General features: G+C 38.8%; 1 protein-coding gene across 1 annotated transcript; it reads left to right on the forward strand.

Annotated features, from left to right (window-relative positions):
• Window positions 1-40,648: 40,648 nt before the first annotated feature.
• SLC7A11 (solute carrier family 7 member 11) lies at window positions 40,649-114,915 on the forward strand. The gene is made up of 12 exons (XM_049770076.1): window positions 40,649-41,175; window positions 44,755-44,881; window positions 49,328-49,443; window positions 59,110-59,235; window positions 66,998-67,097; window positions 73,522-73,566; window positions 101,824-101,947; window positions 104,900-105,003; window positions 106,020-106,116; window positions 106,542-106,691; window positions 108,412-108,589; window positions 114,306-114,915. Exons 1-12 carry the CDS (start codon window positions 40,896-40,898, stop codon window positions 114,371-114,373), a joined length of 1,515 nt encoding a protein of 504 aa, XP_049626033.1. The 5' UTR covers window positions 40,649-40,895; the 3' UTR covers window positions 114,374-114,915.
• Window positions 114,916-144,179: the final 29,264 nt, after the last annotated feature.

Raw genomic sequence — 144,179 nt, forward strand, 5'->3', positions numbered from 1 at the left:
TCATGGTCAAGCCCTCCCCATGAGCTCTGTGGTCTGTGTGTATATATGATTGCCTGGCTGGGGGTGGTTCATGTGACAGTTGGGCAATATTCAGAACCCCCATCACATCACATGGAGATGTGTGGTTGGCACTCGTGTATGTGATACACCACATGTAGGTGAGAGCTGTTTTTTTTTTTTTCTCAGCTCTGGGATGTTAGCTGCAGTTGTCAGACTAATGGAAGAGTCAATTCAGCATCCCGAGTCAGGTATAAATAAAGAAAATGTTTTAAATATAGCACTGCAGGAAAAATAGTGGTTTTGTGGACCTGGAGCTTATAGCTTTGTAGAAATTTTTTAAGGAAAGGATGGAAAATTATAAATACAAATTTATGTTTGAAAGAGGTTATTACTATATAATTAAAAAGCCACAATAATTTTGAAAGCAAACTAATACCTTTGGGCATGACAAAATCACACCACCACCACCACTATGAAAATGTTTCTCTCTCCATTCTTGAACTTAATTCTCTCTGAACACCTCTCCACATAAGAAATATCTTATGATTTCTCCCTAAAGTACACGGAGATAACCCAGCCATTCTTTAACATGCTTGGCTGAGCCCCAAATGAAACACATTTGGTTTTTATTGATAGCTTTCTTGCTTACTATTGATAGCAACATGTCAATAAGAAAAAAATATATATTGTATTTGCGATGTTCAATGCTTATAAATCAAGTCTAGTCTTGACAAAAATCAGCTATTTATGATTAGATGTCACTGTGAATCAAATTCTCTGCTCAACATGTTTTTGTTGCTGTCATTTATTTAGAACACCATGGTTGGTATTTGGGGGTCCCTCCTGGTAGTTCTCTGGGGACCATGCAGTGCTGAGGATTGAAATTGGGGCTCCCACATACAAAGCCCGGGCTTGTGAACAAACTTCCTATTCTGCTGAGAAGTTCAACTTTCTAGTGACAGGAAACAATATCCTCAGTCTAGTAGCTGATTCTGGACCATTTGTGTCTGGTATTTTTGGAAACAGCTGCTTTCAAATAGTATACCATCTGCTCAAGTTGACATATGTTCTCTGGACCCCTCTCTGCCATGAAGCTAGGGGTGTTTACATACTGTTTACATACTGTGTGTGCTTACATACAAAACAGCAACCTAACTACCCACAGAAATAACTGAAATCATAGAAATAAATCTTACTAAATCCAAGATAAATTCCTTTTCCCACATTGAGTTCCCTAAGCAGAACTAGGGGATAATCCCTGGACACTGCAAGGTGTGACCTTTATGTTTATTACATTTCTAAAAATACATGACTTTGAGAATTTCTTTTTGGATGTAGCTCAGTGATGATCCTTAGAATTTAAACTTTGTGGGTTTCATGGGGACCTGGTTCTGCTCTGAAACCATCACCTTCTAGTATGCAAAGTTCTCCAGTGACTGGAGGTTATGGTCGCTCCTTGGCTGTTCAGGTCCTGTCAGAAAATTGAGCATTCTATGCTGTCTCTTGCAGACATCAGAAGCTATGTGCTCTCTGGTGATTAGCATCCAAGGGTATTTGGTTATTTTATTCTCCTTCTCAACCCAGAGTATTTATGAAGATAAAGTTGTGAGTTTCATGTTTCCTCCAAGAGGCATCTCAGCTATCAGATAAACCAACAGCAATAACATGATACTTGGGTGAGCACCAATAGGCCACAGATATCTTAGTCATATATTTCTGTTGCCCAGGAAACCCAAATGCATGATTAACCTGAGGAAACCCGAGGGTGAGAAGGATCAGGCTGGCTGGAACCATCTCCTGGCTCACAAGGACACTTATCAGTAATGCCCCACTGAACACTATTGTCCAATGTGGGCCATCTCTGTTACATCTTTGTCTTTTATTTTAGTCATCCAGAGGAAGGGCTGAGACTTGAACTCAACTTTGGAACCCTGACAACTTTGTTGTCCAAGGACTCAAGTTAGCTGACAATGCTTGTAAATTTAAATGAGGTCACCAGCTGAGGAAAGTCAGATTAGATTATAATTCTGATTTCTCTCTGCCAAATTGGAGTAGAATACCAACGTTAGAAAGACATCTCTCCACATCTGGGAATAAAGTATTTCTCATCACATTAAATTATGCTGTTGCTCTCTGGCACATCTGAAGTTTTAATGGGTAAACATAGTGATCACATATATACATACATGCTAATGTGGGTATATGGATACACATAGTGTTCTTCTTTAAATTTTAGCAAAAATAATACATTCTTTAAGCAATGATTACCCTTCCAATTTAAACTCAAGTTCTTTTGTCCTGAATAAAGAAATAAACCACGATGATGGATAAGAACAGAGAAGGAAACCTAAAGATGCTTAGAGTAGCATTATTTTTTCGTTTTTGGGTCACACCGAGCTTTTTGGGATCACTTCTGGCTCTACACTCAGAAATCGCTCCTGGGCAGGCTGAGGGGACTATATGGAATGCCAGCAATTGAACCAGGGTCTGTCCTGTGTTGGCCACATCTGTAAGGCAGATGCTCTACCACTGTGCTATCTCTCCGGCCTCTAGAGTAGTATTCTTCAACCTCTTTGTAAATATGCATTAGCATCTATCCCACATACCTGTTCACAGACAAGCAAGTTATAACAAGGTGGCTAACAGTGGTTTTCAAGATTTCTACACCTGTGTACCAGCACTGGTTCATGGATCAGTGACTAAAGACTACTGGCTTCTAGCATAGAAGGAACATTTTCTTATCCATGATACAGAATTCTTGTGGCGATTTTATATGGTGGAATATCTTGGGATATTTAATAACAATGTAAAATTAGTACATAGCCAATCATAATTATGTTTATATTTTAAAATTTTTTATCTCTCCTTAAATGAATATTGACTTAATAATCTATGCCTACTTAGAATTCTTATTTGAAATAACATTTAAATAGATTTTCTAGAAATTCCATGGTAGCCTTTTTGTTCTAATTATTCCATTAAGTTGAATGTAGTCTTCTAAAAATGCTTTACTTTGGATCAATGCAAATTTTCACAAATAGTAGATTTAAATATAATTTTTATTGAAAAAAGTGATGAAGGCTGCTCTAGATATATGCATGGGAAATTATGAATAACTCTAGTGGAATAAAATTGGGATAAAAATTTATTTATGTTTACCTTCCCCCTTATTTTAACCTACCTTTTAAAAATTATATTGATAATGACATTTGTTCATAAATTTCTATTAGACTTTCCCCCCATATATTGTAGATAATGTCTTATAGATGGTGGTAATTTCCTTTTTCTCTCAAATATTTATTTTTATTTTCTACATGAATTATACAGGATTAATATTGAAAAGAAAGAGAAAAATATCTCCAGTGATGTTCATTTATTGCCAACTTCTACTTTGAATATCTATGAGTAGTTAGATATCCAAAGTTTAGTTAATAAACTTTGAATAAACAAAAATCACATGTATGAAAACTGTGACTTATCATTAATAAACATTCAAATATGGGTAGTTTTATAAACAAAATAGAAACGTTTCCATTTATATTTTGAAAATTGGACCTTAATAAACAAGATTTCCACTAGACTATGTTATGATGTGATACCCTAGCATTTCTAATAAAGATGAAGCTTTAGAAACAGATCAATTACTCTGAACTGTGAGACTATTATAATCCTGCCTCTGAAACAATCCAGGGTCTTGTACCTGTAAATACTTCTTAAGCCATGGAAATCACAAAGTCCAAAGTTTCTTTGACAACTGAAGATCAAGGATACAAACCAAAATGAAAAGCAGACCTAACATCTGATTTTTCATTCTAGGAAGGCTTAGCCTCTATTTCATTTTATGTATATTTTAATTGACTTAGCAGGCCTGGCATGAGCTTACCTCTTACCTATTTGATAAAGGGGGTCTAAAGTCAAAGGGAAATCATAAAAAAGTCAAGCACTAGTGCCTAACTCTGGGGCTTTTAAGCTGGAAATATATTCAGGTTTATTGCAAATATATTCAAGAGTAACTTCCACTTTCAAGGTATTACTTCAGAGCAAAGAGTGTTCTTTGGTATAAACATCAATTTTTAAAGGCATAATCAGGGAACCTCTTTGTAGTAAGAAATACTGAATTATTGAAATGCAATCATGAGTTTTGCAAATTTCATTGATGTAGTGAAAATTCCTTTCCTTTTAAATGGGGGAGGTCGAGAGTAGTGATCCCTTTTCTTGATCACTAACCCTAAAAATCTATCACTCAATTAAACAAGATTAAGACCCCAGAAAAAGAAGTAGAATCAGACAGGTTTTCTTCTTATACTTTGTAATTCTGGACCATCATTATTTTCTTTCAAATCATAATTCTCTAATATAATTTCTGGTCACTGGCCAGTCTAATTATTCTAAAAAAGACACCACCAAACATAACAAGCAACTACTTAGCACTGAGATGAACCAGGATAAATCCAGAAAAGCATCTGATGTGTTCATTCCATCCTCATTCATTTCACTTTGAAAATGGATTTAGTTGTATATTGTTAGCATATTCCTTAGAAAAGCCCCCATCTGAATTTTCTTTATAGTGGTTAAAAGGTAAAGGGGGGAGGGGGAATACCTTATTTCTGTTCCCCTGATAGCTTTTTTTCCATTTCAAAATTCCACTAAAAATGTTAAAAAGCTCTTGTTTTTGACAGGCAATGTGGAGGCAGATACTGAATGTGCATTTTTCAGACAACAGAACCCAAGAGGCTTGTGTTGAATAAATCTCCAGGATTGTCTGAAATGAATTATTTGGAATAAGCCATTATTCCTCCCCATTCCCCAACACCCTGGTCTTGAGTATGCAATGTCTCTCCTTTCCGAAGGATGGAGAATATTTTCTGAAACCATTGATAAAGCAGAGCTGATGTGGACAGAGATCATTAGAAAGAAACATGCCCTTCATAAAAGCTGCACCAACATTCATCCTTGGAAAATGAGTGTGATTTGCTGTGATATATTTGTGTTTGCTTTCTGATGTGTCTCTGAGTGCTGGCTGCATTGCTCAATGGAGAGTCAAAAGTAATTGTCCAGGAGGAAGGGATGGAGGGAAGGAGGGAGGGAGGGAGGGAGAGTCAGAGAGAGAGAGAGAGAGAGAGAGAGAGAGAGAGAGACAGACAGACAGACAGACAGACAGAGAAAGACAGAGGCAGAGAGACAGAGGCAGAGAGAGACAAAGAGAAAGAGAGACACACAGAGACAGAGAGAGGCAGAGAGAGACAGAGACATACAGATACAGTGACAGAAAGAGAGAGACAGAGAGAACTGCTGGTAATATTGATCTCATAATAATAGGACAAAAACTTTGTTGCCTATCTGAAATAAAATTCATTCTAAAATTACTTTAAAATATAGTTAATATTATAAAAGCACCGAATTGAAAAATTTTGCTCATCAATTGTATATTATCAGTTTTTCTCCCTAAAGGTTTTCTCATATAGAGATTATTTATCTATAAAGTTTAAGAAAAAAATTTATTACAGGAACATTCTAAGGAGGCTAACTTACAAACCTGTTTAAAAGCATTGCACAGAGTGCAATTTTAGTGGGAGCACAGCAATTAATTTTAGGTATAAAATATGAGCACTGTAGATATTAAGCATACAATAAGATTACAGAGTGAACTGATTCTCTTTTGAAAATATAACTCAAATCTTTTGAAAATAATGCAGAATATTTATAAACTTAAAAGCAAGTCAGGACTCTGTTAACCTGCAGAGACAAAAATTTCATGAATGGTTAGACAAGTCATTAGCTGATTGTTTTTTCCATGAATTGTTTTCCCACCATGTGTAGTGGACCTTAAAGCTGTTTAGCTTTCCCCAAACACTTTTGGGGTATATGAACTGATCTCCAAAATATATTTTTTAACTTTTATTTATTTTTCTCCCTTTCTTTCTTGTTGCTTCCATGATTGACGGTCACACATTTTGAATTGCAGTGCTCACAGACATGGTGGCCTTTAGGGATAACTGCTAGCTCTGAGCTCAAAAATTACTCCTGGCAGGCTCAGGGGACCTGTGATGCCAAGGATTGAACCAGGGTCAGCCATGTGCAAGGCAAACACCCTACTTCTGTACTATCACTTTAGCCCAAGCTAAGAGTATTTTATGTTTAACACATTTTATTTCATAGTCAGTTAGCCTTCTAGGCTGTTAGACTGTTATATCAAAGTCTCAAATATGAGTCTAGAGCCAGGAAGATTTTTGTATAACTTTATATTGAACATGTGTGTAATATTTCATATTAACAGTGATGTAACATAAGCAAAACATCTATAAACCAAATCAAGCCTTTGATTTATGACACAATCTATTTTCAATACTAAGGGGATTAATTACTGGAATACCATGTCCTCCTCATATAATTAGAATATATAGAGTTCAGTTATGGTTTATACCTTACTAATAAGTAGACGTTCTGCTTTTGGTTTTGAACTTCAGTCCTATTAAATGGCGGTAAAATAATGGGGATCTAGAGACTATGTTTTACAATTGTGTGATATTGTATTTAGAAATAGGAATATTATCACATTTTTAAATGTAATGTTGTCAAATAAGATCATTACTTTTTACAACTGTCTGGTTAAAAATAGTCTTCTAGATGAGGAAATCTTTGCAGGCTAACAATTTAGAATCAACAAGTTGGTTTTTGGTTCTGCACAATAACTGAGACTTTAGATAAAGTTGCTATATCTTAAGTATCTAATAGATAGAATAACATATTTGTGTGATCTTTAATACAAAGAATAAACTGTAGAATACTACAAGGTCAGGGATGATATTGATAGATTAATAATGGCAAAGTAATGGGGGTGAGCCCTACACTACTTCAGAAAATTGGTAAACCTTGAAACAAACAATTAGACATAAGATACTATATGTTTTCCTGCAAGTTTTTTTCTGGAAGAAAGAAATAGCTTGAAGAAGGAATCAAAGACCATAGAAAAGCTGGGAACATACAGCAGAAAAGGGGTGAACTGGAGATTGTTAATAGATGAGGTCATGGTAGCAAAATTGATTGGAGAAGAATCCGACAGTAGAACTCTTTCTCTTGGGACATGCTTTCTGATTTTCTATAATTTATTCTAAACACAGAGTAATTGACAAATGCATTCTGGAAGCAAAAGAATATAAAAGTTTTACCTAACACCAATGTATAAATAATAAATCTATTTACTGAAAGCTTGGCACTTCTTAAATTTTTAGCATGAACCTGAAACAAGACACTTTTCAAATATCAATTCATTAGACTTCAGGATAATCCTTGAAGTCAGTTCTGATGCTCTGGTGATGAGGATTAAATGGACAGATGCTAAGCATTAAAATGAACTTAACAACTTCTCCCAAAAGTTTGTAATTAGAATTATCTTAATGAAATGATCTCTGAGCTAAATGAATGTAATTTTTAATCAAGAGCTCTGTAAGTCATTGTTGGTAGTGAGAGCACCATGGCAGGAGCTTGAAAGCACTTAGAGCTGAAGTTATTTGTGAATTCAGATTTCATCATTGTATCTGAAGATATAATCAATCATCTTGTGGTGATTGTGATATTTTCCACTTGTAAAGAAGCTTTTTTGTGTGTGTGCTTTTTGGGCCACACCTAGTGACACTCATGGGTTAATCCTGGCTATGGGCTCAGAAATCAGTCCTGGCTTGGGGGACCATATGGGACGCAGGGGGATCTAACCGCGGTCCATCCTAGATTAGCATGTGCAAGGCAAACACCCTACTGCTTGCGCTACCGCTCAGGCCCCAAGAAACTATTTTTGTTGATTTTTTATCTGTCTTTCAGAATATGCCTAATTGATGTCAGACAGCAACACTTGGGGAAGAGATTTCTCGTGAGCACTTTTTTTTTTAACCACCCAAGTATTAAAAATTATTATAATGTGATAAAATCCATTGAGTGTTCATATTCTGATTGACTTTAGCTAATCATTTAAGAATATCTACCCATTTTTTACAATAGTTATTTTCTCACTGTGCCAAAGTCTTGCTGCAAATCTTATCCTTCATAAATAGGATTTTTCAGAAATAGTTGGAAAAGATTCTCTTACAGTCACTAAAAGACACTGATGCTAAAGGAGAGGAAGATGATGACCAGCTAAAGCTCAAAACTGACTTCCATAATTTATGTTATGTAACTTAGGGCAGTTGGAATGAAGGAAAAGTGGTACACTGGCTTTGCTTTATTACACATCAGCTGATGGCTACATCAGCTGCAAAAGAGAAAAAGGCCAAAGATTAATATCTCCTGAATATTAACACAGATAATGAAGAAATAAAATTGTCTCTCATATTAGATTTTATATTTTTGATAATTGCCACATTAACAGTTTTGACTTTTCCTAATTTTGAAAAAACAATTGTTATAATTTAGCCAATTAAAAGAATTATCAGTCAGAAAGTGTTCTATAAAGTAATGATAGTAATTAAAATTTATTTTTATTTTTTAAATTGTATTTTATTGAAATGATTGTGATCTACAGAGTTCCTTATAGTTGAATTTCAGATATACAATTAATCAGGGTCCTTCCCATTACCAGTGTCAACCTCCCTCCACCAATGCATACTATACCATCACACTTTGTCCCCTGGCCTGCCAGTATACAGGCATCTTTAAGTTTAGATTGTTAAAGTTTAGGTCCTTTGATTTTTATTATCATTGACTTTGAGTTGGATATTTAGTTCTGTCCTTATTTATTTCCCCACCAATGCATCCAAGACCACTTGTCCCTTAGCTCCCACCCTTTCTTTATTTTTTTTCTTCTTAGTTTTATATAAAAATGCAGGAATATGTGGTCAAATGAAGCAATTCATGCATGACTACTATTTTTTACAAATCTATAATTAGGCAAATATTAGAAGTATATTTTAGATATATATTTTTAAAGAGGAGAATAATATGAATGTCCAGCTTTTAAAATATCCTTGACAATTATTGCAATTTGGGTATACAATATATTAAACTCAGTATTTGGGGGAATTTAGCTGTGATTTAGTGCACTTTGTAGACATAAATAATTGAAGGTAAGATGCTAAACTGTAGGGTGGATTGTGAAAGAGGAGCTATTGCACTTGATACTTTTCAAAACTAAAAATAAAAGGTCAAAATAGATAAAAAAATATGTTTGAGGCTCAAGAGATGGCCACAATAAAAATGCAGAAATAACATATAGACTCTGCTTCTAGACACTGGGCTCCAGGTCAGGTTCATTCTGATGGAAGAACCTTTCTCTACGAAGATGCATTAGGCACAGTGATTTGTCAGGAAAACGAGCCCCACTAGAATCCACTGATGGTGACTCGACTCTAACTCTGAGCCTGCTATAAGATCTGCTATTACTCATCCCATAGTTTTCAGACATGGGATATTTTCTCCACTTTAATTTGATTTCATCCTTCACGCAGAGCCTCTGTGTTGACTCAGATCTGTCCCCTGTTTCCTTGTTTTGTTTTCAGTGTTGTGAAGAAGCTTTGCACAGTGGCATTCTGCCAGCATTCAAATTCATTAGTCCACATTACAAATCAGTTTCTACTAGGATCTGACTGAAATCTTAAAATGATTATCCTGATGAGTTGGAAGCCACCCCTTGATCAGGAGAATTGATGAATGTCGGCTCTGCTCACAGAGACCAGACTTGGCCACAAAGCTCTATTTGGAAGTTTGCACATATTATAAGACACATAAAAAGGAAGCATTTGTCTTTATTGGAAATTGTACAGAGTTAGAGATTCTTTTCACATATACTTCAAATACTAATTTGTCTCCAAGGATTCAAGGAAAGAATGTGATTTTTGACTTCACAAGAGTCTTTGAAAATGAAGGAAGATTTGCCTGCGCAGTTGAAGAGGCAATAGGGATGAGTGCTGAGAACAGAGAATTTGGAGAAGGACCTGACTGAGTTCAAATCAGGGGGCTTTTGAACCAACTGTCAAGTTTCTTAAGCTCTTGGAAATTCTGGTTCTGCATCTATAAAGTAGGGATGGTAATGAATGCTCCATAGAGCAGTGAAAGCCTTAAATGGGGCCATACATTATTAGCAAGATAAAATCAATACTGAACAAACAAAAACACAAACAAAATCAAACACTATTATGGGGGGGAGAAATTTACATGCAATTCTAAGAAATGTATATGTAGCTTTTCTTCTCTTTATGTAAGCTATTCTGGTCATATTTGGTATTGTTCAGGGAGATTTGAGAGCTAAAGCCAATAAAGCAATAATCTAGGTGTAAAAATTACAGGAAGGAAAGCCCGAGACCTGCTGTTCTTGAGAAGTGGAGATAAGGATAGGGGAGATGGGTGTGAGGTCAGTCATGGACCATGTGGGATGATTTTTCCCCTTACAGAAGCAAAACCAGCCACTTAAATGAGGAGATCAACACCCAGCTCTATGATCTCTGTGACCTTGTCGAACCAAGAGAGATGGGATAAGGTGATGAAACAAAGAGATAATTTTTTTTAATGCCTTAGAGTTTATATACAGATTGTACAAAGAGAGACAGTACAAATATGTAGTAGAAAGGGAGTAAGTGAAGTGGAGGACAAAAATCAGGTAAAAGGTAATTGGTAAATATAGGGGTCAAGGAATTCTTGAGTGGTCATTGACTGAGAGGAGAAAGGGAGGGAGTCCTTAGAATATGAAGCTTCTGGTCCCAGAGAAAGAAAAGAGCCCTGGAGGTATATCAGACAGGATGCAAAGTGCCTGTGAAAGGAAGCAACTACCTTTTACCCCTACTGGTGAGGCTGACCTTCAAAATGATCCCGGAAGTAAAAACTAATAGATTTGCATAACTTGATGTTGCCACTAAGTGTGTGGATATTTGTCACAACAGCCTATGAAAAGGAAGACATAAATGAGTCACTCAAGCTGAGCTCCACAGTTCTCTCCCAATGGAGCCATAGTCAGTCACTCTCTCAAATGTCACCTTTCTCATCCTGACCTTTTTCCTTCCTTTAATGCTCTGTCTCTAAGTGTGTCTCTTCGGTGCAGAAGGTAATTTATTTAGGTTAGTGTTGGAGGTCACCTTACTTCAGTCACATCTTCCCCAGCCCCTTGCTCACCTCCATAACAAGAAACATACAGAAACCACTGGTTGTGCCCAGTACACTCCCACATCCCATGAATTCTCCAGCCACCTGGTGGGCCTGGCTTTTCTAGTGCTCAGGACCCCAACTCCTTATTGCTCATTCTTACTGGCATTCTTTCAAGTTTGGAGGACATGTCATTACTGGCTCGTTGTTGGGAATTTTTCAGGATTATTTGTCACTTTATTCTACTCTAGTGTTTTCTGTGGGTTTAGGGTCTTGACAAATCCTGGAGATTCCCATCATTGTCTCCTCCCAGAATCTTTTAATACCATAGTATTAAAATACATTAAACAATTGGAGATGGAGTAATAGCAGACCAGATAAGGGGTTTGCCTTGCATGTGACCTACTTGGATTTGTTTCCCAGTATTTCATATGGCCTCCAAGTTACCAGAGTAAGTTTTGAGTGCAGAACCAGGAGTAACCCCTCAGTGTGGTTCCCCCCAAATAAGTCTTCTTTAAAATACAAATCTGTGAATGGAACCTTCTTTTTCCTTAAAAATATAAACAGGTTTCTGATAAACACAGAAAAGATTAAAAAAATCAAAACAACAAGAACAACAATCTTTAGGCATTTATTATAATATCTTTATTTAAACACCATGTAAATAAATTACAAACAGATTTATAGTTGGGTTCCACTTATATAAAAGAACACCCCCCTTAAGAAGTGTAACCTTCCCCTCACTAATGCCCCATATTTTGCTCCTCTCCCACTGCTGCCTGTATTTGAAACAGGCAATCTATTTTTCTTATTGACTACTATTTTCATAATAGTTGTTCATGTAGTTATTTCTCTAATTGCACTCACCACTCTTTGTAGTAAGCTTCATATCATATCATGGGCCAGTCCTTCCAGCCCTCATCTCTATTGTCTCTGGATATTATTACAATACTGTCTTTTATTTTTCTTAAATCCCACAAATGAATGAGGCTATTCTGTGTCTCTATAACACTTATTTCACTTAGCATAGTAGTTTACATGTCCATATATGTAAAGGAAAATTTCATGACTTCATTTTTCCTGATGGCCGCAAAGTATTCTATGGTGCATATGTATGACAATTTCTTTAGCTATTCATCTTTTGTCAGTCATCTGGGTTCTTTCCACTTTCTGGCTATTGTAAATAGTACAGGAATGAATATAGGTGTGTATAAGGCATTTTTTGTATTGTGTTTTTGTACTCATAGGGAATATCCATAAAAGTGCTATAGATGGATCATATGGAAGTTCAATTTCTAGTTTTTGAGGAATCTCTATATTGTTTTCCATAAAGGCTGGACTAGACAGTATTCTCACTAGCAGTGAATAAGAGTTCCTTTCTCTCCACATCCCCACCAGCACTGATTGTTCTTGTTCTTTGTGTTGTGTGTGAGTCTCTGGAGAGTGAGTTGGTACCTCATTGTTGTTTAGATTTCATGTCCCTTAATGATTAGTGATGTGGAGCATTTTTCCATGTGCCTTTTGGCCATTTGTATTTCTTCTTTGAGAAAATGTATGTTCATTTCTTCTCCCCATTTTTTGATGAAGTCAGATTTTTTTATTGTTAAGTTCTGTAAATACCTTGTACATTTTTGATATTAGCCCCTTATCTGATGGGTATTGGGGTGAATAGTTTCTCCATTCTGTGGATGGACTTTTTATCCTTGTCACTATTTTCTTTGAGGTCAGAAGCTTCTTAGCTTAATATAGTCCCATTTGTTTATCTCTACTTTTGCTTATTTGGAGAGTGCTGTTTTCTCCTTGAAGATGCCTTTAGTATCTATCTTATGGAGTGTTTTACCTACATGTTGTTCTATATACCTTATGGTTTTGATCTGATATCAAGGTCGTTAATTCATTTGGAATTGACCTTTGTGTATGGTATTAGTTTGAGGACTGTGTTCACTTTTTTTTTTGCATGTGGCTGACCAGTTGTCCCAACACCACTTGTTGAAGAGGCTTTCCTTGCTCTATTTTGCATTTCTTGTCCCTTTATCAAAGATTAATTGATTGTATGTCTGGGGACATACATACATTCTTTGAAATACTCCAGTTCATTCTACTGTTCTGAAGGTGTGTCTTTATTCCAATACCAAGCTGTTTTAATGATTTTTGTTTTGTAGTACAATTTAAAGTTGAGGAAAGTGATGCCCCCTATCTTCTTTATCCTAAGGATTGCTTTAGCTATAAGTAAGTGTTTATTTATTGTTCCAAATGAATTTCAGGTGTGTTTGATCCACTTCTTTGAAGAATGTCATGGGTATCCTTAGAGGAATTGCATTAAATCTGCACAATGCATTGGGGAGTATTGCCGTTTTAATGATGTTAATCCTTTCAATTCATGAGCAGGGTATTCATTTCCTTTTCTTGTGTCCTCTTTTATTTCTTGAAGCAGGGTTTTTGTTATTTTCTTTGTATTGGTCCTTCACCTCTTTAGTTAAGTTGACTTGAAGGTATTTAAGTTTCTGTTTACTAATGTGTTTACTAATCATTATTGGTGTAAAAGAAGGATGGTGATTTTTGCTTGTTGATTTTGTAGCCTGCCACTTTGCTATATGAATCTATTATTTCTAGATGCTCTTTTAGAGTCTTTAGACTTGTAGAGTCTTTTTTTGGGTGTTTTAGATATATAATCTGCAAACAGTGAGAGTGTGAATTCTTCCTTTCCTATCTGGATGCCCTTGATATCTTTTTCTTGCCTTGCTATAGCAATTACTTCTGGTACTATGTTACAAAGGAGTGGTGAGGGGAGGGGGCTCCATAAGAGGAAAAGCTTTTAGTTTATCTCCATTGAGAATAATATTTGCCTTGTTTTTGGGGTAAATGGCCTTGACAATATTGATAAAACTTTCTTTCATTCCCATTTTGTTGAGCATTTTTATCATGAATGGGTATTAAACATATAGAATGCTTTCTGTATATTTGTTGATATGATCATATGGTTTTTATTTTCTCTGTTGTTAATATGGTGTATTATTATTATGGTTTTATTATGCTTTTTTGGGGGGGGGACACACCTGTTGACACTCAGGAGTTACTTCTAGCTATGCACTCAGAAATTGCTCCTAGCTTAGAGGACCAAATGGGACGCTGGGGAATCAAAACGTGCTCTGTACTAGGCTTGAGCTGGCAAGGCAGACACCTTACCTCTCCGTGCCACTGCTCTGGCCCCTGATTAAGTATGTTAAACAATCCTTGCATTCCTCAAATGAAACCTACTCAATGATGGTGTATGATCTTCTTAATGAGGTATTGGATCCTATTTGTCAGGATTTTGTTGAGGATCCTTGCATTTGTATTCATTAGGGATATTGGTTTGTAGTATTTTTTGTTGTTGTTGTTTGTTTTTATCAGCATCTCTGTCTGGTTTTGGTATCAAGGTGATGTTAACTTCATAAAAACTATTTGGGAGTGTTACTGTTTCTTCAATTTCTTGAAAGAGCTTGAAAAGGATTGGTAGTAGTTCCTCTTGAAAGGTTTGAAAGAGGGGCTGGAGCACAGAAATAAGGCTTTGCCTTCCATGTACCTAACACTGGATGGACTTCAGTTCAATTCCTGTCATCCCATATGTCCCCTGAGCCTGCCAGGAGTGACTTCTGAGTGCAGAGCCAGGGTAACCCCTAAGTACCACCTTGAGTGATCAAAAACAAGCAAACAAACAAACAAACAAGCAAAGGTTTGAAAGAATTTATTTGGGAATCTATCTGGGGTCTGGGCTTTTGTTTTGGGGAAGATTTTTGATTTACAATTTTAATTTCCTCAATAGTGATGAGTCTGTTTAGACATACTATATCATTCTGATTTAACCATGGGAGATTATAAGAGTCCAAGAATGTATCTATCTATTTATTCAAGCTTCTCATGTTTTATGGCAGAGAGTTTCTCAAAGTAGTCTCTGATTACCCTTTGAAACGCTATAACAGTGGTCCTCAAACTATTAAATAGGGCCAGTTCACTGTCCTTCAGACTGTTGGAAGACCAGACTACAGTAAAAACAAAAATTATGAACAAATTCCTATGCACACTGCATATATCTTATTTTTTTTAATATAAATTTTTATTTTGATCATAGTGGCTTACATATTGTTGACAATAATATTTTAGGTACATATTTACATAAAATCAGGGGGATTCCCATCGCCAAATTGTCCTCCCTACACCCCCGTTTCTGTCCTACCTCCCTTTTCCTTTTCCCTCACCCCAGGGCAGGTAGAATATGTGGTCTCCTCTGTATCTAACCCACTACTTAGTAGACTTGCACCTGTTTGGTCTTAATGCCTCCCTTATTTCCCCCTCTAACTGGAGTCAGGACTAGCTAGTTCAAGTTGCATGGTTTTGTTTGAAGGAGAGAAAAGTAATAAACTGGGATAAGAGTTTATTACCCCAAAATTGGGCGGAGTCCCTCTAAAGGCTCTCATCATCAATTTGGGAGATGGAGAAAAAGAAGGTGAAACACTCCACTAGTACCAAAAGAAGTGTCAAATATCCAGTGAGGGCTCCAGCTATATCGATAAGCACCACACAGAGCCAACAAAACAAACAAACAAACAAACAAATAGGAAAAAAAACAAAAACAAAAACAAAAACAGACAAACAAAAATCACGCCATGGTCTTGAATTGAGAAACATGGCATAGCACATAACGAAAGAGAAGAGAGGAAGAGAAAAAAAAAAAAGAAAAAAAAAAGTATAATTGGGGACTACACTTTCAATAATTACACCCAGAGAATTCGACCAAAATAGATTGGTAAATCAAAAATAGTAATAACAATAATAAATGAAGGTAATATATATATTTATATAAAAAGTAACCAAGGTTTTGCGCTTTTTGTATTTTTCTTTTTTCCCTTCTGCCCTGGCACAGTAAATATTGGGGTCATTCGAAAAAGAATTCACTTGGCCTAAGAGATATGGGGTTTCTCCGTCCTTGGAGCATACTGTCATGGGATCAACTCTAGACTTTGCTCAGGATCCTTTACTTTCTCGTTGGTTTTTTTTTTTTTTTTTTTTTTTTGGTGTGTGGAGGACTTCTGCTCTGTGTTTAGAGGTCTCAGTATCTGCACAGATCCTGGGGTGGGACTTATGATGAAGTCAGTCTTTGTGGTTCTAGAGGTTCTGTTACCTCAGTGTCATTTTAGTCCATCTTCTGTGGTTGGTGATCTTGGTCTTTGCACTGAACCTAGGGTGGCGCCTAGGATAGCGTCTTACTTTGTGCTTCCAAAAAGCCCCATTCCGTTACTATTGTCTCTGCCGCACCTTTGGGACTGGGGATCATGATTATTGTGCAGGTCATAGTTCAAACCCTAAACTAGGGCTTTTTTATTGGGCCCGAGATGTATACAGTCTGGTCGTGGATCTAGCAGCCAGTCATCTGTAAATCCCAATCTTGGTTTTTGGACCTACCAAAGGGTGGCGAGACTTCTGTTTTTGTCTTGTCGTTAGTTGATAAGGTAGGCTAATCTGCTCTAAGGTCAAGCTGTTCCGCATTTTCCTCGTTGTCAGGATATCATGTTAGAGCTGGGCCTTGTTGTTGGTCTCATCGTATTAAGGCCGTCCCGGATGGAGTTTGTTTCCTGGAGTTGTTGTGAAGAGCTGTGCCCTTTCTATGTCGGGGATCAAGGGTTCAAGGCTGGATGAATGGTATCTAATCACCTGAGGTCTAATTTGATTCCACATGACATATTTTCAAGGCAGGAGATATCCCTATATTTTAAACAACTATGAGTTCCTATCTCTAGTAGATAAGAGCTCTTTTTTTTTATATGTAATATTTCCCCTTTACTTAGTGTGCCTTTGCAGAGGGAAGTGGTGTTACATTATAATGTCTGTGTATTCGTGGGTGGACTGATGGGGTAACAGACACAGGTCACGTATCAAAAAACGAAGAGAGAAAAAAGAAAAAAAAAGAAAAAAAGGGGGGGGAATTAAAAATGTATGTGCTCACAAATATATATGTAGGATGAACATTCAAAAAAGATAAATAAATAAATTAAAAAAAAAAAGAAATAAAGTGAGTTAGCAAAATTTTTAAGGGGCCAAAGTGGTGCAAAAGATTACCTTACATTTGGGGGAGGGCAGGTTAAGAGGTGGTGTATTACAGGTCTTATGCCTATGTTGGAAGTACAGTTTTCCCCATTGTCTTTTGAGTTTTTCTTGTGGTGTGTGGGTTCCCAGGCATCTTCCTAACCCACCCCCTGCCCTTCTTCAGATTGGTAAAAGTTTGTGGCAGGGAGGTCTTGGAAGAGTTCTTGCATTGGGGAAACTTTTGGATCTAGGCCCGGTTTCAAGGAGTAGTCCGCGTTAGGGGGAGATGGCAGGGAGGGCCTCGCAGTGTGAGTCCACAGGGGGGTTGGCTGTCTTTTCTTTCAGGAGATGAGGTGTGGGTTTATCTGGGTGTCCTCTCGCCTGGGAGCTGGGTACTGGTTCGTTGGGTAGGGGGTCGATCTTGATGCCTAATAGAATAAGGACTGGGGGTGAAGAGTTTTAATATGGTGGGAGATCTGGATGGGATTGAGGGGTGAAGGGATAGTTGGATTTCCGGAGGGGGGAAAGGGGAAGGTATATGGGAAGGGTTTGAAGGGAGAGAAAAGAGAAAATAACTTCGAGAGAAAAGGGGGAGAGAAAGGGAAAAAAGTAATGCGCAGAATAGAAAAAAAAAGTAGTGAGAAGAGAGGAGAAAATGGCAAGGGAATGCTGGTTTGATTGAATGTGTTCGAAGAATAGAGCCTGTAGTTTAAGTCTGTACGTCTCAGGTACTGCTTCAGTGGTCTGACTGGTCTCGTGCTTCAATTCCTAAATGAAGGTATTACCTAGAGATAAAGTGTATGTTAAAGAGTTTTCTTGTGGTCATCTCGTAGTGCAAGCAAGGTATGGTATCCCGTGTGGTATCACGAGTTGCCACCTTAGTTTGTTCGCCCTTTGTATCCAAGGGCACCTGTGGACAGAAAAGCTGAGAGGTTATTTAAAGTATAGTAAGATAAAGGCATTAAAAGGTAATGTTATGGTATGTTGCCATTGCAGTCCGTGATTTCCCTTGGTGTTCTATACTTGTGTTCCTGTATGCGTACTCTAAGGGGTTATTGTGGACCTTTGTTGTAGAAGTCTGATTACATACCTGTTCTCTCTATGCTGCCGTTTCTGTTGTTGCTGTTTTCTTTGTGGTATAATGTGTAGTCAAGAGTTTGCTTTGTTCCTTTTTCATGTATTTTGGACACTGTTCCCATATCTATGTTGACTATTACGGTGTTCGGAGTTTCTACCCTGTTGAACCCTGTTATTTGATTGTTAGGTATTAGTTGTGTATAAAATATGTGTTCTAGGTTTTTCAGAATAGTGCTACCATTCTGTGTTTATCTTTTGTCTTCTGACTTACTTCGTTTAACATAACATGATCTAGGTCCATCCACGTTGCTGCAAAGTCTGTGATTGTATCATTTCTGACTGCCATGTAATATTCCATTGTGTATATGTACCACATCTTAATGATCCATTCATCTGTTGTTGGACATCGAGGTTGGTTCCAAGATTTGGTTATTATACTGAGTGCTGCAATAAATAGTGGGGTGCATACATATTTTGGAATGAATGTCCTTCCATCTTGGGGGTATATGCCTAGAAGAGCAATTGCTGGGTCAAATGGCAGCTCAATTCTGAGTTCTTTGAGCACTCTCCAAACTGTTCTCCATAGATGTTGGACTAGGGGGCATTCCCACCAGCAGTGGATGAGAGTTCCTTTCATACCGCATCCTCGCCAACAAAGGTTGTTTCCATTATTTTTGATGTGAGCCAACCTCACTGGTGTAAGGTGGTATCTCATTGTTGTCTTGATTTGGATCTCCCTGATGATGAGTGAAGGTGAGCATGTTTTCATGTGTTTGTTGGCCATCCTTCTGTCTTCCTCAGAGAAGTGTCTATTCATTTCATCTCCCCATTTTTTTATGGCTTTATTTGGCTTTGAGGGGCTCAGCTTTCTGAGTGCTTTGTATGTTCTAGATATCAGCCCTTTATCTGATATGTCAAGTGAAAAGATTTTTTCCCATTCTGTTAGCTGTCTTCTTGCATTAAGTAGGGTTTCTTTTGCCATGCAGAAGCTTTTTAGTTTAATATAGTCCCAGTTGTTTATATTTGATGCTAACGTTCTTGCCATTGGTGCTCCGTTCTCAAAGACCTTTTTGATATATAGGTCTTCGAGTGTTCTGCCTATTTTATTCTCGATAAACTTTATAGATTCAGGTCTGATTTCAAGGTCTTTGATCCATTTTGAGTTTACTTTTGTATAAGGAGTGAGATATGGGTCAATTTTCACTTTCGTACATGTGGTTTTCCAGTTGTACCAACACCATTTGTTGAATAGGCTATCTTTGTACCATTTCAGGTTCTTGCCTCTTTTATCAAATATTAGTTGGCTGTATATCTGGGGGTTTATGTCTGGGAATTCTGTTCTGATCCACTGGTCTGAGGTCCTGTCTCTGTTCCAGTACCATGCTGTTTTAATTACTATGGCTTTATAGTATAGTTTCACGTTAGGTAAGGAGATGCCTCCCAGCTTCTTGTTTTTCAGTATGTGTTTGGCTATCCTGGGTCTTTTGTGGTTCCAGATGAATTTTGTGATTGATTGTTCTATTTCTTTAAAGAATTGTGTCTGGATTTGGATAGGGATTGCATTAAATCTATATAGAAGTTTGGGTAAGATAGTCATTTTGACTATGTTAATTCTACCTATCCATGAGGCTGGGATGTTCTTCCATTTCTTTAGATCGTCGTTAATTTCTTTCTGAAGAGTTTTGAAGTTTCCCTGGTATAGGTCTTTCACTTCTCTTGTAAGGTTGATTCCTAGATACTTGATAATTTTTGATACTATCTTAAATGGGATTGTATTTTTAATCTCTCTCTCCTCAACTTCATTGTTTGTATATAGAAACGCTACTGTCTTTTGTGTATTGACTTTGTATCCAGCCACTTTGCTGTATTGGTTGATTGTTTCTAGGAGTTTTACTGTAGACTCTTTAGGGTTTTTGATGTATATCATCATATCGTCAGCAAATAGAGCTAGCTTGTGTTCATCTTTCCCTACTTGAATTCCTTTGATTCCCTTCTCTTGTCGGATTGCTATTGCTAGGACTTCTAAGGTTATATTGAATAAGAGTGGAGAGAGTGGACAGCCTTGCCTAGTTCCTGACCTTAGTGGGAATGCTTCTAGTTTCTCACCATTAAGTATAATGTTGGCTGTAGGCTTTTCATAAATAGCCGTAACTATCTTGAGGAAGGTTCCTTCTAACCCTATTTTGCTGAGTGTCTTTAACATGAAAGTTGTTGATGTGATGTATCATGTTGATTGATTTGCGTATGTTGAAACAACCTTGCATTCCTGGTATGAATCCCACTTGGTCGTGATGTATGATCTTTTTGATGAAGTGTTGGATTCGGTTTGCTAAGATTTTGTTGAGTATCTTTGCATCTATGTTCATTAGTGAAATTGGTCTGTAGTTTTCTTTTTTGGTGGTGTCTTTGCCTTCTTTGGGAATGAGTGTGATATTAGCCTCATAAAAGGAGTTGGGGAGGATTCCTGTTTTTTCTATGGTTTGGAAAAGCCTATGGAGCAGTGGTAATAGGTCTTCTTGAAATGCTTGATAGAATTCACCTGTAAATCCATCTGGGCCTGGGCTTTTGTTCTTAGGGAGCTTTTTAATTACCTCTTCAATTTCCTCTGAAGTGATTGGTTTGTTTAGACTTTCTAGATCTTCCTTGTCCAGTCTTGGAATAGGGTGCTTGTCCAAGAATCTGTCGATTTCTACTGGGTTCTCTAGCCTAGTTGAGTATAGTTGTTCATAATATGATCTCATGATATGTTGTATTTCTTGGGGTTCTGTTGTAATCTCTCCCCTTTCATTTGTGATCCTATTGATTTGGGTGTTTTCCCTCTTTTTTTTGGTGAGTCTTGCCAATGGTTTGTCTATCTTGTTTATTTTTTCGAAAAACCAACTCCTGGTCTCATTGATTTTTTGTATTGTTTTCTTAGTTTCGATGTTGTTTATTTCTGCTCTGGTTTTTATTATTTCTTGCTTTCTGGTTGTGGTTGGATTTCTCCGTTGCTGTTGTTCCAATTCTTTGAGGTGATCTTTTAAACTGTTGGTTTTGTTGTTTTCCTGTTTCTTGACATATGCCTGTATTGCTATGAGTTTCCCTCTAATTACTGCTTTTGCTGTGTCCCATAAATTTTGACATGTTGTCTCTTCATTGTCATTTGTCTCAAGGAATCTTTTTATTTCTTCCTTGAGTTGTTCTTTGATCCAGCTGTTGTTAAGCAGCATGTTGTTTAGTCTCCAGGTATTAGTTTTCCTCCATTGCTTCTTCTTGACATCAATTTTAAGCTCTGTTGCATAGTGATCTGAAATGGTACTTCTAATTATCCTTACCTTTGTGGTCTTACATAGGTTGGCTTTATATCCTAAGACATGGTCTATTCTGGAGAAGGTTCCATGTGGGTTTGAGAAGAATGTGTATTCTGCTTTCTGGGGATGAAGGGCTCTATATAAGTCTATTAGCCCTAAATCTTCTAATTTTTCATTTAGAGCTCTTATTTCTTTGCTATTTTTCTGTTTGGAGGATCTGTCCAGTGGTGATAGTGGAGTATTGAGGTCCCCTACTATTATCACAATTCCCTTCATGTGTTTCTCCAGGTTTACCAGTAGTTGCCTCACATATTTTGGTGACTCTACATTAGGTGCATAGATATTGACCAAGGTTAGTGTTTCTTGATCTAATGTTCCCCTGATCAGTAAGTAGTGACCCTCTTTGTCTCTGATCACTTTCTTGAGGTTGAATACAATTTGGTCTGATATAAGAATGGCTGTCCCTGCTCTTTTTTGTTTTCCATTGGCCTCAATAATTACTTTCCATCCTTTTATTCTAAGCCTGTGCTTATCCTGTAACTGTAGGTGTGTTTCTTGCAGACAGCAGAAGTCCGGTTTATTTTTCCTAACCCAGTTCTCTACTATGTGTCTTTTAATTGGAGAGTTTAGTTCGTTGACATTTAGGGAAATTATTGATAGAGAGGACTGTTGTGCAGTTGTATTGTGTGGAGTGGTTGTTGTTACAATCGGGGGTTTGGATTGTGTAATTCGTCTCTGAGTAAGTCGCTTAGGGTCGGTTTAGTTTGCACAAATAGTTCAAGTTCGTTCATGTTTGAGAATGATTTTAGTCTGCCTTCCCATATGAATGATAGTTTTGCTGGGTATTGGACCCTGGGTTGGAAATTTCTTTCATTCAGTCATTTAAATATGTCATTCCACTGTCTTCTTGCTTGAATTATTTCAAATGGGAGATCTGGTTTGATTCTTATGTCCTTTCCTTTGTACTTGAGGTTTTTTTTCTCCCTTATTGCTTTCAGGAGTTCCTCTTTCTCTTTGTTTTTTGCCATTTGGATTATTATGTGTCTTGGTGTGGGTTTATTAGGGTCTATTTTATTAGGGACTCTCTTGACTTCTTGGATTTGTCCTGAATTGTCTTTCCAGAGGGTGGGAAAGTTCTCTGTTATTATCTCCCTGACTACCTGTTCTTCCCCCTTCCCTATTTCCTCCCCTTCTGGTATACCCACAATCCTTAGATTGTTTCTTTTGTCCTTGTTCATTAGATATTGGATTTTTCCTTCCAGTGCTTTGCCTTTTATTTCTTTGTTGGTTTCTTGATCATTTTTTGATTGCAGTTTTCCTTCGAGTTCTTCGATCTCCTTCTCCAACTCTGTGTTTCTGCTCGTAAGGCTTGTTACCTTATCTTTTAATTCCTTCACTTCTTTTTGTATGGAATCTCTCATGTTCTTTGACATTTCTTCTTTAATTTGGCTGATTCGTTCGTCCAGGAATTTCTTATACTCGGTTGCTAGGGTTTCTTTCAATTCTTTTATTAATTCTTGCATTTCCTTCCTCATGACAGCTTTTAGGTCTTCTTCCCGTGGATCTGTGCGTTTTGGTGGACTTGGAAATTTGATAGAGTTTGTCATGGAGTCTCCAGTTATTAGAGATCTTTTTGCTTTACGCATTGTTCTTTGTATTTAATGGTGTATTTTGGAGTGCTGTGGCTTCTAATTTTGGCCTGCTTTGGTCCCCTTCCTGACGGTGTTTCTAGAGGGGCCTGTTGGGTGAGTTTGTTGAGCCTAGCCCTTTCTCCTACCCTTTGCTACCTAGCGTTCAGCCTTCCTGCTGTGGGTCTTTTCCCTTATCTGCTCCTTATTTCTGTCAGCGGTGCAGTTCCACTCCTGGCCACAATGGTTACTGGCGCTGTTGAGCCTAGCTCTCAGTCCCCCCTCCTTTCTCTGGGAGTCAATGGAGCTCCGCCCCCTCCACGCCTCCCTTGAAGGGTTCCCTCAGTCCAACCCTTCAGGCTCTGTCCTCACCCTTGGGGAGTCCCTGGTCCACTCCAGGGTCCAGGGGGGTGGACTGCTCTAGTTCACCTGCGAGTCCAGATGGCTGGCCCTATCTCTCCCGTCTGTTCGGGTCGCTCAACTTGCCTTTCTAGTCACCCACCTGGGGGAAGGGAGTCACTCAACCCTCTCCGGCTGGCACGCAGGGGTCCCTGGGGGAAGGGTCCGTCCCAAATGCCGCGCGCAAAGAGACAGAAATTCCCTCACTCACTCCTCCAGCCGGCACGCCAGGGTCCCTGGGGAAAGGGTCCGACCCAGACATCGGCGCAAAGAGCTATATCTTATTTTTAAGTGAAGAAACAAAATGGGAACAAATACAATATGTGGCCCGCAGGCCATCGTTTGAGGACCACTGCTCTATAGTATCTATATTAATCTCCCCCTTTTCATTTCTAATTCTGTTTATTAAATTTCTCTCTTCTTTTTTTTGTGAGTTTTGCTAGTGGATTATCAATCTTGTTTATTTTTTTCAAAAAATCCATTTTTGCTTTCATTGATCTTTCAATTATTTTTTGATTTCCACTTCATTGATTTCTGCTTTAAGTTTTGTTATTTCATTCTGTCTACCTATTTTCGGTTCATTTTATTTATCACTTTCTAATTTTATAAGCTGTGTCATTAAGTTATTTATGTAGGCCCCTTCTTCCTTCCTGATTTGTGCTTGCAAAGCTATAAATTTTCCTCTTACTACCACTTTTGCTGTGTCCCCCAAATTCTGATAATTTGTGTTTTTATTTACATTTGTTTCCAGGAATCTTTTGATTTCCTCTCTGATTTTCTCTCTGACCCACTGGTTATTCAGTACTGAGCCTTTTAATTCCCAGGTGCCAAAGTGTTTTTTCTGTGTCCCTTTGTAGTTCACTTTTAATTTCAGTGCATTGTGATCTGTGAAGTTATCTGGTTCAATTTCTATTCTCTTGATCTTATGGAGGTATGCTTTATGGGCCAGTATGTGGTCTATCATGGAGAATGGCTCATGTGCATTTGAGAAGAATGTCTATCTAGTTTTCTGGGAGGTGGAGTGCTGTGTGTGTGTGTGTGTGTGTGTGTGTGCGTGTGTACACTAGGCTATTTTTTTACACTTCTTCCATTTAAGAGCTAGTATTTTCTTGTTGGGTTTCAGCCTGGTTGATCCACCTATCAAGGGGTGACAGGGCAGTGTTGAGATCTTCCACTATTATTGTGTTTCTATTGATGTCTTTTTCAGATTTGTTAACAATTGTATTAAAAAATTTGCTGGTGCCTTATTGGGTACATATATGTTTAGGAGTGTGATTTCTTCCTGTTTTATGTATGCCTTGATTATTATGAAATTTTCACCTTTGTTCTTTATAGTTTTTCTAAGTCTAAATTTTATTTTGGTTTTCAGTTTTTGGGTCACACTCGGCAGAGTTCAGGGGTTACTTCTGGATCTGCACTCAGAAATCAGTCCTGGCAGGCATGGGGTACCATATGGGATGCCATATAGGGGACCATATGGGATTTGAACCACCATCTGTCTTGATTCAGCTGCATGCAAGGCAAATGCCCTACCACTGTATTATCTCTCTAGCCCCTATACGTCTAAATTTTGTGTCATCTGATATTAATATGACCACTCCAGCTTTTTTAAGGGAGTTGTTTGCTTGGATGATTGTCCTTCAACTTTTGATTTTGAGTATGTTTTTTTTATGACTATTCAGATGTGTTTTATGTAGGCATCAGAATATTGTATTCAATGTTGGATTATTGTTTTAATAAAGATATTAATAAAAAGAATGTTGGATTCAGCTTTTGACCCATTTTGCCACTCTGTGTCTCTCAATTGGTACATTTAGTTAATTAACTTTGAAAGAGATAATTGTCATGGGAGTTAGTGTCATCTTTATGTAGTACTTTGGTGTGTCTTTTGGTCTGTCTTTTCTTTAAGTAGAACCTTTCAGTTTGTCTTTTAAGGCTGATTTTGAGTCTGTAAAATTTATGAATTGTTTATCTGTGAAGCTATGCATGCTTCTCAAATTGAAAGTGAGTCTGATGGGGTGCAGTATTCTAGTTGCAGACTAGAATTTCATTGAGCTTTGTCATTGTATCCACCTCTGCCTTTGGACCTTGAGGGTTTCTTGTGACAGGTCTATTGTAAACCTTTTTTTAAAATTATCTTTATTTAAACACCGTGATTACAAATATGATTGTAGTTGTATGATTACAATCATGTAAAGAACAGCCCCCTTCACCAGTGCAAGATTCCCACCACCAATTTCCCTCCTCCCCACCCCACCCACACCTGTACTTGAGCCAGGCTTTCTATTTTCCTCATTCATTCACATTGTTATGATAGTTTTCAGTGTAGTTATTTCTCTAACTGCACTCATCACTCTATGTGGTGAGCTTCATGTCATGAGCTGCACCTACATGGGTAAATGGGGGGAAATAAGGGTTGTAACTGAGGCAGTAAAATATTAGAAATGAGCTTTGTAGGGAAGTATCAAGGTCACAATACAAGATAGATATTATGCATATATAAACTACATGCATACAATACTATCAATATATATTGTATGCATGGGGGCAATAGCCCCACATGGTTTTTTGAATGGAGATTAAGGAGAATAAATTTCCAGTGACTGTCCCAACATAAACCAGTGATAGAACGGCCCACCCTCCTCCAAAAGCGCATTCCTATTAGTGTAGGAAGAGGTAGGGGGAAAGCCCTATAGGGTCCACCTGGACCGGAGCCCAGGGAAGGCCTGGAATCCAAGGGAGAAAGAGGGGGATGGCTGGGGGTCTGCCAAGCCTCCAGCACTCCCCAGGCTAGGGGCCTCCCCAAACCTGGCAAGAGCTGGTCTCCAGAATCAAAGGGGAAACTGGAAGCCAGATATTTGCCCACCCTCCTCTCCATGCACCTTCCCCCTGGAGTACAGAGGGAGGGGGGAAGCCTGAGGACCCCTAAGAGTCTACCTGAACCCACTTCTGGCCATCTGAGCTGTCACCCAGGGAAGGCCTGGAGTCCAGGGGAGAAAGAGGGGGACGGCTGGGGGCCATCTATTGTAAATCTTAAGGACTCTCTTTTGAATGCAATTTCCCTTTTTGATCTTGCTGCTTTCAGTATTCTATACCTGTCTGTGGGATTCATCATTGTGACTAGGATGTGTTTTGGGATGCTTTTATTCAGGTCTCTTTTAGCTGGTACTCTTTGGGCATGCAGTGTTTGGTTGCATGCAGTCTTTATCTCCTGGTGTTTCTCTACTAAGATGTCCTTGACTGTTAATTCTTCCTGGGCATTATTTCCTGGGTCTCTGGCACTCCAATGATTCTTTTTTTTTTTTTTTTTTTTTTGAGATTCAAATAGTATATTCAAGGTTTTTGCTTTTCTTTCCAAAGACCTGACACATTTTAGAGCCTTAGATGCATTTTTTCATTGGAAAAATATAATCAGCTTTAAAATTTATAGCTTGTTAATGTTTGTCCAAAACAAAAACTTATAAATGTAAGTCATTCAGATTACTTTTGCTTTTTTGTGATACAACTGTTGATATTATATTTGAGTTTTTAGCTTTGGTTCATCTATAAACTACTTATATGTAAAACAACATATATGAAATCAACATGTTGGATCTAATGATTAGCAAAAGCAGAAGTTAGCTCCAATCCTCTAATGTGTTCATGATGTTAATTCTTGCTAAATGCAAGAGGAAGGCTTTTTAATGGTTTTCTCATTCAATTTTAACTGTGACCCTAAGAGATATATATTGTCATTATTTCCTTTTACACTTGATAGAGAAGTTAAGAAATTTGTCCAGGGACCAGAGCAATAGCATAGCAGGTAGGGCGTTTGCTTTGTATGCAGAAGGTTCCCCCCAAGTCTGCCAGGAGTTTTTCTGAACACAGAAACAAGAGTAATTCTGGAGCTCCACTGAGTGTAGCTCCAAAATTTGAAAAAAATTAATAATGATTCTTATGTTGTTTCTGTTGAGTTTATCAAGGGCTTCTATTTTCATCTGTTTTCATTCTTTGAGGATTTTTTTTTTTACATTGTATGGCCATTTGCTTTAAGGTTCTTTTTCATCCTCTTCTGTTGTATGGAGTTGTTATACATCTCGTCTTCCAGTTCACTGATTCTGTCCTCACCTGTTATTGCTCTATTGGAGAGGTTTTCCAAGTGAGGTTTTCATTATGTTTACCATGTTTTCAGTCCTGTTATTTAGTTTGTAGTTTTCTCATTTCTATTTTCATATTCTCTCGATTCTATTTGTGTTTTATGCAGCCCAATTCATGCTTTCTTTGAGTTCTATGAACATCTTCAGTATTTCTTGTCTATACTTCTTTCTTTTTGTTTGTTTGTTTTTGGGCTACACTCGTTTGACACTCAGGGGTTACTCCTGGCTATGCACACAGAAATCGCCTATGGCTTGGGGGGATCGAACCGCGGTCCATCCTACGCTAGCACTTGCAAGGCAGACACCTTACCACTAGCGCCACCTTCCCGGCCCCTCTATACTTCTTATCTGAGAGTCTCCATAAGTAGTTGGCACATTTTGGATCATCAGAGCTGTCATCTTCATTCTTTATGCATGTTTTTGTTTTTGTTGGCCTGCATTGTTTTTCCCATTGTCGTAATTGTGTGTAATATTTTCTACTTGTGCTGGGTTCATTGGCTAAGAGACATACATGGCTGCAAAGCTCAATGGAGTGACCATGCTCGTCTGGCTCTCCTCTTTGTGGAAACATCTCACCTCTGATGACGTTCCCTCAGAAGCTCTGATGATGTGGCCTCAAGAGCTGTTTTAGGTGGGGTGTTTCATGGCTTCAGAGAGCAGGGTAGAGGCAGTTCAAAATGTAACTCATGTGCCAAAATGCACGGTAGGAATCAGGGTCTTCCTTTCATGTGCGGGGGACCTCTTTAGACATTTTAAAACCAAGATTGTGAACTGGTCCCAACATAACCCAATAAAAATCGTGACTGAATGACATTTTTAGGACAGATGATCTATTAAGGAAAGCCTGTTTCCTACCCCAGACCCACAAGACCCATGTGGCACTCTGAATTAACTTGTATCTGAATTAAGTTGTATCCATCTTTCTCGAGCTGCTGGGCTCCACTAGTGCCCATGATAGTGAAGACTCCAGCTACGGAGTCAATATGGTTTCTTCTGGATAGAGTGGATTGTAGTTTACAGAGTTTACAGAGCCTGGGCCTCTAATTAATACAAAATAAGGGACTCATATTGAGTTACAGCAGATGAAATGTATGGAACTGAGGTAGAAAACAGTTCACGTGTGTTAGGTTGACATGTTATAACTCTGAATCCATGGAGAATGGTGCTGGGTTCTTGGGATATAACTTCTTAGTGAGGGAGGCTGAAAATCCAGAACTTCCCAGAGAGCACTAGGTTGACTAAGGTGGGGAGGGTGTGCCCTGAGACCACACAAGGCCACCTGGCAACCCACAATGACAAATTGCCCATTTTTAGCAGTAGACAGAAACCTATTAGAAAAATCTATTGGAATATTGTGTCATTATTCTGAAAACACATGGAATAAAATGCTTTTCTAGCAGAATAAGTCAGGAGTACTTTGAATGCTTCGACACAAACACACACACACAAACAATAAACAACTCCTTTCCCTGCAACAAACAAGACCTCCTAGCATTTACCACCCAGTAGAAGTAAATTAGAAATAAAACTCCTTTGAGGTCTGAGCTGATATCAGTCATTCTCACCCCTTTTAAATTTCTCTAGCAAAATTGCTTTAAGAATTATATATATCAAAGAAAGGGCATTTTCTTTGCAGAAAGGATTATTTTGGGTTATTGAGCACTTTAGAGGAAAGTGAATTCAGTTGGATGATTTCAATAGATCAAAAAGTAGGCAAATTTTTTTAGCTAGCAGGAGCCAGGCAGATGAGTGAAAGAAAGATGCCAGTATATATATATATATATACATATATATACATATATATAGGTATGTGTATATATGTATATATATATACATAGATAGATAGCTTGCACTTCATATTTAAATGCAGCACAAAATTTTTTTGATTTGTCAAATTCATAATATATGGTTGTCTCCCTCTTCTTTTACTCTTATATTTAAAATGCGTCAGGGAGACATGAATGATTGTAATTGGATGCTTTGCTCCTAGGCCATGGTCAATATAAATGACCATAGAGGTTTTACCCCTCATCTATCTCCTTTCTTCTCTTCTTAAAATGTGAACCAGTGTGAAATGATGTGAGATGGCAAAGCCTAAACTTCTGTTCTATTAGGACATAAAGAATGAGCTTCAATGCTCTAACTGATACACTTTTAGAGGACCCTGGACTACAAAAGCATGGTCCAATAACTGGTTTTGACAGAGGTACTGAGAGATGCACCTGGGTGTTAGATGGAAATGTCTCCTTCTGGCTTTACTTTAGAGGGAAGGAGAAAGTCCTTTCTGTCAATGTGCCCATGAAGGAGTGTTGCAGATTTGATCTTTCCCATCATGTGATCTTTGCTTGTGTGACCTCCAAGCTGAGCAGAAATATCTGCGTGACACATTCTCTTTTGGGACCTTCTGGGACTGCCCTTGCCATCTGGCCAATCTGCTCATGAGCTCCTGATAGGGATCATTGCTCTCTTCTTTTTTCTTTTCTTTTTTTATTCCCTATTGTTGGTTCCAACTCGATGTGCATATCCCAGGATTTGGTTAGTTCTAGGCTACCCTTCCTCCAGGAGTTCTTCTCTATGTGACATATTGATCTTGGTGGGTTGGAGGGAACATGCTGGATGCCAGATACCCAGATGCTTGTGACCTAGGTAGGTGCATGAAACTACAGTTTTAGTACTGGCAAACAAACATACCATGCTGATGTATTCTTTATGCCTGGCTTCATGTATTCACCAGATACACAAGCATACACTTTCCTTGACTTATTTGAGTTGTGATAAAGCCTGTCTTTCTTAGATTTCCACTATTATTTGCCTGTTGATAAATCATAGAAAAGTTTTTATTTTATCTTCACTATGTGTTAGGCCACACATTTTGTCAAGAAGGACTTCTGGGTTCATTACCCTTTTTCTGTGTTGTTAAAAACAATTTCATTAAAATCATCTCTGCAAAACACAATGACTTTTAAGTCCAGGATTTTGAAACCTGTTTCTTTGGATATAATTTACTTCCCAAAATTTCTGATCTTCTTAGAGATTGACTTGATTTTCTTTTTTTTTTTTTTTCACTTATTCAATTGTTGGTTTGGTTTGATTGTGAAGGTCAAACTAGTTAGTACTCAGAGCTTATTCCTGGTTCTGAGATCAAGGTTTACTCCTGGTGATGCTCTGGGAAACCATTTATGACACCAGGGATCAGAAATGAATTGGTAACCTGCAAAACTATTGCCTTACCCCTTGTATTATTTGCCAGCTACTTTGTTGTTATTATTATGTTGGTTATTTGTGACCACTGAATAGTCCTTCCTCATATAAAGTGGATCATATGCAAATATTCACTCAATATTTGTTTGATAAAGAAAAAATTTCAGGTGGACAATTTGGAAAAATTGTGTAACTTGCTGAATTAGAAATTATTAGGTGTGTTTTTCCCCATAAAGTTGATGTTTTGACTAAAGAATTGTATATAGCAGGCAGGAATGACTTTGAGTCATTTATATGGCTTTTAAGGTCATTCAAGTGGAAAAAATATTCTTAGTGACATCAATTTAATTATTTATCAACCCAACATAAACAGCTTTAGATAAAATGCAATAGTAGGAAATAATTATAATTGTTTTTGGATTTATAACTTATTTATGGTTTCTAGTGACCCCTGGTAGTAAGTTAGTAATTTAGCAGCGATTGTACCAATGGGAAGAATTTTATGAAACTTCTGAGTAAGTTAACTAGGGTTGAACTCATAGATTATTACTTATTTTGTTTCTTAAGCAAAATGTGTGAATTTGTGTGTGTTAGAGATAGGGGTTCTATGCCCTTATTTTCAGGGTTGATTTTATTTTATTGAATCATTTGACAAATTCTTTAAATATATCCTTTCCCAGTAAAAATTTGAAGGATTTGGTCTCCAAAAAATTGTTTCAGTGTATATTGACATAGTCATGTTGTAGATAGGTTGTTAGTAATGCTAAAAAGTATACCTTTCTCTGGGATTGTAAGATTTTCTGCTTCTTAAAAGAACAAGGAGTGGGCCCGGAGAGATAGCACAGCGGTGTTTGCCCTGCAAGCAGCAGATCCAGGACCTAAGGTGGTTGGTTCGAATCCCGGTGTTCCATATGGTCCCCCGTGCCTGCCAGGAGCTATTTCTGAGCAGACAGGCAGGAGTAACCCCTGAGCACCGCTGGGTGTGGCACCCCCCCCCCAAAAAATAAAAAGAACAAGGAGTGAGAATCCAAGTTGAAACTTGCCTCTAATTCTATTGTAATGACTCATGGTTGTGACTGAATCAGAACTACTTTTATAGTTTGATATTTTGAGATGAAAATACCCTAGGAATCATGGTGTTTGGGTTGCATCAAAGTATTCAAAACATATATATGTTATATAATATACAATTAACTTGTTTCATTGTCATTAAATATTTTCTATGGAGTATGCAGATTTCCAAAACATTCCAGTACATAAAATGGCAAAGATCTTAATGACTCTAGGTGTTTTGAAGCTGTTCATCTGTGAGTAATTTTAGTTTATTTTAGTAGACTATAACTGCCACCATCTGTTAGGAGCAAACACCAGGCTTTTCCTGGATGATGGATGCATATTTCTGTTATAGGATGTTAAGTTTATATCAAAAATCTCTTTCATGTAACCATGTAGGCTTAGCTGAGTAAAATCACCATGGGCAAGACTGGGCCTGTTGTCAATTGCACGGATGCCAATGCTTTTCTTTGGGGCACGCTATGAATCCTTAAGAGAGGGGAGGGACAGTTGAAGAGAGTCTTGGATAACATGATTCAGTTAAATTTTATTGATGAGAGAATTTAACTGTATGGGGAAAAGGAGAAGATAAAATCAAACAGGGCACACAATATAGACCCAACAGATGCCCTGTTGCCAGTTTCCTTGAAGATCACTCACACTTTATGTAGAGAAAGAAATCATTTAGGACATCAGCCAATCCTTATCCCTTAACCTGTTAACCTCTTGCGTCCTTAAGGTAACTCTGCCCTAGACGGTTTTGTGCTTTTACTCTATATGGAATGGATCCACGAACAACATTCACAATTCTATTATGTATGTCCAGACTTGACACAAATAGTATCATACTATCGTACCTAACCTGTCTAGGTATGATATCAACTGTCTTTTTTGTTGTTTACCCAAACTTTTATGTTTCTGAGATTCTAATCTGGGCATTGAGTTCAGGCCGATGAGCTGTGACTGCACATTTTTAGGAATGAGACCCCGCCCCTTCAGCCATTTATCTCTAATGAAGACCACACTCTTGGTCTTAGAGTCATTTCTCTGGCTAAGGATTTTGCACTTTTCTCTTTGGAGCAATTGGTTGGACATATCCTTAAGACATTTCTGAGAGTGAAAGCTATAACTCGGAGAGCAAGTTCAATGTTAACTTTTCTAGACAGTTCTGAGCTGCCCTCTAAATGTGTTGTGTAAATTTATGCTCTTGGATCAATATTTAGTTTCTTTCCCAGTATATTCGTCAACAATGTAGATATTACCAATATTAAATATTTGCCAAACCAAAGGGGGTGAAATGTCAACTCTGTTCATTTCACTGCATACAAGAGCTTGACTAAGGTTTGTTACTATGCAATCAAAAGATAAAATTACTTATGATGATTTCCTTTAGGATCCCAAGAATAAGAAATTATATTCCTTCTATATCTAGGTTCAGTTTTATAAGAAATAATTATAATTCTATTGCCACATCTTTATTACCTTTTTGTTAAGATCCTGAGCATTCATGAACTCAGAAATTCTGTTCCTTTGAAACTCATAATTCCAAATGGTGAAGTGCTAATTATTTTCTTGTCTTTTAAGAAATGTGTGTATATTCACTTGTTTCTGAACTTTATGGGGTTTCAGGTCAAATGAGTTTAAGAACTATATTTTCGATGAAATATTCATCTGTGAGTTAACATATGGCTATCGTTTCTTCATTCCTGTCTAATTATATATGTATGTTATTTGAATTTTGTTTTCTGTGTTTTTAATAGTCTTTATTAGGTTATTTTCCCAATTGATTTGTATAAAATAATTATATTTAAGTGATTATATATTTTTTGGAAAGAGTACCACCAGTGTTTGGAAGACTAAGAGTCGACTCCCAGAAATGCTTGGCATTGGGCTGATGATTTCTATACCAGGGCAGGGAAATGCTAAGGTCCAGGTCTGATATCTGCAGGACCATGCAGTACTGGGGATTGAATTTGTACCCGGTTCATGCAAGAAATGAGCCCTAATACCTGAGCCCTCTCCAAAGCTTGAGACTAGACTAGGTGTTTGACTGTGATATAAATACTTCATTCACATTTTATTTTAGATCTTCATACATTTCTTGTCACATGGATTTGAAAAATCCTATCTTCTTAAAGTCATTATTTTTCATGCTTTCTGAGCTGTATCTGCTCAATAAGCCTTTTGTACTTTCATGTTCTAAAGGAACTCCAATGATTCATTGTAGAGATTTTATGGTTTCATTTTCACATTTATACCTTTTATCTGTTAGAATTCTATTCCTATTATGTGGTATGTAAAATTGATGCAAGTTCATGTTTTCAAAATGATTACAGTTTCCTTAATTACTGAATAGTCCTTATTCCCCCCTACACCTTTTATCATTTGAGAAAGCCATGCGTGTGATGTGTCAATTTATAGGATTTCCTTTCTGTTCTATTAGTTTGTCTTTTAATATACCAGTGCCACAGAGTTTTACCTAGTGAAGTATTGCAAGATAGGTTGATATTCTAGTATTCCTGCAATGTTTTTATTTTGGAATTTAAAAAAGTTTCTTTACAATAGCAGACTTACTTTTGCTAGTTTAAAAGTGAATGGTCAAGCTAATTATAAAAATTTTCATGTGGATTATATTCTGAATAAACTTAATAAGTTCACATCTTTATAATTTTAGTCTCCTGACTAAAATATAATGTGTAATTTTATTTAGTCAAACTGATTTTGTAAAACTCACAATTCTTTTTAATTTTACCTTTTGATTTTTAATTTATTATTATGCCATTTAATTATTTAAACGTTTTGTATTTATATAATATCTGATTTTCCACACGATGTATATTTATTCATGGTCTTAAAATATTTGATTTTAATAGAAACACTTTAGGGATTTCTTTTCTGTTTAATATATATAGAATATATTTTGAATATATATTTTATTTTCCAATCATAAATACACTGAGAACTCTTACTTCTTTTTAAAAATGTTTTAATACCTGAGTTCTATTCTTGTCTTATTGCAGTGGCTAGAATTCCATGAATAATGTTAAAGGATGGTTGGGGCAAAGGATTTCTATGCCTTATTTCTAACATTGAGAGGGTTACCTCTAATCTTACCAAAAAATGGCTACATATAAAAAACAGTGCACTTCTTGGAAGTTGACACTGATCAAACATATATCTTGTCCTTACACATATCCTGCAACAGCTAATGGGCGAGAGATGCAGAAGTTAAAATTCAGTTCAAGATTATGGATCCTCCAATCACTAGGTGATAGAGCAAATGAATAGAAACTCACTCTAATGTAGTAATGTAGTTATTACTGAGATAATAAGTTAGTACAGGAGATGAGAGAAAAAAACTTGTAGTTGCCAAGGAAATAGAATTTTAGGCAAAACAGCTGTCAAAAAGTCTTCCTTTGGGAAAGAGAAACTCAAAGTACAAGAAGACATTCTAGTAAGGAAAGAGCAGAGAAGGAATAGGTGGTCTGTTCCAGGGTCTTCTTTTAAACAAACGTCAGCAAACTTTTCTGGTCCAATGGCCTATGGTCAGACACTGAAGAGAGTACAGTCTTCTGGTCATGTTACTCCATACATGTACTAGTCTCCAAGTTTGACCTCTGTGGTGGCTCCTGAGCACCACTGATATGAGCACCATTGTCCATTATCCAACCCAAGAGTGGCCTCTACGTCATCCACACTGACTACAGATCTAGGTAGCAAACATGTTTTAGTTTTTGGGCTATTTAGTTTCTGTTACAGCAAGGTTTAGCATGAAGGCAATATGTTTTAATAAGACTTTATTGACTCAAATAAAATCATCACAGCCATTGGCATAAGTTGGCAATGTTTTATCCTATTTGAAATCAACATGTTAGACAGCTTTACACCTTCCAAGCACTGGAAAAAAAGGCACAGAATTCCAGGAGTGACGTACATTTCTTTGTATGGGGGAGGATTGGGCTGCACATAGCCATGGTCAGGACTTACTCTTGGCACTGTATTCAAGAATCAGTCCTGGCAGACCTTGGGGGGATATTTGCAGTGCCAGGGGTAAATTGAGGTCAGCCAAGTAAAAGGCAAATACTTTAACCTTTCATATATATATATACATATATATATATGTATATATATATATGTATATATATATGTATATATATGTATATATACATGCATATCAATGCACAGCTACAGACATGAATATTGGGCAGAGACTGTGTGATCATAATGAAGACTATCTGTTTCTAAAACATTTTATTTTATTAATTGAATCACCATGAGAAATGTAGTTACAAAGTGTTGATGGTTGAGTTTCGGCCAGACAATGTTCCAGCATTCCCAGCCCTTTAGCAGTGTACATGATTTTCTTTTTTACAGGAAAAGTTTTCTGCCTCCATACTCAACTCAAAAAAATGAATTGCATAGTTTCTTGTTTTTATTCCCTTATATAACACAGCTAAGAAGAAATTACATATTTCATGACAGTTTTGAAGGTCTGTCTCATCTGGAACACATGTGAAACCTAGCTTTTTGTCTGAGGTCTCTTTATTTCTTTGAATGAAAGGTATTTTTGGTTACTCCCTTAAATTATCATTCACTACTTTATGTTTTTAATTTATTCAATGTTTTTATTTCTTCCACTGTTATCTTATAACCAAATACTTCTTTTCTATGAAGAGATATATTTTCTTTGGGGTTTTTCTATTTCTTGGTTCATAATTGACTATTTATTTGTTTAAAATTGTAGTTTTTGGAAGCTGAAGAGATAGCACAGCAGGTAGAGTGCTTGTTTTGCTTAAGCTTGACCCAGGTTCAATCCCCCAGGCATTCCAGATGGTCCTCTAAGCCCATCAGGAGTGGTTACTGAGTGTTGAGTTAGAACTAAGTCCTGAGCACAGCCAGATGTGACCCTGAAATGAATAAATACAAAATTAGATCTCTATGAAAAGTATTTTAAATTTAAATAAAATTATTTTTCTATTTTCTATTTAATTTGTTTTTATTTTCCCTTGTTACCCTTTGCCATACTTTTAATCTATGTTATTAGAATCTGCAAAGTAGTAGAACATGATGGTGGCAATGGGAGGACATTTCCCACTGTCTTTTGTGTTCTTCTTTACTAATACCTGGAACCATTATTCTTTCTTATTTACTTAAATCTTTTTCTCCTGAATGTTGTATTCAGTATTAAGCTTATTTGAACTAAATAATTTCTTTGTTTTTTGATGATGATGCAAACAATTTGTATTTTCCTTATAATCAAGAATTGGTGTTTTATCTGTTTGGGGTTGGAGTTTTACACAGTGGTGGTTGGAGATTGCTCCCAAAGTAGTCTTGGGAAGTCACTCCTGGCAGGCCCATAAGGACAAGGCATGGGGACTCTTTGTAGCCATCTCCCAGCCACATCCTACATTTCTTTTGGGCATATACCTGGGAGCTGGTTTAACTAGTCAAAGTTAATTTGTATATTCCATTTTAATTGAAACTTCCAGGCAACTCTGCATAAAGGATCCATTAATTTATGCTTCCAACAGTGGCATAGAAGAGCTTTTCTTGCTCAACAAGCATTCTTAAGGCTCCAGGCACTGCGAGTCTTTTTCAGATGAGCCGCGGTGATGATGAGAATTAATATTCCATTGAGACTTTAGACTTAATTGCTCTAATGACTAAAGCCGTTGAACACTGTTTCACAAATGTCTTTTTTTTTTTAATTAAATACCCACAATTTGTGTCCGTTTTCTATTGGGTTGTCTGTCTTTTTTCTATTAATTGTGGGAACTTATTTACTCTCTGAGATTATTGTCAGCTGCAAATATGCTTACTTTTCAGTTCACTCTTACTACCTCAGATCAAAATCTTTGATGAGCTGAAATTAGTTTTTGGTTTATTTTTGGGCCACATCCAGCCATGCTCAGAGATTACTCCTGACTTTGTACTCAGGAATTACTCCCAGAGCTCAGAGAACTATATTGGATGTAGGGGATAGAACCCAGGTCAATTGTATGCAAGAAAAACACTCTAACCATGGTGCTATTGCTTCAGTCCCAAGTTGAAATTCTTAATTTTAATGTATTTCTATGATATATCCTCTCTTTATGAAGGGATCTACTAACATCAAGTTAAGAAATATAGTCCAGCTTTGTCTACAACAGCCATGTTCACTAGAAATGGAAGATGAGCACAGATTTGAAGCTCTTGTGTATTTTTAATTTTTTGTTGTTTTTCAGTCACACCCAGTGATGTTCAGGGGTTACTCCTGACTCTGCATTCAGGGGTCATTTCTAGTAGTACTGAGGAGCCATGTAGAATGCTGGGGATCAAACCCTGGCTGTCCTTGTGCAAGGCAATACCCCTACCCACTGTGCTATTTCTTTGGCCCTAATTTTAATTTTTAAGTAGATACATTAAGGCACACAGTGTTACAGGTGAATTCATATGAGCAGAAAGGTTATCTTTCCATTTTATTTTGTGATTTTTTTTGATATGTGTGTACAGATGCATTCAACATGGGCTAGAAGACTAGAAGCTTATAGAATTAAAAGATCTTCAGGCCCCAGAACCAGTTCAGATTCATTGGAAGTGAAACAGGCCTGACAGATGGAGGGGCTTTAAAAATATTTCTCTCTCTTTCTCTCTGTATTTTTTCTTTAATTTTATGAGTGTAGCCTTTACAGAGCTACCTGTTGCTCTAAGGTTCCATTTTTATACCTCCCAACAAATGGCAAAGAGAAAAGCCTCTGTTAAGGAATTTTGTTCCAGGTACAAGAACTACACCCTGAACCCAGGTAGATGATCTTGGCTTTATTTATAATATCGGGATGAAAACAATGACCAGAGAAAGACAATAATCATTATGTAAAAACTCTTCTCCAGGAAATGTATTTATCACAAGAATCATTGTGTGGAAGATACGTCAGAAGAGAAGAAATCGAAGAAAAACCACTCATTGATTTTTCTTATTTTGAATTTTCAACAAGAGTGAGCAAATTACCCATTATTATTTTTGACATAGTAGCTGTGTAATTTTGGTTTGACTAAAAATTCTGAGTAGGACACCTAAATTCAGATTGTATAGGGTTAGTTAGATGATTGTAAGAGGAAATAAATCAATCCAGTTGTGGATATGATAGAGTTTTGATTGCTATGTTATTTTCTCCTGAGCCAATGTGGCAGACCATGGTCCTGACAGTCTCCGTACTTTTTCATTCTTTCCAGCATTATCTGGAATATCCTTCATCCCTAATCCTCACAGTCAAGTTTTTTTCTATATTATTTGTGATCAGAAGCATAATGAATTGATTTTGGTTTTGGAGCTTTTAGGATTATGATAATATCTGCTCTTTTCATTGAACCCAAAACACCTGTATCCAAACTGATAGCTAAAATTTCTTTGCTTTGGACACGAGCTTAAAAATGGGAGTGTTGTTTAAAAAGTTTTGCATTTATCAGATGATTTAATAACTCTGATGAATATATTGTTCTATTAAGATGGAAGATTAAACCAAGAAATGTTTTAGAAAGTCAGCCAAAACAAAGTGTTGGTTCTGGCCACAGAGATGAGGTTAGTAGCAAATAAGGGAAATCTAAGAGGGAGGGTCCAGTGAGCTGTAATTTGGAAGATATTGATGTTTTGGTGTTAGATGTGGTATATCTGTGGAGAGGTGAATATATACCCCCAAACCAGTGTGGTCCACTAGGATGACCTCAAGAAAAGTTTGAGTTTCAAACTTTTGAGTTTTTTTCTGGTTTCAAAGTAAACATTATATTCTTAGCTTCCTTTTGTAATTCATTTTACATTTAAAATAACAATTTAAGGATATTCATGCTTGTTAGGAAAACATCCTAACAAAACAGAGGATCACCTTGTAAGATCTTGCAGTCTATTCCTTTTAAAGTGTTCACCATGCGCCTATTTAATGTCACTGCATTTATTGTTTTCTGTTAAAACTCGTCTTTTGGGGAAACAGTTGGTTAGAATAGCATGCAAATGAAGAAGATGGACTTTCACTTCCTTCCAGGAGCTAATTTAATTCTGGAAAGATTCCTAACATGATGCCTTCCTTTCTTTCGCCACCCGGTTTTGTCATCTGTCACAGTGCTGATGCTTTTAGACGCCGGTGGTCATGGGAGGAAGGAGTCACTTTTACCATTTACTGCTGAGTCAGCTTCACAAGTGCCTGTTCGTGAGAAGGTACCGGCACCCTGGTGAACCTTCCCAGCTCCGTCAATATTAGAGTTGGCTTTATTGCTAAGAAACGCCCCCTATCAGCCTCCCCCAAAAAGCACAGGGAAGAGAAACCTGAAATTTGACTGTAGTTAGGCACAGTGCAGGTCGCTGGAAGTTCTGTGATCAAAACAGTGTGTCCTGGGCGCCACAGATGCGAATGAAAGAGAAAAGAAAGGACTTACAGGGTGGTGATCATTTCCTGTTTCATTTTTCATGTTCTTGTCGCGTCATTTTTTTTTTTTTTTTTGGCCCCTGGCTAGGAGTTAACTTGCTTTCAAGCTCTGGGAAAGTCTGTTCCGAATTTCCTACTTGTGGATTGATTCAGATCCCTTTTAAGTGTGGGCTTTGTTCTCTGAACAACTTGGGCAGTTGAGCAACTTTGCAGCTACTATTATTTAAAGAAAAAAAAAAAGAGCTGAGTAATGCTGGAAGGCTCCTGCGGCTGATGCAAACCTGGAGAATTTGCATCATCAGTTAGCCGGAGTAAGTTGGTGTGACAGGCAGGAGCTTAAATACAAGCCCACGAGGAATCTGCCTGCTCTGTAATGAGGGGTTAGGCAGCAGCAGTGGCAGGCAGCAGCAGCAGAGGAGGGGTGGGGAGGAGGAAGAGGAAGAGGAGGAGAGAGGACCTGGATGCATCATGCCCACACAGGTGTTTCTCAGGAGTGATTAGTAAGCAGCTAAGCATTTCCCCATCTGAGTTGCTCCCTGGTAGCAACTGGTAGTCTGAAAGTTGAGTGCACTTTGGGTCCTGCTGGAGATGGTCAGGAAGCCCAGCCTGGCTCAGGGCGCCTTTTTGCCAGCCAGTGTGAATGGGGGCCCTCCTGCCTTGCGCCCTGGGCCCCCGCCAGAGGCGCCCCCAAGGGTGCCAGCCGTGGCACTGAAGAAGAAGATCACGCTGCTGCGTGGGGTCTCCATCATCATTGGTACCATCATTGGCGCGGGCATCTTCATCTCGCCCAAGGGGGTGCTGCAGAACACGGGCAGCGTGGGCCTGTCCTTGACTGTATGGACACTCTGCGGCTTCTTGTCCCTCTTCGGTGAGTGTGGCCCCTGATGGGAACAAAGGAGGGTGTTTGCAAACCCAGGAGGCTTGGTTCCTGGAAAGTGAGGGTGGGAGGTGTCAGGAGTGAACACCTCACAGCTCAGCTCCTACTCTTCTAGGATTTGTGGGTGTGGGTCCTTGCAAACCCAATATCCACTGTCGGGGTGCTGAATTCTTTCCAGTGGCTGCAGTGCTGATGGATGGGGACTCTATAGGGGTAATGTGGGTGACCTGGTGAATCACATGTGGGATGTGATAGGTGTGACAGAGGCAGCTAGGTAAGCTGCTAGGCACCTTCAGCTGGTAGCTGAAGGGTACCTGGGTGCTCTGAGTCTCTGCAGCTCCTAGTTGAGGAATAGTAGAATCTTCTTCACACAGCACAAGTTTCACTAACTGATGAGAAAACCAGCCTGTGGCAGACTTTTCCTTTGGAGCTTCTGGACTTGTGCTGGCCAGTTACTAAGATTCTTCCTTTGAATGTTTTTGATCTGAAGACATAGATGTATAACCCACGATACTCCTGAGTGAGATTGGAGGGCCTGAACATATTTCAGATGTTTTCAGTCTCTTATGTCTCACCGATGCCTCTAAACTGTTGTGCTAAGCGACCACAACACTGGGATTTTGGGTGAGGTCTGCAGGGCTGTCTCAGGCTGTTTCTTCATTGCCAGCTCACCTGGTTTCCAGGGACATAGATCATTTGTCCCCATGTTCCCTGAGTCCAGCACAATATGGGTAGATGAAGTGGATTGTGGATTTTTTTAAACTTGTGTGTTTCTTTTCAAAGTCAGACTCATTCAGTGATTTGGTTCTTAAAGGAAAGAAGGAAACCAATTCCTTCAGTAAAGGTCACATTACTATAAAGCTAGCTGGCTTCCTTGGGAAGGAGATTAAAAAGGGTGAACTGTGAGGAGAATTTTATTTATGTCTTGGAGTAAATGGTTATGATATGTATCTTTTTAAATAATAGGGTTGAGTTCAAAAGACACTGCTATTGAAATGCACTGCACTTATTCTGTGTGTATAAAGATGGTTAGGAATGGGTCTGTTTATTCACCAGATTTTGTGAATCGTAGGGTTTGGGAGTGAGCATTCCTCTAGAGTAGGAACATTTCTATGCTTTTGAGGAAAGCATTGGAAATAGAATATTTTCAAAGCTATTAGTGGAGAAAGATCTATAGAGGGGTTATGGTTGTGGTTTTAGAAAGAGTTTGTGATGCTCTATCTTCACATCTAAGAAGAAGGAGAAAATGAATGGTTGATATTTATGACTGCACACCCAAAGCTTTGACTTTTGAATATTTAATCTGTTCAGTGAAAAGCAAATGTCTGGAGCTCTGAATAACTTCCTGGCAACTATAAGGAGATCTGAGTCTTGGACATAGTCAATGATCATTAAATGAGTTCAAGGGATATAGACATGTTATATGATAATTTAATTCTACATTATCATATCAAAAAGAACTCAGCAAAGGTCAAAGGAATAAGTTGATATTTATCTGGTGGATGGGTGGGTGGCTCCCAGGAGCCTGAGAATCCTACCTAAGATTCTTGGCTATCTAATTGTTCAATGTAAGACCCAAGGGTGCCCATGTCCTACTAGTTGGGAGCTACCTGGGTCACAGTCTGTCACTAGGGGCCCTTCAGGGCAGTTCCCCAAGATGCTGGAGAAACATGTGGTGTGAGGAATTGAGCATCAGGCATCCTGACCACTGTCCTGTCTTCTGGTTTGAGTTGTTGTTTTTTGATTTCCAATCACAGGGAGCAAATGCTCTTAGAAATCTACCTCTCAGTATTTACTCTGAATTTGTCATGAAAATACCAGGAACTTTTGGCAGGAGGGCCTCCCATTAGGAAGAACAGCAACATGACAGAGGAAAAACAATTACTTTCTTTTAAAACTCTGGAACTCTGGCACAAAGAGTAAAGAATCTATATATTTGGTTTACAATTTTTTTAACAGTCTAGATTGATACATAGATTTTTTTTTTTTTACATCCTGGTTTTGGGCTTTTTTCATTGGAGTAGAATAGATATAGAACTGGAGACCTTTAAATGAAACTTCCGTTCCTCCAGAACTCAATTTAAACCTAGAGCAACCACCCTGGAGTTTAAAACAAAGCACACAACCGTCCTGGGTATTGATTTACTGGCAATAAATCCTATGGTACTTTTCAATAACATTTTATATTGGATGCTCTTCTATATAACCTGACAACGTGGTGGTGAGTATTCAATAGAGTAAAAAGCAACTAGTTATAACAAGTCCTGAGGGGACAAAGTGATCTCCAAATATCACATCTTACAGGCATGACCTGAGCATCATTCGTGTTTATGATTAAGTCATAGATTTTCTTAGAGCCCATCAGAAGCAGTGGACTCTTTTGAATAAGTGTGAGTGAGCTGGAAATGGGCCCTTGAGTCTGTTTTTAGTCTGATCATTTTAAAATGTGATAATCTTCTAAGGTTCTGGATTCTGTAATAGGATAAATACATGAAGCCAAAATTTCACTGAATGTCTGGATTATATTCATGCTGGACAGTTTGACTTTATAGCTTTACTAATCCATGATCATTTCCCACACTGAAGTAGCTCTGGAAAAAAATGTGTTGCATGTGAGCACTCAGGCATATGCTAGAATATCTCGCAATATATTTTTTACTCTCTGTATTTAATTGTTCATATTAATAATTACCACTGTATTTAATAGCTGAACCCAGCACTGCTACTAGAAGTCGTGGTCACATTTAGATATCTATGACTTTCTTTTGAGTTAAGAATTGAGTTTTCTATTTTACAGAAGAGAGAACTAAAGTTTAGGGAAGTTACAGACTTTACTCAAGTCAATGTAACCTGAGTTATTACATGTTAAAACTTTGCTTTATAATTAAGTTTACCTAGTACACATGGATGCAACAATGTCTTTTTGTGGTTCTCTCAACTACAAAAAGCATTATGCTGCAAAAAACATCAAAGAAAACCTTGTCTAAATTAGAATGTTCAAGTCATACTTTATTTTGTTGAGAGCCAGACACCCTAAAAATTAAGTGAAGTTTTTCAAAAGGCATCAAGACTTTTCAGAGGAATTAGATGAGTATTACTGTTTTTGATCTATCCTATAAATATTATTTCTTAAAGGGATACTTAATAAAATAAACTAGGATTGTGTTAATTCTTTATCTTGGTGTGAAGTTATGGTTTACAAATGGATTAGAATTGGTATCTTTATTGGTATCTGTCTTCTCTATTTTCCTTGATCTGGTTTTGAGAATCAAAATAGTCAATAATATATCATTTAAACATTTGTCTTGAACGATTTCAAGTAAAATTATTATAAACAAAAGTGTTCAAATTGTTTGGGGAAAAAAAAAAGAACTAGGTCTCAAATCCAGGAAGTTACAGGACAAGTTTGGCGACTCTTGGCAACAAGATGACCTTTAGTCATCTTGAAATAAGAATGTAATCTCTACCCCCGATGCAGCCAGCTTCATATAACACAAACATCTGTCAACTTTACTGCCTGATGACTGTCATATTTTTACTCTGTCTCCTTTCATTACACACATTTCATAGGAGCCTTGTCTTATGCTGAATTGGGAACCAGTATAAAGAAATCCGGTGGTCATTACACATATATTTTGGAAGTCTTTGGCCCATTACCAGCTTTTGTGAGAGTCTGGGTGGAACTCCTCATTATACGGTAAGAGCTTATGTAGAATGATTTGAAGAAAAAATAAACTTATTCCTGTCCCTTTTTTGAATCAACATGATTATTTTTAATTTATTAGAAATATGCATGACGTGGCTTTGCAGTAAATAGGACATGAAGTCCCTGATGAAATACCGTTGCTTAATGAACATCTATTAATGATTGGAAGTGGGATCTTAAGTGGTGCTTAGGAAGCTTGGGGACACATGAAATTCTCAGCTATGGGCTGAGAATATAGCTCAGTTTACATGGGATTTGTATGGAATTACCCCATACAAAAGCTACCCTGACAGTACTTGTGTGTGTGTATATGTGCGTGCGTGTGTGTGTGTGTGTGTGTGTGTGTGTGTGTGTGTGTGTGTGCTTCAGGTATGTACTTGGTGATGCTCTGGGGACCAGGTAGTGAAGAGGTTCAAACTGGGCCAGCCTCACGTGAAGCAAACACCTTTACCTCTGTACTATCTCTCCAGCTCCTTTCTGAATATTCTCAATTCTGTTTGACCCCAGCAACATTTCCTCCTTGCCCAACTTTTCAAGTATCTGCCTTTATTCTTCAACAATTTTCTGGGACATTTCCAGAAAAAATATTGACCTAAAAAGATAGGAACATTTCAAATTCATCTTGATAAGAGACCTTTTCGTATGACAAAATGAAGTAGAGTTGGAGTTCCCCTCCTTCTCTAATGACACAGTAAAATTGCTCCACTTCTCTCAGCTTTGGCAGTTGGAAATTCCAGTGCCTCTAGGCTTCACGTGTCACCAAGTTTTGTACTTTGCAAACGATGAAAACTGGCTCAATAGAAATGACTCACTTCCTCCCCTTAAAGAAATCAGTGAGCTCTGATTATGAACATCATTGTTGATGTGGCTGTTGTGAGACTATGTTCCTCATCCTGCCTTTCTTAGTCAAAAATCTATTCAAGTAGTGCTAAGTCACTCTGAGTAGCAATTATCCTTCTATTCTGTGGGCACTTGTCAATGACGTCATAGAAGGAGGTTAGAAAATCCGACTTCCTTAAGGCCAAAGCCTGTTGATAAAGGGTGACTTGCACATTCTGATTCAAGAGCAGGTTGATTGAGATGAACAGGGAAACTAGCTCACTTTCACTGTAAACTGAGCAGACACACATTCAGCTGAATGTGCCCCTAAGCTTGATGGTTTCAATGGCAGCTCAGTGGAAAAGACAGAGCTGTTAAGTATCAGCTTAACACTAACCATGATTTTGATAGTTCAAAGAGCCTTTTTCTTTTACAAAGAATTTGAGAGCAAGGAGAGTAATATTTATTTATTATTATTATTATTATTATTTTATTTTTGGTTTTTGGTTTTTGGGTCACACCCGGCGGTGCTCAGGGGTTACTCCTGGCTGTCTACTCAGAAATAGCTCCTGGCAGGCATGGGGGACCATATGGGACACCGGGATTTGAACCAACCACCTTTGGTTCTGGATTGGCTGCTTGCAAGGCAAACGCTGCTGTGCTATCTCTCCGGGCCCGAGAGTAATATTTACTCCTTCGTTAAGTCTGTTTTCCTTTTTTAAACATTTCTTTGCTATTTAAAAAAAAAACGGGAGAATGAAATAAGAGTTTTGTTCCTTTTTCGAAATCTGGATTTTGCCTGGGTTCTGCCTTCTGTTCTTTTCTGATGTTCTGAATCTTACTTTCAAAAAGCAATTTGAAGCTTCATTTTTCCATAGTTAATACCCATCCACTTTAGTCCTTGATATTTATTTCATCTCTCAATTCTGCTGAACAGTGCAGTCTCTGTTTCACATCTGGCATTGCACATGGTATCTTATATTCACACTTACTGTTTTAGATGTTTCTGTTTTCTTTTCCTGTTAAACCACAATAATTTCAAGTACATAACAATCAGGATTTAGGGATGAAGACATGACACAGGGATTAAAATGCTTACCTTGTACACAGGCAATCCCAATTTGATTTCTGGCACTGCATATGTGTCCCTGAGCTTTGCTAGCCAGGAACAATCTATGAGCACAAAGTCAGGAAAAGCACTGAACACTGCCAGGTGTGCCTCTCCCCAAAAATAGTTTAAAAAAAAAGGGAGGGTTTGGAGCAATAATACAGAGGATAAGGCAATTGCTGCGCAAGCAGGTTTAATCCCTGGTATCCCATATGGTCCCCTAGACACCATCAGGATTGATTCCTGAGTGAAGAGCCAGGAGTGATCCTTGAGCATTGCAAGATGTGACTCTGAAAACAAAAATATATAAAAGGAAAAGACTCACAGATTTTATAGCACTATATTATTTAAGTATTAAACTTTTTTCAGTGCCCCAATTATCATGAATAGTAAATTCCTTTTGATTCAGTGACAAAAATTTAATAGTTATAAGAGCCTAAGGTATATACCCTATGCTCAGTTTTCAGAGGAGTACTAAATATGTGGAGTATGAGCTTGCCTAGACATGGATATGGAGCTTATGAACAAACTAGATTCAAACCCTGCTGTAATTATGTACTAGGCATGGATACTTGGCATTAACATGAGATGATCTTCCCATTTGCAGTAGTGCTGATATGAGTGAGGCTCATTCATGGATTCATTTATTATTTGCTACTAAAAAGCAATTGATAAAAGCCTCAAAACGAGCCAAAATTTCTAGCTTCATGAGCTGACCATGAAGTGTTACTTCAGTTGTAAAAAGATGCTTTGTACATATGTGTGCATGAATTGACCAAAGACATCATGATCTTGCAAACTTTTATAGTGATTTCATGCCTTTTTTTGCATTCATGTTGCTCTACTGATCTTTCAGACAGTCTTGGATTGTTCTGAGGGCTGACAAGATACCAGACACTTTAACTTATTTCTTCCAGTGTCACTGCTTCTGCTACTAAAACTCATACCTTTAAAACCGCCCTTCAGATTACACCACTCTTACCAGAAGTCATCTGGAACACAGATTTTAGGGAAAGAAATATCACCCATCATTACATAGCAGGGATCATTATATTGAATTTACACTTCCACTAGAGCTTCAGTATTTATTGGGTTGCTATACCATGACACACACTTGACTGAACACTGGAGATAAAATCATGATTAAGATGGACATCGTCTTGAACTCATAGAGCTCAGGGTCAAGCGAGAGAAATAGTTATCAATCAAGAAATCTTACTGGTGCACATAAAAATTCTGCTTAGGCAGTAAGTACTGTGAGGACTGGGATTCAGAGAGGATGGTACATGGTACTTTCTTATGCAGCAGCTGGGCTAAGCCTCCTTAGACAAAGGAAGATGGAAGTATTCAAAACAACTGTCCCTGAGCTGTTGAGGATCCAAGAAAAGATGATTCATATCTTTCTATTGGGAAGAAGCAAATGGAAGAAGGAGGGAAAACAGACCAGCTGGAGTCTTGAATTGAAAGATCTGGGCACGTGTGAGCATGTTTTGAAAGCACCAAAATGAGATGATTAGATACTAATTTCCACATCAAAACATTTATATAGGATGGAGGCCTGGAGAAACTCTTGTTTCTCCAGTTTCCACCAAACTCTTGTTTGGTGGAGGAGAGAGAGTCCTCTAGGAAGAGAAGAATAGGAATTGATGGTGCTGCTCTAGCCAGTCAAGGTTAGGTCATAGAGAGGTGGTGGTCTATTCCCTGACTCTCTAGGAATGGAGTATAGATTTGTGGCTCTCCTGAGGAAGTAAAGTCATTGAGGGGAATTAACAGCAGAAACTATATGATTCTACAGTTACTTAAGAGTATGCACTTGTAGATATACAGATCCTTAAACTAACAAGATTGTACAATCTCCAAATAGAAATATTTGAAGAATTAGGCTAGTTAATCTGTTTTCCTGCATTTCTAAACTCAATACATTTCTTGCATGTTTTTTTCAATGATATAAACTTGAGTACAATAAGGTTTTAACATTGCATCTGAATGTGCCAATGAAGTGAGAAAAATCACTTGGTTCTTTAAGTTTTGGTCTAAATAAATTAAGCATAAAACAGTATCAAATATACCTGCTTCTTTTTGCAAGTGTACTTATGAATAATGATTTTTAGTGTAAGTTTTATAGTCATCTTTCTGACCATCCCTTGATTTATTAAGCTGTACGTGAGCCCTTTCTCACTCTGGATGAGTTTCATTGCTGACTAAAGTAGATGTCTCTCAGAAGGTCCAGCAATATCAGGGTAAAAAGGCATACTGTGGGAGGTTAGAAACAGAATCGATAGACCCCATCTTTGCTTCCCAGATATGTGAAGTTTCAAGGCTGGCATTGAAGATTCTGGGTATTATTTAGAATATAAGCCAACACAATCAAATATGGAGTTCTTCAAATTATGGTTTTTAATTATCATATGCACCTTAGGCTAGATATCCTGGAAGATTATTCAAGGAAGAATATGTTTATTATTTACTTTTTCTCTTAGTTAACCTAAATATCCCATTTCCTTCCACAGCCCTGCGGCCACTGCTGTGATATCTCTGGCATTTGGGCGCTACATTCTGGAACCATTTTTTGTCCATTGTGACATTCCTGAACTCGCTATCAAGCTCATCACAGCAGTAGGCATAAGTGAGTATTACATGCCTGAACATGAAAAAGGGGGAAAAGCATAAAAGCTTTGGAGATAGTTTCTTTAGATTATTTGCCTGATGTGATCTTTCCCATACTCTGCTCTTTTAGTTTATAGCTATTTGCCAAGTTTGTAAGGAAATCAAGAAAACATTGAGGATCTGGAATGGTCTCTGATGGTACATACATTGTCAAGTTTGCATTGGATCAGAAGATTAGATGCCTCATTTTTTTAAAAGAGGGGCCATGGTGGCACAAGTGGTAAGGCATCTGCCTTGCCTGCGCTAGCCAAGGATGAACCACAGTTTGATACCCCAGCATCCCATATGGTCCCCCAAGCCAGGAACAATTTCTGAGTGCATAGCCAGGAATAACCCCTGAGCATCACCGGGTGTGGCCCCAAAACCAACCCCCCAAAAATTAAAATTAAATTAAAAAGAGGGACCAAAGACAAAACACGAAATTTAAGGCACTTGCCTTGCATGTGGCCAACCATTGGTTCAGTTCCCAACACTGCTTATGGTTCCTGAGTACTCCCAAGTGTGATTCCCTAAATACAGAGCCAGCACTATGCTTTGAGCACAGCTGTGCGTGCTCCCTCAACTAACTATTTCATGCATGATACCCTCCCATGAACAGTATTGTAAATCAGTGACTGCATTAAAATAGAACTTATAAAAAGAAAAAATCCTATTTAAATATGTATTTGGTTTTTGAGAGAAAATTAAATATCATTAATGAGAGTAGCCCCATTAATATAATTATTTTTCTTTTTAAATTTTGTCTTGGACCATCCCCAGAGGTGCTCAGGACTCTGACTCAGATATCAATCCTAGCAGTGCAGTGTGTATGTGAGTGGGTGGGGGCATATAGAATTTTAAGGATCAAATCCTACCTGCTGTACTATCTCTCCAGCTCCCAGCACTGTAATTTTGATGTTATTGTTATTGTTATTGTTGACCACATTGAGTGGTCTCTTGGCTCTGTGCTCAGGTATCACTCCAATAGCCTTATATTGGAACTATATAGAATGCTGAAGATTGAACCTGGGTTGGAGGAGTACAAGGCAAGCACCATCTATCGATGCCATGGTTTTAGACATCTTTAATAATATATATGAACACATTAAAAATCCAGAAAAATTGGAGCTGGAGCGAAAGCACTGTGGTAGTGCATTTGCCTTGCATGTGGCCAACTCTGGATGGCCGGAGCCTGCCAGGAACGATTTCTGAGTGCAGAGCCAGGAGTAAGCCCGGAGGGCTGCCAGGTGTGGCCCCAACCTCCCCTCCCCCAATCCAATCTAGAAAAATAAACAAAGACAATAAGTCACTTTTTATTCTGCTAAAACTGTAACTGCATTAAGCATACAATGAGAGGTTGAAGGATGAACATTCTCTTATGGAATCTGGGGATTTGAAATTGCCCTGAATTATGACCCATCTGTCCTCCTGGAGCGATGATGACATCTTGGGTGTGCATCTTGTGCTCTCACATGTCATGGTCTTTGCTGTTGTCACCTTCAACAGAATAGCCTGAACTGTTTTTATCATGATTATCATCAGGATAATCACCTCATTTCAAGACCTACTCCCTGGTAGCATTTCTCAATTCGAGTTTCTCAGTGTTTTGTGAATTCGGAAGTGGTTTATTATTACCAGAGGACACCGTGCTGAGTACTTTAAAAATAAAAATTAAAAGAGGAACACACATTGAATTCCATCAGTGAGAGGAGCCAGAGAGGACCCTTTATTAAGAGTCTAGGTCTTTAGTGACCTGGTGGAACATAATACATTTGTTCTAGTGCTCACCAACTTAATAGGATTACATTTGACTAACTCTGAAGAAGTCTAGTGTAGAGAGCTATTTAGGAGTCTCTGAACTGCATCCCCATGAAGTATTTATAATTAGCTATGGAGCAAGGGGACCGATGTCATCTCAGTGTGTTGGACAGCAGAGAGCTGAGTGCTTAATCTGCAGGATGAGTTTGAAATGACACACGGAAATATCTTTGCCTAGGTATGTGCAGTTCCGAAATGAAATATATTCTTCTTAGGCTTTTACTTTCTCCACCAAAGACTTGTGCTTGAATGTCCTGTGAAATTGCGGGGGAAAATAAAAGATAAATATGATACTAAAAGTATCTATTTTTATATTCTGGACAGCTGACAGGGCATTGTATTGCTCTTTCCTTTAAGCCATTCTCCACAAGGGAGGTTGGGGGTCACAGTGTTCAGCCTTTGTGAGCTCAAGTCTCCTTAGGTTCTCATGCTCAGTCTCACAGGGTATTTTGTGAGTATCTGACAGTATTAAAGGAGACTATATGTCAAGTGTTTTGGCAAGTGTTTGTGGACAGACAACTTCTGAGGTCCCATAAAACCAGCGGCCTGTTCCTGTTTGTTTTTGGTCCTCTCATTAAGGTATTTGTTCTCGGTGATTATTTATTTACTGATTTATATAAAAAAAGGGAGGAGAGTTTTGTGTCGCAGAAAAATCTGTAAAAGTTCTGCCTGTTCTGTTCAGAAGTCTCTCGATCTTCCAGTTCCTCAGGCAACAAGGCAAGGGTTTGAGCTGAAACTATTTTCTTGGGTTTCTTTCAGTGAGAGTTTATGGCAAAGCCATCTCACATGGCGATGAGAACAGCATAAGCTAGATACATACAATGAAGTTGCAACTTCTCAATTACGTCATTTGGGGAAAAGCATTAGACCCCTCTTTAGCACCAGTTTTCTGTATAGTGAGAATATAATCTACCTTGAATTATGATAGAAAGAGGAATTGTGTCTAATTTCAGAAACCTTTAGCGTGTTTCATAAAAAGTGTTAAATCGGTAGTTTTTCTGAGGAGTTAGGTTAGCAGCCATTGTTGTACCCATTATTTTTTAGTTCCTCACTTACCATAGCAGAATCACCTCACAATTATTTAATTAAAAAGAGAAAGATGGGTATCGCATTTTGAGGGCCTAGTTAGCTGACAATTACAAGCTATCTCCAGAATCAATTCCTAGTGCACTTTGTGAGACAATATTCACCAGTATTTATTGCTTGGCACCTCATATGAGGATAGATAATGATAGCATTACTTTTATGATTAGTTTAGATTAATTTCTTCTTCATTTTTCTACTAACTATATTATATATGTGTGTGTGTTCCTAAATCTATATATTTATATTTGTGTTTTTCTAAAACTTCCTAGTCAAAATTGGTGAGAATAGTTAACTAAAAGTCTAAGTAAATGTTAGATGACTATAGACATTTCTTTTCTTGTTTTAAATTTTTTTAACATTTTTAATTTTTGCCATTAGCTATCATATGCATTTACAAATTTGATGTTCTTTTTCTAAGTTTGAGGTCTTGAGGAAACTGAGTTTCTCTCATCAGAAACCTGAGAGAGAAATCTGAACATTCTTATGAATCAGTGGTAGGTAATATAAATCAGTGTCCTAATTGGGAAAGTCAAACTGTCTTTGAAAAGAATTTTTACTTTAATGGAACAGCAGGGGACAGAGATGGAGAAATTTACCTAGGGGCAGATTTCTTTCTCCCATCTCCTTTCAAAGCAAGACTAGGTGGTTTTTTGCTTGAGAGGGGTGGAAGGTTAGTGAGAGGTAGAAAATAGAGTTTAATTGCATAGATTGCTTCCATCTATTCCCGGAGGGAAGAAAATAGTTTGTGGGAGGTTGAAATCTCTAGTTCAAGTGCAGAACAAACCTGAAGGATCTTACTAGAATCAAGTAATGGAAAAAGGGGACGTGGATTTTTGTAAAATAGCAACTGATCGATGGACCAGTGGTAGTGGGTGGGGTGGGAGTTATTAATTGCTAATTTACCCTCTCCCATCACAAAAGCACTCATCATCCCGTTCCTCAAATGAAGATGAATGGTTTTCTAAGCCCAGCCGTGCATGCCCTCTTGCCAAGCATGGAGGTGTGACATTGAATGGAAGCTCCCTTCCTTTTGTCCAACCTTGACTGTCTTTCTCTTCTTGACCTTCCATGAAGTTACATGCTTTTCCATTGCCCACAGAGCTTCAATAAACAATGAACAGTGTTCATTATGACATGATAACTAGCCTGCTGTTTCAGACTCTTGAAACTAGAGCCTAGGGAAGTAGATAGTAGAATGACAGAGTGTTGACTATTTCTATAAAAGCACTTTCTTTAAAATGTGAGGTGTTGGGCAGGAGAATTATAACAGCAGCAGGCGTTACATATAGTCAACCTGGGTTTGATTCTTGGCACCATATATGATCTCTGATGCACACTAGGTATGATCCCTGATTGCAAACGCAAGAGTAAGCCCTGAGCACAGCTGGGCATGCCCCCCAAATTAAATACTAAAACAAAACAGTCCATGGGATGTCATTGCAGTCTCATTTCTACAGTCCAAGTTCCTATTTCCTTACTGGTTCATGTGGGCAGATGTGAGTCAAATCTAGTCTGGCTTCTCAGACCTCAGGAATAATAGTCATGGAGGGAAATAAACAAAATATCATGTGTGATTGCATGGGGGAGAAAAGAGTTGTCAACTTGACAGAGAAAATACATTTAGAAATACATTGCAGTGTTTTCATTTCCAAATTGTATTTTTATGACATCATTAAATGACCTGAAAGAAACTCTTAGACTAACTGTTGGCTGGGATTTCATATAAGAAATGTGAGATGTCTTTGTCTAAATATGACTGAGGCATCTCACTGCACTTTTTCCTTTATTCCACATAAGCAAATCAGCCCCTCCCCAAATTCATTATTACATAGATGTTTGTAGTGTTAAAACTGGTAAGTGTGCAGATGAAGAATTTCCCCATAGGATTAAATACAAAGTAGGAATCTAGGTGTCCTGAAATTCCAGTCCAGATAAACACAAACTTTAGCTAAAAGAAAAGTCCCATGTGGGGTCCAAGTGATAGCACAGTGGGGAGGACATTTGTCTTGCATGTGGCTGACCCAGGTTCGATCCTGGGCATCCTATGTGGTCTTTGGAGCCTTCTAAGAGCAATTTCTGTGTACAGAGCTAAGAGTAACTACTGAGTGTTGCTGGGTGTGCCCCCCCCCCACAAAAAAAACCCAATAAGGAGGAAGAAAACCTGGTATATCAGTGATTCATCTGCCTTTTGTGCTACTTCCTCATTGATCCTGGGGGTTAGTGGCAAAAGTTTGACCTGGAGTCCATTTATCTGGGCTTCAATACTATCTTCAAACTTACTACCTATGTGTACACAGGAAGTTAAACAGTACTCAGGTCTCAGCTGCTCAGCTGAAACAAGAGGTCAAAGGGAGCAAACACATCTCTGAAGATAGGAGGGTCAGATAGGGAAGTGGTAGCTGCGGAAAAGCTCTGCTGCACCCTAGTAATTCACATTTATTTAATTCAACCAATTTCTATGCTCCGCAGTCAGAACCTAGATAAGGAAGATCTGTCTGGTTTTATAAAGGGGTTTGCTGCTATACACCCACTTTAGAAATGTGTGTATGTGGACACTGAATGCTAATAGCAAGAGTGGCAGAACAACCCACCTGAATGGACCCACCTGAACCCACCTGAATGGACCCTCTGAAAGTCATTTTTTCTCAGGTTAGCATGAAGCACTTAGATGTCAGCAACAAAGTGCAGGAAGAAAGACCAATAATGGGGAGATTCAGTAATTTCCCTCTGCAAAAAAGCAAAGACAGATGCGAATTACAGGAGTGCAGGAAGAAATACTAGCCAGTCCTTAAATCACAGTTGGCTTCCCAGCCTGTCTGGAACTTACCCTTCATCTCCTGCTCCCTCAGCTGCCAGCTGCTTATTTCTGGAATTTATTTATATAGAGACCTTCCATCACTGTCTTTCAGTTCTTGGGAAACAGCATCAGAAATACATAAATCAAAATTTTCTGGTAAGATAGAAGTCACAAGCCTCCCAAGGAAATAAGGGAACAGCGAAGCCCAAATTGACAGAAGGAAGGTTTCATGTGTGTTTTAATAACCAACTGCTAGTGAAAGCAAGTGATTGGCTTCACAATATTGGCCAGTAGTGTCTTATGAAGATATTATTTATTTCCTAATCTCAGAAAGCTCAGGCACACGGTGAATTCCAAATTCCTCCTTAATATGTTGGCTAAACAGCCCAGATCGGCCTCATGTGTCTGCACAGATATGTGCCTACAGCTGCAGTGGCCCCTGGAGTCTCCATCTCTGAAACCTCTGTACAAGCTTGTGGACCATGGAGGAAACTCTCTGCTGGCACTGGGTTTCCCAGATAATTAGGGTGAGGGCTGAATGCTCGGAGAAAGCAGGGTTCTGAGAAACCTCTAAGAGAATTTTTATTTCAACTGACAGAAAATCAAGGAGATGATCAATTTGTAATATTTTTTACTTTTGTCTTTCATTTTTTTGAGTAAACCTAAGACAAATGAAAGAAAATCCCCAATACTTTTTCCACCTTATTTTAATAGTCATCAAGTACATATACTCTTTGTACAAGTTAAAAACCCTTGTTTTGCTTCTCAAATGTATGGAATCTTCCTTCCTCCCTCCCCTCCTTCCTCCCTCCCCTCCTTCCACCCTCCCCTCCTCCCTCCCGCCCCTCCTTCCTCCCTCCCCTCTTCCTTCCTCCCTCCCTCCCTCCCTCACTCCTTTGCTCCCTCCCTCCCTCCCTCCCTCCCTCCCTCCCTCCCTCCCTTCCTTCCTTCCTTCCTTCCTTCCTTCCTTCCTTCCTTCCTTCCTTCCTTCCTTCCTTCCTTCCTTCCTTCCTTCCTTCCTTCCTTCCTTCCTTCCTTCCTTCCTTCTTCATTTTTCTTTTTGTCCTTTCCCCTTCTCCTACCTTCCTTTTGATGCAACTCTTTTTTACTATGGAGTTCTTTCAGGATAGTGTTTTGGGTTTGGGGGTTCTATTGGAAAGAAAACACTGCTCTTTTGTTGTTGGTGGGAGCAGGAAAGCAATTTTTTTCCTCTTAAGCTAATGTTCCCTAAGTTAAAAAAAAAAAACCCAAACCCTTTCAAACGATGACCCATTTATCACAGAGTTATTTGCATAGAAAAAAGTCCTTGGACTAAGGAAAGTTGCATTTTTTCCCTCTCTAAGTGCTTGATTTGAGGGAGACATAATTTTTTACCTTTTATCCTTCTTATGAGAACTGAATGCACTTGGCCATTAGCAGGGAATCAGGCCCTTCATGTTTTCAGCATCAAACACAGATCAGATATTTCCCGCTGTTTCGCCCAGTGTGGACTCAGCCTGGGCCATTCTGAGATGGCACCTGGGACCTCCGACAGCCATCACTGCCCCACACTGAATGTGCTGGAGTTCCTGGTTCTTTATGTTTGTATCTTTGAATTTCTTCAAAACTGAAGATAGCTGCATGCATGCTCATTATCAAAATTATTCAAAGAATGCAGCAAATATGTAAGGAAAATGGAGTCCTTCAGATTTTTGGCTTCTGAAAAAGGAAACTGGTGTTAATGTTTTAGTGAATATACTACCAGAATAATTTTTCTTTGTTTCTCTCTCTTTCTAACTCGCTATATTGATCAGTAACAGATCATGAGCACATTTGTATGAAGTGGATATAACAGTTTCATGATGTCGAATGGCTGCATAGTAAGCTATTAAAAATATGCCCAAATTACCCTTTAATTTACAGGGTCTAGGCTAAATTAATATTTTTGCAATTACATTTATGTGTTAATATTTGTGCAGTTTGTTCAGTTCTTCTTTTTAGTTTTTTTTGGGGGAGGGGGAAGGTGGGGACCCTACCTGGTGGTGCACAGTGATCAGTCTTGGCTCTGTACTCAGGAGTCACTTCTGAGGGAGCAGACTATACAACCAAGGTTGGCTGCATACAAGATAAATTCTTTACTTCTTGTGTTTTCTCTGGTGCCCTGATACTGAAAGTCTGAAATAATAGTGAAACTAGGAAACAGGAACTAGACTAACTCATAGGAGTTACATCAGGAAAACTCCCTTTTGTAGCTCCAATTCTGAGAATTTAGTGTTCTTATTCATGCCCTGAGAGATTATCTTTCTATATGTTGACTATTTCTTTTGTATGAATATTCCTTTTTAAAATAAACTTTATTTTTAAATAATAACAAATATCATGTGTGAAGTAGCAGTTGGGGGCATTTTAGCCATCAGCCATGGAAAGACCACTGGGAGAAAATCCTTGGTGTAGAGTAGCTTTGGTCAGCTCAGCACCATACAGGCAGGCAAGGCTCTCCCCATTCATTTTGAGCCTCTGTGACTAAATAAAGGTGTGTTTTTATTTTTATCAACTTAGGATCTAGATTAGCCATTCATTCAACAAAGCTATATTATCATCTTGTGCTAGACATGGGCTGGATGTTCAGGTACTTACAAATTAGTACTGTGCTGCATAATTTCTGCTCTTTCTTCTGTTACTCATCGTCTGCATTGAGGGAGAGAATAAAAAAATAGATGCTCTGGAACTGTAGAAGCATCTTTAAGAAAAGACCTTTGGGGAGCTGGAATGATAGAACAGCAGGTTCTTGAATATAGATAGTTGAATATAGGAGCTAGAACAGCAGATTCTTGAATATAGAACTTGCCTTGAATATAGTGGACCCCAGTTCAATCCCTGGTGTCCCATATTATCTTCTAAGCCCACCAGGAGTTATTCCTGACTACAGAAATAATCCCTGAGCATCATGAGAGAGCCCTTGGTTCCAGACTGGAAACTGCCCGATCTCAACACCATTTCTGTGGCCCCACCACTCAATCAACATGCTAACATTTTCCTTCAGACCAGAGCTTAGAAACAGATATGTCTGGGCTAGGAATGCATCCCCCCCTTTGAGGTCTAGGTGGAAGGTGGAGAGGAAGAGCTGATGTGTATTAGGGCTTGTGCTGAGAAGAAAGCAAGTTCTCAATCTTCTCAGTGTCTCAACATCAGCCTCAGTGAGTATTTTGCAAACCTGCAAACTTGCAGGCTCAGGAGAACTTTTTAATGGCATCTGTGCATGAATGCATGCATGCAAGCCTGTGTGTTGGGGGTGTGTGTGTTACTTCCTTAGCAAGCCTGAGTCCTGGTCAGGAATGGAATTACATGCTGGGAATATTGCTAGACTTGATTGTGGGTTGGGGGAAGCTTCTTCAGTGGTGCCTATGTTGTCCATGATTCTTAACCAAGTAGTCCATCAGTTCAGTGCCAGGATCTAACAATGCAGTGCTGCTTGGATTTTGTGGTACCATGATACCTGGGTTCTTTACCAATGCTGGGGTCTCCAGGGCTCTACCCAGCCATCCTTGGAGGACCAAGTGGAGCAGGAGAGTGAACTTGGCTTAGGTGGATGCCAGGCCTTAGCCTGTGTCCTGACGCCTGGGCTGTGTTCTAAGCCCTAGACTGTATTTGACACACATGTTAGGGTATTACCACCTGTATCATGCTCTCGCTGACATATACAGAGAAGAAATTGAGGCTTCTGCTGTTCCAGTGGCCAAGGAGCTGCATTCCTCAAACTTCATGGGCATAAGAAACATCACCTTAGGGTGGTGGAAACGCAGATCAAATTCATCAGGGCTTCGGCACTGCTAAATCACATTGTAAAAACTCTCTCTGGCAAAGCCAACACTGTGGGATTCTGGGTGCACATCGAGGCCTGAGCACCTAAGAGGTCTGGTCCCCAGGAGGATTCGCCTTTTGTAACCACATCTGTTTGCTTTGCAGCTGTTGTGATGGTCCTAAATAGCATGAGTGTCAGCTGGAGTGCCCGGATCCAGATTGTTCTAACCTTTTGCAAGCTCACAGCAATTCTGATAATTATAGTCCCTGGAGTTATGCAGCTAATTAAAGGTATGGGCTGAAAAGTAAATGCTTTTTCAAATACCTCTCTGCTCCTGTCTCCTTTAACTTTCGCTGGTACTAGCAGAATCCCTTAATTAATCTCTGCTTCTGGAAATTTTACTCTGGACTGGCATTTCAGTGACTTAAAATACTGCTGTACTGAAGGAGGGTGGGGTTATTGATAGCAGAAAGGCAGCGAGAGATTGAAAGGGGTCAAGCCTCCAGGATGCAAGAGTAAACCCTACATCCCTGTAAGGATTGTGAGATCACAAAGACCCCCTACTGTGGGCCCCAATAGAAATATATATTCTCATATGTATTTTTTATTTAACAAATTATTTAAACACTGGTTTACAAGGTTATTCATAGTGTATATATTTTTAAGTTACATAGTTGTTTATGATTAAGTTTCAGTCACAGAGTGTACAACACCCTTCACCAGTACACATTTCCTGCCACCAATGTCCCCAGTTTCCCTCTTCCCTTTCCTCTCCCTGCCTCTATTGAAGACATTTTTCCTTCCTCCCTCTCTCTTTCTCTCACTATCTTTCTCCTTTATATTCCTTTATGACACTGTGGTTTGCAATATTGTTATTGAAGAGGTATCATGCATATCACTTTCCCTCCTTTCAGCACCCAGTTTTTGTCCAGAGTGATATTTCCAACTCTCATGGTCATAGTGGTTCTTTCTCTGTACTCTGCACTCACACTTTGTGGCAACCTTCCTATTATGGACTGGTCCTCCTCATCTCTATTGTCTCTAGATATTATTACCATACTATGTATTTTTAAAAGTATCTCACAAATCAATGCAATCACTATTCACAATAGCCAAAATCTGGAAACAACCCAAGTGACCAAGAACAGATGCGTAGAGTGAATGAGTGTGTGTGTGCGTGTATATGTGTGTGTATGTGTGTGTATGTACCTATTTGCACACATGGAAATGCTGAAGGCATACTCCTGACTCTGCACTCAGAAATTACTCCTGGTATTGATCAGAGGACCAAATGGAATGCCAGGGATTGAACCAGGGTTAGTTATGTGCAAGGTAAGCACCTTACCCACCATGCTATTTCTCTGACTCCCGATGCTTTTGTTTTTAACTTTAGAAGAGTTCAAAGAGAGAAATTGCCTGAAAAGAGACACATTTTTATCTGCAAAACAATGAAAGACGGGCCTTCACTCTTTGGCATTCCATTCACTCTTCCTTTGGCCTTGCCCATTGTTGGAAGTGTAGATATAGGAAGGAATAAATAGTGATCCTGTGGGCCCAAAGGACAACCTGACAATACAGTGCTTCATTTTTATGTCTTGCTAAGGTCAAAGCCTGCGTCTCAGCAGAAAGGAAATAGCATATCCTGGGAGTGTTTGAGGGAGCTGGTGCAGAGTTCACCGTCTAACAAGGCGAAGAGAGTGAGCTGTCAGGAGTCCCAACCCTGCTAAGGCAGTGAGCAGAGCTAGCGCCAGGCGCCAGAGGAACAGGGAAAAGAAGGACACCCCAGTGGACAAAATTGTTCAACAGTGGGCTCTGGAGAGGGAGGAACACATGGGAAGGGAGACAGCTGTAAGGGAGCATCTAGAATATGGTCCGTTAAGCATTTCATATTTATAGTGATGGAGTCTGTTCTCTGAAAGAACATTTTTAGGGAAATTAAGGGAAGCTGCCAGTAAAGCATTACATGGGCAAAAGGCAATGCCAGACTGCAGCTAAGTCATGGCATGTGGCTGGCAAATGAGACCCAATTCCTGGCACTGGGGAAGGTGGTCGCTGGAGTCCATTATCTGAGTCTCCCTGGAGAGAAATTCTATGACTCAGTGATTGTGTCCAGTCCTCCAGCCTTTCCAGCTCCTTGGCATAAAACAAAAACACAAAAAGTCTTTTTTATCCTGTAGCTTTGACTCATGAAAAGCCCGAGCTGGCTGGTCTAGTTCACACTAGACTCCCAGCAGTGCCTGCCGGCTTCGGAGCGGATCTGAAGAACTTTTGTGGGCAGGAGCCTCCTGTTAGCCTTTCCTTATCCCAAGCCAGGTCTTTTGTCTTTTTCTGAGGGTTTTCTTCCATTTTGGGGCAAGTGCAGAAACTCTGGGTCATGAACTTTGCTTTGACCCTCACTTAGATTTCAAAAGATGACATATTATCCCTTCAAACCAACACGGCTTTCTTCATCCTCTGCTTAGTGTAAGGCTGGAATCTGTTTTGATCACTTATTAATGATAAGATACACTTTATTTGAGTTTTAGTCATATAGTGTACAATATTACACCCTTCACCAGTAAACATTTCCTGCCACCAATATCCTCAGTTTCCTTCCTTTCCTCCCCCTGCCTGCCTCTATTGAAGACATTTCCCGGCTCACACACACCTTTTTTCCCCCTTTATGACACTGTGGTTTGCAATGTATTACTGAATAGGTACTATGCATATCACTTTCTCTTCTTTCAGCACCCAGTTCTTGTTCAGAGTGATCATTTCCACCTCTCATTGTCATAGTAGTCCCTTCTATGGGGATTCTTTTGCACAAATGTTATCAAATTGCCAATTCCGCAAGAGCCATCTTTTTGCATCTTTTCTGGCTTTTAATATGAGACTTTAATGAGTACTTTACTTAGGCTTATGTAGCTTAATGCTGCTGGGTTTTCTCAGCATCGGGTTTTACCAAATAGGAAAATGCCTCTGTGGAGTCTCATCTTTCGAGAAAATTGAAGATGATCGGTACAGTGTTCTTAGCAAGAACACTGACTGCTGACTATCCACTGTCCATTTTATTTTTCCCCATCACCTATTTTTCTCTTGAATTTGCAACTCCAGGAAGAGAAATTCTTGGTGTGGATATAACATTTATTTTGACTCTAGCCAGAGCTTGGAAATAGTGGTGAGCACCTGTGTTTATTTAGAAGATGTGGAAGTTTTGGTAAACTTGGCTTCTTACTATGATTTTCATCTTCCTGAAACCTCTTTGGTAGCTAGACTATCCTTGAATTAAAATTTAAAAAAAATTATTCCTTTTTTTTTTTTAATTTTGAGCCACACCTGATGGTTCTCAGGAATGACTTACTCCTGGCTCTTCACATAGGGGTCAATCCTGGTAGTCCTCAGTGTACCATATGGATGTCAGCCCAAATTTCTTCTTTTTTCCCTGTAATGTACTAAGTAGAGCATGATCAGGCTCTGTACTGGAGACCCATATTTTGAAAAGATTTTTTTTTTCTATTTTAGTTTTTCTGTGTTGTGCTTTGTGGAACATTGTTCCTTAAGGCTCAGGAGACCACAGATTGAGATAATAGAATATTCAGCAGATGTTTCTTATCTCAGCTCCAATATGTGTATTTTCATTCGGGGAGGACACAGATATTTGAAGACCATAAAATGGGTATTTCTGAATTCACCATATCATTTTAAGAAGTGAGCTCTTTGGGAGAATTGCTTACTCGGAGGGGAAACAATATGACTTAGTGCGTAACTTGGCATTCTCCAACTTGGCTCAAAACTCACAAATCTTCTAGAAGCCTTTGTGATATTTACAGGGAAACCCAGGCAAGGGCTTAGCTCAGAGGCTGAAGTGGGGCATCTCTGGTTCTTCACGCACCTCCTATATTGTTCTCATTTACTTCTTTTCTTTTCAATGTGACAACTTTAAATTTTTTTAGTGTTAATATAATAGCATACTTTATTCTGATTACTTTTTTTTATTAACTGCTTCATTTAAACACTGATTAGAAGGTTGTTTATAATACCATTTTTACCATTGCAATTTTTTTTATTGATTTTTGATTGAATTTCAGTCATAATATATACAACACCTTCAACAATGCACATTTCCACCAGCAATGAGTGGGACTCTAGCAGTATCCCATTTCTCTTCCACTCTCCACCCTGATCTTCTCTACCTGCCTCTGGGCAGACATTCCCCCCCACCCTTTTCATTTAAACATTGTGGTTTCCAATATTGTTACAGAAAGGGTATCATGCATATCATTTTATCTTCTTTCAGCACCTGGTCTTTGTCCAGAGTGATCATCACCAACTGTCATTGTCATAGCGGTCTCTTCTCTGCCCTAACTACACTTCCTCATTATTTGTGCAAACTTCCTTATTATGTTCTGGTCCTTCTAGCCCTTCTGGCCCTCTTCTCTATTGTCACTGGATACTATTATCATACTATCCTTTTTTTTTTTTTTTCTTTTTGGGCCACACACGGTGATGCTAAGGTTCTGCACTCAGAAATCACTCCTGGCTTGGGGGACCATATGGGACAACAAGGGATCGAACTGTGGTCCGTCCTAGGTTAGCCTCGTGCAAGACAAACACCCTACTGCCTGTGCCACTGCTCCGGCCCCTATCTTTTTTTTTAATCCCACAAATGAGTGTGACTATTCTAATTGCTTAAATTTGTTGAGAATCTTTGCATCTATGTTCACTAAGGATATTGACCTGTAAGTGTGTGTGTGTGTGTGTGTGTGTGTGTGTGTGTGTGTGTGTGTGTGTGTGGTATCTAAGTCTGCTTTCAATATCAGGCTGATATTTCTTCAATTTCCCTGAAGAGCCTGCAAAGAATTGGCAGTAGGTTCTCCTTGAAAGTTTGAAGGAAGGCTGGAGTGATAGCACAGTGGTAGGGAGTTTGCCTTGCTAGAAGCTACATCTGAGCTCAGAGCCAGGATTAACCCCTGAGGGCCCCAAAACAAACAAATCAAAAGTTTGAAAGAATTTACTAGAGAATCTACCTGGGCCTGGACTTTTGTTTTTCCATAATGTTTTAATTACCATTTCAAAGACTTCCATAGTGATAGGTCTTTAGGGTATTTCAGATTATTTTAGGTATTTTCAGCCTTGGGAGGTTATAAGAGTCCAGTAATTTAAGCATTTCTTCCAGGTTCTCTCATTTTGTGGCATAATATTTTTTTCCAAATAATCTGATTACCCTTTGAACTTCTCTAGATATTGTTGTGATATTTCCATTTCAATTCTGATTCAATTTATTAAAATTTTCTCTCTTTTTGTGAGTTTTTCTAATGGTTTTTTATCTTGTTTATTTTTCCAAAGAACAAACTCTTGCTCTCAGTGATCTTTTGGATTTATTTGGGGGCTGTTCAATTTAATCATTTCTGTTCTTAAGACCAGTATTAGGGAAAAAAATATTGCATTTTCTTCTTGGGTTACATTTCCTTTTTGGATCATTTAATATAATGTTTGCTTTGGAGAATAGAGGCTTTTAAATACTTAACTTTGATATTAACTAATCAGGCATGACAGAATTTCTATTTAAAAATTTTTTTTTTGTGCCACCCTGGCAGTGCTCAGGACTTATTTCTTGACTCTGCACTTAAGGATCACTCCTGGCAGTGCTTGGCTAATTATGCACTATATTGGGGCTTGAACCTGGGTTGGCTGCATGGAATGGAGGTACCTTATCTGCTTTTTAAAATTTTTTTCTGGCCCCCTGATTTCTTTGGAAATTTATAAAAGATATAAGAGGAAAACCCCCATTATTATTCATAAAATCAGGACTTTGTGGTGAAGAAAAGTATTCAGTTCACATATTGATGGATACCTTGTTCACAGTTCTTTATTTTAGAGGTCAGTGTCATTCTATTTCCATGTTTCTAGAAGAATCAATGCTATTTCCTAGGGCAGATACAGGGACCTTTTGCTGCAGAGCCAAACACTCGACATTTTCAGCTTTCAGGGTCACCTGGTCTTTATTCCCAGGATGCAGGGAAAAGGCAGTCATGGAGAGATGCTATCGGCTGTGGCACATGCAATCCTGGGCTGGGCTCTGCTTCAGTGGAGCTTGGTTGACACAAGAACGTGGAGGGTAGGGACAGAGTTTTCCGTTTCCTCTTGGTCTCTCAGTAAACTTAGTGGAAAATATCAAGTGGAAAAATTCTGTTTGAAGGGGATCTAGGCTTCCCACCCTCCCCTTATTATGAGCAGCCTTGAGGATGTTTCTTTATATTTTTTAATTACTTTATTTAAACTCAGTGGTTACAAGGTTGTTCATAATACAGCTATTTTTGTCCTCCATAATTATAAAGTTGTTTATGATTGAGTTTCAGTCTTAAAATGTCCAACACCCTTCACCAGTGCACATTTCCTGCCACCAATATCTCCAGTTTTTCTCCTGTCACCACCAGCGCCGCCACCACCTCCTCTAACTCCTCCTTGTCCTCCTCCTCTTCCTCCTCTTCCTCCTCCTCCTCCTGTCCTTATACTCCTCATCCTTGTCCTCATCTTCCTCTTTTTCTTTCTCCTCCTCCTCCTCCTCCTCCTCCTCCTCCTCCTCCTCCTCCTCCTCCTCCTCCTCCTCCTTCTTCTTCTTCTTCTTCTTCTTCTTCTTCTTCTTCTTCTCCTTCTCCTCCTCCTCCTCTTCCTCCTCCTCCTCCTATTTCTGCTCCTCCTCCTCCTCCTCCTCCTCCTTCTTCTCCTTCTTCTTCTCTTCTTTTTTCCCCCGCTTTCAACACTGTGGTTTGCAAGATTGTTACTGAAGGGATATGATGCCTATCACTTGATCTCCTTTAAAGACCCAGTTCTTGTCCAAAGTGAACATTTCCAGCTATGAGGATGTTTCTTTGCATGATTTCCCAAGTAGCATGGTGAATCCAGTGTTGAGAATTCAAACACTCTTTTAGAAACCATTGTTAACAGAGCCCCTTCACTTATCTTTCAATGTCTCATTGTCAGGAATAGAGGCAGAACTAAAGAATGGTTGTGTGTCAAATGCCACTTTCTTTGAGGTGTAGGAGCTTCTCAGCTTAATATATTCCCATTTTCTTATCTCTGCTTCCACTTGTTTGGAGAGTGCTGTTTCCTCCTTAAAGATGCCTTTAGTTTCAATGTCATGGAGTATTTTACCTACATGTTGTTCTATATACCTTATTGAGCTCCCATATGATCCAGCTATACCACTTCTAGGGATATATCCTAGGAACACAAAAATACAATACAAAAATTCCTTCCTCACACCTATATTCATTGCAGTGCTATTTACAATAGTCAGACTATGGAAACAACCAAGATGATTCCCGTCAACAAATGAATGGCTAAATAAACTGTGGTACATATAAACAATGGAATATTATGCAGCTGTCAGGAGAGATAAAGTCGTAAAATTTTCCTATACATGTACATGGAATCTATTATGCTGAGTGAAATAAGTCAGAGGAGAGAGATAGACACAGAATAGTCTCACTCATCTATGGGTTTTAAGAAAAAAAAAAAGACATTTATGCAATAATTCTCAGAGACAAAAGAGTGGATGGCTGGAAGGTCCAGCTCATGACATGAAGCTCACCACAAAGTGTGATGAGTGCAGTTAGAGAAATAACTACATTGAGAACTATCATAACAATATGAATGAATGAGGGAGGTAGAAAGCCTTCTAGAGTACGGGCTGGGGTGGGGTGGGGAGGAGGGAGATTTGGGACATTGGTAATGGAAATGTTGCACTGGTGAAGGGGGGTGTTCTTTACATGATTGAAACCCAACTACAATCATATTTGTAACCAAGGTGTTTAAATAAAGATATTAATAAAAAACAAAATGCCATTTTTACCCTTACACTACTTCTATTAAAGGAGATGACTAGTCCTCTTCAAATGGTCTTCAGATCTGGGTTTCCTTCCCAGGACAGTTATGGTTTGGACAGAAAATGAGCAAAGCTTGAGAATTCTAGACTAGACATGGAAGGGTTTGTTCCCACTACCCCTACTTCAAGTTCATTCATGGCTAAACTCATGCAGAAGTCCTAAATTTCATCTTCTCTTGTTACAGGCCACACCCAACACTTCAAAGATGCCTTTTCCGGAAAAGATGCGAGTATTGTCCGCCTTCCCTTGGCATTTTACTATGGGATGTATGCCTATGCTGGCTGGTAAGTGGATGGATCTCTCTCCTCCTGGGTTTCATGGGATCTGTTCACCCCTCAGCTCTTGAATTGAGGTACCAAGTCAAAGTAAATGAGACTCACCAGACCATTTGCCATATTGGAGTGAATCAAGCATGTGGTCCCCACTGGGTAGCTTGTTCTCACATGCTCAAACTCTGTTTTATATGCTGGCTCTACAGACAAGAAGTATACAGACTAGCCTGTCAGGGCCAGTCCCCATCGCTTAAGTACCTCGCAGCAAGGGCTTAAAGGCAACATGTCCAAATATGCAAGATGTGGACTTAACTTGTCAAAAGAACTTTCAACACCAGCTCCTGGGCTATTCTGTCAATACTGGTTAATTGATTTTCTCCATTTTCCTTTTGATAATATTCAAAATGAGAGGATTAAGATGTTCCTAAGTGGTAAATGACACTTAAAAGCAGAGAAGACTTCACAATCATGAAATCATGTGACCCTGTGTTTTAAAATGACATGCCCTTTCCTTTATAAGTTTTTTAATGTTTGGAAACAACATGTGTAGCAAACATGACTATGAGTATCTATCTACTCAGGTGTGCAGCCAGCTGTGCTGTCGTGCAGGGGAAGAAGGGGACTTTGTATTTCTGTCTGGCTTTCTTCAGAGCTTGAAACCAGATAAGACTGGGATTTTCTGCCTAACTTTCATTCATCAGATAGGATATAGTTGAAGGTCCTTTCCAGAAAGTCTACTTGATAAAGGAATATAATTAAAAACTGAAAGTAAGATTAAATTTTTGGGGGGAGGAGCTCAGAGAAGCTCAGGCTCTGTCCTCAGGGGGTTACTCTTGGTGGTGCTTAGGGGTCCAGATGGGATGCCTGACATTGAACCCAAGGTTGGCTGGGAATATGCAAGGCCAGTGTCCTACCAACTGTACTCTCTATCCAACCCTCCCAAATTTTCTTGTTTGTGAATAATAACTAGCAATCCTCATGAAGAAAATATCTCTAGAGCTGATTATTTCAACTTTTGTTAGAAGACCATTGTATGAACTTAATAATAATAACATGAAAACATTTTCCTACTTCAAAAATAAAATAAATGCAGGCCAGAGAGAGGGTATATACCCTTAGAGAATGGGTACGGGGCTTGCCTTGGACGTGGTTGAATCAGGTTCAGTTCTCAGCACCCCAATTATCCCAGAAGTCCCAGGAATTTTTGCCCTGAGCAGAAAACTGAGACTAAGCTATAGCACAGCCATTGGATGCTAAAACAAAGTAATAAATACATTTCAGGCACGAAGACAACTGAGTTTGTTTCTTTACTATTTAAGAACTTATCTTTCAGCCAATATTGGAATGGAGATATTCTTCCAAATAAACGGAGAGTTTTCCATGCCATCATTGAATTGAAAAATATAGCATGAGAGGAGAATTAGGATGTGGAAGAAGCTTGGGATTTTCCAAGTACACTTTGGATGTTGATAGAGATTATCACCCTGGGGAGGGTAGTGTGAAATCTGTGTGAGTACTGGGGAAGCTTTGTACAGAGCTGTTGTTTGTAAGGATTCATTGCAATTCACTCAGGGTTTCTGAAGGCATTTTTGTTGGTCTTTGTGCAGAACACCATGCACTCCTGGCAGAGAGAAATGATTAGGATTAGTCTCAGAACCAGCTGTTCCATGGCTATTTAGCCTGGATCACAGCTCAGTGCCCTGAGGCAGTAGCCAAGCCACAAGAGGGTCAGCAGGAAAGCCCAGAGTGAAGTAGGAGGTGGCAAAAGCTTTCAGTGTTGGTTAATGCAGCGTTGGGAGTCAGGCCATAGTGTTGAGGGCCATGGAACATGATGAACTCTGCTGAGTGAAGTTGCCTTTTGCTTCTCAGCAACAGACTCCTGCTCCCATGAAACCTTAAAATCTGCTCCCACAAACTGTCACTGACTATTTAGGTCACCAGTTTTCTGGAGAATCATAAATCTGCACTTCTATAGGTTTTGCAGGGGTCTTGTTTACTGTCTTAATCATTGTGGGCATGTTAGCTTCATGTGATTGGAAAAGACAATGTCCAGGGTCCAAACAGACACCAACACAGTCTGATGGAGATGAGTGTGTACAGGCTCTAGGTTGTGGTGAGCTAGAAACAGGTTAGAGGACAGGAAGTTTCTTCAAAGAAAGAAAAAGGGTGAGAAAGGCAGATGGCAGGAGGAAATAGGACGTGGGTGCAGAGCTCAGAGTTGGTGTGAAGTCAAGGGACTGGCTGGAGAGAGGATGTTGCTGATCAGAGCTGGCCCTGGGTAGAATCAACATCTGAATGCTGATCAATATTTAAATCAACATTTAAATCAACATTTCTCAACCCATATGGCTGTACAGATTCTTGAGGAGCCTCAAGATATACTAAGAGGCAATGGTATGAGACTTGGGGGCCAACTGGTAGGACAGGAAAGCAACAAGGTCAGAGGGACAGATGGAAAGGAAAGCTGAGAAACACTGACCTAAAGGACTGTGGCCAACTTGGCATAGGGCAGGGCCAACTCTCTCGTAGGTCTAGAAACTGATTTTGACTTCCAGGTGAGTGCAGTTCTCACTCATGCATTTCCCCAGAGAATCCTCCTGTCCACACCCCATTTGGAAGAACAAGACTCTCAGGTTTCTTGTCTTCTGGAAGAGCATGAGGAAGGAAGGGGCCCATTTTCCCCGGAGTTGGCCTGGAAGTGGCTGAGCTCTGGAGCAGGTTTTCTGTTGCCTTAGCGAGGCTCTGTGGAGGGAGAAGGAGAAGCCTGCAGTTCTTTGCTCATAAGCTGAACAACAAAGAGACTGTAGTGTTGGGTGTGCATAGGGAAAGGAGATCTGCCGTGAAGGGAAGGGCAGAGAAAAAAAGGCAGGGAATTTCTAGGTGGGCCTGAATCTTTGCATCTTCTTGACTAAGCTCTGTCTCCTGCTAGCCTTCTGTATCAGATCTAGGGCTTCTTAGAGTCAAGGGTCTTGAAGTAGGTCTTCCTTCCTGGGATCCTGGCACTTTACTGGTGACAAAGGGTGACAAGAAAAAATAAAAAAAGGAATACAGGTGTACATGTGTATATTTGTGTACATGCATGAATGCATGTTCATGTATGTATAAATGTGTGTGAGTATATGTGTGTGCAGTGTGTGTGCTCATGTGTGGTGGTGAGTGGACAGAGAGACACCACATAAGGCCCACAAAGCCAATGCATCAGGACTGACCTGAGCTGAACTGAAGGCTACTTGCTGGAAAGTCATCCCTGTGACTCAGTAGGAAAAATATGAGAGAGAGAGAGAGAGGGAGAGAGAGAGAGAGAGAGAGAGAGAGAGAGAGAGAGAGAGAGAGAGAGAGAGAGAGAGAGAGAGAGAGAGAGAGAGAGAGAGAGAGAGAGAGAGAGAGAGAGAGAGAGAGAGAGAGAGAGAGAGAGAGAGGAGAGGAGGTTTTTGGCTCCGAGGAGCTCTAGAACCTTCTAGACTGAGAAAAAACACCTTCACAGAGCCCTGACTCAACAGATCAAGGAATCCTTAAGTGAGCCAGCTCACGAGTTGGGCTAGAGAACTTGAATAGTGTGGCCAAAGCATGTGCTTGGAGGGACAGGCTGCAGGGGTACAGGAGCCTGGGGATGGACTCATCCAGCATCCAGAATAGCTTGGTGGATTTATTATTTTTTTAACTGTATGATAGAAAATACTTTTTTCCCCCAGTGTCTTTCCCTTTCCCTTTAAGAATCCGATTCTCAGTGGATTTTCTCTGTAAAGCACCTGCTGGGATTATTTAGTACCATGTGTCCAATCTAATCTAAAGAATAAGCTCCTTTTCAAATCATTCTCATTTTGGCTTTGGGATGTGCTGCAGCTTGGGGAACCTTTGAGACAGAGGCCTGGAGAAACTGTACCAACAGATCTCTGAGTGCTGTCCAGAAGCCTGAGGAAAGTCAGTCCAAAGGATGCTAGGGTTTCCTGCTGGAGCATTTTCGATAGGAAGAGGAGCATTTTGACAGCATTAGGAGGGAAAGTGGCGCCCCCCTTGGTCACAGGAGGAAGGGGCAACCTCTGCACCCTCACTGGAGTCTCTTCTCTCTTCTGGTGTCTGGAGCTGTGGCAAGTATCTACCAGAATGTTCCTCTCTGAAGCAATACAGTCTCTCATGTCTGCATCATTGGAAACGATCAGTTTCCTTAAAGCAACTGTTTGGGAGAAATCGTCAATTTTTGACATAAGCAATCTAGAAATACTTGTATATGTGAGCATGTCTGTGTGTATCTACTGTGTAATAGTATATGTAGAAGCACTTTTGAGTGTTTTTAAGTGGTAAATGTGGGCATGTATGTCTCTGAATGTGTATATCTGTATATCTGTTCAATTGTTTATATGTAAACAATTTTATGTTTATGAATGTGTGAGTTCATTTGTATGTATCAGGGGTTTATTCTCATTTTTTTTTTTGCATTTTATTCCTGCACTTCTCATTGCCTCAGGCTTATAGCAAACATATCAAATCTCTGCAAGCACATACTGCAGGCATCAATATTGATTGTTGCTTAGTTTTCTGGGATAGGTACAACCTCTATTTTTAGAAGCTGACTTTCTAGTCATTATAAAAGAATATTCTTGGCAGCCAACCTTTGAGATCACCTTTATTGTTCTTTCAGTTATTGAAATGCTTCTACTGAAAAACAGTCCACTTACATTACTACTTAGAAATTTTAATCTTGTTAACAGATAAAAATGAGGCATATTAAAAATGTGGAGAATGTGTTTGAGGTATGTTGGAGTGGACCAAGAAGCCTCCAATTTGTTCAAAACAAAAGGCTTTTCTAGACAATGAGAAGAGAAGGAGGTTGTACTGGCAGTAAAGTTTACCTGACCCCAGATCAGAAAGGGGCAGACAGATCATCTCACTACTGAACAGAGTTCCTGATGGAAGAATTGAACCTGAATTCTGTTTGGTGATGTGAGACTTAGAATAAGGGACTCCATTTTGGACTTGTTATCTTGTTAACAACTGGGATCAGCAATGCTTACCTGTTGAAATTAGGTGTTGTGTATGTATGTGTGTTTTAATAAAGATAGAGTAAGAAATATTATTTCCCTTCCAATATTTGTTTCAGGCAAAAGGTTTGATACTCTGGCCATTAGTTTTTAGATTATAAAGAATTAGTGCATGTAGGATTTTATATATGTGTATATAAAGATTATTTTACTTTCTTAGACAAAAATACCTGTAAGAGTATATAAAAATGACAAAATTGTGTGTGAAAGTGTAAATTTTTTAAGTCTATGACATGGAAAGATCTATGAAGAAAAAATTCTATGAAGTAGAAAGATCTACATTTGGTTTAGCTTTGTTCATTTTTATCCTTTGATTTATTCCAATTTCAAGATCCATTATCTCGGCATGCTTAGATCTGTCAGCTCTGTTAAACTCTGCCTCTTGCCCAGGACCTGTTTTCATGGCCTCTTGAACATTAGCATACTGTTATATGGGCCCTTCTAGAATCTTATCTCCTTGAAGAGTATGACTATGGGCACACTCCATTTCCATTTCCCCAATGGCCAGTACATGAAAATCTCCTATTTTGCTGTCAGGGATACAAAAATGGTAAGCTAGTTTAGAAAAATGTCAACAACTATGCATCTACCCATTGTCCAGGTGACTTTGAATACATTCTCAAAGGAAATACACATTCCTGGGCCCAGAGAGATAGCAGAGTGGTGTTTGCCTTGCAAGCAGCTGATCCAGGACCTAAGGAGGTTGGTTCAAATCCCGGTGTCCCATATGGTTCCCCGTGCCTGCCAGGAGCTATTTCTGAGCAGACAGCCAGGAGTAACCCCTGAGCATCGCAGGGTGTGGCCCCAAAACCAAAAAAAAAAAAAAGGAAATACACTTTCCTGTCTATATTCCTAATAGCTATAGTTTGGAATCTATAGGGTTATACTCCAATGGACATACACAATGAAAATAATAAATTACTATATCATATAACAGTCTGAATAAGACTTACAAAGTCCAGTAAAAGCCCAAACCTAAATACTAAAAATTTTGTAGTAAACACATAAATACAAATTCATTCTAATAAAACAAGCAAAGTAATCTACATTGTTAAAAGTCAGAGTAATAATGACCTATCTAGGGTACAGAACAGTATGAACCATACTGTTACCAGGTATGTTGAGTATACTTTGGAACTATGAGTCCAGCTACATTAATATTGTTGATTCACAGCTTATTGTATGCTGTACCTTTATGAAAATGTTAATAAAGAATACTATAAATATTTAATACAAAATGGTTTCTAGGATCTTTTGGTTATTGAAACACTTCTTATAAATATTTATTTACAAAGAGTTCATAAATCTAAGTTTGATTTTAAATATTTTTAATTTCAACTTTTGAATTACAGTGGCAATATATATTAGTAATTTAAATTAATTCTTATCTTTTTTAGGTTTTATCTCAACTTTGTCACTGAAGAAGTGGATAATCCTGAAAAGTAAGTAGTCCTATTTACTATGTAATATTTGTGATGAATCATTGTAGGTCTTGTAGTTGAAGAGATAGAGTTAAAGAACTAAACATGGGGCTATCAACTTTATCTTCATTATCACCTTTATTTCTTGGAAAGATGTAATTGACTTGATTTTATTATGATTAGATGGGATAATTGTTGCATATTTTACATCTAACATAAAATAATCTAGTAATCTAAAACCAGTTTTATTTTTGGTAAATTATCACCAAAAAAGCATGTGCATACAACTTAGCATGAACTCTCAGATTTCCCTAAGTGTCCCATAAAACACTTGATTTTTTAAATCATATGTATGAGTTTTTCCATAACTATCCAATTAACAATGGTAATTTAATCAATGAAAAATTAGTATTGAAAGCTTAGAAATGAAATAACTGCATAAGATTATATAAATGGTAATTGGGGTGCTGGGTGATTGCTTTTAGTATTTGCTATAACTTTTAATGAATAAATTACTTGATGACATATATGTATAATGTTTCTAAAATGGACTAAATTAGAAAAGTGAATTATATTTATAATGTAGGTCTAAATACTTGACCTTATATAGGAGGAAAATAAATCCCTCTTCTGGAAGTAGAAAATTTAAAGAAACATTGTGGAATACCCAGATAGAATTCAATAATTGTTTAATTCGTCTGCCTTTTATTTAGTAATTTACCATATTCTAACCTTTGTGGTAAGATTTACCTGATGAGTAATACTTGTACTTTGTGTCTTCACAGTTTTATTGCTAATGAGTCAAATGTGTAAATAAATAAATGGAACATGATGAAATTGATAGCATAATCATTTACTCAGTTTTGGCAGAGAAGAAAAGAGGGAAAATGTTTCAGTCTATCTATAGACAAATGGCTTAGTTCTACTTGAAGCAAGGAGTAGATGTTTTCTAGGTAAATGTGAAAGGGAAGAGAGAGGCAGAGAAATAGGGCAAACAAAGGAGTTAGTTCTAAGAAAAAGCCAGCAGGAAAGGGGAGCTAGTCCAGGGCAGCATGGGCATCGGAGAGAACATCTAAGGACTGGCAGTTCAAATGAGGGTCAGCTAAGAAATTCTGTCACAAAGTGAATCGGGAAGGAATGAGATAGTTGCTGATTAGAGCTGGCCAAGGGCCAGTACCAAGTCCCAGTATTGTCAGTGTATAGTACAAAAACCAGCAGTTGAGGTTAATAGATGTCATAGTATTGGAATCAAGTTATCTGCAACTATAGATGTCATCTAAATACATGATGAATTATTCTGCTGAGAAGTCTTACAAATTTAGGACAGTATTTCCCCATTTATACTTGGAGTTAGTGTCAATTATATATATTTATTGATTAAGAACTAGTTATGACTAATATGTTGAAATGATTAGCTACTTTCTAGGCTAACCTCATTGTTTGGGAAGATAAATTAGCTGGACTGTCTTTTTCATCTTTGAGGACAGTTCATAACTAAGCAGGAACTCAGAGAAGAGCCAGATCTTTCTAGATTTTATATAATATACTTATTGAATTTCCATGAAATTCCATGAAAGATCTGGCTTTGATTTTTAATAAACTCTTAACTAAAAACATTTTAAAGAGCTCAGTGGAAAAAAATCTGGTATCTCTTATGAAAAATTGTCAAGTTGTAGGTTTGTAGATATGACCCACAGATTTTATTACCTAGTAAAACATTGGTTTAGTGTAGTTCACATTCTCTGTTACCAATTTATTTATTTGAGGGTATTTAGATGTTACTCAACAGTGCTCAGGGCTTCTATTTGACTGTGTCTCAGAAGTAATCCCTACCAGTGCTCAGGTGACCTTATGCAATGATGGGGATTGAAGCCAAGTTGACTACATGCAAGGCAAATGCCTCAACTCTGTACTATCTCCCTGGTCCAACATTCTATTTGAATGTTTTTAAGCAACTTAATCATAGTTTTAATTGCCGCATATACATTAGTACTATTGGTAATAAGGCTTTTGCTAAACATTTTATTATCCTCTTACCTATATTTCTAAAGTGTATTATCTCTCAGAAATATAAAGTCAAGGATTCTTTCTTTCTCTGCTCTCTTCTTTTTTCTTTCCCTTACTTTCCCTCTTAATTTTAAGACCTAAATTCACATGTGGATAATGTTCATGGTTTGGTACATATAAATACCTCCAAATAAGAATGATTGAATCAGTAGGATTCTTTTCCTCTTACAAAGAAATATTTTTATCTCCATAAATGAGGATAATAATCTCTTTCTCATTATATTATGGTTATAAATATATGGAGATACTTAGATTAGTGTTTGTCACTTTTTAGTCTTGGTTGCTGTGCTCTGTTTTAGGAATGAGGTAAAAATTTATTCCTGTACATTTTCTCTTTGCTTCTAATATCCTTATCACTTCTTTTCTTTCACTATTTTATAAAGAAATAGAAAATAATTATTTCACACTTTATTGAATCCTGTTCTTCTAATCCTTCAGTGGCTAAATTGATACATATTTTATGATCACTCCTCTTGTGTACAGATTTTATTGGAATTTTCTATTTTGATAGAATAAGCTGCATTATAAAGAAGAAATAGAAAATGTAAAAGTTTTATAACAATTTAAAAGCCTCTTTCAAATCCAATTTAAATGGATTATTACCACTGGTTGTTAATATTGGATGAAATAGTTTTATTGCTGAAAATCTTGATTTATTCAACTTTCTTTATAAACCTAGAATAGTTGTAGTTTTCATGTTATATTTTAAGATTTTAAACTGAAGAACTTTCTGGACAGATGAGGTCAAGATAATGTGTAAGTCCTAGAACTGAAATTAAAGAAAAAGTATCATATTTTTGTTTGTTTTTCTTCCTGGACACTTAGATACTCACTTTAAAAAATAAAGTGAAGCATTTCATTTAAATCTAAGCCAAGTGTTTACTTCTTAGACTAAGAATATGAGACATCTACAAATTCTCCATAGAAATAAAAAGTTAAATTCATTTTATTTGTTTATCAACTCAAGACATTTTGGGTTGTGAGCGGATTGTTTCATACCCCAATTTTTTAACTTCTCTGTGTTCTGTTGACGGTCAGTTTAGGTTTTAAAAATTGAACTTAGTTTTTAAATACAGAAGATGCTTTGAGAAACATGAATCTACTCACTACAAATATTGAGAACAGATGGCAAAGTTAGGAGGATCAGTGTAGATGTGTAATTTATCTTATTTGGTCGGCAGACATGGCTCCAAAATGCCTCCAGGAACCAAGCAGAATCGTGACAATTCTGCCTCCTGTGTGATGGGTGGGATGGATGGGTTTCCTGATCCAACACAGGTGCCCAGTATAGCTGTGTTGCAAATGAAATTGACAGGGGCTGCTGAAGGACTAGCATTTCTCACTAGCCCTTACCAAGACTCAAGGATTTTGCTAAGGCCATCATTCATTTAGCTGTGTGGAGTAGTAATGGGGTCAAAGAGTTCAGACCAATGGTCACCTTTAGCTGCTCTTGACAAATCATTTTATTTCCATGCAAATCTCTCCAATTCCCTAATATTTACTCTGTGGAGTAATTTTGGTACTCTGTGGAGTAATTTTGGAGCTGCTTTCATGAATGGGACCTAAATCTTGATTTCTTCTTGTGGAGACAAGTGTGGGGTCCAATAGGAGATAAAAACCCACGCTTCCAAGCCCAGAAAGTGTTAATCCTCAAATTCTGGCCATAATTTCTGCTTATGTCATGACATTCTTCATGGGGACAATGTTTCCAGGTTTTTCTGGTGATAGGTATTTTGCAGAAGAAAGTCTTTTAAGTGACTTTTTACAAAGCATGGGGCTAATCATTGACATTTAATAATGATATAAAAATATGGCATTTTAATAATGACCTCTTGCATGGTGCCTGACTCCACAGACGAACATATAGTGGAGCAGAAATTGTATTTTTCTGAAATGTAAATGTCCACAGTTTGAACCATGAAGAGGGATCAGAACCCAAGGAATAAATGACCTTTAAAATACTATCTGCCCCACCCTCCACAGAACTTTGTAGATGTAATGATTGCTAATGCATGCATTTGTTTTGAACAATTACAGTGTTGTTTTTTTTTTTCAAATAGATTGAGTTTTGCCTTCCAAAATTCCTTTCATGGCGCCCATGTCATCTATCATTGTTCAAAAAGTTACACAGTGCGAAGAACATATCATTGAGATGTATAATGTTTGTGATCCAGCTCCAAGATTGATAAATCATGTCTTGTGTTGATGAGAGCCAAGAAATGAATAGCTTGGCTTTGACCTTGGGGGTCTAAGATTAGTCGGTTTGTCTATTAGACTTGTTCCAATGTTCTTCTCACTCCATTTATTCCTTCTGTTCTGAAGAGTTGGAAATAGTCGTCCTGGAGGAACTCAGTAAAGCTTGACATCATCAGTCATTTTTGAAGAGCAGGTTATCAACATGCTATGAATAATCAACTGTAATAGAAGGTTTAAATAATCAGAGTGTCATGTTTAATTAATACTTTGCCTGCTTCCCATTTATATTAATTGATGCCTGAAAGTCATCACACCTTGAGCCAATGATAACTTAGGAGAAGAGAAACTTGGTCTGGGAAAAACGCCTGAAGCCCTTTCAGGAAGAGTGACCCATCACCATTGGTCAGGCAGGAACAGTCTAAGAACAATTTTTGTCTGGTTCAGAAACTACAAATGGAGATACTTTGCATGTATTCTTGCAAAAATTTTAGACTCACCTCAAGATAGAAGAAAGGCATTTATGAATAATATTTTACCTTTTTTTTTTTTGCTCTTTGGGCCACACCCTATGATGCTCAGGGATTACTCCTGACTATGCGCTCAGATATTGCTCCTCGCTCAAGAGACCACATGAGATGGGATCTAACCAAGGTCGGTCCTAGATCGGCAGTGTGCAAGGCAAACGCCTTAATGGTGTGCCATCGCTCCAGCTTTAGCTCAATATTTTACTTTTTTGTGCCATCTATTGCTAATTTGACAAAAAACACAGAACCCCCTCTCCCACAAAAAATTAAAAATCTTCTTCAGGGGCTGGAGAGATAGCATGGAGGTAAGGCGTTTCCCTAGCATACAGAAGCACAGTGATTCTAATCCTGGCATCCCATATGGTCCCCTAAGCCTGCCAGGAGCAATTTCTGAGCATAGAGCTAGGAGTAACCTTGAACACTGCAAACATCCCCCCCACAAAAATCTTCAAATGTCCAATGTTTATGATAAAACCTTAGACTTATTTGAAGTTTTTCGCTTGCATTTTGGTATTTTCAGATGTATGTTTTTTTTTGTTTTGTTTTATTAGTTTTTTGTTTTTGGGCCACACCTGGTAATGCTCAGGGCTTACTCCTGGCTCTGCTCAGAAATCACTCCTGGCTTGGGAGACCATATGGGACGCCGGGTATTTAACCGAGGTCCATCCTGGGTCAGCTGCATGCAAGGCAAATGCCCTACCACTGTGCTATCGCTCTGACCCCTGTTTTTTGCGGGGGGTTGGGTCATATCCGGCAGCGCTCAGGGGTTACTCCTGGCTCTATGCTCAGAAATGGCTCCTGGCAGGCTCGGGAGATCATATGGGATGTGGGATTTGAACTACCATCCTTCTGCATGCAAGGCAAATGCCCTACTTCCATGCTATCTCTCTGCCCCCCCCTTTTTCTGTTTAAATAGGAGATGGATCTTTTTTTAGAGGGAGGTGTAAGGTCATAAATAATGAGAAATTCCCTACCACTGTGCTATCGCTCTGACCCCTGTTTTTTTCTGGGGGGGGGGGTTGGGTCACACCTGGCAGCACTCAGGGGTTACTCTTGGCTCTACACTCAGAAATCGCCCCCGGCAGGCTCCGGGGACCATATGGGATGCTGGGATTCAAACCATCATCCTTCTGCATGCAAGGTAAACACCTTACCTCCATGTTATCTCTCCAGCCCCTAGCCCATCATTTTTAAAAAAAATTTTGAAAAATCTTCCAAGCCACAAAAAACTGCATAAACACAATGAATTCATCATATATACTTAATGAATGGAACTTTGTCACATTTATTTTATATTTTTAACTTTATAGTTGTTAGAAAATAATATATAATAAATGTCTTGTTAATTCTATGTGCCAACTATAGAAATATAAAATTATGATTTTAGTAAAAAAGCGTTATAATTTGCATTCTCAGAATAATTTTTTATTTGACAAATGCTCCTCACATTCTGTGAATCTGAGGTTCCTAGGCATGTGTTCTCCAATTACAGAAAGTTAACTATAGATACATATAGAAAAAAATTGGATTATTAACAGAATTAATCTGCAAAAAATACTTGCTGGATGAATTTCTCTAAAACAGTGAGCTCTAATAAAATTCACATGTGAAATTAATTTTATATCCAAGTAGGAAGTATCTTTATGAATGATGGCAGGTACTGCTAGAATCTTTTTTGGCAGGTGACAATATGTCTCTTCAGTTGTCGAGAGAGTTGACATATAAATCAAAATCATTCCATTTTATATGTATTTCTCCTGGAAATACACATAAAGTTTGAAAAAGCATAAAATATCCTGGGCATTATTGGTATCATCTTACTGCTTTGGTCACTATAGTACAGTGACCCTATTTGACCAGATGTCACAGAGAAGAGATGCTTCTGTGTTCAGAAACAAGGTCACCAAGTTTGTCTGCTTTGTCTTTGTTCCATCTAAAACTTTCTCACTAATGGAACATGTGATTGATGTACATTAGGATCAAAATTCTTGCATTTCTCAGCTTTACAAATGCATAAAAAATACATTTGGCTCAAACACAGCCTGTTCATGGAAACGAGTGTCAGAGAACTGGTGCAGAAATGATAGGATTATATGATAATATTTTATTAGGCTGTAATCAAAGAAGACAGATATTAATCCTTCAAATGCTTTGGGAAAGCCATTTACATTTTGTTTTAAATTTAAGGATTCTAACCCTTATGAAGCACAAAATTGAAGGTCAGTGATTTTAGAGTTTTATGGCTTCTCAGATAAGTTGATTCTAAATTCTAATTCAAATGAGTTTGAAGTTTATGTTTTGAGTCTGGAATGATAAACTCCTTCTTTAGGAAACAGAACAGTGACTGATTTGCGTTTCCCCTATGTTTCTGTTCTTGTAAATTATCCTCCAAATAGAGGTCAGAGAGCAAGAAGAGGTGAATTATAGGATGTCAGAAGGTAAAGGAGAGAGAGGCCTTCCTCACTAATATGCCACCCGGTTATCAGGCAGATTCTTTCTCTCCTTGAACACATTCATATAAAGTAAAATAAGGAAACAAAGTATGACTTCCTGAACTGGGCTAATCCTGCTTTTCCTGTTTATCCAGACTAGAAACCTGCTGACTGCTTGAGGTTGGGTAAATTATTGGTTGGGTGGCAGTAGTCCAACTGGGCAGGTTCCTTTTTTTGGTGGTAATGGGGTCAGGTGCACCCAGAACTTCTTGAGGGAAAGATATGGTGCTGAGCATTGAACTCAGGTCTACTGTACAGAAAGCATATGCTCCAGCCTTTTGAGCTATTTCTTCAGCCCTGGTTGTCTTTCTACCAGGGATCCTCACACTTTTTAAATAGGGGGCCAGTTCACTGTCCCTCAGACCATTGGAGGGTCTGGCTAGAGTAAAAACAAAACTTATGAACGAATTCTTATGCACACTGCATATATCTTATTTTGCAATGAAGAAACAAAACAGATACAAATACAATATGTGGCCCGCGGGCCATAGTTTGAGGACCACTGCAAGAGATCCCCAAGGAGAAAGGGAATAAAACCTACCAGAATCCTCTTTATTTGAGAAAGCATATATCCATTGGTGGTCAAGGCTAATTTCTGGCTCTGATCATTCTTTTGTTTGTTTATTTGTTTTTGTTTTGTTTGGGGGGGGCAAACCCGGTGACGCTCAGGGGTTACTCCTGGCTATGCACTCAGAAATCACTCCTGGCTTGGGGGATGATGGGGGATTGAACCATGGTCTATCCTAGGCTAGCGCTGGCAAGGCAGACACCTTACAGTTCTGCATCACCGCTCCGGCCCCCTCAGGAATCATTCTAACTAGAGCTTGAGGTACTAGATGTAGTACCAAATATTGAACTCTGATGGGTTGCATATGTGGCAAGTGTTTAACTGCTTTGCCACATCTGGCTCAGAATCAGAATCCTCTTATTGGAAAGGACACACCTTCCTTCTCAGTTCAAAGCCCTGTTCCCACTCATTTTTACACCTCCCTTCCCCAAGTACGGATTTGGAAATTCTTTGTTATACTGCAGGAGGCTCACAGTGAATGGTTTACCATGTGGTTCTATTTGGTACAACAATTCTTTGACCACCATTCTTGATTTAGTCCAAAGATAGCTGGGTAGACTTATTCAGAGTCAGGGTGATTTAAGATTTTTTACACAGCAGAATCACATCCATGTGTTTTATTAGAACCAAGTCAACCTATATCCATGCCATTAGGTTCATACTTGTCATGTGCTGAAATTATCTTAATAATTTTGTCTTAACCATATTTAGACATCAACTCAGCTCATCTATATATGCTAGGAAATAAACATCTTCAACATGGATAATCTCATGATGAAGCTGTAGTATCATTGTAGACATCAAAAATGAACCAAAGACCATGGGGACTTGGCTGAAGAAACAATCCCTCCTCTATTCAAAACTTTGAAAAATACTTACTTGCCAAATATTTGAAAGTAGCCCTGGTTCGTGTCATCAGAATTCTAATCCTGTCTCTTCTTAACTAGCTGTGTGACCTTGGGCAGGCCTATAAATTACTTCTGAATTTTTGTTTACCACTTGTAAATGGAGGGTAATAATCCCTATATTAGAGTTCTCCTGGGGTTGTGAGGATAAAATATGTGAAATTCAAAAATGTTAATGAGTTTGACAAGTAATAGAAATACCATCTGCAACCAAAACCTATAGTCTTCAAAGATTAGAATATTTCATAATCTTTGGAAAAATTGAGAGGATTAGCGTAATTGTTTTATAAACTGGGGGTGCTTTTCTATACACACGACCTATTAATCAGCTTGAGAAGTTGTTCTGCATCTTCAGCAATGTGCCCAGTTATTAGTAGTTATGAGCCTCTGAAGATGATGAGAACTGCTGTTTATTTAATTGTCTCCAACTCCCTTAGGTGGCTTCACACTCAGGCATCAACATCAGATAAAATATCTTGGCACATTCTGTTTCCTTTTGAAGCAACTATATGTGTGCCCATACCCAGGCATCTTTTGCTACTTAGTTACTTGTTACTCCTCTCCTCCAACATCCTGTTTTGCTCACCTTGAGAGCTGAGACCGCCAGCTGGAGGGGGTTGCAGGCGCGTGGCACTGGCCGGCAGAGAAAGGCCCCTCCATCCATCTCACCGTCATCCACCACCATCAAGGACTTTATATTTAATATTTAATTCAACACTACTAATGCTTAGATCATGGATGTCATTTTGCATATTTCCATCAGAGTTGCCTATTGTCAGATTTTCAGTCTTGCCCAGAAACTCTTTGACAAACAGGCTCTTGATCTTGTTATGGAATATCATGTGCTGTACTTTTACTTCCAGAAAAGACGCTGTAGAATTGGTACCAAACTGGAGAACACAAAGAGTCAGTTGATAGAAAACCCCAATGGTTTCTATAGGGTTTTGTCTGGGTTGAAAAATCCTTGCCTTTAACAGATTCCATATTGGTAGTTGGGTCATGTTTCAGTAGCCAATAGTTGAATGAAGTTTCATAGGTGGCAGGGTATTTCTTTGTATCTATGAATATGAAATTGGGGAAAATGATGTGGATAGTGGGTTCCATGGTTTTTCTTTCTGTGACAAGATGCTTTTTATTAAAGATACTTGTAATGCATGGGTTCATAGTCCAATCACTGATGTGTTTACTTTGAATATAAATAAGAACATTATAAACTTTAATGTCTCAGGGCCAGCGTGATAGCACAATGGTAAGGTATTTCCTTGCATTCTGCTGATTTGGGATGGACCTGGGTTCAATCTCTGCCATTCAATATGATCTCCCAAGCCTTCCAGGAGTGATTTCTGAATGCAGAGCCCCGAGTAAGCCCTGTGTGTCACTGGGTGTGGCGCCAAAGCAAAAGCAAACAAAAAAACTAAAAAACTTTAATGCCTCTTGGACTTAAACCACACAAGGTGGCAAATTGTGTGGTAGAAAAATCTGGCAGATTTCACCAGTCTCTCCATATATTCCCAAACCAAGAAGACAGAATCAACTGCACAGATCACAAGAGTCAGCAGTAATTACATAATGTCTTAAATAATTAGTCTCTTCTGTTTTTACTGAAAACGGTTTGTTATCATCCTACTCTGCCAGTGGGAGAAAAATTAAGTGAAATTAGATAAAAGAGGGCTAATTAAAAAATAAAGCATATACTTAGGTGTCAAAATAATAGAAGTTGGTTAAGTTTTGGAGTAAATTATCTTAGGATGCTTAGCTAAGACAAGAGATGAAGAGGAATTGTATAATAACTTTCAAAAACATGCATTCATGACTTGACCCAACAGTTGGGTGTTGAAATTTCTTTTTGACATACAGAAGTATTTTCACAGATACAGATCTGACTATAACTTTCTCTTCATGAACACTTAGATATTGTTAGATTATTAATTTTTAATGGTTGTTATAAAATATTATATCATTAAATTATTTGTAACCCAATAGCACTTTGTGAAAATGGGCAAGAGTTTATCATTTTCTCTGCAGTCTGTGGGTGTTCAGTGTGTGTGTTCTGGCATGACCAAAAGTAGCCTTGTAGATCCCTCCACTTAGGAGGGATCTCTGATATGGGAGATGTTATTCCCCAGAACCTAGAGTATGATTGTATTTGATTTTCTCAGGAATCAAGTGTGTAGTTTTTTAAAATCAAATTGTTTTCCCAGATGACTATTTATGACTGTTAGTGGCATTTTATCTGTTGTCCCCTTTTTCATAGTCTCTTATTTTAAATGATAGATGTGGTGTAGATAGATCTGTGACAAAAACTGGGTCCTATCCAATACTCATTAATTAACTTGAGAATGTCATAATCATATACCAAGAAATTCCTCTGCTTTATGTTTTGATCTGTACAGTAGTTTATTTTTTAACTTGTTTATGGCACAGAGCATTCTGAATTACATTATATATGCAAATTAAGTACCATAATTTATGGGCATGTTATCAACCATGAGAAAGACTAAAGATGATAAGGTACAGGGTAAAGAATGGCACAGTCGTTTGGGCACCAGTACACAGCTGACCCATGTTCAATCCACAGTACCACAGATGGTCCCCTGAATCCCAGCAGGAGTGATACTAGGACACAGAGTCAGGAGTAATACCTGAGTACTGCTAAGTGATTCCCTTCACAGAGATGATAATGTGCAACTTTCATGTATGATGTATATATGACTTGCAAGCAATGTCATTCTCAGAACCTGGAAGATTCCCCCAATCTGGGATCTTTTATAGGTACCCCATGTCCTGATCTTTTATGAACCATGACTCTTTGGTTCCTGGATTTCTTCCATCACATGCTTTCAAGAAGAGAGAGCAACAATGTGATCCTATCTCTACATTTCTAATGGTTTCTAAATGGTTTCCATCTTCATATTACCTCCATGTACAAATTAACCTTGAGAAAATAAATCACAAAGGGATGGGATGAGAAAATTGGAAAGGAAGTAACCTCAAATTTTCTTTCACTGTAAAGATAGAGAAATGGCAGCCACAGAGATGGGTTAATCCATCTATATTTACAAGTTGAAACCCTCATTCTGTTGCCATCCTCTTTCCAATCATTTAGTGTGGTTGAACATAAATCTAAGAGAGATGGATATGGCAAGAGTTTAGCCTTGAAATTAGCTGGGGGGGAGCATGCCATCATTAGAAGTGACCTGAATGTCACTTGAGAACAGAACAAAACTGCTTTTAAAACTACAAAACCATTAACATTTGTCTGCATCAGACTTTCCAAAGCTGTTATTCAAACAGATAATGAAAGAGGTCTGAGGGTAGCTGAATTAAGACATCTATTCCAAGACTTTTATTGAAGGTCATTTGGTTCCAAGATTAAAACAGAAACTTGATGATTAGAAAAATGCTGAAATGTTCGCATATTTAAAGAAAATCACTGCCTTTCTCGCTGATGTTTATACAGAAATATTAGTTCTTTAAATGGTGCTGATCTCTCCTTGGGGAGAAATATTTAGTTTTTCTGTATTGATACTGCCAAGGCATCACTTCCTATAGTCTTGCCTGAGGCAAACAAAACACAATTGACAGAGAAGACAGGATGAACCTTTTGAGGCAGAAAATGACAAATGAAAAGACTGAGAAGCAGTATCAGGAATCTTTGAGCAGGAATAGGGTTTGATTTCTCAAATTCTTTGTCTTAGCTCAAGGGGATCTGGCAGAAGAAGGGTTAATAGTTTAAATGCACTTACTTAGGTCCTTTTTGGCCCCTTAATTCTTTTAATGCCCTAGATGCTTGCTTTGGGGTGAAGATATGATCTTGTGGCCAATGTGGGGAAAACATTTACAAATTGAACACTCAGTTGACTTTGGCTCATGGCTGTTTAGGATTTAGGCTGGTTCCCATCTAATTCTGACACTGAGGCCAAAGGCTTCTATAGCTGGCAGGTATTTTTCCCTCCTTGGGTCTGAGAGGACCTACATCTGCTTCTCTGAGAAAAAAGGTATTTTCTCCTCCAAAAATAGTCTTGTCCTGTGGTCGCCATTTCTATAACAACTTGGGAAGGTGGGGTGTGATTACTTCACTCAATACTGCTGCTCAGCACCACCTCTCTGAGCCAGGGCTCCTAGATACAATATGTTCTCATGATCATGCCCATGTGTTTCTCCTAGCACAGCACAATTGCTCTACTTTTCAATGGCTGGATCTTTACTTTGTGTCTGGGGTCAGAAGATACCTTTGAGGGACTGGAGCAGGCTTAGTGCTGTTTATAAGCAGGTGGCCTGGGTTCAAGGATTGGCACCTCCCCTTAGTCTTGTCAAGAGCGCTTCCCCAAACACAGAGGTAGGAGTAGCCTGTGAGCTTCACTGTTTTCCCAACCCCACAAAGGAAAAAAATGATATAAATAAAATTTTAAGAAAAAATGCATTGAGTTAGGAGAGAAAGGGACTATCCCCTCAGGAAACAGTCAATGGAAAACCTCATATTTTTCATTGTACTTTCAAAACACACATGTTAGGACCGGGAACCACGTTTCTGACAGGTAGAACGGAAGGCAGAAATTGACCACGCACTACAGGCAAAGCTCTGGCAGCCCTCCACCATTACTGGGCAGGGTCAGGAGCAATCGGCAGGGAACCACGCATCTGACAGGTAGAGCAGGAGGGGCAAATTGACACAGGCCCAGACCTCTGCCACACCTTCTGAAAGGTAAAGGGTGAGGGGAACTTTGCTGCGGTTGGGCAAGGCAGAGGCGACCTATGCCTTCAGGCAGGTAAAATGAGGGAGGAGTCTTGAGGGCAGGGCCAAACCTCAGCAACCGCAGCCATCATACCAACCTAGAGTAGCACTCCAAAGAAGGGACCCAGAACCACACTACAGGTGACAAAGGAGCGCTGAAATCTGAAGGCAGTACACTCCAAACCAAACCACCAAATGCAAAGAAATATGGGTAAACTAAGACACTAACAACGGGGGATATGGAGAAAAATCCTATTAAGTTTCCAAGTAAAAAAAAAAAAGTTTCCAAGTCCACCACAGGCCCAATAGATGAAGACCTAAAAGCAGCAATACAAACCATGGCAAAAGAAATCTAGGAATCACTAGCCAGCGAGTTCAAGAAATCCATAGATGAACAAATAAACCAACTTAAAGAAGAACTTTTACATGAGAGAATCCATACATATGGAATTAAAGGAAATAAATGTCTTAGAAAGCCATAGTGGCAGAATTACACAGCTGGAAAATTACATAGAAGAACTTAAACAAAACACACATGTTAGTGCTCTCCATTATTTTCATTATAAAAGATGATCAAAATTTAAAATGCTTGGAAGACACATCGAACATTGACATTATATTTAATATCCAAATCACATCTCAAGAAATGTCTCAGCCCTCTTATTTCTCTCTCATCTCCATTTGTGTCTCTGTGTAGTTGATTTGAATAATATTACTTGGGAAGAAACTTGGCATATATGTTTCCTTCCTAGACTTGGTATTTGTTTAATGTTTAGCATATTCTTCCTCTATGATGATTCAGAATCTCTTACATTTAGTTCAGTGCAATCCTTCTTCCTAAATAGAAGGGCCTTTGCAAGAAGTGTGCTAACATTTGGCATAACTTTTTAAAAATACCTATTTCTCTAAGTATAGTCTTTATTTTATTTTCATTTTGATTTGTGTTTGGACAAATCTTGGCAGTGCTCCGGAGTTACTCCTGGATTTGCACTCAGAAATCACTCTTGGCAGACACAGGGGACTATATGGGATGCCGGGGATCAAATCCTGTCCTTCCTGGGTCCTCCACGTGCAAGGCAAATGCCTTACCACTGTGCTATCACTCTGGACCCATAATCTTTTATTTTAATTTTCTCTTTTCTCTAGATTTTTAAAAAACAGTGAGTACTATTTCTGATAGTATTTTCTTGAGTAAAAGTCCAATATGGACTCAACTTTTCTGTCAGGTATTATAAGTGTGTCTAATTGTTCTCAATGTATCATTCTGTGCTATACCTTTAATATATTGGATTTGTAAGCAAATCTGATTATTTTTAGAGAAGATTACTAGAAGTGGATGACCATGCTCAAGACTAATAAAGTCTTTAAAAAGTCTCTTGGTAGATGGGGCTGGAGAGATAGCATGGAGGCAAGGCATTTGCCTTGCATGAAGAAAGTAGGTGGTTCGAATTCCGCATTCCATATAGTCCCCTGAGCATGCCAGGAACTATTTCTGAGCATAGAGCCAGGAGTAACCCCTGAGCGCTGCCGGGTGTGACCCCCCAAAAACAAAACAAAACGTCTCTTGGTAGTTTTAAATTACCTTCTAAACATGTATATACCCACTTCCTCCTATAATAGCTATAGTTCACACTGCCTATTGGTACTATCATTATTTATAGAAACCTTAATTAACTGAAAAGAAAAAACATTATACTTCTTTGTTTTAAATTGTTCTTGTTTTGATCATTCTCTTTCTTTCTTTCTCTTTTTCTTTCTTTCTCTTTTTCTTTCTTTCTCTTTTTCTTTCTTTCTCTTTTTCTTTCTTTCTCTTTTTCTTTCTTTCTTTCTTTCTTTCTTTCTTTCTTTCTTTCTTTCTTTCTTTCTTTCTTTCTTTCTTTCTTTCTTTCTTTCTTTCTTTCTTTCTTTCTTTCTTTCTTTCTTTCTTTCTTTCTTTCTTTCTTTCTTTCTTTCTTTCTTTCTTTCTTTCTTTCTTTCTTCCTTCTTCCTTCCTTCCTTCCTTCCTTCCTTCCTTCCTTCCTTCCTTCCTTCCTTCCTTCCTTCCTTCCTTCCTTCCTTCCTTCCTTCCTTCCTTCCTTCCTTCCTTCCTTCCTTCCTTCCTTCCTTCCTTCCTTCCTTCCTTCCTTCCTTCCTTCCTTCCTTCCTTCCTTCCTTCCTTCCTTCCTTCCTTCCTTCCTTTCTTTCTTTCTTTCTTTCTTTCTTTCTTTCTTTCTTTCTTTCTTTCTTTCTTTCCTCAGACTTGGGAAACCATATAGGATGCCAGGGATCAAAATGTGGTCTGTCCTAGGTCAGCTGTGTACAAGTCAAATGCCATACTGCTGCGCCATCACTCTGGCCTCTGTTGATTTATTTTTTCATTAAGGTTTTTACCATTTAACTGACCTAGAATAAATATCTTTTAGTTTGACGGGCTCTTGATTCCCACTCCACAAAATTTCGCAATATTTCAGCTTTTATTGCACAGCTGTGTTACCAGATGGGCTGTAATATATACTTAATTTATGATCATTTATTATATTATAAGCTATTATAAAATTATATAGTAATATTTGCGATATATAAATGATGTATAAAGCTAATTTTTTAGTCTCTTACTATCTTTATATTTGTATGATGTACATTTTTATTATAAAAATTATAATACTTTCTTTTTTTGGGAAGAAATATATCTTTGCTGATTACTTTATTTGTGTCTGACTAAACCAATATTGATTTAGTCAGAGATTTAGTTGACTTAATTATTTAATTAATTCATAGATTTAATCAGCTAGTAAAATAGTTGTATGAAGACAGTTTATACTCATATCTTTATGCATAGTAAGAGAAGATGTATAAAATGTTTAAATGGATAGCTCAGAGTTTTTCAAGTAATCATGGTAGTATTATCTCGTAATATTATAAGCACTATGTAAAGATATGTTCTATACTCTGACTAATTCTTTTTTATTTTTTTAACAGCGTTCAACGTTTTTTTAATAATTTTTATTTTGACCAAAGTGGTTTACAAATAATTCACAGTAGTATTTCAGGTACATAGTGACATTGAACCAGGGGCATTCCCACCACCGATGTTGTCCTCCCTCCATCCCCACTCTGACTAATTCTTATGCAGTTGTGGGAACTTTTTTAAATATTATGATTATGAGCTTTATATTTTTCTTTCATATGTTAAACATATTAAAATAATCCACAAAAATTTCATTAATTAATTATGTTTATTCTTTTTGGTATTTATCTTTTAGAATTTATTTCTTAATTCATTCACTCATTTTGTGATAATGAGGGATCAAACTCAGGGCCTCACAGATGCAATGCAGGTTTTCTACTCCTGAGTTATTTCCCTGGCATTGGTCTTTCATTTTTAAAGTTTAAACTCTATGAGTAAAACACCATTTGTAATTGTTTTCTGTTTTTCAGATTAGCTTTTTACAAAATAACAAATACCAAAAGGTAAATAGGAATTTAGAAAATATGCGAACGCATTTTCTTCATGATCTATACAACTGTTGGAACTGCTCCATAGGGGATTATACATGAATGAATTTATGCAGTCTATATGTATGCAATTAGTTATACTTATAGTGTGGAAAATTATTCTTTCCCATGGAGATTATAAACTGTCTTATCTTTTTATGTATGTAGATGTATTGATATGATGTACATCTTAATGTATCATATAAAAACTTACTATCTAATATGACAAATGCAATCATTTATAATCTGATCAAATAGAATGGACTAAGTAAATATTGCAGTCCATTGAGTTATACAACCATTCAATTAATACAGGATTTTGGTGATCCACAGTTCACAAACAACACACATAAGAAAGCACAAGATCCTTTATTTTCCCTGAACATTCCACAAAACTTCCAACCCAATGTCCATGCAGCTTAGACACATACTCCCTCTGTTACAACATACAACGTAACCAGGTTTGAATCATCCATCTATAACCCTGGGTTTCTCTCTGTGGTGGCTTCAAATCTCTTGCATATTCTTTTATTTTTAATGCTTCTTTTTTTTTTTTAATTATTTTTATTTAAGCACCATGGTTACAAACGTGTTTGTAGTTGGGTTTCAGTTATAAAAACGAGCAGCCCCTTCACTAGTGCAACCTTCCCACCACCAATGTCCCCCATTTTCCCCCATTTCCCCCTCCCCCACCTCCTGCCTGCATTCGAGACTTACATACTTACATGTGAGACTGTACTTCTCTCACTTATTTACAATGTCATGATAGTTGTTAGTGTAGTTCTCACACTTTTTTTGTGGTGAGCTTCATTTCATGAGCTGGTCCTTCCAGCCTTCATCATCTTGTCTCTTGATATTATTACAATAATGTCTTTTATTTTTCTTAAATCCCACAGATGAGTGAGACTATTCTGTGTCTATCTCTCTTCCTCTGACTTATTCCACCCTTGGCATTCTCTAAATGCAAGAATACACATTAGCACAAATCAGAACTTCCATGCTCTCTCAAACCCAATGGCCTGTTAAGGAAGGCTCTCCTCTCCGTCTTTGGGGACTTCTTTGTGTGGGGATCTCCATTCCTGCCTCTGATGTCCTGTGTGCTCTGACCCCCTTATTAGCATGTCCAGCTACTGTACTTCCTGACTCTCTAGCCTGGTCCCTCCACTCTGCCCACTGATAGTGCCACACGATGCTCCTGTGTTTTGAGGAAATGCTCACATGTGGCTGCTGTGTTTGATATTAAATCTGCAATGAAATTCAGGAGGTTTCCTGCTTTTTATTAAAAAAAAAATGATTTCAGCTGGGGGCTATGTGATCCTGTTCATAAATCAGGTGTTCTCAAAGACTGACTAATTTAGAATTCATACGAGGATATGCTGGAATAAACATTCCTTTTCTCTTTTCAAACTGTGGCTCAACTTTCCTCCAATCTCCCCCTCCTCTACTTTCACCTCCTTGTTGCTTTCATTTGTTTATTGTGTTTTCTGTGGGAGCTTTGTACAGATTTACTGCAGGGCTGTGAAAATGATGTGAAAGGAAGAGTCGAAGAGATAGTTTGGTAGAATTCATTTCAATCTGGTCAGTATAAATCATAGTTTTGGGGAATCCTCCCATCAACATGGGAGACATGCTTGTCTTCTGATATTTTTAATCCTAAATTGTATTTCCACAGTAGCTTGTTTCTCTCAGATGAAACCAACCATGACTTTAAGCAAGAGTCTTAGACATAATGGTTGACTGAAAAGAAATAAAAAGGCTGAATAGGCCAGGAAGTTTCCTCCTGTAGTTACAAGTCACCTAAATAGCAGTGACGTACTAGGATCATTTATGTTTGAGAGTAAAAAATTGCTCTGATGTTTCTTCCCGAAGATGTTTGCTTACTATCAGGGTTCTCAAACTCAGTTTACCTGGGGGCGGCAGGAGGCAAAGTCGGGTTGATCCTTGAGTGCAAAGTCAGTAGTAAGCCTTGAATATTGGGGTGTGTGACCCAAACAACTAAAACAAAACAAAACAAAACAAAAAAGATTCCTTTAGGACAGGGCCACTAAATGTTGTACGGAGGGCCGCAAACGGCCCGCAGGCCGTGAGTTTGAGACCCCTGGCTTAAAGATTAAGAGGGAACACTTGGTGTGTTCTTTGTGATGGCCTGCATTTCTGTCAACTTGGCTGAGTATTATGCATGTGAAAATCAGAAATGACTGTTAGTGCTCAAAAGAGTTTTTTTTTTTAATTTATGGATGGTAAGGTTATTTTCATATTATTTTCTGAAATAAGTCAGAGACAGACACATAATATCATCTCACTTATAGATGGAAGTTATCTCCTCCTTTTCAAAAAGAAATCAACAGAACAAAACCCCCATACTCATAGATAGATAAAACCCATCATTTCTCCTTCCTCTCTGTGGGGTCTTTGACTGCTTCTTTAGCTGCTGTCTTATGTTCCTGGTGGCTTTTCTATAGGAATTGACCATGAACATAGAAGCCAGGTTCAAACGAAGAGCTCCCCACTCAACTTTTTTTTCCAACTAAGAATTTTTCTCCAATTCCCCTAACATCTGCATCAAGGTTTGTTAGTAATGATTCTTTTAAACTTTATCTCAATCAACTATATATAGGTATATACCATTGAAAATCCACAGGTAGGTATCCGAAGAGGTGGTTTGGAAGTTAAGATGCTTGCCTTGCATGCAGTCAACACTGGTTCTATTGCCTGCACCATATAGGCTCTATCCTGAGCATCTCTAGGGGTGATCCCTGAGCACTACTAGGTATGGCTTCCACTTCCCAAAATAAATAAATTGTACATGTAGGTCCTTTCTAAAACCACATTATATCATATTTAAACTTTAGGAAGCCAGATTTGGGTCCAAATATGGATCAAAAGACATAGTGGGAGGACTTGTGGCATTTGGAAGCATGATTTGAAAATGTTTGAAAGCACTGGACTCTTTCTTTCATTGGCAGAATATCCAGCTCTAAAACCAGTAAGGGGACAGAAGTAGTGGAAGTGAGACTAGGTGGTTTCCCCTGTCTCCTCCATACACCTCCTGTTCCTCATCCCAGGTTACCCTATGAAAAAAGTCAGTGACCCACATTTATTGGCCAGCAGCATCAAATCAGTTCTAGTGGCAGAAGTCCTAGCTCATTTGTCATGACTAACCAACTCCTCATTCTATTTACCTGTTCTCTTTCTCCTAGTGTGACTGCCCAAAAAGGCAATGGGGCCTGATTTATGTGTGCAGTGGAAGAAGTGTTATCAGTTCCCTCTAATTCATGTGTTTATGGCCTAGGGGAATTTCGACTCTCCTATTTCCTGAGCCGGCTGGGGTCTATTTATTTTATGTTGCCTTGTTCTTAGCATCAGAGCCTAGTTATTCAACATTGTCTTTTTAGGAGGCCTTGGTCAGAAGAGAGGCAGCTGCACTTTGATCTTGCTTAGGTTGGTGGCCCCAGTGGTCAGAAGAACAGAAGATTTTTAAGTTCAAAATAGTGAACAATGGGTCTAGCTTGGCTCGGTTTCAGGGAAGTAGGAATTTATTTTTTTTACACTTGAAGCTTTGTTCCGATGTAAATGTTTTCCTTTGAGTTGCTCATTTGGGACCTTCTTTTAAACCTTTTAGGTCGGTAGTTCTTATCAAACCCATAGCCTCGTATGCCATCAAAGTGGAGAAGAAAACATAGCTTTCCAAATGGAGAATTACACCGAGTGGCTTCTCCATAGTAGTGGGGCCTTTGTTCTTGAATAATTCAGGGAAGCGTTTTTCAAGCTTTTCATACCTGCAGACCAGCACCTGTATTGCATCCAGGCCCACAGATGGGCCGTCAGAACAAAGAGCAGACATGTGGTTTTGATCTTTTCTGAACCTGCATTTCAGCATGGCGCTGTGGACTGTAGTTGAAGATCACCCATGAATGATCATGGCTATTGTGATCACAGACCCACCACACGGCTTTCCGTGCCTTTAATTAGGGTTGAAGAGATGATGGAACAGTGGGCAGGATGAGGTTTGCTTTGCATATGCAGCTGACTTGGATTAGATGTTTAGCGTCCCAAAGGTCCCCTAAGTACCACCAGTTTTAGCCCCACAACTCAAACAAGCAAACAATACCCAGAAGTGGCTTTAATCAGAAGGTGAAAATTTCAATCATCTAATCAGTTGCTGGCTGTTTTGGCTGGACTCGCTTCCACAGGTTTATCGTTCTGAAAGCTGATTCCATCCAGAGTAAACCTTTATCCCACCACATCCTTAACCCCAAGTTGAAAGTAAGGACAGAGAGTGATAGTATCATCTCTCTCTTAACTCTGATATGCTTGAGTGGTCCAAGGATTGACATAGAGGAATGTGAGCTCCAACCTTCAGGATAGAAGACTGTGGTGAGGGTGGTCATCTTCAGAAGTAGCTTCTACTGGACAAAGAGGAGCACACATTTGGGAAAGGGTCATAGATTTTTCTCAGCCATGCATCAGGATCTCCAGAGTGCTAAAAAAAAACTGGTTCCTGAAGAGTTTATATTCCTCTGGTGGCTTTTGGGTTTCACCAAACCCTGAGGAAAAAAAATGAAAATTTTGGGCCAGAGCAATAGCACAGTGGATAGAGTATTTGCCTTGCACTTGGCCAACTGTGTTCAATTCCTGGCATTCTTTATGATACCCTGAGCCTACCAAAAGTGATTTCTGAGTGCAGAGCCAGGAGTAACTCCTGAACACTACCAGGTGTGGCCCCAAAACAAACAAATAAAGTAATGAAATTTTAAGAGGTCTATTCTAAAAGCCAGATAGCAAAACTAAAAACGGAGTATTAATGTGTGGAAACTAATTTATTGTTACTAAAACATTCTTTCTTCTCCATGGTTTATTTGGTACTGTTTGATTAGAAACCAGTTTGGGGTTGCTACTTGATGAACTTATTTATCATTGTGTTTATACACCTGATGAATATGGGTCACTGGAATCTCTTTGGAAGACACACCTAATGTCTTTCAAAGATGAGAATCAATGAGATGCAGACATTGTGAAGGTTTTGAGTCTACCTGAAGTTCAAGCAAATGAAATGTACTTTCAAGCTACTTTGTACGAAAGACTTGAGTCTAGTCATGGATTCATTCTAATAGGAAGGTGAGAAGGAAGGTATTGTTAGGGATGCCACTGCTGAGAAGAGTGCTTTGGACTGGCTTATCTGTCTGTCTTCTTGACAGGGTCTCATTTATCTGTGGAGCTCAGTAGTACACTTTGCCTCTCCTTGAAATATCTGTGCACATTCCCCCGGATATACTTCTGTTTCTGTGGCCTGTCAATCTATGCTTCTTCCTTCCTCCTGGGTCCCTGCAGTCACTCTGTCTCTTCTCCCTATTGGTGGCTGGCATTCTTCCTTTGGACAGTGGTGAGCAGACATGGTGATCTTGTGTTTTTAAGGGTCTCTGTAGACTTGTCCAAAACCTTCCTATGTTGGGGCTCTGAGAAGCTGAGGGTGAAATGTTTGCTCTTATCATACCTCTTTCCCCTTGTGACTTCCCTGATCAGTCAGGCCTGGACAGATTCATAAGGTGAGAACAGAAGAAATGTTCCTAAGCAGATAGTTTTCTTCTCATGACATTTCTTTTGCTTTCACTGATAGCTCTTGCCTCCCTCCCCACTTGGAGGTGAATCATCTTCGTGGTCTTTTGTCAAGTTCTTAAGAGCCTGTTTCTCTGCTCTTTGTGCAGAACTAGAGATGCTCGCCTTCAATGACAATGAGGCAGAGCCATTGAAAACACACAAAGGGATTCATATGACTTCAGTCATCTGTCATCTGATTGTTTCCTGTCTGGAAAACTAGCAAGAACACTTATTATTTACAATTCAGTCCCAGCTAGAAAAATCAGGAGTTGTGACTAGGTAGGGAAGTTCAGGTCTAAGAGACCTCCAGAGAATTTGGTATGAGCAAGAAAGAATGTTCAGGAAACTATGAAGGATGGAGTAAAAGCCCCACAGGAATGGAAAATAGATATAGATTTTTTTCTTTTCATTTCTTTCTTTTCTCTTCTTTTTTTTTTTCATGTTTTTTGGGCCACATGTGGTGGCACTCAGGGGTTACTCCTGGCTCTGCATTCAGAAATAGCTCCTGGCAGACTTGAAGGACCATTTGGTGATCAAGCCCAGGTCTGTGCTGGGTCAGCAGCATGCAAGGCAAACTCCCTACTGCTATGCAATCACTCTGGTCCATACAAATAGCTTTTCTTTGTGACATTATCTTATTGCTTTTGTAAGATGTGCCCGAAGTAGGAGAAGCAGGGTAAAATTTCTAATTTCTCTTCATAAAGAGAAATGCTGAAAAATGATGGCTCACAGAGAAGAAAAGCTCTAGTCATTTTTAGGTGAGGTCTATAAAAATATTTCGTACCTTGCTACAGAGTTGTAAAGGAAGTAGGAAATAGGCATTACTTTCAAGTGAGTTTTGGAATCAGGTCCTGGGGTATAACTGCCTGGCATGCTGGATGTACAAGGTTTGATCATTTTGCCCCAAATACTTAAAATGTATTAATATTATTTTTAAAACGGTGTTGAGATCAGTTGCAGTTATATTTCAATGATGTGTAAACAAACAGTCCCTAGAACACTCACTAGATAAAAAAAGAAACGCTTTGAGCAATCTGTTTTTCTTTTCCTTTTGTATCTCATTTCAAGAACTTTGACATTGATGAAGCTTAGTTCCCCCTTGTTTTCTTCTGCCTTTTTCCTGTTCCAAATGCACATCTCCAAATGTTTTTAACATAGAAAATGTAGAACATCAACCACTTTTCTAACAAGACTCTGGAACACACAAGAAAAGGATTTGAAAGAACCAAGTGTGAGTTATGTTGCTAAGCCCAGAGCTGAGGACAGTTTTAGATGCTTCTGGATACTTCTGGCCACTGGTATGAAGCAAACTATGAGCTGCTGTGTGAGACAGATTTGATTCACACTCATTTCAGAGCCTACGCCAATGATAGATCAGTTTTAGGAATAGCCTCAATCCAAGTGATTGCACATTTATTCCTATGATCTGCATATCTGAAATCTCTAGAAGCTTCAACTGCCCTGAACTTACTGGAAAATGAAGCCAGATACATTTTTTCTTTTTTTTTTTTTGGCAGTTTTTGGAGTTATCTGAAATACTGAAAACTAGAATTATTACTGATGCTCAGCTGCAAACACAGATGTAAAAGGCATATTAGAAAATGCATTCTAGGGGATGGAGCAGTAGCGCAGCAATAGGACGTTTGCCTTGCAAGCGGCTGACCTAGGATGGACCGTGGTTCGATCCCTTGGTGTCCCATATGGTTCCCAAGGCAGGAGCGATTTCTGAGCACATATCCAGGAATAATGCCTGAGTGTCTCCGAGTATGGCCCCCAAACCAAAAAACAAACAAATAAAAGCCAGAAAATGCATTCTAGAGGCTGGAGTGATAGTCCAGTGGGTAAGGCACTGGCCTTGCATATAGGGGACCTGAGTTTGATTCCTGCCACTGTAGGTGGTCCCCAGAGCACTGCCAAGAATGATCCCTGAGCACAGAGCCATGAGTAACTTCTGAGCACAACTGGGTGTAGATCAAAAATTAAAACAACAACAACAACAACAACAACTTTGAAGCTGGAGAAAAACATCCAGCAAGTAGAGTGCTTGCCTTGCACATGAATGACCTGAGTTCAATCCCTGGCATCCCATTTGGTCTCCCAGCTTTGCCAGGAGTGATCCCTGAATGCCATGAGTAAGTCCTGAGCATAGCCAGGTGTGTCCCCAAAACAGCAAAAATGTACTACTCTATGTTAAACTATTTGCTGATTGCCTTTAGGTCCAGAGAACAAATATGCTTGGCTGTCACAGACTGTATTGTGACAGGACCTTCAGTTACTTGTCTGCAACCTAAAGTATGTGTTTGTTTGCCTGAAAGGACCAAGCCAGCTGTGGTTCTGAGGGATGTGAGAATAAAGAAGCTGTGATCTTGTAACACAACACATTAGGAATGTATAGCTCAGACCCAGAACTTGTGGGTTTCATTTCCAAATCCACATGAGTGTGTTCACTGGCTTAACCTCACCCAGACACCACTCCCTGTTGGAAAGAGCTTTTCCTATGTTTATTCTCTATCTCAAGTCAAAAAGAATTTGAAATGCTCTATATTTTTATTAATTTTATTTAAACCCTTGTGACTTACAGAGTTATTAATAGTCGGGTTTTAGAAATACAATGATCTAGCACCAATCTCAACCACCAGTATCAACCTCTTTCCACCCCATGCTACCACCATCACCCCAACCTGCCATATTAACAGGCAGCTTTTAAAGTTTGGTTGTTAAACTTTAGGTCTCCTGTTGTTATTATTGTTAAATCTGGCTTGGATATTTAGTTCTGTCCTTTCTTACTACCACCAATGCACCAAGACCCCTTGGCCCTGGTCCCCTGTCATTTCACGTGCCTTTCCCTTCCCCTACTCAATTTCTTTCCTTCTCCTCACTATATTCTGGGGCTTAGGTTGTTCTTGACAACCCCCATTTTATCCTAAATGACCCGTGTTTCTGTGAAGATACAAGACAGTGTCTTTGCTGATGCTTGGTGGATCCTATAGATAGAACTCACAGCCATTTCTGTTTCGAGGTGGAATATTCCTGAGAATGAAAATTAAAATGAAATGAAATGTGGATCATAGCTGATATCCCAAACATTTTGCCTGATTTTTAAATTTATTTTGGGAGGTGCCAGTGATAGGGGCCGTGTGATCTAAACTTTACCACAAAGCTGATCTCTAATCCCTTTATATATAATATTGATAACTAAAACTAATATTAACTCCATGTGAGACATCTTGCTAGAGGTGACAATTTAAAATAAACTTGCAAAAAATGAAGATAATTCATTATCTTTTGAGTGAAAACCATTATTCAATATGTTCAATTCTTGGCCTGTGGCTGTGTATCGGTACAAATATGAGCAGTCCCCTTGATACCACAAAAATAATATAAGCAAAATCTCATAATTTTACATATAAAATACCTGTAAATTGAAAAGACAACATCTCATGATGAATAACTTTAAGGACAAAGTCACTGTTTTCAGTATTTGTTGTTAATTCTAGCAACAATTCATACGCTTTTGAGAAAGTGGGGCTCCTAGCTGTGTCATTTTGCCTCAGCATTGGACAATGCGTCTGTTGCCCTTAGATGTATCAGAGACCTCTCACAGCACAGGCGCCTTGACCTGACCCTCCCAGTTCCTTTCATTATCAGGAGCCATTTGCCTTAATCTTAGCTTACTTGCTGTGTTTATCAACTCTGTGTATCTAAGACTTCCAGAAAGATCAGATTGGCATGCCCTAATAGCTTTTATCAACCATCCAGTAACTCCTAAACTTTGATATTGGGAACTAGACAGTAAGCTCATGGTGCCAAGTCTTTGAGAATAAGTTAAGTGCTGTCCTTGGTAAATGATGACTGTTGGTGCCAACACATCCGAGAAGCCCTCTTCTCCTTTCCTGGTTACAGTGGAAAGGAGGATCCTGAGGTCAGAGCTGAGGGGAATTTGCTGGAACTCATGACTGCTTGCTTGGGATACCAACTCTCTCTTTCTCTCTACATCTCTCTCCTCTCTCTTTTTTCCCCTCTCATCCCTATCTCCTCTTTCTCTTTCTCTCTCCTTCACATCCTCTTTGTTCAGTGCTAAGGATCCAAGAACCTCCATACACAGTTGTGCCACTGATCAAATTCCCAGCCTCTTCTAAATTTTAAATATATTTTCCCTTAATTAGACCACTAATATATACATCACCTACTTGACCAATAGCAAAGTTATATATTCCTGTTTTCACTGATTTGACGATCATGTTATTTATTTATTTATTTATTTTTTTCTCTTTTGATACATTTCCAGGGAACTACTATTAACAAAGCCTGTTTGTCTTTTAAAAGTGGGGCCGGACAACCAAAACTCCCTAAAGCTATTTTTTAAACAATTTGGAAAAAAAAATGTTCTTGGCATTGTACTTTGTGGTACAAACTAAAATGAAAAGTGTGTTTATACTCTCCTTGAAAGTAGAGGAGACTGACAGCCTTCTTTTCTTTATTTCCCCTCCTGGTCCTGTGCTGTGTTTTTATCTTGGAGGAAGTTTTTTTTTTTTTAATTTTTTTTTTTTTGGTTTTTCGGACCACACCCATTTGATGCTCAGGGGTTATTTCTGGCTACGCACTCAGAAATTGCCCCTGGCTTGGGGGGACCATATGGGACGCTGGGGGATCGAACCGTGGTCCTTTCCTTGGCTAGCGCTTGCAAGGCAGACACCTTACCTCTAGCGCCACCTCGCCGGCCCCGTCTTGGAGGAAGTTTTACTGAGTCTTCACCAGTGGCACCATCCAGAATTGCTAATAAACCCTCCAGCTCCCAGAGCTTGTGTCCAGGGAGCTGAAGCCTCATGTCATTTGAATTAGGAAGAGTAGGACAAGGTGATTTTGATAAGCAGGGATGGAATCTATCCATGACAGGCACTCAAGCCATGACAGGCCTGACTTCAAGGCTGGCATTGGTTTGGTCCTCTGCTCTTCTCAGTACTTGACCTCTCATTTCAGTGGATTATCAAGGTTTTAGGAGGCTGACACTCCTGATATTGATCTTCCTTTGAATCCCTGGCAGGGCAGAGCCCCATGGTGAGGAGGTACTCCTGTCTGTGATTCTTCCCCATGACAATGCTACCACCATTGAGCAAGGAAGATAGAACCGCCCATTAATAGCACAATGGGGTGCTTCCTGTGGGCCAGAGAAGAGACTGCCAAACAGGGGTGTAGTAAGGGAACCTGGAATAAAAACACTGTTTTTTATTTAAAGGTGAGATTTTAAAGATGGGGGCCAAGTTGAGGATTTGGATTTGACCTGAGCTTCTCCAGACTGTGGTGTCTTGGCACAACATATGATGTCTTGGGACATACCCATGAGTTTGGTAGAAATGTATATTCCACTGACTGGCAAATTCCCAGGTGGAGTACAAATATGTTTACCCAGCAACAAGTGTCTGATCAAGTCTTGCAAGGGGCGATGTGTGCTCAGAGTTGAGAAAACTGGCTTTGATGGGGGTGAGAATGGGAAAAATTGGCCCTAGATTTGGGGAGCAAATATCAAGATAGACCAAAGATCCATCCTTGAAGAGTCACAGAAAAATAATGTGGTTCTTCATCCTACAAGGTTTCTAGACACTCACAAGATAACACATGCCATTTTCATCTTCACTGGTCTTGGCCTGTCATCTGTCTTTTGGGAGTTCAGAGGACAACTGATCACAGAATGCATAAGTGGCACATTTGTGTGTTCCAGGACCATCCCCTTGGCCATCTGCATCTCCATGGCCATTGTCACTGTGGGTTATGTGCTGACCAATGTGGCCTATTTTACCACCATCAGCGCTGAGGATCTGCTGCTCTCCAAGGCAGTGGCTGTGGTAAGTCTAAGTTGGGCAGAGGCCAATGAAATTTAGGTTAATGAGGTGACACAGGTTTATTGGTTTCTACCCTCAGAAAATGATTTTGATACAGACTGATCTTATCTTGACCTCAATGATAAGATAAGGAACACTTGCAGAATGTAGAACATCCCTCTGCATATTATATTACATGAAGGCAGCTCAAGTCCTGAATCTTTGTCTTGTTAGTTCCCAGTGGAACGTTTTTACCTATGCTTGTCGGAAACTTTCTCAAGACAATTTTCATTATTTTGAAATGTGTCTTTAAGAGACCTTGGTGGTTACTGGATTCAAATCAACACATTTTGGCATGTGCAAATTGCAGCTTACCCTATGTTCTTTCTTGCTTGGAAACTTTTCAAATGCTCACTGAAAATATCCTTTTTCCAAGGTTCTTTAAAGAATTTTCAAGTGGACTATATGCATTTGTTTCTGTCTAATATCTCCATTGGATGGCTGGTGAGATGGTAAAAGGGTTAAAATGCTTTTTGCCTGATATGGAGATGACCCTGTTTTATTCCTGCCCCTATATATGGTCCCTAGAGCCCTGCCAGGAGTGATCTGTGAGCATGAAGTCAAGAATAAACCTGTGGTCCATGAGCCAAAAACCAACTCCAACCAAAGGAAAAAAAATCCAATATATCCATTTGAATACTAGTTTTGAAATATAGTAAAAGCTAGATTTGAGTCGTACTGAGTTTTTAAAAGTTGTACAGTGTGGTCTCAGAATATTCAAGTTGCCAGTTGAGATTTAAGCTCCCTTAAAGCTGAAAAAGTCATCATTTGGCAGCATTTCTTATAACTTATTAGACTCCAGAACCTCATTAGCCCTAAATGACATGTTGTAGGTCTGTTAATCTATGACACACCCTTTTACTTGGCATAAAACCATAGCAAGAGGCCCAGAAAATAAATAAGAGCTGGGCAGACTCAGCTTGGAACCAGGAGTGAGCCTTGATCATGGCCAGGTGTGCAGCCCACCAGGCCTTCCTAAAGAAGAAGTTGTCAGGGAAGTGACTGTTCCTGATCTGAGGGCTGAACAAAAGGTTTGAGTCGCTAGGACATCATCACTTTAGTTGTTGTTGTTGGGCCATACCCAGTGATGCGCAGGAGTTACTCCTTGCACTGCACTCCTAACAGTGCTCGGTGGACCATAAGGGATGCTAGGAATTGAACTCAGGTTTGCTGCATGCAAGGAAAGCACCCTCCGTACTAAACTATCTCTCCAGGCCTAGATGCCCAATAACTTAAAACATTATTATTATTATTATTTATTTTTTTAGACCACACCTGGTGACGCTCAGGAGTTATTCCTGGCTATGCACTCAGAAATTGCTCCTGGCTTGGGGGACCATGTAGGATGGTGGGGATCAAACCCAAGTTCGTCCTGGGTCAGCCACATGCAAGGCAAACACCCTACCACTGTTCTATTGATCCAGCCAATTAAAGCATTGTTTTTATTTAAAGATTGTGATTTACAAAGTCATTGATTGTTGAGTTTTATACATAAATATTTCAACACCAATCCCACCAATGTCAATTCCCATCACCAGTTACTTATTTATTTTATTTTATTTTTTGGCAGGGCCAAAGCTAGCAGTGCTCAGGAGTTACTCCCGAATCTGTGCTGAGAAATTACTTTTGGCAGGCCTGAAAGAACAAATGGGATTCCAGGGACTGACCCGGGTTGTCTGTGTGCAAGGCAAACACCCTCACTGCTGTACTATTGCTCCATCCCTGATGCCTGTCACTTTTAGAATACCCTTTTTGTACTGGAGAGTTTGCTTTATGGGCTGAGCTCATGCCTTGCATATCCTTGTCCTAGGTTCAATCCCAGGCACTTAGTATGCTTTTCCCATGCAGTACTGGGATAGCCCTCAAGCACAGCAAAGTTGATCCCCCCCCCAAAAAAAAACAAAATAAATGAATTAGTTCCACTGACCTTCTATAAACATAATACATGGGGAATTTCTACAACATGAGATCAATTTGTAGACGTCTATGTCCAAGTTCATGGTATTCAAAATTACACCAAACCTTGCAACCCTGCTGTGTGAGTTGGGCAGAGAGGCCAGGGTAGAGAGTAGCACATTCATGCCAGTCACCTCATCTCTACAGACAAAGGGCAGCACTTACTCTCTAAGCTTAATGTGGGCCATTAATTCCACAGCATCAGCCACACTTTTCTTTGGGGGAAAATCATCCTTCATGAAAAAGTATAAAGAAATTTATATCCCAGGATGGGAATGTCAATTTCCCCAGGTTCATCTTTCTCTTTGTGTTGATTTTTCGGACCCTATATTTGTGTTGGAGCCTTTTTATTTTGTACCAAACGGCAGCAGATAGAATGGGCAAGCTGCTGAGAGGGGAGGGATAACGCAGTAGGACTCGGCTAATGCTATTCTTCTGCGTCAAAGATTTTCACCACTACTCGTGTTGTGTTTCCAGCACAACCAGCTCAGTCATCAATTCTGATGTGTGAGACTTTTTGTGTCTTCATGATGAGACGGGCATGGGGAGCAAATAACAGTCAACCTTTTCAACATGCACATGTAGTTTCCCATTGAAAGGTGACTTTCCAAGGCCAGAATAAAGTATGGTGTCTAGGTCTGCTGAACTTCCAGCCAGAGATTTTCCACTTAACAGCATCCTAGAAAGATTTCCTCCCCAGCCCCCACTGTAGTAGCTAAACCACAGTAAGTGGATCATTGCTTTTGGAAGGCAGAGCGATGCTTGTTTTAGACCTTTGCCCAGACTTTGGCAGCTAATAGAGCTTTTCATGATTGTGTGTGGAGTTGGTCTGACCCTAACAAGAGGATTAGAAAACACACACATATCACCAGGCTTACAGAAGGGCACAGCACACATTTGGCCTAAATTACTTCATTTTCTTTTCTGTGTGACAAAGCCCTCCATTCTGTCTTTCCCCAGACCTTTGCTGAGAGGCTCCTGGGCAATTTCTCCCTAGCAGTTCCTTGGCTGGTCGCCCTTTCCTGCTTTGGATCCATGAACGGCGGGGTGTTTGCCGTCTCCAGGTAAGCAATTCAGTGCATTAGCAGAGATGAATCTTTGTTGTCCAGATCGGATGTGCTAAGACATCCCATAAGCTTTAAAGAGGCAAGAACTTATGAACACACTGGTCCAGGAGCAGCAGTAACTCCTTCTGTCCACCAGGGGGCGCTCCTCGTCTGCTCATCGCAACGTATTGCGGCGTGGCACTCTGGCAAGAAGCTTTTTTTTTTTTTTTTTCCCCCAAATGTGTCCACAGGGTCCAAATGCGGGATCCAAGTATTTCCCGTGCAAAAATAATTTGACTCTCTAGAGGTGGCAACAAAATAGTGAGGACAACAGAAATTCCCACCCTCTTTATGTCAGATGCAAAAATTCTTTTCTTGCTTTATGACAAGATAAAACCAGATGAAGATAAAATGTGCGCTTGAGTATGTTTATGTGTTTGTGCGCATGTACATGTGTGCACAGGTGTACACACATATGGTTTGTGTATGCATGTGTGTATATGTTGCCTTTGTGTATTTGTATGTATGTGTACATGTTGGGTTGGACAGACCACATACAACATCAGGCATCCAGTATTAACCTGACCATCCTTCAGTTCTACCTGGAAGAGCTGTGCTGTTCTCTCTCTTCAAATACACCAGTAGATTTTTGTTGTTGTTGCTTTTGTTTTTGTTTGGGGGCAACACCTGGCAATGCTCAGGGCTTATTTCTTGCTCTACACTCAGGAATCATTCCTGGCGGTGTTTGGGAGACCATATGGGTTGCTGGGGATCGAACCTGAGTCAATCTCATGCAAGTGAGTGTCCTCCCCCACTGTCCTATTGCTCCAGATCCAGATGGCAGATTTGATAAGACGCCAGATCTCCGAGGATCTTATCTATCTCCAGAGAGACACCTAAGAAATCTCTTATGAAATGCTAAACCCTTTGGTAGGAGGAAAATGCACGTTTCCTCTTGGGTCCCTGGGTTTGTCCATTGCAAGGATTGTTTCTCAGTCAAGTGCACCCCTGTTTTTCTGTTTCTCTTCCTCCAGGTTATTTTACGTGGCCTCCCGAGAGGGCCATCTCCCGGAGATCCTCTCCATGATCCATGTCCACAAGCACACTCCTCTGCCAGCAGTGATTGTTCTGGTAAATGAATGCCCACCTACACGCATTTTCAGCAGCATCTTCACTGGACTTGAGAACTCTCTTTGTACTCCCATTTCATGGCAGTGCTTGCTCCATGGGTGTGGTGGTGGAGTCTGGGAGGAGAGGTTGCTTCTGATACTTTCTTTTATTCAGGATTTCAGGACCTGGAGAGACAGGACAGGGGATAAGGAACTTCCCTTCCAGGTGGCAGAACTCTTTCAGGGGGGTGGGGGTTGGTGGTGCATAAAGAGATCATAAGAACAGAATCAAGCAAGTGATATATTGAGGTTCCTCATCAAACTAGCTTAGCTTCTTCATTGTCATTGACGATCACGGTTGTCCTAGGGATGGTTTTTTTGTTGCTGCTGCCTCTGAACTTTGGGAACTCAGCCAAGTCTACTTTCTCCCCCAATCCCCACTTTCAGCACCCTCTGACAATGATCATGCTCTTCTCTGGAGACCTCAACAGTCTTCTGAACTTCCTCAGCTTCGCCAGGTGGCTTTTTATTGGGCTGGCAGTGGCAGGGCTGATTTACCTGCGATACAAACGCCCCAACATGCACCGACCTTTTAAGGTAACTATTTTCCACACCACCCGACTGTCCTGATGGGCTTTCACAAATCTTTCTCTCCTCAGCAAGTCAGCCTCAAACCCTCACTTGGTGATGGAGTACTGGGTGGAAACCTTCGGGAATGAGATGCTGAAGTCTTACAGGCTGGGTCTTTATACTGGGTTGATTTTAGCAGGCAAAGATAGTTCATGGCATTTGTTGATTGGTTGATTGACTTTATCTGATGAGCTGAACTGAGTGTCACATTAAAAACAAGACTTTGTGTTAATGGTGTTCATATAAGCCCTTATGTTGTCTTTCATTAATATGCTCAATAACTGGTAGGATAGGCCACTTATATTCTCTGGGCTAGTTTGGGGATAGTGGACAGATGTGAATAAAATTGTCACTATTTGTGACTCTGAAAAGAGAATGATAGTGTAAGGATATAGGAATGTGCTTGCTTTGTACATTTTTTTGAGGAAACTAATCTTCTTATTAAAGTTAGACATTTTAAAAGTTAACAAGAAATGGAGATTGAGAACTAGAATAAATACAGTTAGTTAAAGCTTCTCTTGTTCTAGTCAATAGAAGATAAATATCCTTTGAATTAAAATCTAAAAGTTAAACATCTACAATGTTTTTACAGGCTACATATTAAACTACAAAGTTTTAATTTTAGTTTCTGATCCATTTGATCAGTCGATCCAAATACTCACATTTCATATTAGAGTAAACAAAGGCAGCCACAAGAGCCAACCAGGTTCAATCTCTGGTACTACGTTTGGACCGATCCCTGAGCACAACTCATGTGCCCTTCCTCAAAAGATAAACTCTAAAAAAATACTGTTTTCAAAAGATATTTTGAGTAGTTCTAGATATTATTTCTCTTTAGCATCTATCTTTTTCACAGTATACTCTACAACAGCATTCTCTAAAATAGGCCATAACCCTTCCCTTTATAGGGACAGGAATAAAGAAAGAGAGTTGTAGTAGTTTTAGGTGCCATTAGAGGTGATGGTCCCAAGAAATTTTTTAAAGGTAAGATAGGCCAGATCAGTTTGGTCACTTCTTCCTTAGAAGGATCAAAATGAAAAATAATCAGGAAAAGTTGAATTTACTACTGAAGTCCACTAATCCCATTCTGGCATTTGTCTTGTTGTGAGCTGAGAAATTTGCTTTTCATCCCTGTCAGTCAGTCCCCGAATCTCAGGGCCTGAAATAACACATTTCATGTGTGTTCTGGTGTAGGGTTTTCTTTCTAATTGTGTGCAAAACCGAGTCCTGCCAACCTCTTAGTGGCCAATAGATGTTGGCCCGTGTTAGCACTTGGTTCTCATCATGAGTGACCATGAGAAGATGAATCGGCTTCAAGGGCTTTTCTGTGTGCAGAGAGACTTGATGCCCAGCTCCTGAAAGGATTGGAACACTGAGGGTCCAAGAGTCAGTCTGTTCCCTCCCCCTGGGCCCCCCCCCAGTATCCCCTGAAACCTCAGGTCTTTGGGTGAAGCATCTTCAGGGCAGATTCTATTTATTTACTCACCAGTTTGTCTCTAGCCAAGACGTAAGAAAATGAAGGGAGTTTGCTTAATGTCTTGTCTCTGCCCATTCCAGATAATCCTTTATCAGAGATAGGACAGATGGAAGGTGCCCCCCACCCCATCTCTGTCTCCCCCTCTGTGACCACCCTTAACTCCTCAGGGGTCTGATGAAGGATCTGATGAACTTTCTCCTTACCCTCTAGGTGCCACTCTTCATCCCTGCCCTGTTCTCTTTCACCTGCCTCTTTATGGTTGCCCTTTCCCTTTACTCCGACCCCTTCAGCACAGGCATCGGCTTCGCCATCACGTTGACAGGGGTCCCCGCCTACTATCTCTTCATTATCTGGGACAAGAAACCCAAGTGGTTCCGGGCACTGGCAGGTAAGTTTGTGCATGGCACAGAAAATCTTCTAGAATGCACACAAACACGTGTGTGTGTTGTGAATATGTATGTATTTGAATTGGCAGTGGCACCAGTGGAAGGAGGCAGGATGCTTTGTGTAGGCCTCCTAGCCCCCATCCTTTCAGGTCTTTTGCATTGGGGCTGTTCTAATCACTTTGTTCTTAGAATTTTCTCCGTGTTTCTGTCAACCCTGTGGAATCCTGAACTAATCCAGCTTTTGATTTGGGGCTGGGTAGAGTGTGGTGACGACCCATCATCACAGACTACTCTGTGAGTATGATGCGTTTTTGGGTTGTGGCAGTGCAGTTGTTTGTACAGATATCCAAATCACCCTGCTAGCTGGTGGCATAAGGGACAGACTGGTTGGCAGAAGAATAGGAGCAGGAGAGGATGCATCACAGCACACATTTTTTTTGCATGACTGAGCGCCTTAGTACCTACCGATGTCATTTATCCTCAGTCATGTTCCGAGGCCAGGAAAACTGTTCCTCTCCTGCAGAAACACTTGTCCCATTCCATCAGGGAGTTCTTAGTGACTATACTGGCACTACCCAGGACCAGGCTGATGACCTCCTAAACCCATCTAGGGATGCCTGGACTTTCTCAGCACCCTCACATTCCTGGACCTTTTGCAACTGGGCCTCGTGCTTCTGGGGGAAATGCTTGGGTCACCTGTCTCACTCAATTACCCCACTCAGTTCAGCTGCCTTACAACTAGTCTGGTAGTTAAAGCACAGTCTCTTTCTGTTGGATCTGTTTGGTTAGGTTTGCTCTGTGGTTGACAAGCCATCTGGCACCTTTTAAGGAAATGTGGCTGAACAGCATTCCCAAGAGTGGCTTTCCAGTCCCCAAATCTGGAACAGATTGCAGCTTTCTCAATTCCTGCCTGGAGAATTTAACCCGGAAGCACCCGAGAAATATGCAAGAGTGGGCCTGGAGCTTGGTCTTGGTCTTGGGGGAAGGGACCCGCAGCCTTTCAAGCCCCTTAACTCCTGGCACCGTCTTTTAGAGCTCGCCCTGGGCGTTCCAAGGTGGACACACGCCATGAGTTCCTCATTCCTCCTGTTCCCCACAGGAATCGAGGGGCGCTCATGGCAGCTGTGTGTGTGTGTGTGTGTGTGTGTGTGTGTGTGTGTGTGTGTGTGTGTGTGTGTGAGTTTGTGTGTACTGGCAAGTTTTGCTTTGCTTTCCACCCTGCTCTGGTTACTGTGCTCTCTCTCTCTCTCTCTCTCTCTCTCTCTCTCTCTCTCTCTCTCTCTCTCTCTCTCCTTCTCCCCCTCCCTCACTCCTTCCTTCCCCCTCTCTCCTTCTCCCCCTCCCTCCCTCCCTCTCTCTCCTTCTCCCCCCTCCCCCTCTCTCTCTGTCTCTCTCTGTCTCTGTCTCTGTCTCTCTCTGTCTCTCTCTCTCTCTGTCTCTCTGTCTCTCTCTCTCTCTCCTTCTCCCCCCTCCCTCTCTCCCCCCTTTCTCCTCTTCCCCTGTCACTCCCTCTCTTTTGCATAACAGTTAACATTGCCATAGCACCTATTTTCCTAGCCTTTGGCCAAAACAAGGCTCTCACAGGCAGACAGACACACAAAGCAGCCTATCTGGAACCCCGCAGCCGCCTCCCTCCACCTCCCTGCACCCCTCCCAGTCAGAGAGAAACGTGCAGTGTGTGCGTGTGGGAGGGGGGGTCCTCTTGGGGCATCGGCTTCATCTTGGATGGTTTTGTCGGGGAACGGAATTTTGGGCTTTCTAGCATCAATTCGTTTCACCTAGTTATTCTGGGGCTGATCCGCTTAGTGAAGCCCTTACACCGCCAAATGTGCCTTTTCCCCAGCCCGCCCACTGGAGGGAAAACGCAGGAGAGCCACTGGGAAGGTGCAGGCAGGCTCCGGAGGAGTCCAGGAATGTCTCTGGCCACAGGATGCCAGTATTGAACCGCGTTTTGCCTCATCACTTCCCTTGAGCGAGCAGAAAACTGGGCATTTGAGTCAATCTTGGCGCGCGATTGAGCTTTTGGCTGCCCTGGGTGGCTCAGAGCTGATTCTGCTGCTGTTTGTCCATTTGCCCACTGCTCCCCACCCTCTCGCCACACACATCCTTGATCAGTCGCTTTCTCTCTCTCTAAACATACACTGTTACCTGGAGGTGCAGGTGAACTTACTGCCTGCCCCCCTTCAACCAAACCCATCATCACCTGAGCATGATGAGGGCTTTGGGGGCTTCTGCAGCGGTCCTCGAGCCCTGGAGGACACAGCTGACTTCATCAGGCTCATCCCATGCTATAGCTGATGTTAACAGAACCATTTAACCATATTAACTCCTGGCGTGAGCCACAGGTGATCCGCCCTGGACATTCGGGGTTAAGCGGTTTGTTTCCTTTGTCCCCAGAGCCCCACTGGGCAGCCCCACTAGGATGCTGTTGGCTACTGGGCAGTGACCCGCTGCCCAGAGGCCTCTGAGCACATCTGGAAAGTGTCCAGAGACTGGGGAAGGTTGCAGAGCCTCAAGCATCCTTAGGTCAGGCTACAAGGAGACCTCGCAGTGGGTAAAGCAGAGAGGCTCGAAGGAATCAGTTGTTTTCTTCTTTATGGTGGGGCCACACCCAGTGGTGCTCAGGGGTTACTTCTAGTTCTCCTGGGCTTGGGGGACCATAGGGGATGCCCGGTATCAGCCTGTGTTGGCTGCATGTAAGGCAAACAAGCACCTTCCCTACTGTACTCTCGCTCCAGCCTGAATGGTGACTATCATGGTTTGGGGATCGATGCTTCACAGATTTATTGAATTTTAGCCCCTTGTGCCTGGACCTAGACTGGATGTGATGGATAAACGAGATTCTGCAAATTCAACGGTTTGACTTGATTTCACAAACAGTCACAGCTCAGGATGGTGCAGAGAGCAGATTGCTCTTGGGCCTCCAGTTTCTAAAAGTACTGAATGCGATAATTGGTGCCTTTTCTTTGGAGACCAAGGTGGGGTGGAATGTCTGAGTCCTCAGGCCCTGTTGGCATGGGCAGGCATGTGTGCCGCATGCTCTGTGGTTGCTGACTTTGCTGAGAGGTTCCTCTGGTCTGCAGAGCACCATCTTCCTAGCACTACACTCTGCTCTCCACTTCTCACTGTTCTGTCTGTTTGCACAAATCATTCAAATTCCACATGAAGGGAATGATTTTTCTGTGAATTCCTTCACTTCCTGCAGGTGTCTTCCTGTTGATACAGAATTTTCCTTCTCTTTTCTCCTTTTGTTCCTCCCTCCCTTCCTCCCTTCCTTTCTTCCTCCCTTCCTCCTTTCCTCCCTTCCCCCTCTCTCCTTCCCTATCTCCCTCCCTTCCTCCTTTCCTCTCTTTCTTCCTCCCTCCCTTCCCCCTTTCCTCTCTTTCTTCCTCCCTCCCTCCCTCCCTCCCTCCTTCCCTCTCTCCCTTCCTTCCTTCCTTCCCTCCTTCCCTCCCTCCCTCCCTTCCTTCCTTCCTTCCTTCCTTCCTTCCTTCCTTCCTTCCTTCCTTCCTTCCTTCCTTCCTTCCTTCCTTCCTTCCTTCCTTCCTTCCTTCCTTCCTTCCTTCCTTCCCCCTCCATCTCTCCTTCCCTCTCTCCCTTTCTTCCTTCCTTCCTTCCTTCCTTCCTTCCTTCCTTCCTTCCTTCCTTCCTTCCTTCCTTCCTTCCTTCCTTCCTCCCTTCCTTCCCTCTCCCTCTCTCCTCTCTCTCCTTCCCTCCCTGCCTCCCTCTCTCCCTTTCTCCTCTCCTTCCCTCCCTTTCTCCTTTCCTTCCTACTTCCTTCCTTCCTTCCTTCCTTCCTTCCTTCCTCCCTCCCTCCCTTCCTTCCTTTACCTCCCTCTCTACTTCCCTCTCTCCTTCCCTCCCTCTCTCCTTTCCCTCCTTCCTTCTTTCCTTGCTTCCTTCCTCCCATCTTCCTCCCTTCCTTTCTTCTCCCTCCCTCCCTCCTTCCCTCCCTCCTTCCCTGCTTCTTTACTTCCCTCTCCCTCTCTACTTCCCTCTCTCCTTCCCTCCTTCTCTCCTCCTTACTTCCTTCCCCTCCCTCTCTACTTCCCTCTCTCCTTCCCTCCCTCTCTCCTTTCCTTCCGTCCTTCTTTCCTTGCTTCCTTCCTCCCATCCTTCCCTCCTCCCTTTTTTCCCCTTCCCTCCTTCCCTCCCTCCCTCTCTCCTCCTTCCTTCCTTCCTTCCTTCCTTCCTTCCTTCCTTCCTTCCTTCCTTCCTTCCTTCCTTCCTTCCTTCCTTCCTTCCTTCCTTCCTTCCTTCCTTCCTTCCTTCCTTCCTTCCTTCCTTCCTTCCTTCCTTCCTTCCTTCCTTCCTTCCTACTTTTCTTCCTTCCTTCCATGCATTGGCACCTTCATCCGCTTTGCTACTCAGGCTCTTAAGTTGCTTCCCTTCCAGGCACTGACTCAAGCTGCAGGGTACTTACTCAGTTAAAGCAGGTTTTCCCTGAGCATACTGATTTCAGTCCTCTGGGAAAGTACCCAGGAAGGGATTACTGGGTAATATTGTAATTTGATGTTTAAGTTGGGGGAATCATAAAGTCTACACCAGTAACAATCTATTTGGGGTTTCTTTCCTATACCAGCATGTGTTTTCTTTGTGATAAAAGACAAACTGCTGTAAGTTGGTGTGGACTGGACCCATGTTTTTCTGTTGACTAGTATTGCTGAACGTTCTTCACAGACCCACCCATCATCTGTTGCTTGTCTCTGGGAAGATATCTCTGTCAGTCCTTCATCTGCTCTTAAAATCAGATTAAATTTCTTGCTTTTCTATTGAGTTCTGTGAGTTCCCAATGTATTTCAACTATGAGTCTGCCTCTAATCATGTTAGGACTGCTGTCCTAACCCATTAGTCTCCAATGGTCTTTCCCATTGTTTCCTGGCTGTGTCCATAAAGCTCTTGAGTTGATTGTAGCCCACCTAGTCTGTGCTGTAAATTCAAAGGACTTAGCTGTGAAACCTTCACCAAGGCCAAGATGAAATGCTAAAAATAACCTCCATTTACTTTTAGGAGTTTTATGTCTTCAGAGTCAAGGGGCTGCAGACACAATTCCTTTCCGATTCCTTCATTATCCCTGAGATTTTGTTAGTTCTGCCTCTTTCTTTCCTAGAACTTACCTGGGAGATCTTTTGTTCTGGTATGAGTTGTTCTTTCTTTCTCTCCCATGGTGGAGGGTGGCAGTGTACTAGCTTTGTGATCCCTGAGTCCTTAACCCGATGACCTCACCCTCAGATCCTCCATTCACAGCTTTAACAAATGAACTCCTCATGATAAGATGTTTTCTTAATAATGCATTACAGTTGGGGCTGGAAATTATTCTGACACTCTTCCTGTTTTTGTTGAGGAATTGATTGTAATCTCAGGAGTACTGAAGAGCAAATTTAAATAGAGTATGAAATGTAGTTTTGAACCGCATATTTTGGTCTTATTGTATCAAAATACTTCTGAGCCTTCTTGGTTCATGAATAAAGACTCTTATTTGAATGCAAAATATTAATGTATTATCGTTGAGAAACCATCAGGGGAAGTTATGGAAGTGACAAATAAATTAATTGAGCATGATAGGATTCTAATGAAGTAAATAATTCTTGAAACTGCTCTATGAAATGGGTGGTTGTATGTTTTCAGAATTCCATCCCCTATAATCTATATTTTGCAGTATTTTTATGCCTTTCTGATTGTCGTGCATTTTAATGTTTCTTCTTTATTTCCCTGTAGACAGAGTAACCAGAACATTGCAAATAATACTGGAAGTTGTACCAGAAGAAGATTGTCATAAATTATGAATTATGTGAAATCTTAGCAATCCAGCCTTGTTTCTGCCCATATGGGAGAAATGCACCCTGGATCTACACTTCAGAACCTGAAAATTCAGGATTGCAACTTTGACCATGGACACAAGAATCAGTTTTTGTTTCTGTTCAAACTGGTTTCTCAGAAATGTCCTTGTTACTACACATATTTGAAGGGTTTCTGTGCAAATGATCCATGAGGTTCGCAAAGTCCTAAAGTCCTTGATGCCTCACTGCAGAAATCAGGGGAGACTACAAGGAGATTCACATATTTTTATTGTGATTCTCTCTCATGGTTTCCAAGGCTCAAGGGCCTTTAAATTGAAGTTGATATCTTTTCTAGATGTCATAGTTTTGGTAAACACAAATGTTTGTATACTGTAGATGATGCTACTGTGAAAAGTGTTCTATACTCTTACTGGAAATAAAAAAGAAGTCTACCTTCTCAGGAAGGCACAGATAAAGGGCATTTATTCAACATTGGCATTACTTTGCTCTGCCAATTTTGATCTCACTTACCTTTTAATGGGTATGCCCAGAATACTTTTGAACAAAAGAAAAAGGAAATTCTGTTTAGTTTCTTGAATACCATAAAGAAAGTCTTGTAGGAGATATTATTTATAAGACAAAACTAAGAATCCTATGGCTGCAATTATCCTGAAGAACAGGTGAAGTTTAAAGTGTTTTCACCAAGTCCATAGTTATGTACCCTTTGATTTTCATTTTGGCCTGTTAGATCAGGAAAGTAAGTAACCATCTTTCTTAGAACAAAGCAATAGTCAGATATTAAATCCTCTAATGCACCATTCCATATTTGGCTACATAAAATGGAATCTGCAATTTGAAATGCTCAAATTATAACATCAATAGAAGACAGAAATCACCAAATAGTTGCCCCATTCTTATGCAATATAGCTGTAGGCAATGTTTGTAAATCTGAACATTAAAAAAGTTTTGAAGCTGTAATTTTTACTTAGTGAAGAATTTCAGTTTGTATATTTCCTTTATACATTTTATATTCTGCTAACATATCTCTATGACTAAAACTGTCCAGATCAATTAGGATATGGAATATATTTACATAAAAATTAAGGCAGAAATGTCACTGTTAAGTAAGATTTACTACTGATATTTCTAAAAATGTTCCATTACTCTAGGCTTTGTCAGGAACTTCTTCACCTTAATTATTGTTTAACTTGTCAAAGAGATATACACACATTCATGCCATTTCCTCTCACATTTTTTGTTACCAGACAGGTGGTATTTTGCTTGGTTCTGAAAAATAATGTGAACTTTTTTCAAATGAGAGTAACATATATCTAAGATTCAAGAGTTAGTTATGGTCAGAATATGTTTCATCCTTTAGTTTTTGTCCATTTGAAAATAAGTTTTGGAAGAATGACCCTGAATAAAATTATTTGGAACACATGCTAGAGTTCATAGGCAGTTCACAGAAGTAAAAATGATTGGAGATTTGAGACAACTCCAATGTATAAATTTCTAATTTTTCTTTTGATATATTAATATTTTTACACTAGTTTTTTATTGGGGTGGGTCTATCAACAATTTTATCGATTCCTTCTTTTTACTCTTATTATAGGGGTTTAAACATTTGACCTGGATTCTCTACAATCAATATTCATTTATCTATCTTTCTCTCTGTTATTCCTAGAAATAAAAGAGATAGATTTTACATTCCCATTTTTGATGATCTGGGTTCAAATATTCTACATCAATATTGTGATTATATTTGTGCCCAGCTAATGAGACTTGATGTCTCTTGGAGAAGTTTGTGTCATTCTTGGTTGTTCCAGAGCCTGGCAGTGTCACTATTAATAGTGGTAGAAGATTAACTTCCCTAATGTATTTATTGGTGATTTTGGTCAAAATTTATATGTTGTATGAGCTACCTAGGCTATTTATTTTTCCACCTGATTCAGAAATGATCTTTGCATTGTTAAACTTATGCTATCACGGTACCACTATTTTTTAAATGAAATCAGTCAATTTTTTAAACCTAAATATAAGAAAAAGTGATACGGATTTGAGATGTACTTCAACTTATTTGTTAGAATGAGTCATTGCCTTTCTGTCATTAGGGAGTCAAAATTCAGAAAATGTATAGAATGCTCTCCTGCCTAGTAAACTGCTTCTATGTGATTCTACACAGACATGTCCATTCATCACATTTCATATGACCATATATACATAACATAATTTTATGTTATGTAGAGTATTTCTTCAAGGGCAAAGACATAGTGTAGTGATTGGGTACTTGTCTTGGATTTATCTGACCAGGATTCAAACCTCTGCAGTGTACACATTTCTCTGAGAGCCCCCAAAGTGCTCTCTGAACATGGAGTTAGGAGTCAGCCTTGAGCACAGCCTCAAGTGGCTGAAACAAAGGCAAAAGTAGTCACATATTTTGAAAGTAAATTTATTATAGCACAAATGTAGAAGTGGACATTATACATAAAAAAGTGATATAGTATTTCCAAACATATAGGCTTTAGGGACATATTTAATTAGACCAAGTAAGACTTTCAGGGCCCAACACAGAGGAATGATTAGAATGATGCTCCACATATATATTATTTAATGTTTTAAACACCATTTTTAAAGATTAATTTTATTTACAAAGTTTTTCATAGTTGGGTTTCAGACAATGAATCAGGGCCAGTTCACCACCAGTGTTGACTTCCCTCCACTAATGTTCCCAGAGTGTAGATCCCATTTTTATGTGAAATTATATCCCTGATATTTTTATTTGATCAAATGCAGAAAACTAGATTTTCTCAATAGCGATTTGATCTGCAGTATATCTATCTTGTTCTTGCCTGTCTTGAGAGTGGCAGGAATGAATAAAGTCTTAAATGTAGCTCATCAGTGAAGGCACACACAAATGTGAATACATGCTTATATACTGCCCCTCTTGCATCTATGCTGGCCAAAAATAAGGGCAGATCATTCACTTCCATGGCAGTTACTGACAACACTAAACTATGCAGGCACTGAATAATCCATATTGGCTTAGGTGCCTGGCAAAGTTGTTCCCCATGGCAACTGTGTCCAGAGCTGAGTGTAATTATCTTACCATGTTCCTCTGTGAGCAGCCTTTGGCCTTCAGCCCAGCCATAATGTTCTCCCTATTTGTAAATAACCGTGATGCTCAAAAAGTAGACACTGTTGACCTGAAGTTCCCACTCAGGATGATGGGTTAGGAAAAGAGAAAAAACTGGACATCAAAGGAGCTGACATAAGAGGCCTTGTGTGTGATGGGAGGTGACAGGATTTTGCAATAATTTATTGTTCGGTATGATCCAAAATTTGATTGCTGTGCAGAGATGGATTTTCTGAAAGGTGCATGGGTAGTAAGCTCCAATATGCCTAACTCAGACATGTACATTTTCAGTCCTGTTCCTCATTTTGCATTGGGAAGTCTATACTAAACTTTGGTGTAGGCTAGTAAGATTAGATACAGTCCTGGTCATATTAAGTCTCTCTTTATCTGTTCCCAGTGACCAGGAAAAATGACTGCATTTATGAGCTACTAGAAATAAGTGGAACATTTGTAGGATTTTTTTTAAATAACGCAGTGAGTTAATTGAAATATCTGTATAGAATTCTAAGTGGTTTTCTTCATGAGGTCTATGATAGGACATACAAGACAGAGGTTTACTTTGTAAGAGTTGGTATGTAAGTTTTGAGTAATAGAAACACAGTGAGTTTTGATGGTCATATTTTTTTTTCGTTTGTAAAAGTAAAGAGATTTGGGACTTGAATGCAAATAATTTAAAGTTTGATTTTGCTAGAGTATGACCTTGTTTCCTGTTACTGGACATGATATATGGTCTGTTGGTGCTGATAGTGTTTACAGGGCTCTTATTCTTTTCTAACTATTTCAAGTCATGAATTAACACAAGATATTATAGAACTATGAAGAAGTTGGGGAATGTATAAGTTAGAGGAGCTAAATGAGTTGTCTTGACAGCTTCCACCTATACTAAATATCTATCCATAAGCACAATCATAATAATTATTTTAGTGTAATTTCCCCATAAAGTGATTTTAATCTGTCTCAGTTTGTACAACACCTAATGTGTGTTACCTCTAGGTACTATTAGAATGAAAGATCTTTTAACTGCCAATTTTTCAAGATCTTCTTTTCATCCCTTTTTTATTTTGCATTTCCAAATTACTTGGCATCTAAATGTAAATTCTTGATATATTTTAGGTATCATAGAAAAATAGAAAAGGCATAAATTATGGTCTCATGGAGAATTAACTAATTTTCCATCTGTGGTGAAGTACTGTCCTTATAATCTCATTGAGATATTAACTCGATCTTTCTGAGTCAATCAACAATTCTTCCTTAAAATTTTTTTTTTTAACATTTTGATATCTCAAAACAGGAGGAAGATGAACTTTGAGGGATGCAACTAACTGGCATGTATGTGTGTATGTGTGTGTGTGAAGAAACAATCACTTAGGTTTACTTCCTGGGGACATCCCTTTCTATCTGTTACCATTCGATTGAAATATCCCTGGAGAATGATTAAACATTTCCAAATAGTTCTCTGTTAGATGTGTGTATGTCTTGGAGGCTTGGGTCAAGGGGACATTCAGAGTGTCCTGATTCCCTAAAAGTGTCATGGGTCAGAGATTTTCCCTGGGTAGCAGTTCGCTCTAGGAACCTTCATGGCAGTCAACTCCAAAGAGTCACATAGAGGAACTCAGGTCTTGATAGCAGACATCTATCCCTCCATATGAATACTACTGCTTTTCCATTTTTCAGGATGATGGATGTACTCTTCAACTGGATGAGTCTTCATTGCCAAGTCCTGATTAGCTCTGGTGGAGGCCTTTAAGGGCCTCTCTGAACACTGGAGAGGAAGCATAGATTAAGATGCCCTTATCTCTGGCAGCAATGATGCTGTGCTGAGGCCCCATTGGGACCCAACCAATCTCTTGTGGGAATGCAAAGCTTTAGGGTGTCACTGTTGTGTCACCAGGCAATAGTGAGCAGTGTGACTTCACTATGGACCAGGAGGGTGATTTTGGATCCCTCTCCCTTTCTCCAGATGAACGGCACTCAGCATTTACTCAGAAGCACATTCCTATCAACTAGGAAGCAATACATCATGGCTCCCTGGATTTATTTAGGTTGGATTGTTTTAGGCTCAAGGGTTTCCCAAATTAGTCTTTTGTTCCAAAATTTCCCCTGAATTCTGAATTTCCCCTTTATTTACTGACTATTATAATATGCTTTTTTTTGTAGCCACACCCATTTGATGCTCAGGGGTTACTCCTGCCTATGTGCTCAAAAATCGCTCCTGTCTTGGGGGGACCATATGAGACTCCGGGGGATCAAACCACGGTCCATCCTAGGCTAGCACTTACAAGGCAGATGCCGTACCTCTAGTGCCACTACTCCAGCCCCTGACTAATAAATATAATATGAAACATAGTGTGCTTACAAAAACTACTTTGAAAATTCAGAGATTGTTTTAAATGAATGTATGTGTATGGCCATACTAGCCATTAACACTAACCCATTCTGTACATTAGTAAATTTACACACTACCCGGCAATGCTTTTTTTTATTGTGCCTGTGTGTATGTTAGACACAGAAATTATAAGAATCTTCCAAAATTTTTAATATTTTTGTTTTTGGACCACAATTCATCAATCAGTGACCAGGGATAACTCCTGGCTCTGCACTCAAGAATTACTCTTGGTGGTAATTGGGGAACCATATGGAATGCTGGAGCATGAACCTGGGCTGGTCATGTGCAAGGGAAGCACCCTCCCCACTGTACTATCTATCTGCCACCCCCAAATGGTTTTAGAGTCAGATTATTTTTATCTTCTTTTTGGAGAAATGTGTTACTTAATAGTTTTTTATTGTGAATATTTTAATTACTGCTATAAATCTATAATACCTTTTGATACTTAAATTTTGTAAACAGGGTTATCTGTGCTCAGAGAGTTTATATCATCCTGATGGTCAATACCAGTATTAAAAATAACCAGGCAAAAATAAATGTCCAGGTTATTTCAAACATAACCATTGATCCCAAATTTCTATCTCTCTGGAAATAGACTGTGACTGGTGGCACCTTCCAGCCATGTTAGGATTGTTGTGGACATAGACATCAGGTAAGCTAAGTAAGCTAAGTAAGCTAAGTAGCATCCCTTGCTACTAGAATATTCCATGACTTCTCATCATGTCAAAGAGATGAACAAGTATATAGTTGTGTTTTACAGATGCTAATGTTGGTTACCTGTGGTTTGATAATAAGCACAAGTCAGAGAAAGGCAAGACAAATGGTCTCTTGTTCTGTATGCTTAGGGGATGTGATTTGTCTTACTTTTCTAACAAAGATTTCACTCTAGATTTCTGAGGGCATGACTCTGGCTTCTCAAATAGTGGAATGATGGTAAAAGGAGCTTTTCAGTTCTTGACTTATTTCATCTTATGATAGAGCCATGTCTTTTTATGGTCTGTATATCTATGAATACTTTGAAAAAATGGTTTGAGTGAGTTGTGGGTTAAAATTTGGCTGAGGAAGAATAATTTATTATTTTTCATCATTTAAAATTTAAGCAGCCTGTATGTGAGTTGCTATGTTTATATGGATATGCCTTCAGGTACTATAGGTGAGTGTATTTAGGTGCCTTTTGTAGTCTGGGGCAAGAATATTTTGCAGTAATGTAGCCCCAGTGGCCTGGATAAAGTGGACAATGCTCCTTTGTCTTTTTAGCAGCTGTTCTGGAAGTCATCTGTGTTGGAATGACACTTCATAGGCCAGTGGTGACTCTTTATTATGGATCTGAAATGCATTTTTTATTACCTGCAGGTCACATTGTCCAGTTGTAGTGTTGGGAGAGGGTTGGGCCTAGTTAATTAAAATACAAAAGTGAATACCTAGTCCAGTGGCCAAGAGCTTACTGCCCTCAGTGGGGCCTATTGGTGATGGTGAGCACGTGTTCCTAGGGGAGTTCTTCATTCTCTCACTGTGATGATGGAACTTACCTTCTAATGTCAACACAAACCACACAGTGTCTTAAATCCCTAAAACCCAGACTTCTCTTGCTGCATTTCTATAACACCTTTACTAGGAGTGTGCTATTTAGAGAAGATAACTAGGAAAACATAAATGATGCAAAGGTATGTTGGTTGATGATTTGTGTTCTATTTCTTAGGGTTCTCTGGCATTGATGCCTGGACCAGCATGTGATATGTGAGATAAAATGAATTTCTCTTACAGTTTAATGATTTCCCTCTGGGGAATGTTCTGGTGCCACAATCATACTGCCAGATGGTGTTTATGGGCTATTTATGTGAGTGGAAAGATAGTAAGAAACATGTGTGCTTTCCTCTGACATGTGTGTGCTTATCTGTAATAAATTTTGGTGCACTGTCACTGTGATGTCACTTAGTTTTGGACTAAGTTTAATATTAGTTAAATGTACTCACCTGTTATGCTTCTAATTGCCTTAACCTTTGTCTATTTTTTGTACATATTTTTACTTGAAAATGTTTTAAATGGACATTCAAATAAATCTTTGATAGTTTATGTAATAACATGTTTTGCCTATTTTTTTTTAAAATCTACTTTATATGTGTGTGTGTGTGCACACGTGTGTGTGTGTGTGTGTGTGTGTAAATTCACTGAAAATTCTCTCTTTAATGATTGGATTCATCTATCTTTGATTCTGTGAATTTATTGGAGTATTTCACTTAACTTCTATTTTCTTCCTGTACTAAAAACTGAAGCAGATTCCAGAAACCCTGGAAAAGAACCTTACTTTCTCCCTACAATTATTTAGCCTACAATTATTTAGCCTCTGATCTGGTCTAAGAACTTCTGTCTTCAATTTCCTCCTGTTCCAGCTCAACTGTCCTATTTTTTTTCTTCTGAACAAGAATCTTGTCATTAGTCTATATATCTAATTCAACTTCCATTTTTTAAAATATTTTACAGAATGTTTTTATATTTCACTCTCCCCTATCTGCCTCATCCCCCCACCCCCGCCTCCCATACCCATATGTAGGTGCACCTTGATAGGGGGAAATGAACATTTCAGTGAGTGAACCCTTTCAGAAAGGAGGTTTTAGTTACCTCCTTCTGAATATGTTTGTTTTGTTTTGTTTTGTTTTGTTTTGGGGTCACATCTGGTAGCGCTCAGGGATTACTCCCGGTTCTACACCCAGAAATTGTTCTTGGTAGGCTCTGGGGGACCATATGGGATGCTGGGATTCGAATCACCGACCTTCTGCATGCAAGGCAAATGCTTTACCTCCATGCTATCTCTCTGACCCCATGTGTTTTATTTTTATCATAGTTTTTAAAAAATGGTTGGTTATGGAGGGCAAAAGAAAATCTAAACTGTTGTTTACTCATTATCTCCTTGAAATAAACATAAAAATATTTTGAAAGAGTAATTAAAAAAAGAAACTAATAACATAATCACAGGATCAATGTAAAGTTTTAAAAAATTTATATGCCAAGTGATATGTAGACATGCTTATTTAAAAATAATGCCTAGAGCTAGGGATGTATTTATTGAAGATATGCAGAAAATTAGATAATATACAATGACTAGAACTTTGTTTTTTTTTTAACTACCACTGAAGTCTTAAACATGCTAACTTAGCATTAGTAAGACTCTTGAAAGTTAATTTGATCTGGTCATTTCTTCTTGAAATTTTTTTCTTCCTCAGTTATAAATATCTGAGTTGATTGTGTGTGCAGTGTTCAATGGAGCAGACCAGCATGGATAGCTTTTCTGTTACTTTTGCCTCCCTGTGCCCTAAAATTACATTTGCAGACTTCCTAAAGTTTGTTCTTTGAAGGCCAGGTTTCCAGAGATACTTTATTGTTTTGATGGTCAGTATAAGAACACCTGCTCATCAGCAAGCATCAGCTAAAGCCATGATCTAAAAATGTTTGATGTATGAAAAAATTCAGGAATGAAAATAGAATTTGGATTCAATATTCTTTAAAATTGTAGCTTTGAGGATTTATTATTTTCTGTAAGATATAAAACAGGGTTTCAAGGACACTAATTTGGGCTAAATATTACAGAAATCGAAATACCTGCCAGCTATAATCTAACCATTTAGTAAGTATAAATAAATGAAATCACAAGAAATGTCTGCACAAGCCAGTTGTTTTCCTCTCACTTTGAGATTCATTTTAGTTGTTGTTGTTGTTGCTGTTGTTGTTTTGGGGCCATACCCGGTGACACTCAGGGGTTACTCCTGGCTATGCACTCAGAAATTGTTCCTGGCTTGGGGGACCTAATGGGACTCTGGGGAATCAAACCGTCATCCATTCTAGGCTAGCACAGGCAAAGCAGATGCCTTATCACTTGTGCCACTACTCCGGCCCCGAGTTTTATTTTAATATTAGAAAGTTATCTTCCATTGGCATAGAACTTAATGTTGTGGTTACAGAAAAATATGCCATTAGTTTTTCCTCAGTCTCCTTCTGGGTTCCAGCACTATTACTGATCATCTTTCTCTGTGGCCAGTCAGTTTCGTGTCTGGGTGGGAACAGAGGACCTCTGATTCTAATCTTTTCCACAAAATGCTAACAGGCTGTCATTTAGGCCTTTCCTCAGCCTCTTTCCAGGTTCCAGTACAAGTCCTCCTGTCCTTCCCATCAACCCTCCTTTTACCAAAACTCCAAAGTAATTTTAGTTTATATCATATAGTTCCTGGAAGGTTGGATCTAGCACGTTTTTCTCTTAGAAAATATACAGCTCAAAATCTAGCTAAACAAACTAATGAAATAGTATGCAATATATTTATTATCCTTACATCACCTTGATTGTTTAGAAAAATAACCTCTAAAAAAGATATAACTCAAACCCACCTTTCATAAAAGCAGTTCAATAGATCATTTTTTATACACTTTGATACCTCAGCATTACAAACCACTAAAGATCAGTTGGGAAGCTAAGGAAGACACGTATAGCTGGGGACATGGAGAGAAATCCTGGCAAATTTCTAAATCTACCAAGGCCTGAGCCTTTTAGATGAGGACCTAATTAATTATCAACACTTAGTGTTTTATCAATGAAAATGTAGAGGTAACTAGCCAGTGAAATCAAGAAATCTATAGATGAACAATTAAACCAACTCAAAGAACTCTTTCAGAAGATGAAATAATCCATGCAAATAGAATTGAAGAAATTAAAAACATGTTAGAAAGCCATAATAGAATTATACAGGTGGAGAATTGCATAGTCAAACTTGAAGACAAATTACAAGCCAGCAATGATAAAGAAGTCAAAAAAGAAAGAAGAGACAAAACATTGGAAGAAAATGTAAGGTACTTAATAGACAAAGACAAATGTAATAATTTCTGAATTGTAGAAATACCAAAAGGGGAAGAAAATGGGAAAGGGGAAGAACAAGTAGTGAAGGAAATAATAGAGAAGTTTTCAATCCTTGGAAAAGATGTTTTTCTACAAATCCAAGAAGCAAAAAGAGTAACAAAATAGACCCTAACAGAATAATACCAAGGCATTTAGTAATTCAAATAGCAAAGAGAGACAGACACACACACACACACACACACACACACACACAGAGAGAGAGAGAGAGAGAGAGAGAGAGAGAGAGAGAGATGGACTCTTTAAAGCAGTAAGTGAAATGAAAAGCCTCTAATACAAAGGAAACATGTAACAATCAAACCTCACACTTATATTCATTGCAGCACTATTTACAACAGCCAGACTCTGAAAACAACCAATATGCCTGCATCAGATGAATGGCTAAAGAAACTGTGGTACATATATACAACAGAATATTATGCAGCCAGCAGGAGAAATGAAGTCATGACATTTTCCTATATATGGATGTACATGGAAGCTATTATGCTGAGTAAAATAAGTCAGAGGGAGAGAGATAGACACAGATTAGTCTCACTCATTTATGGATTTTAAGATAAATTAAGGACATTATTGTAATAATACTCAGAGACAATAGAGATGAGGGCTGGAAGGACTGGCTCATAATATGAAGCTCTCAGTTGGGGAAATAACTACATTAACAACTAATATGATAATCTTAATGAGTCAGAGAAGTAGAATGTCTGTCTCAAATACAGGCCAGTGTTGGGAAGGAGAAAGGGGAGCATTGGTGGTGGGAATGCTGCACTGGTGAAGGGGGGTGTTCTGTTTATGACTGAAACCATAATCATGATACTTAAAGATTTTATATATATTATATAAAGAATCAAACCATATCTTCCATTGGAAAAAATCCAGGCAAGAAAAGAGTGGAATGACACATTCAAATTAGTGAATTAAAAATACTTTCAACCTAGAGTCCATTACCCAGTAATACTCTCATTTATATGGGAGGGAGGATTAAAAACATTCTAGGACAAAAATGTACGTGCAATACTCATGTTAACCAATGCAACCCTAAATGAACTACTCAAATAGCAATCACACAAACCAAATCCCCAATTGTAACAATAACAACACTACTCAGTATAATGGCACAATAGCCCTTTCTGTCAATAGTTTCCTTAAATGTCAATGGACTAAACTCTCCCATCAAAAGGCACAGAGTAGCGGGTTGGATCAGGAAACAAAACCATGGCATCTTCTACCTGCAAGAAATACACTTAAAAGTTCAGGATAGACACAGGTTGAGAGTAAAAGCATGGTAAGCAATTATACAAGCCACTGGAAAACAAAACAAAAAAAGCTGAGACAACCATACTCATATTAGACCAAATTGCATTTAACCTCAAGAAAGTACTTAGAGACAAAGATGGACACTACTTATTATCAGGGGAACAGTAGACCAAGAAGTACTAACTCTGATCAACATCTATGTACCAAATGTAGACCCAGAAAAATATGTAAGGCTTTTGTTCACAAACTTAGAGAAACAATGGATGGAAAAGTAGTAGTAGTGGGAGATTTTAACACCCAGTAGACAGATCCACTAGGTGGAATGCTAGCAAAAATATGAGGCTAAATGCGACACTAAAAAACTAGGACTAGGACCCGGAGAGATAGCACAGCAGCGTTTGTCTTGCAAGCAGCCGATCCAGGACCAAAGGTGGTTGGTTCAATTCCCGGTGTCCCATATGGTCCCCCGTGCCTGCCAGGAGCTATTTCTGAGCAGACAGCCAAGAGTAGCCCCTGAACACCGCCGGGTGTGGCCCCCCCCAAAAAAAATAAACAACTAGGACAAATGAACTTATACAGGGCCCTTCATTCTCAGAAAGTGGAATATACATTCTTCTCAATTGCACGTGGAGCTTTCTCCAGGATAGACCACATTTTAGAACACAAGACTAACCTATATAAAGTCACAAATACAAGATTTATACCCACACCCTATCAGACCACAATGCTACAAGATTGACTATAAAAAGAAGATGTGGAAAAAATCTAAAACTGGATTTTAAAGAAAATGCTGCTCAACAACAGCTGGATAAAAATAGAAATAAAAGAAAGAGATTCCTTGAAACTAATGATAAAGAAGACACAAATTACCAAAATCTATGGAACACAACAAAATCAGGAACTAGAGGGAAACTCTTAGTAATAGAGGCCTATTTTAGGAAAGAAGAAAAAGAGAAAATCAACAACCTAATAGGATACCTTAAATAACTGGAAAACCATCAAAGAACCCAAACACAAGCAGAAGAAAAATAATAAAACCAGAGTAGAAATCTACCTTTCCCTTTGTCCATCTTTCAATGTTTCCTTCTTTCACCCTTAACTATGATGTTAATAAGGAAATAAGTAAGGTGGAACAGAAGGAAAGGGGGAAAAGCAGGGAAGGAGGAAAGGTGGAAGGGTGGAGAGAAGGAAAGATGTTAATCTGGATGGGTGGTAACAGTGATCTCTGATCTCTGGATGGACTGCCTGCTGGTCTCCCCTACTTCTCAGTGACAATCAGCTGAGGAGTAACAAAACCCAATTTTGTTTTGATTTGTATCTACCTGATGATTACTGATGTGGAGAAGTTTTTTCATGTGCCTTTTGGCTACTTGTATTTTTTCTTTGAGAAAGTGTCTTGTCAGCTCTTGTAATCATGGTACTTACAAAAAGTACCTTCTCCCCATTTTTTGATAAGGTTAGATTTTATTTTCTTGGTAAGTTCTGTCAGTACCTTGTATATCTTAGATATTAGCCCCTTATCTGATGAGTATTGGGTGAATAGTTTCTTCCATTCTGTGAGTGGCTTTTGTATCCCAGGCATTATTCCTTTGAGGTGCAGAAGCTTCTCAGCTTAATAAAGTCCCATCTATTTATCTCTGCTTCCACTTGTTTCGAGAGTGCGGTTTCCTCCTTGATGATACCTTTAGTCTCAATTTCATAGAGTGTTTTACCTACATGTTGTTCTGTATACCTTATGGTTTTGGGTCTGATATCAAGGTCTTTAATCAATTTGGATTTGACCTTTGTGCATGGTGTTAGATGGAGGTCAAAGTTTTCTTTTTTGCATGTGGCTGACCAGTTATCCCAATATCACTTATTGAAGAGGCTTTTCTTGCTCCATTTTGTATTATTGACCCTTTATCAAAGACTAATTGATTGTATGTATAAGGAACATTCTTGAAATATTCAAGTTTATCTCATTGATCTGAAGATGTGTCTTTATTCCAATGCATGCTGTTTTAATGACTATAGCTTTAATACAATTTAAAGTTGGGGAAAGTGATGGCTCCCATATTTCTTTTCCTAAGGGTTGCTCTAGCTATTCACAGTTTATTGTTCCAAATGAATTTCAGGAGTGTTTGATCCACTTCTTTGAAAAATGTCATGGGTATCTTTAGAAGAATTGTATAAAATTTGTACATTGTTTTGGGAGTATTGCCATTTTAATTATGTTAATCCTGCCAATCCATAATCAGGGTATGTGTCTCCATTTCCTTGTTTCCTCTTTTATTACTTAAAGCAGTGTTGTGTAGTTTTCTTTTTAGCTATCTTTACTGCTTTAGTTAAGTTGACTCCAAGATATTTGCGTTTGTGTGACACTAATGTGAAAGAGATTGCTTTTTTAAATGTCCACTTATTCTCTATCATCTCTATCATTTCTTCTTTATCTATCTGTAAGAAGGCCATTGATTTTTGTGTGTTAATTTTGTAGCCTGCCACTTTGCTTTATGAATCTATTGCTTCTAGAAGATTTTTGGTAGAGTCTTTGGGGTTTTCTAAATATATAATTATGTTATCTGCAAACAGTGAGAGCTTGACTTCTTCCTTTCCTATCTGGATGTCTTTGATATCTTTTTCTTGTCTAATTGATATGACAAGAACTTGCAGCATTATGCTGAATAGGAGAGAGCAGATTAGTTTTGTACCAGGTTTTAGAGGAAAGGCTTTCAGTTTATCTCCATTGAGAATAATATTTGCCATGGGCTTGGGTAAATTGTCTTGACTTTATGAAGGAAAGTTCCTTCCATTCCCATCTTGAGATTTTTAAAATCAGGAATGAATGTTTGATTTTATCAAATGCTTTCTCTGCATCTATTGATATTATCATATGATTTTATTTTTCCTTTTGTTGATATGAGGTATTATGTTGATTGATTTATTTATGTTAAAACATCCTTGCAATCCTGGATTGAAACCTACTTGCTAGTGGTGTATGACCTTTATGAGGCATTGGATCTTTTGTTGAGGATCTTTGCATCTATTTTCATCAAGGATGTTGGTCTGTAGTTTTTATTTTTTTCAGCATGTCTGTCTGGTTTTGGTATTATCATAATTTTAGCTTCATAAAAACCATTTGGGAGTGTTTCTGTTTCTTCAGTTTCATGAAAGAGCCTAAAAAGGATTGGTAGTGGCTTCTCTTGCAAGGTTTAAAATAATTTATTAGTGAATCCGTCTGGGTCTGGGTGCTTGGGCTTTTTTTTTTTTTTGGAAAACTTTTGTTTACCATTTTAATTTCCTTAGTAGTGATGTGTCTGTTTAGGTATGCTAGATCATCCTGGTTTAACTGTGAAATAATATAAGAATTCAAGAATTTGGGGACAGAGAGATAGCATGGAGATAGGGTGTTTGCCTTGCATGCAGAAGGATGGTGGTTTGAATCCCTGCATCCCATATGGTCCCTCTAGCCTGCCAGGGGTGATTTCTTAGCATAGAGCCAGGAGTAACCCCTGAGAACTGCCAAAAAACAAAAATAAACTAAACTAAAATAAAAAATAAAAAAGAATTTAAGAATTTATTCATCTTTTTCAGGTTCTCACATTTTGTGGCATAGAGTTTCTCAAAGTAGTCTGTGATTACCTTTTGAATTTCTAGATTATCTGTAGTGATCTCCCCCTTTTCATTTAGTATACAGTTTATTAAGTCTCTCCTTTTCTTTGTTTTCCTAGTGGTTTATCAATCTTGTTTATTTTTTCAAAGAACAAACTTTTGCTTCTGCTAATATATTGTATTGTTTTTGGTTTTCCACTTCATTGATTTCTGCTCTAAGCTTACCCATTTTTGCTTCCTTTTATTGATCATTTTTTTAAAATTTTACAAGGTGTGTCATTTAGTTATTTATGTAGACCTCTTTATCCTTCCTGATGTGTTCTTGCAAAGCTATAAATTTTCATCTTAGTTCTGCTTTTGTTGTGTCCCACAAATTCTGATAATTTGCGTCTTCATTTGCATTTGTTTCCAGGAATCTTTTGATTTCCTCTTTTATCTCTTCTCTGATCCACTGGTTGTTCTGTAGTGAGCTGTTAAATTTCTAGATGTTAAAGTTTTTTTCTGTGTCCTTTTGTTGTTCACTTCTAATTTCAGTGCATTGTGATCTAAGCAGGTAGTCTGTAAAATTTCCATTTCTTAATTATTTGGAGGCATGTTTTATGGGATAGCATGTGGCCTATCCTGAAGAATGAATGACTCATGCATTGGAGAAGAATGTGTATCCAGTTTTATGGGGGTGGAATGCCCTATATATATCTACTAGACCACTTCCTTCCATTTTCCTTTCAGAAATGGTATTTTCTTGTTGGGTTTAAGCTTGTTTGACCTAGCAAGGGGTAACTGGACAGTTGTGAAGTCTCCCACTATTATTGTGTTTCTATTAACATCTTTCAGATTTGTCAACAATTGTATTAATTTTTTGGTGGTCCATCATTGGGTGCATATATTTTTAGGAGTGAGAATTTTTTGTATTGTACATATCCCTTGGTTATTATGAAATGTCTATCATTGTCCCTTACAAATTTTCTAAGTCTAAAGTTTTTGTTATCTGATATTAATATGGCCACTCCAGCTTTTTAAGGGAGTTGTTTGCTTGAATGATTGTCCTCCAACCTTTGATTTTGAATCTATATTTTTTTTCTGACTATTCACCTGCATTTCTTGTAGGGAACAATATGTTGGATTCAGCTTTTTGATCCATTTCACCACTCTCTGTCTCTTGTGTATGTAATCCATTGATATTGAGAGATATAATTGTTATGAGATTTACTGTCATCTTTATTTAGGACTTTGTTCTGTTTGTCTTTCTTGTCTTAAATTAGACCTTTCATTTTTTTTTTTTTTATTTTAAGGCTGGTTTTGCGTCTGTAAATTTTCTATGGTGTTGTTTATCTGTGAAGCTATGTGTACTTCCTTTATATCTGAACATGAGTCTTGCTGGGTGCAATGTTCTAGGTGAAGCATTCATTTCATTGAATTTTGTCACTATATCCCACCACTGCCTTCTGGCCTTGAGGGTTTCTTGTGACAGGTTTGCTGTAAATCTCAGGGATATTCCTTTGAATATAATTTTCTTTTTTGATCTTGCTTATTTCAGTATTCTATACCTATCTGTGTGATTCATCATTTTGACTAGGATGTGTCTTGGGGTGCTTTTCTTCAGGTCTTTTTTAGCTGGTACTCTTCAGGCATGCAGGATTTGGTTCCATGCAGTCTTTAGCTCTGGGAGTTTCTCTGAAATGATGTTCTTGACTGTTGATTCTTCCCAGGTATTTTCTTTCTGGGTCTCTGGTACTCCAATGATTCTTATATTATTTCTGTTGAGTTTATCAAAGACTTCTATTTTCACCTGTTCACATTCTTTGAGGATTTTTCCATTGTCTGATAATTTGCTTTAAGGCTCTTTTTCAATCTCTTCTGTTGTATGGAGTTGTTCTGTATCTCATCTTCCAGTTTACTGATTTTGTCCTCAGCTGCTGTTTCCCTATTGGAGAGGCTTTAACCAAGTTTTTCAGTCCTGTTATTTCAGTTTGGAATTTTCTGATTTCTATTTTCATATACTCCTGATTCTTATTTGTTGTTTGTTCACTCGATATATGCTTTCTTCTATTTCTATGATGATCCGCCATATTTCTTCTCTAAACTTCTTATCTTATAGGATAAATAGATGGATGGCAGTTTTTGGATCATCAGACATACCATCTTCATTTTCTATATATAGTGTTGGCCTACATTGTTTCCCTATTGTTTTGTTTATAGTGTAGTGTTGTATAAGTGTTGTGCTGGGGATCATTGGCTAGGAGATGTGTGTGGCCATGAAGGGAAGCAGAGTGGCCATGTTCTTTGGCTCTGACCTTTGTGGGCAGGGACAGCTCACCTCTGAAGAAGTTCCCTCAGTGAATAATCTGGGCAAGGAGGTTTAAGGTCCAGGACACAGCAGGAAGACAGAGTTCACAATGTCTGCTTTTTCATTATCTTATGATTTTCAATGTACAGCTCCTTATTCTCCTTGGTTAAATTTATCTGCATTATTTTATAATTTTGGTGCTTTTATGAATGGCATAGTATATTTTTTTCAAATAGTTTGTTGCTAGTGCATAGACATACATACTTCATTAGCATTTTATTATACTGTCAGTGCTTGGGATTCAAATGTGCTGGGAATTGACTCAATATCAGTCTCATGCAAAGCAAGCACCTTACCCCTACACTACCTCTCCAATTCCTATAGCAGTATTTTATAAAGAATATTGGAATTCAGGTAATGTGCCCCTGGCCAATTAGCACCCTTGCAGAGCTCTATTCAGCTCTGTATGTTCTTAGTACTGTGATGGGCATTCTGCTGGCTATACTCCATTTTCAGGTGAGATCTCTATCTGGGACTTCTTGAAGCAGGTCACCAGGTATGACTTGGACTTAGGTAGATTGGCAGATTGTGCACTATAATTGGTCTTGCTAACCCACCTCTCCACCTATGCAGGATTACAGAATTGACTCCACAGTGCCATTGTCCTTGGCTTTCTTTGCAACTCAGACAAAATTTTGTTCAGAGGGTGAACCAGAAAGTTCAATTTCCTCCTTTACTAGTGTACCTTGGTATCTGGCCAGCCTTCCTGTATTGTGGGGCAGGAGAACCAGAACTTGTCAAGTGGGGCTGCTGACGTTTCCCATCTGTGTTGGTCAGAGACTGGCCCTGCCATGGGGATAACAAGACACAACTGCCAACCCAGATTCATGACCATTTGAGGTCATCAGAAAGGTCTGACAACAGACCCAACTCCTAAATGTTTTGTTATTCAGACATGGCTGTCACAGGAGTGTTGCTTACCAATATCCCTGGTTCCTTACTATGTGCCCTGGCCCCTTTTCTGTCTCAAGTTGAGACCCCAGCCATCTTTATGGGAAGCTTCTTGAGTTGTTGAGGAAACTGGGTATTAACTATCCTGAGTCTCTCCTTTTCCTACTGCTAACAATCCCTCTGGGCACAGCATTATGCCACCCTTGGGGGAAAGTAAGGCACAGACAAATGAAGTTCTTTCTCTGACACTTCCAAGGCAGATTTTCTGGAGTTCAGTGTTCTGAGGGGGATAGAATCGCTCATCTTGAGATTCTGGGATCTTCTTGGTTTGATCTTACATCTCTACGCCATTACCAGATGCTTATTTCTGTTAGAAAAACTGATATAGGAATCATACATCTCACCATTTTGCATTCAACTACTCATTTTCATTCCCAGATTTCCTTTACCTGTGTTCCCATTACCAGATGTTTCTCATTCACTTATAGTGATATATTGATTTCCTTAAAAGAATAATTTGCTATCACACAGGTGTGCTTAGTGATAAGAAAAGGTTAATATAAAAAGTCTATTATTATTAGCAAAATACTTTCTCAAATTAAAGCTCTCAGATTTCAGCAAGAGATTATTGAATCAAAGGACTGAAAGGGCAAGAGAAATTGAACAATGGTTCAATTTTATAATAGGTGTTATGTATCATTTTTATTAAACTTTGTCTTAGCCATGTGCTTTGCATTGACTAGGCTACTCTTCATCCCTCGCCATGAATAAGATAGATTACAAGTCTTACTTTCAGTTTTGCATTGATAAAATGAGTCCAAAATAGCTAAAATGACTTGCCTAGGGCATATGACAAAGTCAAAAAGGTCAGAGAGGAAACTCCAGAGAGCAAATAGCTCTTAAATTTCCATGCAATAGAATATAACCACTTCTTAGGTGAAAGCAAGTACTTTGTTTTATTTATAAGTCAATCAGTCATTAAATATTTATTTTGTATCTGCTATGTGATTAACAATGAATTTTATGATATGGGAACTGTACCATGATCCTTCAGCTCTAGGAGCTCACAGTAATTCAGCTTGAAACAAGAAAAATCTACAATAAATCACAGGAAAACACAATTTATTACAGTGTGTGATTACATATAAAGCTGTTACAACATAAACTGTACTCAAGAATAAGAAATATTGAGTTCTCTATTATTCCTTAAACACTTGGAGGAGATGATCAAGGCGGTAATTTCAGCTGATGGGTGGCATGTGTGGTCCATAAGTTAAGAAATGGTATGTATTAAAGACATAGTGTAATTTTGGTTATAAAGTAGTAATTCCAGAGTAGAAACTAAAGATAATTTGAGAGAAGAGGAGGGTGTCATGAACACCTATGGCAGAACCTTTCAGTTAGGAAAAAAAATACTTGATTTGGAGGTGGAAGCCCCGAAGGTTTTACATATGAAAATGATGTAGTCAAATGTGGAGGCAGCCAGATTGTGGTTCAAGATATGGAGGGTTTAAGGGATATACCTGGTATTAGCAAAACCTAAATGACAAGGTTGAACTAAAGAATCTAAGCTTGGAATTGGACAAGAAAAGGCAGATGGATGGGAAATTCTGTAATAAAAATAATCAAACTGGCTTTATGCCTGAGTAACTGTAGAGGATGAAAGGGAAGGGAGATTAAAAATTGAGTCCAATATTTTAGTCCTGAATGAGGGACGGATTGAGGAAAATGCGACTGAAACAGACATGGTAGGTGACAACTTCCGGTTTCCATTTATGAGATTATGGGGGCATTTGGACCTGTATTCCCTTTATGAAATGCTGAATTTGATCTAGTGCAAATGCTTGTAGGTACATTATCTGATCAAGGAATTATGAACAAGAGTCCAATAAGAGAAAGGATTCCAGCCACATATTAATGCTCTTGGGGAATACTTAATGCAAATCACCCTTTCCACTTGAGGTAGAAATCAGTTTATACCATAAGAAAATTGTAAGGCAGATGGGATAACACCTTTTATTCCCGAAACAACTCGCACAGAATAATATGCTTTATAGAGAGGAATGAGTAGACTTCAATATTGAACTCTAGAGCTGGAAAGCTTTGCTAATCCCATTGCTGGTAGCATAGTGCCACTTCCATTAAGTTTCCATGAGTCTGTGACTCAGTGAAAGGTAAGGCATGAAATATTAGCCAAACAATATTCATGTCCTCTGAGCTCAGGATGGTTGCTCAGAGAAAAAAAAGATTAGTTGATCATATTTCATTTTTGTTCCAAACTCATTGAGAAGAGTTAGACAATTTTAGCTGATTTTGTATGTTCTACTCCAATGTAATTTCCTACGTGAAATTAGAAGAAACACTGACCTAACCTAACCCTTTACCCCCCCCCCACCCACTGCCCCGTGTCATTGAGGAGTAGAGTCTATGGTAAGAGGTGGCTAGAATTATGGAAACAGCTCTTTGGCATTTTGTTTCCAAAATTTAATTCAAGCTTGGTAGCCTGGAAAATAGCAACTCCTTAGCTAATCCTTTTGGATTGAATGAGTAAACAAAACTGGCAGTTGAAGATCCTTTCTTCCTTCCTTCCTTCCTTCCTTCCTTCCTTCCTTCCTTCCTTCCTTCCTTCCTTCCTTCCTTCCTTCCTTCCTTCCTTCCTTCCTTCCTTCCTTCCTTCCTTCCTTCCTTCCTCCTTCCTTCCTTCCTTCCTTCCTTCCTTCCTTCCTTCCTTCCTCCTTCCTCCTTCCTTCCTTCCTTCCTTCCTTCCTTCCTTCCTTCCTTCCTTCCTTCCTTCCTTCCTTCCTTCCTCCTTCCTTCCTTCCTTCCTTCCTTCCTTCCTTCCTTCCTGCCTTCCTTCCTCCCTCCTGCCTTCCTTTCTTCCTTCCTTTCTTCCTACCATCCTTCCTACCATCCTTCCTTCCTTCCTTCCTTCCTTCCTTCCTTCCTTCCTTCCTTCCTTCCTTCCTTCCTTCCTTCCTTTCTTTTTCTTTCTTTCTTTCTTTCTTTCTTTCTTTCTTTCTTTCTTTCTTTCTTTCTTTCTTTCTTTCTTTCTTTCTTTCTTTCTTTCTTTCTTTCTTTCTTTCTTTCTTTCTTTCTTTCTTTCTTTCTTTTCTTTCTTTCTTTCTTTCTTTCTTTCTTTCTTTCTTTCTTTCTTTCTTTCTTTCTTTCTTTCTTTCTTTCTTTCTTTCTTTCTTTCTTTCTTTCTTTCTTTCTTTCTTTCTTTCTTTCTTTCTTTCTTTCTTTCTTTCTTCCTTCCTTCCTTCCTTCCTTCTTCCTTCCTTCCATCTTTTCTCTCTTTCCCTCCCTCCCTCCCTCCCTCCCTCCCTCCCTCCCTCCCTCCCTCCTTCCCTCCTTCCCTCCCTCCCTCCCTCCCTCCCTCCCTCCTTCCTTCCTTCCTTCCTTCCTTCCTTCCTTCCTTCCTTCCTTCCTTCCTTCCTTCCTTCCTTCCTTCCTTCCTTCCTTCCTTCCTTCCTTCCTTCCTTCCTTCCTTCCTTCCTTCCTTCCTTCCTTCCTTCCTTCCTTCCTTCCTTCCTCTTGAGACAAGCAAATGAAATACGTGTTCAAGGAGGAACAAACACTAACTTGAAGAGCAAGCCCAGCTGCTGTTTTTCAAATGCATGATCTGAACCTCTAGCATAGGAAGGAGTCTTAAGAAGGAATTAGCTATAAATGCATCTAGTCCTCATATTACTCTGCAGGATACATAGTATTAGGAAGAAATTGAAGTTACTTGGAGTTAATTTTTTCTAAGCTCACACATCATGTACTATACTTTAGATGCATTTACATAAAGGCATTACAAAATCAATTTCTATTCTCTAACCACCAAATGTTTTATTTTTAGACTGTGTGTAAATAGTAGTGTACTTTCTTACTGAGAAAATGAAAAGTCATTTCCCCCTATCTAAGAATGGATGGGATGATTACTGGTTCTTTGAGATCCCTGTGGGGCACCAGGCATGCTGTGATTACCTGGCTGATGCCTCCTCAATGTTGGAAAGATGTCAAAAATAGAAGTTTAATTTGGGAGGTTCAGTCACAACTGGAAAATCCTGCAAATAGTAAGGTAATTCAAGACAAATAATAGATCTTAATTTTAAATATTACAATAAGGATGCAGCTGGTAAAAATAATTGTACTTCTAATTAATGACTCCACCTTCCCCTTGGTTTCAAAACATTTTACTTTAGTAGAGAGAGACTAAGTGGATAGAAATCAATGAACAGGAAACAGGGAAATTTTGATGAATTTCCAGTTTTAGTTTGACATTTCAACACTTCTACAGAAACTAGCTAGCTCAAACCAATGGGAATAAAAAGATAAAGAGGGATGGAGAGATAATATAGCAGGTAGGCTCTTGCCTTGTATGCACCTGACCTGGATTTAATCACATGGTCCTGTGAATACCACCAGGGCTGATGCCTGAGAACAGGCAGGAGTAAGCTCAGAGCACTGCTGAGTGTGACTTTCCAAAATATATTTGGTATATAAATTATTCATAAATGCTGAAATTATATTGAGACACAACCAAAAAGCCATTTAAATATCAATTCGTTAAAATCTTATAGTCTTTGATAATATAAAAATTATAAGTAATAAATTGGTATCTTAAATTATATATATACAATCTTAAAATTTTTAGGATTATAGAAACATATGTATAAATATATATATCATGACTGTGAAACTTCTGGGCAAACCTTTTAAAACATATATAGAACTCAATGGGAGTAGAGAAAACAACGATTTAGTATTTTAAGAATGCAGCTAAATCACTTCTAAGAGGGCAATTCATAGTACAAGGGTAATATTGATATGGATTTTGGGGCAAGCCAAGTAAAAATGTAATATCATAGCAACAGCACTAGGAAAGCAACTGTACTAGTTTTTATAGATGAAGAACAGAGAAAATGCTATATGTCATTTTTAATAGAAAATCTTTTTGAGCAAATTAATTGCAATGATGAAGTCCACTAAGAATTAATATTTAGTCCCAAGCTCCACCTGGCCTGGCCTAGTGGACCTATTTAGCATTAAATCACTTAATAAACTGTCAGATCCTCCAGCCTGGCTGAGTGTTGCAGGCAGTATCCCTGGACCCTCTGAGGCCCTCTTCCACCAAACCAGAAAATTAAATGGATACTAAGGACCCTATAGAAATGCATGTGCCAGTGACAATGTCCAGTGCATTTTCCAAAATATAATAAACATCCCGGACAGTCAACTACTTGCAATATAGATCAAAGCCAACCAGTTCATTTATCCTTGACTTCCTGCTCAAGAGCCAAGGAAGCGAGGGAAATGTTCACACCCATTTTCTCAGTTTCCCCATATGGGGATGTTAGCATTGCTTTGTATTTTCTTAGAGGGTTTTATTTAAAACAAGGTATTGTCCTACAATGGCATCCTCACTTTGGAAGTCTCTAGAATAGAAAATAGAAGTGGAGAGGCCAGAGAAGTGGCGCAAGTGGTAGGATGTTTGCCTTGGACGCAATAACCTAGGACGGACTGTGATTCTATCCCCAGCATGCTATATGGTCCCCCAAGCCAGGAGCGATTTCTGAGCATATAGCCAGGAGTAGCCCCTAAGCACAACCGGGTGTGGCCCACCCTTCACCCCCCATCCCCCCAAAAAAGAAAATGGAGGTGGAACAACCTGTTCACTTAGGTGCAGCTACTATGGATGCCGCCTCCCATTTCCCAATAGCAGCAGCAGCTACTGCGGAATTTTCTCTATCACCGGTGGGTATAAATGGGCCCGGAGCTTCCCACACACAGTATCTCAATCATGGCACTCTCAATACTCTAATTTCACTTTTTCTCTTGTAAGTCTCTGTACCCTCTTCTAGATTATGAACCCACCCAGATCCTCTGTGGTGATGCTCATCTTTTCATTTCAAGTGAAATATATGGTGACTAATTTCCTCATAGTTCTCATCTTAAAGAGATGGCCATGGGCCTCCAAAGCATAATCAGACCACATAGGACTCACACTAAATTGCTCTGTAGGAATGAAAGCAATAAATTGTTTTGCTTCAAAGGAGAGAGGAGAGTCAAAGAGAGAAGGAATAGAGAAGAAAAGAAGGAAAAAGTAGTGAAGAAAAAAATGGGGTAGGGGGAACTTTCCCAGATGAGGTTGGCCTGGAAATCAACAATAATGTTCCTACACTTACAAGGCATTTCTATAAATTAATAACTGGCAAAGGTTATAAATTTTTTATCTGAACTTACATTGGACAAAATAGAGACTGAGTAGAAGAGGTACTGAATGTACATTCCATGAAAATGTATTAACTGGGAATTTGAGATTATAAGGAGGCTTTGAAAAATAACAGATGAAGCATACTTAAAATAAGAGGTTTTTACTCAATTGGCAATAGAAATAAAATGTGAGTCAAATAGTGCAGCCACATATTATAATCAGAAGGGTTTTTTGTAGTTACATTAAAAACTTTGAACATATTATATAATTACTTTTTTTTTGGTGGGGAGGTACATCTGGCAATGCTCAGGGCTTACTCCTGGCTCTGCACTCAGGAATTATTCTGGCAGGGGACCATATGGGGTGCAATGGTTAGAACTTGCCTTGTGCAAGGCAAATGCTCTAACTACTGTCTAGCACTTGGCACCTGTAGAATTAATTTTAATAGCAAATTTTAACTGAGATTAATATAGTAAATTATTTTTAAACACTTTAGCACTATCATAATTGTTAATGAATGCAAAGTGTTGCATTTCCTTTTATGATTCATTTTTAAAATGTGCATGTTGTTTATTAAGGCCATCTTAAACCAGCCACATGCCAAAATACGACTACTGGTATTGACATCAGATTTCAGGAACTAGATCACCACAGCAGGGGTTACCTGCAGCCTATACTAAGAGTTCACTTGCCTCTAGAATGGTTGTACTTGGCCCAATATGAAGCTATTTACCAGATGATGCTTAACTTACAATGTTTTTCTCACCTGAATTTTCTGGATGTTTGGTGCTTGTAAGCTAGTCATCAGCTCAGTATCAGTGAGTGAACATATCATTTCCTGAGCAGGAAGGGTTTCCAGTCTCTTCTCATCCCTCCTTTAGAAGATATCTCCCAGAAAAAAGAAAGGTGACACTGTCTAGCTGCAGGAATCTTGGAAATAAAATAATGGTCTTAGCAGTTTTTTTGCTTTATGGACATTGAGTAGAAGTGCTGGTCTGTCAACTACAGCTACAGAGTCTAAACATGTGGTAGAAACTAAGTATGTAGATGTAGGAAAATTAATTTCTAGAATTAGGTTATACTATGGGTATTATTTGGATAGAAAAATGAGGCTATTTATCATTGGACTTACTGGCTCTAAGTAGTGTCATTGCAGAAAAGGTTAGTGGTTTCAGATTAATCAAGGCCAGAGGAGAAAGGTTACTAACAAGGAGCTAAACTGTGGACCTTATGTCTCTCCTTACTAGCTGGTAAATTATTACTAAAACTTGAAATTTTTATAAGAGTCTGGTATTTATTTAAGTTCTTTGTGGCTTTTTAATTTTTTTAAATATTTTACGTGATGAATGTGAGATACATGAAAAAATATGTTTAATAGTTTGGTTAAAATATCACATTAATTATTCCTGATTACTAGTCAACTATTTGAATACCTTGAACGGTAACTTCACCCATAATGCTGTCTTAAGTGTTATCTACAAGATCTATGGGTATCTTCAAATCTAAATTAATTAAAAATATGTAAAATTGGTTTCTCACCTGAGGGAGAAACTTAAAATAGTAAACAAGGCTAATGGATATTCTCTGGACCAATAAATAATGACCATTTTTATTTGTTCAGAAAGTTCTCTTGAAAAACCGAATTCTGAAAATTAGAGTCAATCTTGAAAAACTGTCACAAGCTAGAGGGAGATTGTTTTTTTATATGAGAGCTGTGTGGAATTAAGCACTTGCCTTGCATGTGGCTTACCCAGCACAATCCCTAACACCATGTTAGTCACTTACTTGCCAGAAGTGAACACAGAGCACAGGATGACGAATAAGCCCTGAGGATTGTTGGGTTTAACCCACCATCCAATGTCCTATAGTAGAGCATATACATAAAATGAGGCAGAGATGCAAGTTGTACATCTTTGGAAATAATTAGGATTGGTCTTGTAGAGTGGAGAAGAAAGTTTTCATGTGGAGAATGGCAGATGGGGAAAAGCTGTATGTTCTGCCATGTACTTCTATACTGTGAGTACTAAACTTTTCATAGCTTTACTGAACTTGAGTATGGGGAGGGTTGTGTTTCTTTTGTACATGCTCTTGAAGATCTAATTTACAGATATGGGTTTGTCTGGAAGCAAATAGCACCAAAATAAAGAAAGATTTGGGTCTCAGCAATTCTGAGAAAGTTTTTAGTTATTTCAATATTTTATTATGTATGAAACTGACCAAGATTGGGATAATGCACTTTTAGTAAATTCAAATATTACATCCTATCTCAAATACAGGTGGGGGGTAGAGAGGTGGGAGATTTGGGGCATTGGTAATGGGATTGTTGTACTGGTGAAGGGGAGGCGTTCTTTATATGACTGAAATCCAACTACAGTCATGTTTGTAATCATATAGTATAAATAAAGATATTAATAAAAAATAAAAATATCTGACTTAGAGTCTCAGTTAAATGGCCACATAAACGGATTAGTCTAGTGAAAACTGGCTTCCTTGAAAGAACTTTTGTGCAAAGACAATTATAAACATAGTCTGTGTGTGTGTTTTTGGCCACACCAGAAAACTGAGTGGCTGAGGGGCCACTCCTGGTTATGCACTCAGAAATTGCTCCTTGCTGGGGGACCATATGGGATGCTGGGGGATCAAACTTCTGTCTGTCCTAAGCTAGTGCACGCAAGGCACTGTGCCACCATTCCGAACCCTAAACATAGTCTTTGGTTTTCTTTTATTTTTATCAGTGACAATGTAAATATATAGTTCAGATAGAGCTAAAAGGTAAAATACTTTGGACTGAAGAGCCTTCATATTGGGAAGCCTAGAGTTTTTCTTTTATGTTAGATTTATTATTGCTTTTGATACTTCAGAATCACTAAGTATAAACTAATCTCCAGCACTTCTTTAACTCTATAATAAATCTTACACATCAAAAAGAGTTTTAAAGAAATTTTAAGTTAAAAAATATGATATGAGCATCAGAGATACTATAGGGCATAGATAAGGCTTTCATTCAGCTGACTCTAGTTTGATCCCTGGCACCACATATGGTCCTAAGCCCTGCCAAGATTTACTCGAGAATATACCTAGGAATAATCCCAGAGCACAACTGAGTGTGACCCAACCCCTCCAAAATAGATCTGTCTCTTTCTCTCTCTCACACCCCTCCCACACACCATGGCCCTTCTCTTTTGTTCTAATAAAGATGATTCTAGATGTGCATTTCAAATTTGATGCCAGAAAAGCCATCTTATAGACTGACTTGTGGCTGAAATTGTCCTGTCCAGAAAGTGGATTAGATTGAGTGTTACTAAAGTGAATAAAAAAAGACTTCATTAAGTTGCTTTTTCTGCTATTTATGACTTTGTCATTTCCTTCTCTGTTTAAGTAAAAATAACACGTAAAAAATCACTGCTGACAAACCTGGAATTTATCTTCTATAATTTATTGTGATATCCTCTCTCCACCCACCATTGCACTCAAATAAGTCAACTATCAGTTAAAGGGATGTTTAAGACCCTGTAATTCACAGCATGTTATCTGTTTTGACTATATTTAATAGCCGGCACTTACTCCAAATGAGTTAAAGCATATTATTGTGTAAGCATTTATTTTCACTACTTTACTGCTGTAGCAAAGCATTTTCTTCTTTCTCCAGTGCTGCGTTCTTCTCTTGGAAGTTTAAATCACAGGGTGTAACCAGCTAATGAACAGCATTAGATATTAACCCTCAAAGATGCTGTGTCCAGAAAAGTTCTACCCCAGACAAATGGACAGATATATTGAAACCCATTTTCCCACACGCCTATCACTACATGAGATTTTACTTTTGACTCATCTCCTGAGCTTTGTTTTTTATTCCTCTCTTAATACTAGAAATGTCATTTTTCTTGTGCTCAAGAAGAATCTTTAAGTATCATCTTCAACTATTGCTACATTATTTTCCTATTCATACATCTGGTTAATGTAAAGTCTAACTATATGTAATATACCATATTTTTCACTCTATAAGATGCACCTGACCATAAGACACACATAGTTTTTTGGTTTTTTTTCTTTACACATAGTTTTTATAAGCTCTCCTTCCTTGCATTTAGGCTTCAGCTCCAGGTGGCATTCATTTCAGAAGATGCACTTTGTTGGGGGGAAAAGTATGACTTATGGTACCAAAAAAACCTGGTAAACTCATTTTGGGGTATTGTTTGATTCACTCCCTTTTTCCCTTTAAGAATGATCTGGCTGGGTATGGTGTTGGGATGATATGTGTGAGAAACCATTATGAACAGTATTATAAACTGCAGACTCTCAACAAATTAAAAAAAATTGAAAAGAATGATCTGGAGTGTCTGCATGATGTGCATAATTTAAAGATAATTAATTGCATGGGCTTCAGTTTTTCTTCTATTTACACGATTTTCCTATTGACTTGGTAAAATTTTGTGTTCAATAGCTTTTAGTTATTGAACAAGAGATTGGAATTTGGATATATTAAATTATTCGTTTGGCCATTTTACTTAAATTGTCTTCTGTAGGGGAGCCTGGCTGCCTTTCCTGAATGTAGAATAAAGTCCAATTTACATGCTAGCATTTGCAGTTTTTTTAAAATAATGTAGTTAGATTTCTCATCCTATGAGCCCATTAAGAAAATATTCCACCATTCTGCCAGTTATTTCTTTAAGAGTCATAGAAGAGTCTGTTTGTAGTTATTTGGCTTTTTGGCCAGCTGCAATGATTTTGTATCAGCTCTGTGGAATGTACCAAAATAAGTACCAAGGGAAATTAAGAGAAAATAATAAACATGAAAATAAACATAGTAATAAACATTGTACATATAATGAGCTACAAATAAGTGCAAAAAAAGGAGATTTAAATAAGCAAACTGTATTCATAGTCCAGGAATATGGTAAAATCACTCAAATTAAAGATGCAAGGTGAAAAGGTTTTATAGTTTTCCTGACAACAGAAAACAGTGATAACCTGGATGCCAATGACCCAAAAAGTAAAGTAAAAGTAAAGATCAGAACATAAATATTAAGAATATTAATATACAAAAATGTTTAAAACTTATAAAAATGCTTACAATATTATACTGACAATAATAAAAATGAAATGTATATTGA

Source organism: Suncus etruscus, chromosome 3 (assembly GCF_024139225.1).
Source record: "Suncus etruscus isolate mSunEtr1 chromosome 3, mSunEtr1.pri.cur, whole genome shotgun sequence".
NCBI lineage: Eukaryota > Metazoa > Chordata > Mammalia > Eulipotyphla > Soricidae > Suncus > Suncus etruscus.

Bases quoted from the DNA above. Each gene is read 5' to 3' on its own strand.
- SLC7A11 (XM_049770076.1), top strand. From the start codon at position 40,896: ATGGTCAGGAAGCCCAGCCTGGCTCAGGGCGCCTTTTTGCCAGCCAGT. The intron at 49,444-59,109 runs GTGAGTATTACA...TTTGCTTTGCAG, and splicing joins CATCACAGCAGTAGGCATAA to CTGTTGTGATGGTCCTAAAT. The intron at 108,590-114,305 runs GTAAGTTTGTGC...ATTTCCCTGTAG, and splicing joins GTGGTTCCGGGCACTGGCAG to ACAGAGTAACCAGAACATTG.